The sequence below is a fragment of the Sphaeramia orbicularis genome, chromosome 12, assembly GCF_902148855.1.
Source record: "Sphaeramia orbicularis chromosome 12, fSphaOr1.1, whole genome shotgun sequence".
NCBI classification, from domain to species: Eukaryota; Metazoa; Chordata; class Actinopteri; order Kurtiformes; family Apogonidae; genus Sphaeramia; species Sphaeramia orbicularis.
In genome coordinates, this window is record NC_043968.1 from 24,652,363 (window position 1) to 24,796,541 (window position 144,179).

The following is a 144,179-nucleotide window of genomic DNA, read 5'->3' on the forward strand; positions in this document are numbered from 1 at the left end:
ATGGTTTATTTTAAGGACTACTCTTTACAGCCTTTATGGGTGTGAATGTTATCTAAATATTAGCTGTAAATATGACCTCTTTGGTCTTACTTCCTGTCGATAAGATAGGACCCAATGGTTAATTCACATTTGTGACTCACCATATTTTGATGGAATTGCAACGTACCAGACAACGATAAGTCATCCTGAGCTGGAAATTCTGTCAACAGGGACAGAGTGTTTAGTTCAAAAGGTTACGCTGAAGGATTGAAGCAATTCTTTGGCATTTTATTAGGAAATACCATCATTTTCTGCAGGAATGTGTAAACATTGCTCAGATAACATGAGCACTTTTATGATCCTGCTATGTTTTTGTTCATCTTTTCATTTTACTGGTTTCATTTATGGGGACACTATGTCATCTTTTATTGCTTTTTTTTACTGTTTTCATTCTCTTTATTTATTTGCTGATATTGTAGTTCTACACTTCTCTACCTTCCTCTTTTAACCCATAAAGACCCAAACATTCAAACATATCTAAAATATTTAATACAAATTGATCCAATAATCCTATCAATACATGTAAATAATTGATGTAAAATGCAGTTTGTCATCTTTTCATGGTCATCAGATATGACCCATTTGGACGTTCAGAGGCTCCGTAGTTACTGTGGAAACACCTTCATCTTCTACAACACTGATTCACCAATAAAACCCATGGAGTTGGATCAATGACAGTGGATGGAGACACTTGTTTTCATGTTCAGTTATTGATAGGCTTACTGAAAAAGTCACTTTTTCTTCAGTTTTCTGTTTTGATATAATAACCTTTGAATTTACTCTGAGCTTTTATGAACATCTACATGATCAGCTAATTAAACATAGTGAAAAATATATGATTTTCACTGAAACGTGCAAAATACAGAGGATAATATTGCAATAAATGGTGATAAATCATGTAAAAGACAAATAGAGAGAAATTCATTTGGGAGCTGCCAGAAAAGTAGTACTGGGTCTTTATGGGTTAATGTTTTATACATGCTCATGTTCTTGTTTAAGCTAGTTTTTTTTCTTAATTATACCTTTAATTCTGTTTTAGGTTCGTTCAACCTCATTGTATTGCACGGTCTCTATAGTTTTGGATTGTCCTGTTTTAGTGTTAAAGTTCTATGTAAGCCATTGTTTTTCCAAGTGCTGCATCTGTAAAGTTAATCATTTTGACTACGCTCTGCATTTGGCCAGCTGTCTGAGGATTTGGGTTCACGGATAAATTCATGCCCGTGACTAAAAACTTAATCGTTCAATAAAATGAGAGATTACAGTTGAATTTAGGCCAAAGCTAACGTAAATCAGATGAAGAATTTACAGTCAATAGATGGCCTCTAGTTTCATGCGTACCTTCCAGGCAGTTGGTCCACATGTTGAGACATGAACGGCCACTTCAAGAGAACTGAAACCTAAAACTGGAGCGTTTGTTTGGAATTTTTTGCACGCACGTTTTCGAGCCGTTTCTTCCTTTACTGTCGGCAGCGTTTAGACATTTGTGTCAAATAGTGTCACTCTGTTGAAACATTTCACAACTTCGCTTCATGTGCAAATGACTTTAGCACATCAGACTGGTCAGACAGTGGCGCATTTTTAATAGATCTGAATATTTCACCGTCTGGACCTCGGCGTTCACTATATTTTGGTCCACCATTGAAGAAAATCAGCATAGACTGTACGTGGATCATGAACTCTTATCTGTGTTGAAACAAAGAAATTTTGTTTATCCAACCATAAAAAACTATGAAATTACTGAACAGACAAGAATCAAGTGCATCGATACGCTGAAAAAAAAAAAGTCATTATCATATGGGTGCTTCTATGAAACTGGGTTCATTTTGGTATCTACCACTTTTCCAGCTTTTTAGACCCGATAATAAAAGAGAAATTTAGACATATTTTCCCCCAGGATGTACCTAATGCCGACCTCAGGTATATACAAAAAAAATTATACTCTTGCTCTGAGCCATCCCAAATTTAATGAATTTTTAATAAAATATTGGGGCCAAAAATAGGATCAAAATTGGGACAGGAAAAGCTACCTAGGTGTCAGTGCATTTGATCAGGAAAACATGGCTTGAAATGGTCTTATTTACCATTACAAATAAAGACACTGTGTTAAATTTGAGGATCCTAGTGGTTTTTCTAATCCAGACGTGGGTTTTTCATGAATCTCAGTCTCTTTCAAGGTTTCGTGTGTAATCCATAGTGTCCACTGATGTTACATACAGAACCTGCTCATTTAAACACAAACAAATTGCAACCAGTCATTTTTGTGAAACACTCTTCCTTGTATTATTGGTTCAATTCCCAAAATGTACCTGTGAGAGAATAAAAAGATATTTGAAAGAAATAGCAGCGCACAAATTTTGTGTCCTTTTTACCATGTTACATGCAGATGTTTATATAAAAATATAATAAAAATAATATAAAAATGTGCTTTATCTGCAAATAGAATAGTGTCTCTTTAATCTCAGTAAATATTTATTTTTAAAATAGACCCAAAGTGCTTCCAAACTTGCTTCATAACATTAGTCTACATCTGATTTGAATTTTTAGCCCCCATGTCCTGTTTTTAGGACCAGTTTCATAAAAGCACCCATATATAAAGTGCAAAGATAAACACTTTTTCTGATAGATACAAAAACGAGGACTGCAGATATTTTCTACTGATTTCCATATTCATAAAATGTTCTAGACGAGAGTTGATCTTAATAGAAGACTAGATCCTGATAAAGATTAAATGTGGTTCACAGTACATCTTAATCTTCAAAATAAGAGTAAATATGACTTTTAGGAGGAATAGGACGAAGTCAAACAAACAGAAAAGGAAAGAACGACAAAGAGAAGAAATATTCTCCAAACACTGAATGACAGTGAGTTGATGAGATGCACCAGATTAGATCATGTTGTGTTTCTGGTCGACTAACCAGCAGTTACAGACAGGAAAGAAAACAGGTACTTTCCTGACATAAATAGCAAATGTCTGAGGTACAATCACAACCAAATAAATATGACACCTATTTTATCTACATCACATAAACATTTATACTTAACAGTGTTTACACTTTGTTGTTATGAACTAGATCAGGTCTATTGACTTCCTTGTTCATTTTTTTCCCATCATACTTAGTAATTGGGTCAACCTCTCCTCCTCACTGAGTTTCTCTGAGAATCTCTAAATTATCATCATGATTAGATTTCTGAAAGATATTTTTAGGTTCCTTTAGTTTGAGCTTTCTAAGAAGATTCTCAAATGGTAAAAATGTCATATTCACAAACATTTAGCTTTTTAGTCCCAAATTTGGTTTAAGGTCTATAAGGTCATCTTACTATTGGATTATTTCAACATTAAAAAACTGTCTCCAGAGGAACAGCGCTTGTATTTAACAATATCACCTTACAGATAAAATCACCTTTATTTTAGCCTGGTGAATCTTCATTGACTTTAAAATCTCTAATCACAACAAACAAACAACTTTCATAATAAATAAACAACAATATCTACTTATATACAATAAATGAATAAAGTAAATGCACAAGAATGATTTCAGGGCAAATTTGGAAGCAACCACATTGACCAAGAGTATTATTTTCCTTATGTAGAGACAGACATATTAAAGAACACAGCATGGACCTGCTCCTACTGACAAGAAATCCACATCACATGAAGTCAGGACTAAGACGTACAGTATTTGGATCAGCATTCAGTACTTGAGTTGAAGGGGAATGAGGGGAGATGCCACCTCCCCTGAAATATAAATGGTCAAAATCATCCCCCTTCTAAACCTGCCATCCCCCCTTTCCATTCCATTATGTCCTTTTATTGATGAATGTGGTATTACTGCTATTTCAACATTTCGGGTGTTTTGCGTATATTGATTAAAACACTGTGGGTGGGAGGGCATGCACACATGTAATGACACAACAGGATTTCTTATTTTATTATTATTAGTCTTTGATCGATGGCAGTTAATGTCATACCAGTGTGTGCAGGTGCAATTTCAGCACCATGGCCCAGCGACCAGGAGGACAAAGCCCTCTGAGGGACCTCTGGTTTTCAAATAAGTCAAAGAATAATAGCATTACAGGTAAGTCAAGAGTCAGGAATCTCAGCAGAGGTGATTTCTCATAGACTGCAAGGGAAGCCCGGCTTCCCCTAAAATTACAAAAATTAAATGGTTAAATATGTACGGTTGTGTTGACATTTCATCGACTACAAATGTGTTAGAACACGTTCATCTCAAAGACAAGTTCGTTCAGAATCAGCTTTATCACAAATCAATGGATTTGATGTTGTTCACTTCTCATCCATTCCCCCTGCACTGTTTTTCATACGATCTATGGTCGGTGCATTTGCCCCCGGACGCTCGGCGTCTCTGGGAGTGAATGGAGCTGTGGGCGGAGCTTGGCTGGGCTGGACACCAGTCACGTGCTGATTGGAGGATCAGTTGAAAGGCTGAATCCGATTTGATTGACAGCTAGTTTGAGATCTACTCCTTCACTTGACAGAGTTCAGTTTAATACTGTTGCGCATTCTGCTTGTGAAATCGAGAGAGAAACCACTGCGAAATTACTTGTTCATTTCTTGCACTGTAAATAAAACACACCCATTGTACTTCCTTGTTTCAATTTAACATAATTTCAACGTTTTCTTGTTTACTTGGTATGATAAGGTCACTGACCATTTTCTTAAAAAGGAACGGAAGGCCGACTCTATGTTTAAATAACTTTTTTTTTTTTTTTTTAAGTAAGCCGACAATGAGCTTCCCCTCTCTGAGAGATGAGCAGCCGCCACTGAACCTCAGTCATTACTTTTATTAGCCCACAACAGTCAAAGCTAGAAAGCAGTCAAAGGTAGAATCTTGTGATATAACATCCCAGCTAACATTTACCTTTGGAGCTTACGTTTTCTGTCTTGTTAACTAATGTTAGCCGGCTAACAACTTCATTAGCTTTGACGTAACGTTAGGTTAGGCTTGACATTTAGGGGCTGTTTACACGTAGCCGGTTATCTGGCAAACAGATTTTTCTCTGCATTTGTGCCTATTGTTTACCGATAATGATGGCAGCACCCACCGAAAATGAAGGTTTCTGAAACTTTAGCCAGAGTGGAGATTTCGGGAAATCTCCGTTTTCCTATTCGGGTGTATTCAGGTGAAAACAGAGTGATGGGTCACACACAGAGCCCTTGAATAACAATGTTCTACGGCTCTGGCTGCTCTCTATGATATAGAAAGCTCATTGGTCTTTTCTTTTGTCTCGCATTTTACATAGTGATTGGCTAACCAGGCCTAAGCTTCTCATTATCCCGCCTTCTTATATACGGCTGCATGTAAAAGATTTTTCTCTAAAAGGAGCGGGGGGGGGGGGGGGGGTCTAAATATGAGACTGCTCAGCAAAATAGATAAAATTAGTTGAGTCTCCCACCTCTGCGCTGTCATCAGCACAAATGATCTGTCCACCATCCCCCTTGTTTTTTTTGTTTTTTTTTACAACTCAAGAACTGTCAGCATTGGAATAACTGGGATTGTGCAGCTCAGGTCGGAAGCCTTTTGATATATAAATCAGTTTTCATGTGTCAGGTTGTTGCCTGTTACTCAGACCTCCAGCCTCCAAACTTTGTTGGACTGACATTAAACTGTAGTTTGTTAATGGGCCTGAAACTGGATCCTAGAGGCAGAGATGTTCAGTACTGTGCATAAGTCCTAGAGGCCAACATTAGGGTTACTGGTTTAGTACAGTTCTAATGACCACACATATGCATTTCTCGGTCTCTGTATTAACATAAAATCTGGATATACAGTATGTGATGTATGTACAGTAGTAAAAACAAATGTTTCAGGGGAAAAACAGCTTCTATAAACCAAAGTGGTCATATTTACTGTGACCTTCCTTTGCACTTAACATGTCTTTAAACCTTTTGTTCTGATACAATGAGATTTATTGCATTCATTTTCTGATGTTTTATACCAGGTTTCATTCAACACATGTCAGGTGTTTCACAGGGGTCAGGGGTCACAGTAGATACTGACTTTAACCTTTAGAACCCTTTTAGTTGTTTATTTGCATCTGTTAAGGCTGTGCACGTATTTCCTGTTTCTTCTGGTTGTGTCTGAAGAAAAAGAATAAGGAAATAAATGTGCATGTTCATTTCAACCTTGCAAAAACAACAGAGCTGAAGATGGCTTTAAACATTTGTACAGGACTGTATATGATGGTAGTTAATGAAGTATATTTTTCTGTTTTGAAGTTTTCAGTCATATCACACAATCTGTTTTACTCAACAGAGTTTACAAGTTGTTTGTGGACATGTGTTGAAAGTTGACTTTAAGATGACTACTTCTTTATATTTCTTATTTTTCACTTTTTTATGTAGGTCATATTTTGAAATGCTGCACTAAAACGTTGCAGATGTTGAATATTACTTCTTCTCTCTTCATCTTCAAGAATGACATGTATGTTTTTATGATTCTCCCCCAGACTTTGTTGATCCTCTAAAAAAATGTGTAGCAGCAGGAGAACAGACACCATATTAAAAACATTTGATGCAAAAATATTGTAAAAATTCCATATTGAAAAGTATTTTACTGGGGGACATGTTTGTCATTTAAAAAGGATTAGTCGGACGCAGCCAGGAGGAAATATCTAAGTTATTGTACATGTATGAGACAGGTCGGTATGAAGGTCATAATGTAAATCTGCCGACCCTGTGATGATACTTTATTAAAAGATGGAGACCTCTGGCACCACAAATGGTACGACTTCATTTTGTGTTCTGTTTCATTAACCCATAAAGACCCAAACATCCACTGGTGACCAAAATTAGTTACTGATACAAAATGTTTAATACCTTTCCATCCATTAATCCTTTCAATGCATGAAAATAATTGATGTAAAATGCAGTAGTGAACGTGGAAATACAGTCATCTTCTACAACAGTGGTTACCAACCTGTTTCGGCTCGTGACCCCATTTTAACTTCACAAATTTCTGGTGACCCCAGACATTCAAAAAAGATAATTTTTTTTTGTTGTTAAAATTAATTTGTTTTTGATCATGTAATAGTTTGTTATACTATGTTGTGTTGCAAATAAACATTAATTTTAGACGATATTTAGTCTATATAATGTATATGATTATGGATGGAGGCAGAAAAGCCAGGTGTAGATTACTGCACAAAGTGAGAATTTTATTTTCCTTGGTCAGGATATGTACAGTCAGTCCAGCTTGTATTTACAAGGCTGATAATTAATACTGAACAAACAATAACTCAAACTATGAATTATAAAAGAGCTGCAGCATCTGAAACCGACCACAGTGAACATTTGAAAGATAAACAGTACCACAGTGCTTCAGTTTCAGCTTCACAGTTTGTCATGTCTTTTATGTATTGTGATCGTCTCTGTCAACTCACCATATATCTTTTATTAGTAAGTTTTTTTTTATTTTTATCAATTACTAGAAATTTCAGGCGGCCCCATTTGAATTCCAGGCGACCCCACATGGGGTCCTGTCCCCAAGGTTGACAAACACTGTTCTACACATTGATTCACCAGTAAAACCCATGGAGTTTGACAAATGACAGTGGATGGATACACATCGTTTATGTTCAGTTGATGATATATTTTACTAAAAGTCACTTTTTCTTCACTTTTCCCTGTTTCTAATATAATAACCCTAAACTTTAATCTGAGCTTTTATGAACATCTACATGATCGGTAATTAAATATAGGAAAATAGTTGATTTTCACTGGGGAAATGCAAAATGCAGAGCATGATATTATAATAAATGGTAATAAATCATCTAAGTAAGGTTAAAAATAAAGACAATTTTATTTGGAAACTGCTACAAAAGTAGCACTGGGTCTTTATGGGTTAAGAGGATTAATTTTTTTTCGTACCTGGCATGACATGGCACCATTTACTGTAAATACTGAGCTAATGAGGTGGGCAGTAAAGGTAACTGAGGGTAAAGACGGAGAACACCACACACCTCTGTGTTTAATAAGAACAATACAGGCGGCACATTTGGTGCCGAGTCATCTTTCTAGCATTTTCCAGAGATCACCTGTCAGTTACTGTGACATCTTTTTCTATCTCGCCTTTGTCTTTTCAGTCATGGTGGCCAGCTCAACTTAACACAATGTTATTCACTTCCTCTGCAGCAGAAAACTTACCCAGGCCGCTCACAGAAGAGCTTTCATGAAAACAATGCTAGTTGACTAAATAACTTTTTCTCCTGAAATTAAATCAAGTGCGGACGAAGAAACCTAATACACACCGTTCAGACTTTGATATCTCTTGCCGTCAGTGCAGTTTACAAAGTCATGCTTCGTTTGCACACAAGGGTGTGTACTGTCAACACTGGTGTGTGATAGAAGTGTGTACAAGCATGAAGGAACATAACAGTTTACCAGCAATTGCTCTTTTTACAAGTTGTAAAAACCATCACATGAAACACTGTTTACATCAGGGGTGTCAAATATGCGGCCCGTGGTCCAAAACCAGCTCACCAAAGGGTCCAATCTGGCCCATGAGATGAATCTGTGAAATGCAAAAATTACACTTTAGATATTAACATTTTAGTTCAGGGGTCACATACAGATCGATTTAATCTCAAGTGAGTCAGATCAGTAAAAACTATCATAATAACCTATTGATAATGAGAAATCCAAAAATGTCCCCATGTTTTAGTGTAAAAAAAGTATAATTACATGAAAATATTTACATTTACAAACTATCCTTTAAAAATGTGAATAACCTGAACAAATGAACAACCTGAAATGCCATAAGAGAAGTGGAATTTTAACAATATTCCGCCTGTAAATGTTTTGTGCCTTTGTAGATCCACTGATCTGTGAGTTATAACGTGTAAATGATAATCTGAGGCATAATATTGTTAAAATTGTACTAATTTTTCTTAAGAAATTTCAGGTTGTTCAGGGCTATTCATATTATTCACATTTTTTTAAGAATAGTTTGTAGATGTAAACATTTGCATTGTGTAATTTAACTTTTTTCACTGTAAAACAAAGAAAGGTTTGGCGTTGACATTATTCACAGAGCCCTGTGATGAACTGGCGACCCCCCCCCCCCCCAACACACACACACACACACACACAATTATTATACTATTATTTTACTGATTTAAGATCATATTGGGCTGTATGTGATGCCTGAACTAAACTGAGTTTGACACCCCCCGTTTAGCTCGATTAAGCATATAGTCATTGTGGAACTGTCACTGAGAATGTTAAGTAAAATAAAACCACCACACAAATTGTTGCTACATTCTGTATTGTGATAGGCGGGTTTTTCACACGTCCTACTTTTAGATCCATTATAATAATCCCTTTTCCATTTTAAAGGCTTCCCCAAACACAGTCTGCATTTGGAGGACACAGGCAGGCTTCATTATCCCACAGTCCATTGTGTTTGGGTATGTTACATAATGGATCATCAATTCATAATTCTTGTGAATTTCTGGAGTCAGGAAATACAGCCTGCAGGTATTTGCATTTAGCTGCAGGTTAATATTTAATCTGAACAGGTCACAGTGTGCAGCGAAAGATGTTAATAAAAACAACCTGAAGTTTACATGTGGTTTGTGCACATAAAAGGGAATGAGCAAAAAAAATAAAATGAAACATTTTGTGCACAACTAAAGGTGGATGTTGTGTCATTTGTTAGTTTAACAGCTGTCTGCATCCTGGACAAATTGAACTCTTAAATGAGGATGTGCAAGTACAGAAGGAAACCAGAGAACAGAATGAAAACAAACCAGACTAACCAGAAGACCAAAACGGAAAAAAAAAAATTTAAAAAAATGGTGCATTTGCAGCCATGTACGACCGTCTGTAAATGTACATTATAAGTGTCACTGGACTCCAAGAAGAAGCCAGATGCTCATTAACTGACTCATCTACACTTTTAGGTGTAAGTTTGAGAAGTTTAGTTAAAAACATTGGATCTGTGGATAATTTACTAATGTTATGTACCCTGCAAGCTCGTAAATGTCAGTATTTCCTTGAGTGAAAGTTAAGAGCCACCTCCTGGTAAGTATCATTTTTTGTTCCTTGTCACCACCATAAAAAAAAATCAAATATGTTATTCCAAAGAAAAGTTATTCATGTTATTACCAAGTCGGAAAAGCTAAACAAGAAAGCTTTTCATTGAGTTTTACAAAGAGGGACTTCAATATGAAAAACAGCTGTGTGAAATCCGTTCCCAGAGTGTATAATATTAATACAACTGCTAACAACAAGGGGTTAAATTGCAGGACAAAAAGCTAATCTTTCATTAAAATACCTAATCTGACTTATTCTGCAAATACGGTTATGTATACTGAATGTAAGAGGAATGCTTAAACCCATTAGCTTAGTATTAGTATTATTGGCATTTGCAGCATTTTGCCTTGAGGCCTTTTGCCTTTTGGGTGTGACTGGAGAATGAGAATTCCAACCCTGCTTGCCTTAGAGTTATTCTGATCAAATCACACATAATGATATGATAAAATTGATGAAATGCACTCATAGATTCACGAATGTGACATAAACTGCTGCAGATGAGATAAAATCATGTGTGTCATAAAACTACATTATGAAACTGCATCCATCCTACTACACAGAAATAAATATAATGTACTATAATCTAACATAGGAGGGAAATGCAGGCACTTCCTACCAAATATCATTTAAGTGGAAAAATCTTGTGGGCTTTTATTATCTTTAAATATTTAAGCCAACAGTTCAGTCTAGAGTGGTGGAGTCAGACCCCAGTCAGTGTTATGAAAGAGTAACTATGACACAGTGATTCTACACAGGTGAAGATAACAAGAAATGATGTGTTTGCAACTGAACACAGTGTCTGAAGTACCAGCAGCACTGACTGAACAGTAATTTTTAGACAGATAAACAAGTATTTGGCATTAGAGACCTGTCAGTCAGCAAAGGTCAGTCTCTTATTATTTTGTGTTGTAGGACTGAAGATTATGTAAAACAAAACGTACCAGACGGTTTTACTGCAGGGGCACCCATGTGACTGGTGGTGCCTTGAGATCTTTCCCTCACACCAGATAGGAGGCACATCAAGCTGATTTCCACAAAAAAAAAAAAAAAAAAAAAAAAAAAAAAAAAAAAAAAAAAAAATATATATATATATATATATATATATATATATATATATATATATATATATATATATATATATATATACAACTGTATAGTAAGATCCATCACAGTTTCTGTCTGTTAAAATGCCACAGTTGTAGCTTGGATTTAGGACCTAAGGATAAGAGACTCAGTGCAACACTTGTTAAAGTCCTTAGAAACTGAACCACTATTGTAAGAAAAGGACTTTTCTTTTCCTTCGATGCATTCACTTCCTTATAAACAAAGTGTCAAGTCTTTTACAGAACCTGCAAATGACACAAAAACTGGAGTCAGCAAAGCTGTATCTGAGCCAAGACTAGCCAAGATACAGTGATGTTTTCAGGTCACTACTAATTAAAAAATAACATGTACTTTTAGTCCCCCCCAGACAAATACAGTGTAAGATTCAGTTGAAAGTTACTGCCTCATAATTTACATTAGATTGTCTTTGTTTAAAACTTATTACATACATATCTATAGTTGAAAGTACTCAGACATTATAACTGCACAAGGCCATTTGACCTTGAAAAAGTAGGTCAAGGTCACCTATTTTCAAGAGACTTCTGCTCCATGCCAAGATGCATCCACAGTATAAATTTGATGCAGGTATGTCGATGCATTCTTCAGATAATGCGATTATTTTGTTGGACAAATGAACAAACAGACGAACAGACGGATGGACAGATAACAAAACGATTCCAATACCCCTTCAGCTCGAAGTTGGACGAGGGGTAAAAACTGAAGGACCACACCTGGTGGTTAACTTTATATCTGCAACAGTAACCCACACCTTTAGCATTGTCATGCTAAAATGGGGTGCTGTGAACTTCACCTGCTAAGAAAGTGTTAAAAGTACAAACTGTTAAATTGAGTGAAACAAAAATCATTATTTACTAGTTTACAAAGATAAAAATGTTTGTGCTTTTCATCAGTTACACTATTTGTGGTTTATAGGAATTTCTAATGTGGCTAAGTTTATGTACTTGTATTCAACTGAGACATTGGGGTTTCTTGTGTTTCCACAAAGTTTTATAAAGATTAATGTGTGACACAAATGACAAATACACAAATTCAGACTTTTACTTATAAGAACTTGTTTTCTGGGATAAATTTGGGTTCAGAAATGTTTGTCGTCTTGGACTGTTGCACACAAATATTCTCAGATGTAAAAATATCTAAATTGAGGACAGTTTCATGTCTAGTGCCCTGGTTGTCTGGTCTGGGGGAATTCAGTGTGGAGTTTTCAGAGATTCATGAGTTGCGGTCAGATTTCCAAACCTGTGTCTGTGTGTTATGTAACTGGGCTGCACCACCTGGTAGCCCAGCTCTACTTTCTCACTCCTCCAGAGACTCCAGTCTACTCTTTCAGTACTGTAGTCTACTGCCTCACTCAGAATCCATAAAATGAATATCCAAGTCATAGCAAAATAAAGTAAAGAGGAGCAAGTAACTACAAAACTTGTGACATTATTGTGCCAGATGTACATAGGTGACATAATCCTTCAAGCCCTGTGGCATGTTGGTTCTGGTGCAGGTTTTGCAACATATCTAGCAGTGTCAGCCACATGGTGTCTAATCTGCTGCTACGTTTGATCCATTATTTACAGGTTATTTCAATCAGAACTTTCAATCAGAATGGAATCCAACCCTCACTGGGAACAAGTCCAACTTACTGCCAGCTATGCGGACCAGACTCACACTCCTTTCGTACAGGGATTCAAAGGCTGCTAACAAGGGGCCATCCACCCCATATTCCTGGAGCACCCCCACAGGATGCCCCTGGGAGCACGGTCAAGAGCCTTCTCCAAATCCACAAAATACATGTGGACTGGACAGGCAAACTCCTATGCCCCCTCCAGCACCCTAGCAAGGGTAAAGAGCTGGTCCACAGTTCCTTCCACTGCCCAACTATATCCTCAGTTGATGTCAGCAGCTCCCCCTCCCCACTGTACACAGTGTGGGTGAGATGCCGCCTTCCCCCCTTGGAGCGCCGGACAGTTTGCCAGAATCTCTTGGGAGCCAATCGATAGTCTTCCTCCATGGCCTCACCGAACTCCTCCCATACCCGAGTCTTTGCCTCAGTAGTTCAGGGATTGCCGCTGCGACTGGCCCCCACTACCTTACAGCCACAGCTCACCACAGCTGCCTCGACAATGGCAGAGCAGAACAGAGCACATTCAGACTTAATGTTCCCCTCTGCCCTCAGGACGTAGCTGAAGCTCTGCCAGAGGTGTGTGTGTTGAAGATCATCCTGACAGGTTCTTCCACCAGGCGTTCCCAGCAGACCCACACTACTGGTTTGGGTCTACTGGGTCTGTGCAGTGACTGTGCATCAAACACAAAATGCCCCAAAAAACAGGAGTCCCCACTGTGTTGACACTTGGCAGGAAGTCCTTTTCCGCAATGATTATGTAGTGAAAAAGGTCAATTAAACCTGCTGAGACACACTTCAGAGTCTGCAGAGTCGCTGATACAAGAAAGGTGTTATTAGCCATGATAACCATAACGGTGCATTGATATTTTGGAACAACTGTCATCAAACCTGGTGAATACATGAACTATACCATTTATAGAATGAACTTATTACTGTTATTCTTTCTATAGGATTTTTGACAATAACAGAAATATAGAAATCCATTGGACTTTAACAATTTTCAAAGTTTAGATTTTAAATTTCGTGAAAATGTCACATATTGTGTACAACTGATAATTCATATACAGGGAAAAGTAGGTTAGAAAGGAAGACGTATGTGAGAAAATTTGAGGAACAGTCTCTGGCCAGTCTTACGAATGTGGGTCACAGAAGGACAGCAGCTCCCAGTGGATGGATTCACACCTGTCTGAAATCAGGTCACATCAGAAATGAAATAACCAAGGAACCTTACACCAAGACAGTGGTGAGACTATATTTATAAATCTGTGAAAGCAGTCCTGTGAAACACTTGATATAGAGGTCAGCTGAGAATCTGCAGATCCCCTGTCACCTTTGTCTCCAGCTTTGCCAGAGATGATCATGATTCAGTATCACTGGACAGTTTGACTTATTAAAATGCAGTACATTTAGACTGGTGAGTGATGCCTAAACTGAAAAAGGTGATACAATGGCCTGTGTTAATCATTAATTATTAAAGATACTGAACAATATATCAATCACTTAACATATAATAAAATGCAACCTAAACTCTTTACACCAAGCATCTCTAGGTGCTTTGTTTAACATGTTCCCACCTTTACACACAGTTTTTGCCTTTAAAAATGTGTTGTTTACCTCAGAGCCCTGTATTGCCACATATTTCACTACCCAATGCAGCAGATCATTGGTTAAACACACTGGGTGGTATCACAAACAGTGCATTTCATTGGCTTTATTTTCTAACCACAATGAAGATCATTGCACGTGTTATCTTCCTGTTCCTGGGTATTTTGTAGTAATGGGAAGGAAAAGTACTGCAGGATTTTTTTTTTTTTTTTTCCCGCATCAGCGTTACCAAGTTTAGACACCCACAATAAAGTCTCTGTTTAGCTGTATATGAGACAAAGAGTCTGTAATTGCTGGTCTTAAGCAGCTGAAATGACTTTTCTGTATGTTGATGGATAAAGAGTGAGAGTGTTTTAAGAAGACTGATCTGACAAAAGCTATATTTGAAGGCTGTTGTGGACAGTTGAGATCATTAGATGGTGAAAAAAAAGCTTTTTTGACCTCCCAAGTAGGAAGTTGGAGTAGAAATTGGAAAGTGGGGAATCCCAGGTTGGCGACTATAACCAGTGTATTGGTTTTTAAACATGATTTATTTTTTGCATTTGTATGGGAAATATTACATTACAGATTACATAACATAAACCCTGCATTGAGATTTCCCCGGGTCTTTAGCTGCTCAGTGTAACCTATAGAGTGCAGGTTGGCATACACACTAGAAACCAATCACTCATGGGTACTGTGTGACACTGCTCTGGCAAATTCCTGCACTCACAGCAACACACATGCACAACAAACCATGTTGATTTGACACAGTTAGAAAGTCATTTCCAAGAATAGTTCTGCTGCTTAAAATGATACTGCAGGACTGTATGAATACCACACAAATGTCTTAAATTCAACCCTCTGAATAGATAATTGTATTCTTTATTTCCAGGTAAAAATGTAGTTGCTTAAACATTGGGCTCATTTCAGAATTGTGCGTACATTTCACATGGAGAAAGAAAACAAAAATTGGGAGTGTTTTTTTTTTTTTTCTTTAAACTTTTTTATTTCATAGAACACACTTTAAATTTAACTTTTCAAGTATTTGCTGAGCTTAAACCAGTAACATTTAAAACTTTTAATATGAAAAAAAATGTAGTTGCAGAAAAATCTGTCAACTCTGTTGCAGACAAATTGGGTCCAGTACATAAAATGAACAAATGTCACACAATTTAAAACACTGTTTTTCCTTAGAGATATCGTGTCTCTGAATCCATTAAGTACATTTTTGGTCTGATTAGATAAAAACTTTTTGTTTTGGAGTAAAAATATCAACACATTTAATTGACATGTTGCCGCAAGGGTGTGCATTTTCTGTAAACATACCTGTAAAAATGAATTAAATACTTTGAAATTTAATTTAGGAAGAATGGTAGTTAGGACACAGCTTCCAGTAAGTTTGTTAACAATAAACATATCTGATAATTATTTTTTAAAGCAAAACCTTAAACAGAGTTGACATTGATGTTAACAGAGTTGACATGAATAACAGAGTTGACCACCCATAGTTAAAACCAACAAAAATAACATTTCTGCCAGACTCTGAAACCTTTAAAAACATTTAAAAATGTAGAAATGATTTTTAGTATCTTTCCTACACAACTTGTGATATCATCTGACTCATTCACTCTTCTTTAGTTTAAGTTAGGACTTTAAGTTTAAGCTAACTTATGAAAACATGGCCTAACTAGCCTAAAGTCCCACTTCTTCATCAATGAGTTATATTTTTCAAGAAATTAGTATTTATTATTAAAGGTGCAATATACAACTACTTTGAAATCATAACATCAATCATAGAAGTTAGAGGTTTTGATAGAAGGAAGAGCAAAACAGGCTTGTCTTTAGGGTTATGGTGGGCATCGTATCAATTATGGTGAGAACAAAAAGAGAACATTGCCCATCGAGAAGTCCAAAATTGTTACCAAAATTTGTTGCTAAAAAGCGCATCTTTATTTAAAGCCATGCATAAATTACAGAATGTGCCTTTAAGACACAACACACTGGACAGTTCAGTTACTATCACGCTGACAACCCTAATAAAAAACACTTGTTTCAATCTATCTGTCACTTACTGTACAGTTACTTTATAGAGTATATTTATAAACTCATGGACCTATGTAGCCATGTAATCAGGTACTAATCTAACCTGGATAGTTGTGGTTCAGGGTCTGGTTCTGGACTTGGTAGTGGTGTCATCTCTGAAATTCTCTGCCTTCTTGCTCTGCACCTCTGCTGAGCCTCTCTCCAATACCTGCATTTTTGTCTTTGCTCCCTTTAACTCAAATCTGCCACTCTGCTTGTCTGCCCTGCACTTCTTCTTTTGTTCCATCTATCTCTGTCTTTTTGCACATTTTCTGCTCTCCTTACAGGGTCGGCATCTCACTTTCCCTGTATTGCCGTTGCCTTTCTGCCCCTGACAGCTTCATCTTCATCTACCTACAACATATGATTCAATTTCCTTAAACTGGAAAGTTATAGCACTGATGTTCCCTCTATAGTATATGAGTCGTCATCCATAATAAATGTGAATATATGTGTGTATATTAAAAATGCAGAATACCTCAAAATACTCAAATAAGCTTAGGAGCATTTGACTCTGTAAGTCAATGTCAACTCTGTTATCATTAAACCATTAACAGAGTTGACATAACAGAGTTGACATTTTCTTCCATTTTTGACCTTAACTCCATTTGCTGGATGAAAATGAGATACCACATGGCATGTCTAAAAACAGAATTTTTATAGATTTTATCATATCATTGGTTTTTAAAGGTTTCATGATTGATTCACCATGATTTAACAATAACAGAGTTGACAAGTAATTAATCTACTATTGGTGTATCCTAAACATTTAACCTTACTGCCTTCAACATGTTTTCTGCCAGAGGAAGTGACATCACAGGATGCAGGTCTCATGTTTTTATATGAATGCTTTGGAGATTATGGAGTTTTATAACAGAGACAACAGAGTTGACCAGAACGTATAGACAGACAAAAACATTTATTTAATACTGAAATTTCATATAATACAGAAAATAGATATTCTGTACAATTGATTTTATTGATTTTATTAGAGTGAGCATAAAAAAAAAAGAAAATTATATTAAATTATTTCATTGTAATTCAAGTTCAATGTATGAATCCTGAGCCGAAGACAGTCAATTGCAGATGGGGTGGAACTTCTTAGGCTAATATTTTCTGTATACACTTTGTCAAAAATAAACAAAAAGCATTATTATTTGTTAAAGTTTGATTCAATTAGTAGTATTATTAAAAACTGATTCAATAAAGATTTGTCTGGGGAGAAAAAACAAAGGGTGTATCTGGGATACGCGAAATGTACCTCCAATTCAGAAATTACCCACATATCGGATTTAGGACCACATATGAAAGTGGCCTGGGTCGGATTTGAAAAAATCAGATTCGTGCTGTTCAAAGTGTCTTTAACAGGTCAGACACAGGTCACATATGGGCAAAAAAATTGGACTTGGGCCACATGTGCCTGGAGTCTGAACGTAGCCTTAGTCACCAAGTATAATTATACCTGGAAACAAAGAACAAACTCAGTTTATCTAAACAGCTGAATTTAATGATAGGTTAAGTTTCTGCAGTCTGGCGTTTAGTGAGTCATCAAAAGAGGTGTTTTGGTGTTAAAATAAATACACTATGGACTGCAATTCATGGTGGTACTAAGGTTTACACCCCTCCCCTCTCTTTAGTCATTTTATTAAGAGTAATTGTTTCCTCTTGATGTCGTGTTACACCCTTTCTCCTCTTAGTAACTGATGTCCTCTGATGTGTGACCTGCTCATCTTTTTTTTCTCTAACAGAGCACTGTAAAAACAAACTGTTTCTGGCCTTGCTTAAAGAGGAAGTTCACATTAAGCATCTGTGCTGTATTTGTACATATAATCACAGAGATACTTTTTGCTCTATTACACATAAATACTACATAAAACCAAAGGCATTAAAGTCCCACACATGATTGTTGACAGCGTCTTTCCAAACCACAGGAACTGACTTGCTGTGATCTCACTCTCCTCATTTGTTTTTTTGCCTTCGGTAGATTTTGAGCCTGGCTCCCATTCAGCCAGGAAAGCTGTGTGACAAGACCTGGCTCCCCTTCATCATTCCTCTACATCCAGAAGGTGTTGGAAGAGGCTGAAGTCAGGGCTCTGTGAAACCCAGGTCAGTTTTCCATAGCAAACTTGAAAAAACTGTCTTTATGAATATGGCACAGAGCACAGTGGCATTGGCATGATGAAACATGGCAACTGAGCAGCACTGAAACTTCCATGAAATAAAACTAAAGAACCAAAATCAGAAAAAGACTGTTTACCAAATATACAAATATGGGGTATGAACAGAGGGATTATTACGGAGCCAGAACTATTTGTGCTACTTTCAAGAACGAGGCACAATGCAGAAAGCTGGGCTGTACACAGTGGATGGGTTTCCATTACAGTTTTCCACAAAATAAAAGCGAAATTTCTACAATTTCAACAAAATACAGTTGTTACTTGTGTTTCCATTAAATAATGTTTGGCTTCTAGTAAAGTCTCATCTTGTGACATGCCATAATTCTCTTAAAATACTGTATAGTTCTTGTAAGACGCTCATTTAAGGAAGATGAAAGAATTGACTTTGATGCCAAACCTCCACGGTGTTGTCACTGTAGTGTTCATCTACTGCTTTACAGTGACTGTCTGAAACAAAAGAAGAAAAGAATGTATAATCCTTCCTAGGCAAAGTCCTAATTTATGGCAGCGGCCACGGAGAATGGGAGAGAATTGTACATCAGGAATTCACCAACGAGTTGTGGATCCAAAATTTCCGAATGACCCAGGTAATGTTTAATGAACTGTGTGGTGTTATTGAACCTCTCCTGGCACCAGACTTGTCATGCCCTTGGGAAGCAGTTCCTCCACTAAAGCCAGTGTCTATTGCCCAAAACAAACTAGAACCACCTGTTCTGAGTACAGGGTCATAGGTTAGACATTTGACCTGAGCAAAACCACCGTGCACAGATGGGTGAAAATATGTTTCCATTACACTTTTGCACTATACTTCTATATCGAAACGTCTCAAAAAGCACCTCATGAGAGCATAAAAACTTTTTTGCGATCTTTGACAGTTTTTGCGACATTTTGGTGTTTCCATTACCAGTTTACTATTGAGCAATTTATACATTGCGCAATACTGAGGGTAATGGAAACCCAGCTATCGACTGAGTCTTTACTACATCAGGACACAGTAGAAAATGTGAAAGGCTATAACATATCTCATCACTACATAGTGACTCTGGACACTAATAGAACATTGTCCTCTTGTAAATAACATGTTACTTCACAGCCCCACCTCCTTCCCGGCATCAGGACCCTTTTTCCGCCTAATCTTTACCACCAATACAGACAGGAAACTGTCAGAGTGAAGGCATTTTGTAGCACTTCCCCTGTTGAAGTGATATTACCATACAAAGACACACACCAGACAGGAACTCAAGGGTTTTTGTTTGTCACTGTGCAGTAATTTAAGGAATGTTCAAACCACCATATGTCATTTTTGGATGCAATGAATTATATTTTGGATATCTAGCTACAGTTGTCATCAACTTTGTACTAGAGGTGCAGTTTTTTTTTGTTTCATTGGCACTAATCGCATTGAACAAAAACCTCAAATTATTATAAATAAGAAGCTAATGCTCATCTCATGACACTGGTTTATAGCATTTGTTTTAATTATTTTAGGGACTGTTTAAAAATTATTTAGATGTACTGAACTCCAAATTTAATCAGCCAAAGTATGGGTTCAATGTTCTTTTTATCAACAATGTTCAGTCGTGATAGTGGTTACATCACAACTGGCATGCGATGCGGTTACGTTGCGTAAACACCATATGAGCTGCCAGGTAAATCTAGATGTCCATGGGCTAAGTGACAGCTAACAGGAATCACAAGATACTGGGTGTGTTTATGTCCGTCTGTCTACTGCTGAATAATGCCAGTGTTGGAGATTCTGGAGAGCGAAAACGAATACTTTTCCACCAGTGAGGTCCTGTTCAGACCTGGCTTTAACATGCGTGTTTCTCATAATCTGGTCACTAATGGGTGGATCTAAGTGCGTCTGTTTACACGTGGCATTAGAATTTCTTGATCTGATCACTCATGTTTGGATCTTACTTATCTTCCCCACTTGACAAAAATAACCTCCCACTTAAAACACAGTGCAAGCTTTCATTTCTGGTGGATATTTTAGATGAAGTATAACCTTCAACTTTAACAGGCTGACTTTAAAATGTGGCTTTACAAATGATTGCAGCATCACAACAGTGAACTACACTATCCTGGTATGTGTTTAGAATATATGCTGAAGCCCATAAAGTTGGAATAAAATATTTTTACCTCTTCTCATGAAATGATTGTCACAATATGATTTATTCTTGACAGATAAAGTGTAACTGGGACTCAGCTTGTCATCATTACACCTGGTCAAAGATGATTACTGACAACTATAAATAGGAATACAAAGAGGAATGTGTCTGAAAACAACATAATTCCAACTTTATGGGCAACAGTGTATAACTACATTTCCATCTATATCAGATTCATACTGTTTCCTCAACCCCCTGCTGTTTATAGTTTTATTCTATGTTCTATGTTTATAGTTAAATTCCATTCAATTTTTTTTTTTTAATTTATTTTTTTTCTACTATGTTCATCATTGCACCATGGGGCCTTAGAGTTTTTGAAATTAAACAATAAAGCTGACTTTGACTTTGATTTCTTATAATTGGGTGTATAAAATATGACTCAAAGTATACATTTCTATCCATATAAACAGAAAAACACAGTAACATTTAAATGAGCATGAATTAGTATTGAGTGTTTTTGATCTTATGGCCTTGAACTTTGACCTTTTGACCCCAAAATGTATAGTTGACCAGGACAGGACATGGTTAACATTACCGCTGAGTTAAAAGACAATCTACTGCCTTTTCCTCTTTACAAATAAATGTTAAAATGTTAGAAAAATCTATCGGTTTTCTTGTCTCTTAGTCAATGTTTGAGGTGAAACATTGACTCAGTTTTAAGGGGAAAGGACCTCAGCTCCAAAATTGAGCCATTGTGAAAGTATCTAAAGTTGAGTTGGCACTGACAGGTGTTGACCCAAAAAAGCCATGACTCCTATAGACTTAGACTGGATTTCCAGTCCCATCTGTTTTATTTTACAGTAAGCTAGCACTTAGCAGTAACTCACCCCTGACCCCTTGGACTCCCCCTCTTTGTTCCAAATATGGTCACTTCCAGCTGCTAGAACCCCACATGGCAGTGGCCAAATCACAACAACTGTTATGAAACCAGTGGGTAACATCATGGTTCCTCTGTTCATCAGTTACATTCAGTCAATGGTCAATACACATTAAAGATCAATATGACAACTTGGACCAGTTTGTTTATTACCCCGCCCCCCAAAGGGGAGGCAAGGGGTATTGTTTTTGGTTTGGTTTGTTTCTTTGTTTAACACTTTAGCAGTAACACTATTGGTTAAAATCACACCACATTGGGTTTATAGGACCTGAGGTGTCCAATCAGGTTCCAGAGGTGGACAGCACTAGTTAGCAATCAGTGGCGGCTGCTCGTCTTTCAGACAGGGGAAGCTCGTTGTCGGCTTACATAAAAAAAAAAAAGAATTGAGAAAATGCTCAGTGACCTTATCGTACCAAGTAGGCGTCTTTCCCAGGGACTGGACCAGTGTCCTCTCTGCTCAGATTGCCTTGGCCCAGTGTGTTGTGGGTGTAAGACTTCAGCCTTTTTAAACTACAGATGCTCCTTTCACTGCAACCTAGCCGACAGTTTGATTCATTTAACTATCTACAAAACGATATTAAACTCGAACAAGAAATGATTAAATTATGTAACTGAAACAAGAAAACACTGAAATTATGTTAAATTGAAACAAGGAAGTACAATGAGTGTGTTTTATTTACAGTGCAAGAAATGAACGAGTAATTTCGTAGTGGTTTCTCTGATTTCACAGCAGAATGTGCGACGGTGTTAAACTGAACTGTGTCAGTGAAGGAGTAGATCTGAAACTAGCTGTCAATCAAACGGGATTCAGCCTTTTGACCAATCCTCCAATCAGCACGTGGGATTCTGGCGTCCGGCCCAGCCGAGCTCCAACCACAGCTCCATTCACCCCCAGAGACGCCCGGCATCCGGGGGCGGGACAACATCGTGGCATTTATCCAATTACCGTCCAGTTTTGACGCAATGAAAAAAACTGTTCCACTCAGTCCCATTGAAGCCCACAGACGCCCGCAGTCTACGGACAAATGCACTGAGCAGAGATGGATGAGAAAACAGAGACACGGGAATGGAGGAGAAGTGAACAACATCGCGTCTGTTGGTTTGTGATAAAGCTGATTCTGAACGAACTCATCTTTGAGATGAACGTGTTCTAACACATTTGTAGTCAATAAAATGTCAACACAACCGAACATATTTAACCATTTAATTTTCGTAATTTAAGGGGAAGCCGGGCTTCCCTTGCAGTCTATGAGAAATCGCCACTGTTAGCAATATTTTCCTTGGCAAGACCCGCCCTACTCTGCCTCTGATTGGCTCATTAGTCATCATCATGTCTAAAGTTAACCAATCTAATCAGTGAAGGTACCGAGTACAAACCAATTAGAGGCAGAGTAGGGCTGGTCATGGCTTCACCATCCTAAGGGGAAAAATGGGCAGTTTGGCTAAGATACTACTGAATGGTGCCCATTAGGGGGATTTAGAAGCGGGTATACACAATGCTAACTGAAAAATAAGAAATGGTAAATGCCTGCCGTACGCCCTGGACTACACCACTGGCTGGATTGGACCCTTTGGTAGGCCGGTTTTGTCCCCCGGGCTGTATGTTTGACACCTGTGTTTTAAGATGTCAGGAAAACATTTCAGTACAATGGCACAGACATATGATTAAATATATTGACTTACATAGAAGACATCAGTCATGGCAGCTACAACCACAATGTAGGAATGAGGTCTGCTGCAGGTGTCTGTCTCCCATCTGTACTGTCTGACATACTGCAGTTCTACTTTTTATGTAAATATATTAACAGCCAATAGAGTTTTATTACTATTAATATTTTTGTGTTGTTTGTTTTTGGCATATTCAGATGTTAATGTATCTTGAGTTTAAATATTGTATGTACTGTATGACCTGTAATATTGGGCTGTATTTGGATATAACCCATAATCTTCTCAGTGATTGCAGACCTCTTAATTCCTGCCATAGCAGTGCCCTAACGTTACCCTGTACAGTGAACTGAGTTACCCCTGTATGCCCTTACAATCTGGCTTTTTGTTCCTGCTGATAGTGAGAGATGTTTGGATGTAACTCATGTTTTAAGAGCTACACCATTAGGTACAAATACACAAACAGCAGTTCTGCACTCGAAGTCTAACAGCTGGAGCTTTGTGAGTGAAACTGAGATATGTAACTTCACAGGCTTTATCTCTGACCAGCGAGAGCACTGATGATGTGCAGTCTAAAGTCAAGGTTAAGTCAAATCTAATACAAATCCACATTGGTGTTTTGAGGTACATAATCTAAAGACAGTGTGTTCTGTGTCAACTGACCCGTTACTTCTAGAAAAGCATTTAGGAGCAATGCTGTCAGGAATTGGTTACCTTTATCAGATAGGACACACACATACGTAAACTGGCTAAATGTAGCAGAAGTTATCACACTGCTCACAATCAGAACTTTTGCTGTAGTTTCTCAGGATATACGAACCCATATCCAAACCACTGACAGGTTTAGGATCTTTGATAATTAGTAGAAACTGCACTTATTGGAGTGTCATTTTCACTAAGTAGCTTGCTACAAATGCTGGTGTTTGGCGTATTAAGCTAAGAGTGTGTTCAGTTGCATTAACTAACCTCACAGTCCTCTCAATGAACACTGCATTGTTCCTTAAATACTGTGAAACTGGACAATCAGCCTTTTCTCTCATGGCAGCAACGCTTTGGAGTAATGTAAGGACCTGCACAATATACTACTGGTACTGTTTAATACACACTAAAAATTAGTTGATTAAAATCTTCACTCCTGATCTAATGTTTTTCTAACGATGGTTAAGTGGAATGTTATTTGTACATTGACATTAGGTATTACTCTACTGCAATAAGATTAAGTAAAAAGCACTTCGGTTTTTTTTTTTGTTTTGTTTTTTTACTGCACCTTATATATTCATAAGGTTTTATATTTTATTCTTTGTACTTTAGAATTTGCTCTATGTTTTATAAGTCTGCATTTATTCCTATTTTTTAATCTCTGATTTTTTTTTTTTTACCGTGTTAATTCTCTTTTATATCATTGTGCACTGTATTGATCTGAGCATCATGATTTCATTTCACATGTATAATTAACACATTCTATTCTATTCTGTTCTATTCTATTACAACAAATTACTATAACCCCAATTCCACAAAAGACCTGTTATCAGATATGTTACTGATATCATATTCAATATGTTGATATGTTTTGAATAATTTAGCAAAAAAAGAACATATTATGTTGGATTACGAATACATTATACGTTTATGGGACCTGAAAATTTTTGCATTCAGTTTTTATTTACATTTTACACCGTGTCTCAACTTCTTATAGAGTGTGGGTTGTATACAGTCATGGAAAAAATTATTAGACCACCCCTTGGTTTTTTCAATTTCTTGGTAATTTTAATGCCTGGTACAACTAAAGGTACATGTGTTTGGACAAATATAATGATAACAACAATAATAGCTCATAATAGTTTAATTTCAGAGCTGATATCTATCCATTTTCCATGTTTTCTTGATAATAACCAAAATCACTTCAGTTCTTACATCAATATTTATGGCATAGTACTGACAAAAACTTTTTAGCTTTTAGGCATTCCATGTTTTCTTTTCTGTCTGTTTTAGTCACATGATACACACAGGAGTTAGTACTTGATTGAATAACCATTGTTTCTGATGACTTTTGATGTTCTAATAAGTTTTTCTGTGACTATGTACAAAATGTTTTATTATTTGTCTTTTATGCTCATGCTTTCTAGTGTAACCCTGCTAGATTTATATTGATGTCAACATTAACGAGGATCAATGCGCACCGTCCCACATGCATAAATTAATGAATAATTAATAAATTCATTTATCATGTAAATTACATGTTCAGTCATGGATCTGAGCTTTGAATGCTGTGTGGTTTTTGAGGGACATAAGATTCTGGCAGCCGACAGCATTACATGTTTGTGTACAAGACCATAAAAGTTCTGTATATGTTAACAATCGGGAAAGCACAGAAATAAAAGAAATAGCCTGATTCTGATGTGACCTCTGACACATTTCTCTTCCCTCTTTGTCTGCATTGCATTCTCTGCCTCTCATTGTTCGAGAGCGCACATCCTACACCAGTTGGACAGAAGCGAACTAGGAGTCAGTGGGTTCACAGGACTGACCAAGGGCCATCCTGGGTGGAAAGTTTTTGGAGAGCGAGACGAGCGGCCCCCCCTCCCCTCTGGGGCCCCTAAGGCTAACGTGATCCCCCATTTGTGCTCCTGTCATAAAGAATGCGCCCGCTAAACCACTTTCCCACCACTAAGAGGATTACTAAGGTAATGCCCATGAATCAAGGGATGCTCTGGCAAATCTAGACATTGGGAAGCTGAATTTAATAACTCATGTAGAAAGCGGGAGTGAGATTTTACATTGTGGGTCAACTGTGGATCCTAAACTGGAAGTTTAATGCGAAGGTACAAGCTGCACATCTCAGGTTTGGAATTAGGGCAGGTGAGGGAAATAGCTTAGATTTGCAGCAGTTCCTGTCATTAAACTGCTTAGCTTTCTTTTACTTAATTGGTACTGATGTGTCATTACCACCAATGCCCTGCAGATCTTCTCCACAGCTGTGCCACCATTCTTTCTTTCTTTTTTTTTTACACCTGCAAACAAGGATGTAAAAGTCTATGTTGTTCCCCTAGATAGTGAAGACATGATCTGTCACTGTCCTCCCACTCCCAAACACACATTGCAAAATAAGACTTAGGGAGTTTTGTAAAGCTACGTGTTTGGCAATCACTCCTAAAGAACATAATGTATTTTGATAGGCATGTTAAAAATAAGACAGGAAGGTGTGTAGTTTTTTAATTCATCTACCCTTAGCCCTTTTTCCGTGCACACACACTTTTCCAGAAACCCATCAAAGAATAGTTTCAGAGAGAGCCTTGGTCTAATTTTAGTTCCTCAGTCATTAATTCTGCCTTAAGTGCTGTGTTGTATTTACATTAAACTCTCAACACTGACAAACAGGAGCTTCAACTGCTGCAATACTGACTCAAGGCAAAGGTCAACCACTTTATGGTCTAAAAGTGACACAACATTGACATTAGCTCTGTGACTTCCTGTTACAAGTCAAATGCTTGATATGGAATTAAAAATACAAAAGGAGAATCAGTTTGATTGTATAATGACAACAGATGACTTTAAGTAACAACAGGAATCAACTGAAAAAGCAATGTGATTACTCTACTTTTTTTATTTTCTTTTTTATTGTTTTAATATTTTAACACATGAGCCACGTGTCAGTATTGTTTTATTCTATTTATTGTCTTTTACTTATATGATTATGTGCAACACTTTGGGGCAGTAGTGTCTGTTTTTAAATGTGCTATATAAATAAATAAACCTTGACCTTCCAATTCCCTTCCTAACTTTTTGTTTCTGTTTGCCAGTGTTTTTTATTTTTATTTTTTCTTTATATTAAAACTAAACCTACTAGTTTTCAGTCCAAACCTTGCAGAAGAGTCACTGATGGTTGCTGGACTTGTGGGTTTTCCCACTCTATTGGGAGGTCTTGTTTAGCTAAGGGGTGTTTAGGTAGTGACTCTGATCCTGTCGCAGGCCTCACATCCGATCAGGATCAACTCAACCATTTCCTCTTTGGCGACTTGTTTGCTTTTCAGTCTGATGGCCACCAGCCTCCTTTGTGTTTCAAGCGTCAAAAGGCGTTTGCATTCATGCACCCTATGCCCATCACATACACCCACACATATACATGCACAACCATACAAAACAAATATTCAAACTGCATTGTTATCTGCATAACTATTCACATACCCAAAAAAAGGAGTCTTGATGGGGAAAAAACACACAGTTGAAACAGAGCAGTAAACTTCTATCATCTTCTGCTGTAGGAGTCCTGATGGGCACAAGCAAGATTAGTTGAGAGACAAAGGTGTTATTCCCCTTTTTATTCAAATACCTTTTAAAAACCACCAAGTATCATGTGAATGTATCTGATACCACAGACTTTATCTCTATTCCTCACAATGAACCCAGATCCTCCCAGCAGCTTCTTCATGCCATCGTACTGTACAGTTTTTTCTTCTAGTGGAAATAACCAAGTTATCCTTCACACCATTTAAACCTTGTACATCTTTGTATTAACTTTTAGTCCACACATTTAGCCAACAGGGAAAAAAACCCAACAACTTTTATTTTCCTAATAAACAAGGCTCATCCTTCAGGAAAAAGATGTCTGTTTATATTGTAATAAAGATCCTTCTGTTCCAAGAACATTCGCAGCAGGGATGAGGTGAGCAAGGTTGAAGAGCAAGAAAATCCCCTGTCTAAAGTCAGGGAAAATGAAAAGTTAAGTATTGGCTGTGGGAGAGAGGGGTGGATGGTGAGGTGCAGTGTTAGTGATCTGGCCGTCACACAGGAGGGGGGCTTGGTGGGAGATGGGCTCAGTTTAATCTGATGTCCTCAGAGCATTTATTTAGTAAGTGGGCAATGGACTTACATAAGAAAATGAATCAATGCCAAGGAAGTAATTAGTTTTGCGGTCAGGGTGACTGGGTACAGACTGTGAGTTAGAGTCAAATCTAGTGAGACACAAGCAAAAGAGATAGGATTTATATGAAAAGGTACAAATAGTGGCTTTTTGTAGATGTATAAGTGAGGAAACAATCCCATATTTACTGTACATGCCATCCAGTTGGAGCTGCACGCTTCTACCTGACATTTACCTCCAGTTTGTTCTGAGTGCTCACTTCAACTGTATTATAATGAAAGAGCATAGAAGATGTAAAATAGAAAGTATTGTGGCTCCTTGAACTAGTGCAGACATAAGAAATACAACAAATTTACAAGATTTACAAGTGGTGCCAGGCACAACAAACCCCGCCCCTCGGACATATTGGAACTTATTTTGACATTGATCCAGCTGATGTCATCATGTCTATGAGTGTGCTGATGTCAGCATATCAACTGCCTCTATATATGTGCCAAGTTTGAAGTAAACTGAAACAAAATTGATGTTTTTATATACATGTTAAATTTTGCCCATTATAAGTATATTGGGGGAAAAAAAGCTTTCAAAAATTCATAAAAAAAATTGAAACATTCACCTACTTTTCCCAAAATGTAATGACATCTACTTGGGGTCACTGGCAATCTGTAAACCCAATTTAGTATGAATTCAACCAAAAGTTTTGCTGCTACAGACATTTGAAATGTAGCCCATTATAAGTAAGTGGGGAAAAAAAAGATTTTCAAAATTCATAAATTTTAACTTTGACCTACTGTTCTCAAGATGTATTCAGACCTGTTCTGGGTCACTGGCAATCTATAAACCCAATTTGGTATGAATTCAACCAATAATTTTGCGGCTAGAGTGTTAACAAACAAAGAAACAAACAAACTGCCTCCCTTTCAGGTGGCGGGGTAAAAATGTACTGTAAAAATAAAAAAGAATAACAGTAATCACTGCAGCGGTGCACTGCAAAAAATGGGTGTCTAAAAAATAGATAAAAACACTAAATCTAAAGAAAAAAAGGTACTCAGAACAGGTGAAATATGTGCCCATGCAGCAAGATAATTTCACTTGACAAGATTTCTTGAATTAAGACTGTAAATCTAGAAATAAGCATGTCTACAGATATATGAACACTTAGAATAAGAAATGAATCTTAAAACAAACAAAAAAAATATCTAACACTTCTAAATGTAAGTTGTTGTTTTTTTTTATCTTGGTAAGCTTGGTAGCTAATTATGGAGAGAGGTCTACTCACTTAGAGTCCAAGTCCAAAAAAATCTTCAGCTGCTTAATGCTCTATTATGGTATCTATCCATTTGCTGAGTGTGATACTGAGCAGCTGCTTTACAGAAGGAGGATCAGAGGCTAAAATAGCCATCTGCTGCAGCTGGACTGCAGTTAGTCAACCACATCAGTAGAGGTTCAGGCCATAAAAGAATTGTATATTAAACTATTTAACTCTTTAGAGCAGGGGTTTCCAATCCTGGTCCTCGAGGGCCGGTATCCTGCATGTTTTAGATGTATCCCTCTTCCAACACACCTGATTCAAATGATCAGCCTATCATCCAGCTCTGCAGAAGCCTGATAACGACCGTCGAGTGTGCTGGAAGAGGGAAGCATCTAAAACATGCAGGACAAGGAGTGGACACCCCTGGTTAAGAGTGAAAGACGTGTCGATTTAAGGACACTGACTAGAGTATGTTACAAAATACGTCATGGATATCTTCACAAAATAATGGCTTTTTGTCCTTGTAACCTACTTCCCCTTCCTCTAAACTGTCATCTCCATTACATTTTTGTGAAACTCCAGACATAACCAAGAACCATAGCAGGCCATGATGCTCACACAATCACTAATCCAACCGGTTTAACCCGCCTGAGACGCTACAGGTAAAACCCTGCTGTTCTTGTTCAAGGTTTCAGCATTCTTCAGCTTTGTACAGATTCATTTTAGCAGGAGGTCAGGTACAAACTGGTGCCCCATCTACATAAAGACATTAAAATTCAGTAAAGTTCATGAAAGTAAATAACCACATTTTCCTGATTTTAGGAAAGGAAGTTGCAGAAGTTACAAGTAACAACAGTTGTTTATCCCTCCAATTTAGTTAAATTCTCTTTTTTGTCATTTATTTATTGCATGAGCATTGTTTTTTTTTTTTCAGGCCTAAACCTAAAGCATTAGAAGCTGCTTCTTGGCTGCCTTTATCTGTGTTATACCCGGTATTTGCTTCACTTCTGAAAGGGTACTGCAGGTCAAAACACAGAGTTGCATTTCATGCTGAATATACAGTATGAGGGTACAGTCACATAACCAGTTCATATGGCATTGTTCACACCTGAGTACTATGAGTCAGTGCTCTGGACTGTCAATGAACTGCCCAAACGTCATTAGGTGTGCCAGTTTCAGCCATCTCATTAACTTTACATAACAGTGTTGGCTCCCATATGTTGACAAATATCAGTTTTACTACCAACCTTAACTGAAAAAACAGAACAATTAACGATAACTTCAATTTACACTCATGTTGTATGATGCACAGAAACTCCTGTGGTTCAGCCCTGCCAAAAAAGTTCCCACAATTCACAGGTATGGTGTAATACCTATTAGCTATTGAAGGAAGACAGGTTGGCACACAACCACCCAGGCACCCACCCAGGAGCTGAACAGCATTGTTGTCAGGTTGCAGATGCAGTTCCTTTATTCTGCAGGTCCTCAGCACAGTCTGTCAGATCCAGACGCTCTTACAGTGAAAGCCTTGTTTCTTAAACTTCTCAGAACTGCCTCTTCATGTACTTCTGATGAGCAGCCACATGACAAAGGGCATTATTAGAAGCAGTACAGAGTTGTGGTGAAAGTGTTAGTCACAGGGTTGATCAGTTTAAAGAAGCCCTAGAGGCTGTGATCATAGTGAGTGGATATCATTTTCATTATAGGCCCCCTAAACACTTTTACAGGACCTTTGAAAAACCTATCCATATCAACCAAAATTACTTGTGTAAAAACTTTTCCTCAAATTTTTCAGCTTTTCAGATTCCCCGGAATTCTGGGGGGGGCGGGGCTGTGTATTGAAGAACTCTGATTGGTAGAAAACACTACAGCCAGTGTGCGGCTGGAAATTTGTTTATTCCATTTCCTCAAACTGCACTTGGTTTGTGTTTTGATCATTTGGAAAATGGAGCAAAGTCGCTTCATTTGAATACATTTTCAGGTACATGTGTGGGTATGTGTGTACTTGTAGGTGTGTGTGTGGGCGTGGATGTGGGTAGGTGGGTGTATGGGTGGAGGTGTTTGTGCGTGTGTGCGTGTGTGCGTGTGTGTGTGTGTGTGTGAGTGGTCAAACATGTGGGATGGGAGGTGGTGTGTGTCTGGGAGTCAGTGGGTGTGTGTGCATATGCTTGTGTGGGTGAGTGGGGGACTGGAGGGTGTGTGGGGTTTGGGGGTTGGGCTTGGTGGGACGGTGGGTAGGGATGGGGGGGTGGGCCTCTGGGCCCCCGGGGTGCTTGGCTGTGGCATCGGGGAGCGCACCAGGTCGCAGTGGGTGGCTGTCTGGGCCGGCCCGGCCGCCTGGTGTGCTCCTGGGCTCGTGGGGCTTGGGGACCGGCGCCTCGCTTGCCCCTGGGTGGCCTGCCCCCAGCGGGGGGGTGGCGGCTGGTGTCCCTGGCCCCCTGGGGCCTGAGCTCGGCTGCTGTGGGGCCTCTGGCAGGGACCTCTGGCGGGAGCCTCCCTCGACCATCTTCGGGGCGGGCACACTGTCGCCTCTCGGAGGGGTGGGCTGGATCCCCCCTCTCTGTGGTGTCTGCTGGTTGGCTGGGCCTTGGGGCCCTCTTTGTCGGTCCCTGATCCTTGGAGGGAGTGCGGTTATGGTTGCATGTCTGTGTTCTTCACCTCAGTCTGTTTGCTTTGTTCACTCTGTCACAGCAGATGAATGTGAACAACTGATGTTGTGTGGATTTGTTACTGGTATTATCTGTTACTGGTATTATTTGTTACAGGTATTATTTGTGCTAATGTGGTATACGATACTTTGTTCATGCTGTTTTTTCTTATATTCATTATTTAATAGGTCTTATGTATTTTATTGTATTTTTTTTTTGTAGTTATGTTTGTTTTGTTTTTTCTTTCTCTTCTGCCCAGTTTACTCAGTTCTGGTTGTAGTTACTGTTACCATTATAATTATCACCATGGTTGTTACTGTTTGTACTGTTGATACTTCTTTGTGAGGGTCTTCGCCACCTTCTTGCTCTCTCCCCTTCACCCCCCCGCCCCCATGTCAGGTCCGGCATCAAAATGTGGTTCAACAAAACTCATAATAAACACAGTAGAATATCAAGTAGAGCTTCATATACTTTATGAAGTTGCCCTTGGCAAAGCAAATTTGTTCAGCACCAAAAGGCAGCCAGACTACCATTCTGCTGTTAGGATGCTGGACAAGACAAGTAGAAAAAAAAAAGAATACATTTTCAGGAACTTTGGGGTGTGGTGGAAACGCAAAGCATGGAGATTACCAGGGATTCTTTTACCCCAGTAAATAATTTCCTGGTAATAAAAGTTCCTGAGAATTTGGTGGAAAAGGGGTTACAGACGAGAGAGTGTGGATAATAACAGTAGCAGGAGGAATGGTTTTAGGAGCAACAAGCATGTCACAGGCAAGGTCCTATGGTCTGCCCTCCTCCTCCTCCTCTGACCATGAACTTCTCCCAGAAACCTGGACTTGTTCACCTACATCTACTGTCTGGACACCTAGGGGGAACAATTAATGTGTGTATGGAGTAGGTAAAAGGGCCCTGGTGTTCAGACCGAGGTGCCTCCTGCACCCCTTGCCCCCGCTCCAGTTTCCTGATCCGTCTTAGATCTGCTGGGTCGAGCTAAAGCCCCAAACAAAAGCTCGTACACAGAGAGCCAAACACAAACTTACTCATGTGTGACTGAGGGCAGAGGAATGCACAGAGAGAGTGTGTGTGTGTCTGAGATTATGAGGATTGGGGAGTGAGAGAATCAACACAAGTGTCCTTTCACTGTGTTGCCTTTTGAATTATTCATTTGTGTCTTGTTGTGTGTTTGTGTGTGTCTGTCCTCTCTATTTCCCTTACTGAGTTACATGCCACATGTTCCCTAAAGACAAAAAGGGCACATGTAAATTAATCATATCAACAGTCACCAGCTTTGGGCAGGGATAGGGAGTGACTTTATGGATGCGATAAAAGGTGTGTAAGCTGAACTGTTTCCAAAACATCTTGGAAAAAAGTGCACCCATTTGGATTTTATTTTGTTCTAAAACTTTAACACTAAGGTGAAACTGACAGGATAATGCAGTAAAATGTTATGCACCTTCTTAACGAGCAAAGCACGTGTAAAAACAAAATCACTCTACACCCACATTGTCGCATCTTTATCTGTCACTTTCCATTTCAGTGTAATCTCACAGACACAAATGTGTTTTTCCAGTTCAACTTTTTGCCAAATTAAACAAGGAACAAACAAAACAATGGAGAAAGTGTTTCCTTATGTTAACAAAATGGCTGAATGACGATATATCATTCTTCTCACAGTTTTGCGAAATCTGCCTCATCATCCAGGAAAACTGTTCATTCAGTAAAGTGGAATGTGTGTAATTTGAACCAGTGTCACAAGATCACAACGGCAAAATGAATGTTTGAATAAAAATATAATGACATTGCACAATATGTTAGAGAAAAAAGATCTCTTTATTTGCGACTGCTGACATCCAGCTGAGGCAGATTCGGGAAATTGAGTTTGTACACTAGCCATTTGTTATGAAATATAGTTAGGGACAAGTTAGTTTATTTTAGTCTTTTTTGTGACCACAGTGATACAGATGAGTTACTACTGTAGTGGTTACAGAAATGATGCATTTAATAGTGGTAGGTGTGTCATGGACCATTACAACAGTAGTGATGGGTGTCTGTTTTAACAACATATTTATAACATGCAGCTTCTATTATTATTAATAGAATATGTGTATATATATATAAATATATATATATATATATATATATATATATATATATATATATATATATATATATATATTATACTATTACTTGTATTACTGTTTAACACTTGTTGATCCACTAATCTTATCAATACATGTCAATAATTGGTGTAAAATACAATTATTCATCTTTTCATGGTCATCAGATATGACCCATCTTGACATTCAGAGGCTCCGTAGTTACCGTGGAAACACCGTCATCTTCTACAACATTGATTCACCAGTAAAATCCATGGAGTTGGGTCAATGACAGTGGATGGACACAATTGTTTTTATATTCAGTTAACAATATTTTTGCTGAAAAAGTTACTTTTTCTTCAGTTTTCTCTGTTTTTATATAATTAACTTTGAATTTACTCTGAGTTTTCATGTACATATATGTGGTCTGTGAATTAAACATAGGAAAATACACAATTTACAAATAAAGATAATTTAGACAGACAGACAGACAGACAGACAGACAGACAGATAGACAGATAGATAGATAGATAGATAGATAGATAGATAGATAGATAGATAGATAGATAGATAGATAGATATTAAATGGTAATAAATCAGTTAAGAATGGTAGAAATGTGGAAAAAATCATTTGGGAACTGCCAGAAAAGTAGCACTGGGTCTTTATGGGTTAAACATTTTCAAATCATGTAGTTTCAGCATGACATGCAAAATCCTTAAAACTACAAGATTGCTTTATGTCAACACAACCAAATGAGTTTAGGTAGGAATCCCATCTGCAATACTATCTGCAATAGTAGTTCTGGTACAGACTGTGGTAATGGCACCTGCAGTTAGTGAAGACCTGTTGTAGTATTAGCAGCGTCATACATCAGATCTGTGGAATCAAAGGTCGTTCTATAAACCGGCCTGATAGGGAACAGACTGAACTTCTCAGAGATCCCTGCAATTAATAATAAACCAGACAACTGAGCTGTGGAAATGTCTACTTACACATTCACACATGTAACCTGACCCCACTCAGAGGACACAGTGTGTGAATGAGGATCAGGATGACCACTGTCACATGACAGCGTTTGTGTGTAATCTCCTTCAGATGGGGGGGTCTGCTTTGAAGCTGGAGGCACGGCCTGATCTGGACTGACAGTCAGACCAGGCCGCTTTGTGTCGAGTTATCCTCAAAAAACACCTGACTTCTTTTTTTTCTGTCTTTTTTTTTTTTAAGAAGTTTAACCTGAATCTACTTTGAGAATCAGATACTCACTGGATACACACACGGCAGTAACCATCATGTTAAAAGTAATGACAAATACAGTTCAAGTCCAAGGTCACCCCAGACATATGAAACTGACCTGTTCTTTCAGGACCCTTATATAAGTCACAGTGACAGAAACATGCTGAAGTTCACTTTATATGTCTGAAGAAATGTTACATCTGTACATATTTAGAGTAGGATGTCTTTTAATTTACTCATAAAGACAGATTTAGATGTTATGTAATTTATTAACTGTGTGTAAATGATGAGTTTAATAGATGTAATTAATAGTCCTGATGTGTCATGGTGTAAATATAATGGACGTACTGTACTGTTTGATTCCACCTGTAATAAAATGTACTCTAAGATTCCTGTGGCTTTTCAGGGGAAAGTCTTTAGGTCAAGGCGTTGTGTTTGTATACAAAACCACGTCACTCCTGTGTGTAAAAAAAAAAAAAAAAAAAAAAAAACCTCTCCTCCTGCCTCCACTCGAAGCCACTCCTCCTCTTCCTCTCCCCCCCCTCCGTGGCTCCGGGCTGATGCAATGCTCATCTTTATAAAGGGAGAGTCCCCACCCCTCCTCCAGCAGAACAGGGTCCTCTCACCAAACGTACCGCATCTCTGGGAATTTGATTTAATCGAAAATAAATCGACATTCTTTGGTTTTACGCGTCGTTCTATTTATTCTAAGAGAAGTCTTTGTCTTTTTTTTTGTTGTCTCAGACTGGTTTCAGAGATAACACTCGCATCCTGTTTGGTAATAGGCCTGTCCATTCATTTTTAATTTCCTCATATATAACCTATATATCCTCAAGGATCAGTCTGTTTTTGGAGTCTTTTTGAGAAGACAGTCCAGTCAATCGTCCAGAAGTCCGCAGTCTTGTGATTTTTTTTTCTTCTGAAGACAGGATTTTACAGGAATCCATCATATCTCAAGGTAAGAACGCCGGCACCTCATCATTTACCGACAGTCTGTCAGAAAATACCGGATGTAGGCGCCCATTCATTCTTTCAAGTCTTACAAGATTTGAATATTCTGGTTTTCTATTTGTACAAATGTACAGCATGATGTGCGGTTGTATTTGGATTTCATCAGTCAACTTCAGTCTTATTCATAAATAAACTGCCTGTTCATTTGTGCTGTCAGACACCAGACATTTCCTGCCCTCTTAGTAAAATATGTTAAGTTCCTTCTAAAGAAGCGGACTGTTTTCTAGAAATCGTTATTTCTTTACCAGGTCAGTCCTGGTCTAAATAAATAAATAAATAATGGGACTGTATGAGTGATGGTGCAGTGTTGGACTGGGGTGGCACAGGGCTGTCAATGCCTCACAGCGTCATATCAACACAAGGAGACGGAACATGTCATTCAAACTGTCTGTAATGAAAAAAAAGCTCTATTCAGACATGTATGTGTGAATCAGAGTGCCGCGCGCTGCGCAAAATGGAGAGACCCATGCCCATAAACGGACAGCACGTGCCATTGTTTCCATCGGAGCCGGTCATGGAAATAATGTCATTAAAGGATCTGAGGGTTGGGTCTGTGATGGGTATATGGGAATATCACACATAAACAGATGGAAATCGCTGACACACCTTTAGAAAATGCTGTCTTTTTTTTTTTTTTTTTTTTTTTTTACAAAACCGCGCACAGTCAGCGGCGCGTACTGCGGCTTTTTGTCATTCACAGACTGCAGCGGCTTTGAGGTGAAATCGGGTGTGCGCGGATGCCGGTCTGGTATTTTTCCACTGCCGGTGCATCCCCCCTTCTCCCCCCCCTCTCCTCTCCTCCCTCCTCCCCTTGCGCTTCTTCCTACTCCTCCTCCCCTTCTCGACAAGTCACGTGATTTGAGATTCAAGCGCTCTGCGGCGCGCGCCTCCCACTATAATATTGATTATTCAGAAGGGCGTGAACGCGCGCAGCTAGAAATAAAAACAGGTTGAGGCAGGAGGAGATGAAACATGAGGCAAAAACAGTGAAAATGCAAATTTAGTAGAATAACTGGAGAAAAAGCTGACTTATATTGTGTTGGTTTGTCTGATTCACACAGTATGAAACAACCCACTGAGATGAACCATTTAAACACCTTTCCTGAAGATGACAGCAGCAGCTCCAACAGCAATGACTACACCTACCAAGACAAGAAGGTCCCACTGGGAGGGTGAGGCTGGCTTCTCAGTGACTCACACTAAATGGCTTAACAACTTAACCCTTTTCTCTCCTTTTATGTCATTTTATAAACTAAATCTAATTTATTCCCCTTTCTTTAAAGCCCGTACACGGATATAGAGGCAGAAAGTCAGAACTTCCTCCCTGAACACAACCTTGGCAAGAAGAAGTATGAGACTGAATATGTAAGAGCTGCTCTTTTTCTGTTTTCTGCTTAATGTCTCAGTGTTTTATACAGTTACTTAAGATTTTTCTAACCGTCTCCTCTCCACAGCACCAGGGGAATGCCTCCTTTGGCATGTCCGTCTTCAACTTGGGCAATGCCATCATGGGCAGCGGCATCCTGGGTCTGTCCTACGCCATGGCCAACACTGGCATCGCACTCTTTGTGTAAGTGGACTTTTCTACATACATGAGTTTTTGTCACAGAATGAATGAGGGAAGGGTTGAGGTAGGAGTGCAGCAAGAAAAAAAACTCTTGGCTGAGGGGAACAGATGCAGGTGTAGTTTTGTCTGTTGAATCAAGGTTGCGTTCGTCATGTACCTCATTACTACAAGGACAGTTTCTCTGCCAATAGTGCTACGGTATGTGTTCATTCTGCAGCTGGCTCAACCCAGAGCAGATAACATGAGGGTCAGTTTACAAAATGCTCACCACAGTTTAAGTACTTCCTATCATGTTTGCTGTAGATAGCAGTGGAAAGAGGTAACTTTTAGTGGGGAAAAGAAAAGAGTCATCTGCTGTGCAAATTATGGGGACATGACAGCACCCCCTGTCGGTTCAAGATTGCAGTTTTGTTATCACTTAGAGCCTTTTCAATAACATCTCACTTCCTACTGATTTCTCAAATGTCAAAGACCTAAAGGAGTTGAAGGTTTTGCTTTCACACCGGCAGCGCCTATAGAAACACTGATCAGATTCATGTCAAGTGGGATCCAACCTGCACCCAGGGGGGGTCCTAAGACACGAGACACAAACACTTCACCACAAATATGTACTCCTGTTACACTGTGAGGCTGCTGGGCTCCATGACTCCACCAAATGGTGGTTTTATGCATGTTTACAAACACAGGGAGTGGCAGGCGGAGCAGCTTAAGCTAATCCCAGTTGCAATTGGAGTTACGTAAATGGAGAGGTAACATACGCTTACACAGGTCCTGAATGGATCTGGGTGTGGTTCACTGTCAACCAATCTGAGGCCTTTCTGTACAGGAAGTGAGGAAGCAGAAAAACCCAGCAAATGGAAGGATTTTGAAACACTCTCATCCTGTTGAATTCCATTATAAAATTATTCTCTGCAGTGAACAGTTTCATCAGAGTAAATAGACTTTACCTCTAAGGTCATCTACAGCATATATTTGTCGAGTCACAGCACATAAGGGTGATAAGATAAAATTGATTATGACGTCTGAGGCATGAAGGCGAACAGCCAGAGGCTCAAAGCAGCTGGCGGTCACATGCTGGTAGGAAACACTGCCTCTGTACAGCACAGGTCTCGAATAGCTTGGAGATTAATTTTCACCTGAGCTATTAATACTCAGGCACACGGTGCTGGCTCTGCAGCGTCCTGGGGGCGTTAAAAGGATCCCATACAGGGAAACCTTTCGTCCTGTTCAACACTGCTGATGCTTCAAGGTCTTTGCTGATCAGGCTGTCAAAATTTCAGAAACTGCAGGTTTTCCTTCTGAATAAATGCTACAGCAGATATTTTTCTGTTTTTTTCCAAATCAACCATAGTAAAAAGGTGCAGGCTTGGCTTTTTTTTCCAATGGGCAGTTTCAATTGTTAAGATATGTAAGACTCGAGCTGAAGATGCAGCGGAGGACTGTCTGACCTTCAAAGACGCTAAATGTCAATATGTTTGTTTACTGCAGTCAGGACAGGACGTTTGTCATTGAATTGGCCTTTAAAGTCCCACAATCAATAGTAATGTTCACGGCAAAGATAAGCACATGTACAAGTGACATATAGCCATTTCCCCGTGTAAAATATGTGTTGTTGGGTGTTAATACACAGCTAAAGTTCCTCTGGTCTGTTTACAGGATTCTCCTCGTGGCTGTTGCCATCTTCTCATTGTATTCTGTCCATTTGCTGCTCAAAACTGCCAATGAAGGAGGTAAGTCAGATAGAGTATCCTGCATCAACCCATGCTTCTCAGCAGAAATGTTTTGAAACCTTAATCCAATTTTTAATCCCCTCATTAAAGGTGCCCTGGTTTACGAACAGCTTGGTTACAAAGCCTTTGGGATGCCAGGAAAACTCGCTGCTTCCTGCTCCATCACCATGCAGAACATTGGAGGTGAGGAACAGCCTGGGCTTCTACAGACTGGGATTTTAAAGCAAAGAAACAGCTTTTAAATGGGTTATGCAACTATAATTGACCTATCTTACTATAATTATGGCCTGTGTGTTTATTCCACAAGCAAAACAATGTTCCTCAGTGTCTAAATTAACCACATGGAAGAAAAAAGAAGGAAAAAGGGAAACCTTGGCCAGTGTTAGTGCTTAGGATGGAAACCAGCATGTGTTTGTGTTTTGGAATGTAGTACAGCTTCCAGTAAAAACTTGAGTCATTCTGGGAGAACGCGTCCACAGTATTTTTCCTCTAATGGAACCACCTGGCCCCTCACCAAATATTTGACGTCACTATTTTAGTAGCAGAGTTCCCGTAAAGATCATGACTTGGCTTTTTGAAGGCAAAATAAACTAACTTTTGATTTTGTCTTCACAGCTATGTCGAGCTACCTTTACATCGTAAAATATGAGCTGCCCATCGTCATTGAAGCTTTTATGGGAACCAGCAATGGGTGAGTATCCAATGTTTTAACTACAAGGAAAAAGAGGACGATATGGCTGCACTGATACATCCGATTGACTTGATTTTAATATTCAGTTCAGATTTATTTGTGAGAAATACAAAACAGGTACGAAAATATAGAGAAAGCCGTAAATGTCAATAGTAAAGATTGACTTGATGATGTAAGAACTTGAAACAAATTAATTATTTGTGCAAGCCCAGTTTGCAGACCGCTCTGATATATCTGACCAGACTTCAAAAGAAAAAACTTGGCTCCACAACCAGACCAGCCTCAGGCCAAGAACAATTGATTTAGTTTTTTCTAGTGATTCAGATATGACAGTGCTGGTTTTAAACTACTAAGACTATCTGCAACCGTGACCACTGGTCAGTTGGCAGTGTTCGAAGGGTCAGCAGTTGGGTGCAAAGCTAGAAAATGAAGACTGTGTGCAATGAAAAAAAAAAAAAAAAGATTTACCAACAGGACCACGCTTTAAATGAAATGTGGTGAAAGGGAGCTGGAAACCCTGGCAGCGGCACTTGAGGTAAAGAGGCACATCAGGCAAAATGGTGACTGGTTTGTTTTTCAAGTGCTGCCTCTGAGAAGGTGAAGCAGCGCGTTTGTCCTTCTGTTGGAAGAGAGTGGGGACGGGGGGCGAGGAGGGGGGGGTGGGCGTACGTTTTAAAAGAACGGACAGTGCTCGGTCTCTTCAGCTGGTCCTTCAAAGAGGCCTTTTAGGAGAGGGCAGCTGGTGCCGCATCGAGACGGAGCGCGGGATGAGCTCACTGAGACCGCATCAAGTTTAAAAAATTGATGCGGTTTTCCTCCTCTGAGCTGCTTTGTTCTAATCTATTTCTGTGAGCAGTGTAGTCATCCTGCAGAGGCCAGTTTGTGTCAGCTGACGAGCAGATGTTCATAGAGCTTCAAAAGATGTGTCAGAGCTGGTGCTGAGAGGTTTGATCAAGCCTCATCTAAAAAAATTATTCAGATAGATAAATGTATCAGAGACAGTTGTACAGCCAGTTCTTCTACTATTACAGCTTCAATAAAAACAATAGTGGGCTTGATCAAAGCTGATGTCAATTATCCCATGACTAGAAAAAAAAAAAAAAAAGTAAAAGTTGCTATTAAAATATGCTACTCCTAAAATAATTTGTGCATCCTGCAAACACCTCAGCATAGTCTGTTTACCTGATGTCCTAAAAATGAATTAAATTACTTATTTAGCAAATGAATTGATTGCTGACATGTTGCCTATTTTTGCTTTTTTTCAGAGAATGGTACACTAACGGAGACTACCTTGTGTTGATGGTGACTGCAGTTATTATCCTGCCCCTCTCACTGCTCAGGAACTTAGGTAAATATATGCCTGTGTTGTAAAATCAGTAACAAATGTAGATGCAGTGACGACAACAGTACCAGACTCCATGTCCTCGGGGCTCAGTGGGAGGTGATAGGAACAGAGGCATCTCGTTAAAAACACAGTTACTCATGATTTTATTTTCCCCTCCGTCACAGGTTACCTTGGTTACACCAGCGGTCTGTCCCTCCTGTGCATGGTGTTCTTTCTGATTGTGGTGAGTAAAACGTGTCTATTTCCTCATTCCATTCACACACACACACGTATTTCCTGCACGCCCTTTTGACACATGAGGCTCGTCTGTTGTTTCAGATGAATCTTACTCAGGGAACACATGATGTTTTTCCATGAATTTTGTGGATCCCCACCTTTGCACACACAACAACAGGATTTCCTTCACTGGGCAACACAATAAGCAAATGTCATAAAACACAGCAGCAAATAATTAAGATGAGATGTGGCTCCAGTAATGGAATTTAACAGCAGCGTATTTAGGGTGTTGCCTGTTTTGTTTTGTTTTTTCCACCATGATCTAATTTAGCTTATAAATATCAGTATGTTTGACAAAAATAACAGTAATATTTATTTTCTACTCCTTCAGGTGATCATCAAGAAGTTCCAGATCCCCTGCCCTCTGTCTGAACCTGCTAATAATGAGACTGTCATCAAAACGTCCAACGTCTCGCTACCCCAAAACTACAGTGACGCATGCACACCCAAATACTTCGTGTTCAACTCTCAGGTGAAGCTCTTAGAGACACTCAATAGCGTGGAAAGTGAGTTAGAGACTTTCTTGTGATCAGACAAGTAGAATTAAGGAAAGATGTTTTTTAACCTGCTGATGGTTTCGGCTGTAGCTTCAGCCTTCATCAGAGCTGTCGAACGCTTCCTGGTGTGACATGACTAAAACAGTAGATCGGGCTGATTTGTAGACACATCACGCCAGGAAGGGAAGCGTTTGACAGCTCTGATGCAGGTTAAAGCGTCAGCTGAAACTGTCAGCAGGTAAAAAAAAAAAAAAAACATCTTTCCTCAATTTTACTTGTCTGATCACAAGAAAGTCTCTAACTCATTTGGTATGGAAGATATGATGAATGTAATCAATTTATTCAGCTTGGAAAGTGTAAAATGCTTTATGTTTGGGTGAATTTTAACCTGGATCTGTTGTGTTCCTTCTCAGACTGTTTACGCTGTTCCCATCCTGACCTTCGCCTTCGTCTGTCACCCTGCCATCCTGCCCATGTACGAGGAGCTCAAAGAGTGAGTGCACCCTATGCCCATTTCACCGCCTTCATACAAACTACAGCTGTGTTTCTATCTGCAGTATTTTATTTATGCTAAACTGTGTCGAAATGAAATGTCCTTTTTCTTAAACAGCCGTTCCCGCAGAAAGATGCAAGGTGTGGCCAATGTGTCCTTCCTGGCCATGTTCATCATGTACCTCCTGGCCGCCCTCTTTGGATATCTGACCTTCAACGGTGAGCCTCCTTACATTTATATTTCATTTTAGCTGAATCCTTGTGAAACCATAATTATTTAAAACTACAAAACGTTCTCCAGTCATACTAGTGTGGGGTTACAAACAGTCATCAGCCCAGGCAAGAGTAGCTCACGTGTCCTAATCAAATACTGACTAGGTCTCCAAAATTGGCACAAAAAAAAAAAAAAAAAAAAAAAACTGCAAATACTCACAGCATGTTATGTAAGACTTGGGAAAGAACACCACATATTGCATATGGCTGATGTACCAGTGTGTTTGTGTTCCTTTTGTCATATCAGGAAAATCTAATTTTATGTTGATAGAATACTAAACTAGTTAGAACCTGAAAGTGGGCAAAGACTTCCTCAGTTGTTGAAACAGGGGAAAACCAAACATGGTGTGGAGTTTAACTGGAGTCAAGAAGAGATTGAGAAATCAGGTTCAAACTTGCTCTTGCTTGTTAGTGGTTTTGGCAACTACACCATAGATGGTAAAGCAGTGAGGCAAGACTTTACCCTGAGTGTTTTAGGCATATTCAGAGTCGCAGTGACGAACACATCCCTAAAAAAATGTACACTTAAATGAGTCATTCAACTGTCTCTGAATCTGCACCTCAGTAAATCTAGGAATAAAGAAGTATTTGCTTATGTATTGTGAATTACATAATGTCCTGCTTCTCATTTCCAAAAAAATACAAAAAGACTATTTTCTCAAACACATACCAGAGTTAATATGTTGTAATGGGTTGGAAACGTAAAAGTAGTTGTTTTTTAGTTATCTCATTTCTCTAATGGACATGGGCTGAATAGAGGGTACTTGTGCACCCCGAAATGTCAAGTAGACAAACAGAAAACTCCATCCAAGTTGTCCTAAGAAGGTTAAAACACTGCCTGGCATGTTTCCTCCTGTAAAGCCTCCAGTGGGCATCCCCCCTACATTAAAATCTCTAATTCTGGCAGTTTAAAGGCCTTGGAGCCGTTACATGTGTTACCTGTCGCTGAACCTCAGGTCTGAACAGCCTCCACTGTCTTCTTCTCTACAGTGCACGTGGAGCCTGAGCTGCTGCACACCTACTCCAAGTTCTACAAGTTCGACGTGCTGCTGCTGATCGTCCGTCTGGCCGTGCTGACCGCTGTCACCCTCACCGTCCCCGTGGTGCTCTTCCCTGTAAGTGTCAATGACAGGAGCATCAGATGTTATAGTGGTGATAGTATTCAGCAGCTCATGTAGAATAACATCCTGTTCTGTCTGTCTCTGCACAGATCCGTACCTCTGTAAACCAGCTCCTGTGCGCCTCTAAGGAGTTCAGCTGGATCCGCCACACCGTCATCACTGTGTCTCTGCTGGTCGGCACCAACGCCCTGGTCATCTTAGTCCCCACCATCAGGGACATCTTTGGCTTTATCGGTGAGTGTCTCTGTGTGTTACAGTATGAGAGTCCAGTCCATCCCAAAGATTAAAAACTGAAATAGTTGTGACTACATTGTTATTCTTTTTTTTCTCCCACAGGTGCCTCTGCTGCTGCCATGCTCATCTTCATCCTACCCTCAGCTTTCTACATCAAACTGGTCAAGAAGGAGTCCATGAAGTCTGTGCAAAAGATTGGGGTAAGGAACTAACTGTCACAGCAGACGTTTGTGTGATTAGAGTGGTTGGTTTAAGACAATGTGTGAACATGTTGTAAAATATAACGTTTTTTTCTCTTCAGGCCACTGCCTTCCTTCTGTGCGGCTTCCTGGTCATGATCGGCAGCATGAGTCTGATCGTCCTGGACTGGATCCACAACGCCAGCAAGAGTGAAGACAGTCAGGCCAATGGACACTAAGCTCTGTTTCTCCTGCAGCGTCCTGCTGGAGGAGAGGAGGCTCCGGTGCCGGACTCCTCACAAGCGCAACCAATGAAGATCTATTATAAAAGAAGAAAAACCACAAGAACTCACTTGATGCTTGCCTTTGACTTCTTGAGCAACAGACCATGCCATTCCAAGAGAATGTATCTGAACTTTGTACAGTACGCTGTTAGGCCACAAAGATGGTGTTTTACTTGTTTTCTCTTTTTACTGTAACTATTTTTCATTGTCATTTTTGCTTGTTTTTACTCTTAATGTTTTTTTTTGTTTGTTTTGTAGTTATGGTACAGCTGAAAACAAATATTTGAAGGTGCCTCACAACTAAGACATCGTAGTCGTAGAGTTGAAAATGCAGCTTACGCTCAGGTACGTCAATTGGTGTTTGAGTCGTGGCTGTGACCTCAGAGCTCAGCAACAACACATTCCTGCTGAGAAAGTATGGAAACTCTCAAAGTTTCATAAGAGGCGACAGACTTGAAAGTATATCATCCTCAAGGACGATTAAGTTCCTTCCAACATTTGTTTTATTGTTTTTACTTTGCCAAAAATGTATTTGTAAAGCATCTTTGTATATTGAAAAGCACTTACAGTTCAGCACACTCGTGGAAAAAAAATAGACTTGTCAGATTTCACAGGCGAGGTCTACCACACCACCTATTCAGTATTCGTACCAAGGCTTTGTGACCTCCCATATAGTGTCAGCTTTCCTTGTAAAACATAGTGTAAGTCAACAGAACCTGCCTTTTCGAACCGACACTGGGAGCTGCAGAGTGTCTCACACTGTATCTTTCTAAACTGTATTTACTCTTTATAACCTGCTGAAGATCTTGTTGGAATGGCGTGTGTGGTGACGACACTACTGCTTTGAGACCTGGAGGCTGCCGAGGCCTCAGTTCCACCCTCCCCCATCAGGGGTGGGGGGGGACATTAAATTTTTTCTTTATGGGAGAATACTTTGAATTTGACCACATGCAGTGGTTATAATATACCTGTTAAACTTGCAAAAACAAATACCTAAAAACTAGAGGTCAGGTGTGCTCTTAATCACCGCAACCAAACATGTCAACAGAGAAAGTTAAGGTGAACGTCTGTCACAACAGTTTGAGTATTTTTACATACGGTTGCGCAGTTTTCTGCTTTTGAAATGTTTCGTTAGAAACTTGAAAGCTCAACGGAGACTTGTTTCCCGTTGAGTCGTAAGGCTGTCATCTGATGGTACACTGTGCTTCCAACACTAACTTAACACATCACCAAACTGTTATTGTCCAACATCTATTTATGGAAGACCGTGAAATCAATGTAATTTAATCTATTTTACTATATTTATATAATATTGTATGTATATATATATGTATATATATCTATATTGAGTTCAACTGTATATACGCTTTGTTTTGTTTGGACTTTTTTTTTTTACAATGTATTGGAGCTGTAAAACAAAAGAAAAAACCCCAAGCTGGTGAATTTGTGATATTGAATTTGCTCCAATACATCGGAGCTTCAACTGTTCATCTCCGTGAAGACTGACTGAATTATTTTACTGTGATTCTGTGAAAACTGTGTTACATGTGGAAGCCACAGACACAGCAGTCTCTTTTCCTTTTTGGCCCCTGAACACAAACCTTGATCATCTGAACATCATGTACGCACATCTTGGTTGGAGAGTATGTCAGCCATCTCTGAACCTCAGGAGCAAAGAGGGCTTTGCCCACCAGTGTTACACTCTTGTTTCAATGAAACACTATGTATATCCTGTAATTATTGTCCAATTAAAATCAAAGATAACATCTAACTCAATGTTTGCTGGTGTTCTTTGTGTACAGTGTCAGTTTCTTTTGTCTGTGAGCCACTATCAGGTGGATTTGTGCCAGTTTCTTGGGACAGTGAGGCAGTCAGGTTTACAGTCTCGTTAAGTGGTTGTGATAATAGTAGGCACCACTAGGGGGCATGAATAACCCCTGAGGAGGAGCGTCCGTTTTGCTGGACAAGGGTGCCCCCTGAAGGTCACCAGTGGACAACACAGCTCTGGGAAAATTTCATTTTACCATTTTATTTCCACAAAAATATTTAACATTGTTTATTTGTAATTTATGAGACGCAACATGATCAAATATGCAGAGGTCATCTCTCTTCCATACGGTGGCCGACAAGGGCCAAACACATAGCAATGGCCCAATGCGTCTCAGTTAAGAGAAAACAGCTGCAAGTACAGAAACAATGCAAATTCACAAACTCAAACACAAGTCTAAACAAGGTACAAAACGAGGAACCGTGGTGCAAATGAAAAAATGCGCTGCAAGAAACAAAAACCAATGCATAATCATCAAATGTTCTGCAAATAAAGAAATGATTCAAACCAAGAAAACATCTGCAAACGAAAAACACTGCATAACCAGTCAGTACAACAGAAGTGTTCCAAACCTGCAGCTAGCCAGCGTTTATAGACAACAGACTAGTGTCAAATAGAATCAAATAAAAGTCACATTACCGTTACAGCGGAACTTCAGTTTGTTCCCACTGTAGTTTGAACCAGTCAGTCAGCTGTTCTCATCTCTCTCTCCATCCTGTGTCTGTGCATTGAGCTGTTCTGCTGACAGCGCCTCCTACAGGTTTGGAGCACTTCCGTTGTTACTGATTGGTTATGCAGCGTTTTTCCGTTTGCAGATGTTTTCTTGGTTTGAATTGTTTTGTGCTTTGCATAGTTTCTCTGTTTGCAGAGCACTTGATGATTATGCATGTGTTTTTGTTTCTTGCGGCACATTTTTCCATTTCCACCACATTCCTCTTTTTGTACCTTGTTTAGACTTGTGTTTGAGTTTGTGAATTTGCATTGTTTCTGTACTTGTAGCTGTTTTCTCTTAACTGAGATGCAATGGGTCATTGCAATGTGTTTGGCCCTTGTTGGCCACCGTACTTCCAACATACTGATTAAAAGGGTGAACAAGGCTCCCTTTTTCTTAAAAATTCTACAAATCATCGTGGTTAACTACATCCAGGTTAAACAAGGGAAAACAAGGGTGTATTTATTATAAACCTGTAGATTTTGAGTACATACAATGGGTCATGAACAAAGACTCACCACTGAAAACTCTCAACAACTCCACATGGCCTGTCATTCCCAGTTTGCGGGCAGTGGCCTTTAGTTCTGCTTCCACAGCCGACACAGCAGCTGCTGGTGTTGGACCAGACACATTAGGCAGGTTTGGCCGACTGAGTTAAAGCTGATTCAGTGCAGGACAGGGATACTGTTGGACATACATGTGTCAGGTGCCATGAAACATGACTCCCAATAGATGAAAATATTGCTCATATTTTGGAGGCAGTCTCATGGATGTTTAATTTTGAACTTTTCTTCACTGCCCCCTAGTGGTTCCTGTTCACACATACACCACAAACAAAAAGTTAAGGATTTTTTTTCTTTTTTTTTTTGTCATTTTTGCCATTTGTAAATAAAACTGTCTGGCCATTAAAAATGTGTTTCAATTCACACACAAAAAAGTAAAAAGCACTGTGCAAGAATCCCAACTGAAAAACATAGCCCAAAAATTTAAACTATCCTTAACTTTGTGTTTGTAGTGTACTAGTCTAGGTATAAAACCCAATACTGGTCCTCATTCAACAGTCTGGTCCTGGCTAAGGTTTATAATATAATCTAAGAATGAAGACTATTTAATTTAATGCTTTTAAAACAATGCTTTACTTGGATGAATTATGAAGCAATAGAAAGAAAGTAACATTTATGTGCCATCCGTCAGTTAAAATCTTTCGGACAGATATACAGAAACACCACCACGAAGATAGAAAAAAATAAAAACAGACATTTCCTTCCTCCATGTGAATGTCTGACAAACCCACACAGCACACATCAGGAAGCAGCTAATTTTATTTCACTACTCTCTGGATACTTTTTCAGTTCATCACGCATTGGCATGTCTTACACATTCAGGCAGGGGGTGGGTGGGGTAACTTTACCTAATCAGCCCACACCCTGAGACCTATGCTTACAATACACACTTGCTGCTGATTGGCCGTTGTGTCTCTTCAACCAATCAGGGTCCTGATTACAATCACTCAACAGATTCCAGCCCATGTTTGAGCCATGGAGATTAATAAAGGCAACGCACTGTTTTTAAACTAGGCTTTCATCTGAAACATATAATTTTTTTTTTTTTTTAAAAAGAACATTGACAATATGTAATTAACAAGCTATGCAGACAGGATGCCATATAGGAGAAATTCATCGTACCAGTCGGCACCCTGGAGCAGGCTCTCCACTACATGAGCTGATGTCGTTCACAGAGCGTTGCATCTTTTAAGATCTATCATCCCACCCCCCCACGCTACCCTGCGCTCCTTACAGTAGTTCCCAAGTCACATGATCTATGCAAAATAAAGGGCTCTTGCATTACAATTTCAGACTGGGTAATTCTTTTTTTCTAACAAAATATGAAAATCTATAGAAAAAAATCTTCATCATTCAATAAAAGGGTAGAGATATCAAAAAAGAAAAAGCTGGCGCTCCATCATCTTTCAGTTTGGAGGCCAAATTCCAGCTAGAGGAAATTGCACTTGAGCAGCTGAGTGGGTCTGTGAGGGCACCACCATGCCAGCAGCAGGGTGGGAGCTCATTTTTTGCGGGCGTGTTTGTATTTATCCACATAGGCCTTCACCAGGTTGGCGACTTTACTGGAGTTCACCTCGCCACTCTTGCTGTGACATACCTGCAGAAAAAAAGACAACGCAGGTGTAACAAACATTGGTTTTTGTGTATGTACTTAGTGGATATGATCATTGTCCAAGAGAGTACCTTCTCTACAGCTTTGCGGACAATCTCCTTGTACTCCTCCTTTGTTATTTCCTTCTTTTGGTAAAAAGGTTTGATGGCTGTCTTCACTTCATTTATAGCTTTCTCTTGGATCTGTTGTTTCTAGGTGAGGAGAAATTTATCCATTTGGTCAAGAGAAATTGCTAACTAAACAATAAAATGACCTCTTGAAAAATGCTTTGTGGTGACACAAAAGGCACTCGTGATTACCTTTTCTTTTTTGGAGCTGTCAGCTTGAGCCTTGTTGTGCTGGCCGGGCTGAGTTGTAGAGGATGGTAGCACCTGACTGGATGGTGGCTGGACCTGGGTTAGCGTGGGAACACCCGCTTTGGTTGGGGTTGGAAGAAGACCAGGTTTCCCATAACCCACCATGGTACTTGCCATCTAGAGCACAACAGGTAATGGGAGTAAGGACCGTGGAAGAGACAGAAAATTTCTGTAACATCAACATCCACCTCTACCGCACCTGTGTTGTGTGGCCATCCGGCTGAGCTGCAGCGGTCTGGCTGCCTTGCTGCATGGGGGGTGGTGGTGGGGGAGGGGGTGGGAGGCCCTGCGCACCGACAGCAGGCACCTGAAGGAGGGGCACGGCTGGGTGCAGGTGCACAGGGACCTGAGGGGGCATGGCATATGGGGCTGCGGGCTGCAAGGTGACAGGCAGAGCACCTCGTGGGCCCTGCATGGGGTAGTGATGAAGAACATTCAGCTGAGGAGGATGAGGAGGCGGCGGCATCACATTCAACACAGGCACTGGAGCGTTACCAGGGACTGCCTGCAGAGGTGGTTCGCTTTTCGGAGGATCTGGAGAAAACAAATGACACAGTGAAGCATCTGTAGCAGGACAACAAATATTCTGATTTTTCAGTGAAATGTTTTAACAAAAGTTGTCACAGGTAATATCCAGGAAATTTGCAGTGAATAAATATAGCACTGGCCTGCAAATTACAGCAACCACTATAAAATTCATTAAGTTTCGACATAGTAAAGAGGATGTAAATAACTGGCTGGAGAGACAGATGCAGGATCCATATTTTACAACCATAATGGTGTTGAGAAAATAAAGAGATTATCTAGTGATTACAACTACTAAATTTAACAAAATTATCACATTATCATGCATTTGGTCTTATTGATTGTGTATCATACAAAGGGCAAAAATATACATGAAAAATCACTGTACATTTTACAAAGCCACCAATCTTTCATTAAAAAAACTGTTTAGCTATATATGTTAATTAAATTAAAATATAAACACAATAGATGATCACAAAAGTAGAATGTAGATGTGAAAGTTTCAATGGAATGGAATAAGTTAATGATTTCAAAGAAATAAAAGGTCCCTCCGAAATAAAGTTCATGTGTCTGGGGCTTGGGTTGGCTTGGGTTCAGTCTGCCTGCAGCTGAAGCACTGATTTGAGCGACTAAAATTATGTTCTCTTGCCAAGATTTATCCCAATTCAAGGATTTCCAGTTTTCAGAGGGAAATGTGGAAATTTTTTTTTGCATTTTCTTCTGCAATGACAGTATTTATTAATGCAAATTAAGATAAGGTTGGTTTTAACAGTAGACAGACTGAGGAGAACTTTGACCTGCTGCTGCTGCTGGCTGTTCATCCTCTTGTCGGTTCCAGCCTCCTGGTCCTCCTCTTTCCCTCTTGGAGTAATAGTCCTGAACATCTGCAGGTAGCGTTCTCCTGACAGCCCAGCTGGATGCCGAGGACCAGCCTGACCGGTCAACCATAGACTCGCTGGGCTCAGAGTCTTTCCTCCGGCTGCTGCCCCGGTTTTCATTGAAGCGGCTGTATGCATCATTCCCTGAATTGTTGCCTGTTCCTGAGAAGTTGTTTCTGGGCTGCCAGCGGTTGTCAGGCATTTCGTCCTGCTGGCTATAGAAGCTACGGTTGCCACCACCTCGTCCTGAGCCACGGCCACGTTCAAACCCTCCACGGCCCCCTCGACCCCGTGGTTCTCCCCTGTTCCCTCCACTGTTGCGGTGGTCTTCCCATCTTGAGCCACCGCTAAAGCTAAAGTCGCGGTTCCTGCCCTCAGGCTCATTGCGAGTCTTTTCTGTAACCCAGTCAGGATTGTCTGACCCACCTTGTCGATCGGGAGAAGTTTCTGTGGGCACACCATTTTCAAAGCGGCCAGCGCCTCCATGATACTTTCTTCCCTCACCACCAGCCCCACTTCCCTGCCCAGACCTCCATCCTCCCCTCCGGTCCTTCCTCTGAGGGGACTGTTCTCTAGATGGTGAGCGAGCAGGACTGGGCCCTCGTCTGTAGGACCTTGTTCTAGATCGAGACCTCGACCGAGAACGGGACCTGGATCTTGAGTGACTCCTGGATCGGCGTCTCCTCCTCTCACGACTCCGATCCCTCCTAGAATAGTCTCTCTCGCTATCTCGCTCCCTGTCTCTTTCTCTGCTGCGAGCCCGAGAGGAACGACTAGATGGTGGGCTGCCGTCACGCTCTCTAGACCGTGAGCGTGACCGCCTGGATGGATCTCGCCTGGAGTCCCTCTTCGGTGACCAAGTGGAGGTCGGCGAGTGAAAGCGGGAGCGCCGCTGCTTGCCATTCTTTCTCTCTGGGCTCCTATCTCTTTCACGTATGTCCTTGACACTCTCATCCTTGGTGACTTCGCTCAAAGGAGGTTCTGCAGCAGCTGGTGCAGCACTCTCCTTAGATAGTTCCAAAAGGGGATCACTACCATGCTCACTTGTGGGTGAACTGCAGTCCATGGGGATGACATTAGTATCATCTGCAGACTGACTGTCATTCTGAACTTCTTTTTCAGAAGTGTCATCTACTGGAGGCTCTTCTAATGATGTGGGCGCTTTGGTGTCAGTGCCCTCGGAAGCGTTTGTTTCTGAGACAGACACCTCCTCCTGTGATTCTCCAGCAGACACAACATCAGCTTTTGGTGAGTTGTCACATGATTCAGTCATTACCTCCTTTGGAGGTTCTTCATTGATGGTTTCTGACTCTGCACAAATCTCCATTTCATCATCCTCCTCCCTCCCCTGCTCTTCACAGTGAGGAGAGGTTACATTCTCCAACAGCTCTTGTTGAGAATCAGAAGGTGATGGAGAGGAGTCATGTTCTCCAGTGGAAACAGGGGCGGCAGGCTGCTCCTCCTCTTTTTTGCCCAAGTAGGCCTCAGAGGATGACTCTGGGCTGTTGGAAGCTGAGTCTGAGGGACAAGACGGATTGTCTTCTCCCTCATCTGGTTTCTGATCTTGTTCAGTAGATTGTTCCTGAGTCTCGTCACAGTCCTGGGCCAAATCATTACTCAACGGTTCTTCACCTTCACCTTTCTCATCAGTGGAGTTGAACCCGTCTTGGTCTATACTGAGGCTCTCTGCAGCAGGTGACTGCTGTTCCAAGTTGTTTGTATCCTGCTCCTTTTCACCTTTGTCTTCTTCCTCCTCCTTCTCAGTGTTATTACCCCCATCACCCTCTTCCTCCTCCCCCTCACTCACTGCAAGACTAACAACTTCAGGAGAGCGCTTCTTTCTTGTTGTGGCTTTCCGTTTCCCACTGGCCTTTCGGTTTGTTACCCGTTTCCCCTTCCTCTTCCCCGACACCTGAGAAGTTCTGCCTGGTTTGGCAGACTGGCCAGCAGACGAGTCGGAATCTGATGAACCAGACTGCCGTGGCGATGATGCGTCAGGGGCGGGAGTCTCTTCCTGGATTTTACTGTTGCGTCCAGATCGCCTAGATGGTAGAGACTCTGACTCTTTGGTGGGAGCTTTGGAGGTTGACGCTCGACCTCCTCTTTTCTCTCCTCCTTTGGGACATGTAATGGCACAGACAACACCCTGAAACACTGTAGGAGAGAAAGGATTTCATCTTAACATTTCAAAATGCCAAACATCTTTTAATGTGTAGGTAAGTAAACATTAAGCAAAATTTGGTTACTGTAAAATTTCTGTCGGACATGGCTCACCAAAATGGCTGTGGCCAGACAGTGGATTGGAGGTAAAGGGAGATGAGCTGAGACCAAATGGAAACATACTTCGATTCCTGTCAGTAGGGTGAAAACTCTCCCTGTGAGAAAACCAAAATAGGAATGTAGGATGTCCTTTATCATATTCCTACAAAAACATTGCAAAATTCCAGTCTTTATTTTGTCTGTTTGGCTCCTTCAAAACTCATTTTCTTGCCTTTTTGTGCCCGGGTTAGTGTGAAGTTATTATAAGAACTACCATGTAGGAGTTATTCTCAGAGGTACCAAACACAAAGCCATCAGACAAAGCCAGAGCTGCTCAGCTGGAGTACATTATTACCTTGAGGTGCCGTTTGCAGGGATGGGAGCAGCAGAAGACAGCCACACACAACCTTGTATCTGAGGTTTGCATTGTCTGAAGCTGTGGTCATACAGTATGTCTTCTTCCACCACAGACTCTGCACTGCAGGAGGATGAAAAACAACATGTGGATAGAAATCACTTATGATGGACTGTCCAAGGATTTACTTGACCATCATCCATACATCACAGGAAGCAGTCTGTTGGGCTAAACCTGCTATGGACCATATTCATGTGGCAGTCATTTGACTCTGATGTTACGCTCAGGCTGGGAAGGCATGATATTGCAAGTAAAAGGATAATATTCTACTGCTGTGTTCAAGTCATGAATGCATGGAATTGACAAATTGTCATTCCATCACTATCACCAACTGATAAGACAACACAGTGAAAATAGAGAGATGTCAGATGTAGAGTAAAACAGCATGGGCAATTTGAAACTGACAGCCAACGTTCAACCATTCAACCACAGCTAGCTAACATTACAGTCTGGTAGTGTCATGTGACAAGACAGGAAACGGGTAGATTTATTCTGAAATATCAAAAACACACCTAGAAGTGAAACGCACTATAGGAATTCAACCTTGTTATGTCTTTTACCCAACTCAGAAATTGTCATATGACATTATGCCAGCCGGAACACATATTTCTGTGTAATGTTAAAAAACAGCAAAAAGACAACAAAAGAAGGCAAGACAGACAGACATTTTGTGGCTGAATGCTCACCATTTCAAATATGTTGTTTTGATCTGCCATGTGGCCCAACATCCCTCAGATTTTCAGTATTCATTGAGGTGACAGTAGTTTGTCAGATTTTGTGCCTTAATGCGACATGAAGCCAGCAGTACAGCATTATCCTTTTAATAACTGCCTTTGAGCTTCTAACGCTGACAGATACGTCAGAGGAAAATAGCTGCTATGCAAATAAATTCTATTGGCTGATTACAGTCAGCATCCTGCTCCATTCTGCTTGTTAGCTTTCCAAGTCTTGCACTACTTGAAACATCCACTGCCATCCACTTTTAAAGCAAAGAAAGTTAAAAACTTTAATTCAGTCAAATAATATATGATATGTACTTAATGTACTTGACAGATTGTCCTGCATTTGTCACATATTACTCAATTACACAGCGCTAAACAAACTGCTATCTGGAAAATTATAAGTAGTGATTAAACACTTTGTTTTTAGGGGCTACAAATGCCATTCCATCAGTTTTTGTTAAGATAAAAAGTAGACAGAGTGGAATTCCTACTTGCACAAATCATCATGGGCCAGAGATAAATTCAAGATCATATTAACCTAACAACAGCCAATAGAGCTTTCGAAACATTTTCAACAACTACAACTATGCAGCAGTTGACATTACAGTTAAAACAGTCCAATCACTTGCTCCTTTTTGTAAAAGAACTCTTAAATCAGTTCTATTACAATACCAATACAATTTCCAGGCCTGTGATTCACACTTAAAGTGTGCTTAATGTAAAAGCAACAGAATGTAAACAGAACTGTGTGAATGTGGTTAAGGCATAAACTCTGTCTGGATGTTGATGACCACAGTGGTCTTGATTCAGTTAATAAATACATCACACTTGTTTTGCTTTTTTTTCCTGCAGTCTCATTGAATTTGTCATCATTTGGCATAGAGGGAAGGATAACTTACATGTCCTGTGTGGATGTCGATAAAGGGACAAAAGGAGACGGTGACCACGTACAGCATTCTGTTCCTCTCACCTAGATGAAATGAACACTAATAAGTATGGAAAGTGTGTGTTTGTGTGTGTGTGTGTGTGTGTGTGGGGTCAAATAAAAACAAGTGATTCCAAAACACACCTTTTTTCTGCACAGTGAGGAAGGATCTTCATCGTTGCCTGAAAACAACATTTGTACCATATTAGTCTGGCCATCAAAATACTCCTAAATCATATAATTATAGATAAAGTTTTCATACATTTTCTGATGAGTCCTTTTGTTTTCCCATCTACCGTCCTCTCAGCTTTTTGCTGTCTCAATGGTCTCACAAGTTTACTTCTGGAAAAGGAAGTATTCCCGTTTTTAGCATTTCACAGTCAATTCAAAGACACACGTGTTAATTGTATGCTCTTATTTCACAACATCCTATAAGACTTTCCTTAAGGTGCATTTATGGTTCAATTATAAAAGGGTGATACTCACTTGAGACAGATTTTTTGTTCGTTGTTTCTTCGGCAGTAACTCTCAGCTTCAGGTTGAGTCACTCTCCTCCTCACAGGAACCTTATTACACAGCAGCAACAGAATTACGGTTACTTTTGTTATGAACGTTTCAATGACTTGTGAAAGATAAGCCCTTGTGTGATTTAAAATTGATGTATGTTTCAAATGTTGGACACTGGCAAGACAGAGAGAGAAATGCTGCACTGCAGTTTAATTAAAGAAAAGACACCAGAGGGCAATCTAACCAGCACAAAAAAACTTTAAAAATAAAATTAAAATTACAAAAGCTAAAGCACTCATTTTCTAACTCTAGCTCCTAGTGGTTGGTTGGTTGTTGAAGAAGCCAAAGGACAAGTAGAGATACAGGACACTCAGTGTTTATGCTTAAGGTTGAAGGCTGATGTTTGCTTCAGTCAGCTTTGACTCGTCTGTGTTTATGTCAAAGGCTGCAGTCACTCAGATATCAATAGTGTTACTGCTTAAAGCACACCATTTAAAGTCAAATGTTCTGCAGGTAAAAAAGATCTTTGTCCAAACAAACACAATACAACAGCATGTACTGACAAACAGTGCTTTAATTAGGTCACTACATTTTAATGAAAACAAGACAACAATTTAAAGACCAAGCCTTCGAGCTATAAAAAAAAAAAGTTCTAAGTTAACCCTTTTAAGACTGCCATTATAACAGGTTGCCTACGTGACTTCATGTTTTCTTAGCAATAAAAGTGCCAGAAAATATCTTTTTTGCCAATTCTTTTGCACATTTGTTTTCAGGGAGAACTTAACTTTCAATATCTGGCCATTAATGATCATCGTTTTAAATTATAAATGCTAAAAACAGTGTGTTTTAGTAAAAAAGAAAAATGAAGACTTAAGTTTTAAGCATATTTATTATCAGAAACAACTGTAAATGTCCGTAACAAAACTTTTTGAGACTGCAAAAATACACTTTTAAGTATTTTAAATCTGTTCAAACATGCTTTTTGGTCTTGAACATTCAGTATCCATATTATGACTTCATATTTTTTGTTATTTCAGGCGTTTTTTTAGCCTGTGTGGAAGTCCCTGAAACATTTCCTTTCTACTTGTAACTGAGTCCCACATTGCTGCCGTAAAGTGTTATATAGTGTTGGATCTCAGCTTTCAGATACCCTTTCAATTTTGTGGATCGCACGAACGGTTCAGGAGTTACAGTAATTTGAATGCTGTAAAGGGAAAAATGCAGCGCCAAAGAGATTGCCATTGCGAAACGGTTAAATTAAAATGAAGTAGACATGAGCAACATATAGACTAATATACTGCAGTTTGTTTTTCACGTTATGTAGTAAATGTTATGAATCAATCCATAAGTGACAAGTTTTTTTCAAGCCACCCACAAGAGATTCCCCGTGGAGTTTCACTTCTGTCACTCTCTATGGCTCCCTCTCACAGACACACAAAGAAAGTGCCAGTGAGAAGCACAGTTTTTTTTTCATAAAGAACATTGCATCTTGAGTCATGTGTACCATGAATTTAATGAGGATTGGTTTTTAGTGTAGTGAATCGTGGGGATTTTAGAATCTACCAGCACTAAAATTAGTCTGTTTAATAATTTTCCTTCCCATTGAGCAAATAAAGACAAGAAGACTGAAAAAAGGTTTAGATTAGCCTCTGACATCTTAACTGCAGAAATGGATCAAGAGAATAAAATGTAAGGGTCTCCTGTGACTAAAAACTACAAATGGGTACAATATTTTGGTAAAGAGAACATGTTGTGAAGAGCAAGCTTTTTACTTCTTTTCTCTTTATAAAACATGTAATTTCAGAAACGTTGTCAAAACAATTAGGGCTGTCATTTGAAAGCATCGTGCCCCGCACCAAGCCATGCTCTAAGCTCCAAGCCCCGGCTCACAGCCGGCCACAACCATGGCTGTGCACCGGACACAGAGCCTGGCTGTGCATACAGCAGAGCCCCTTTGACTTAAACAGACCTCGGATCCAGTTCCGAGTAAGTCTCTCCATCAGCTCCCAGTTACGTTTATCGGAGCTTGGAGCTTGGTGCCTGGCTTGGTTCTGCATTCTATAAATGAAACTGGTTTTGTTTACGGACCTCAGAACTGGTTTTGAGAACGGAATCAACTTCACTCGGCCAGATAATAATGAGTGGTGTTATTTAAGGTGAAATAGACACATTACAGTGGTATTTCACAAACGTGCCACTGTAGTGAATGAGGCGATGTCTGTCCATCACCACTAATATTGCTTCCTGTCTGGACCAGGTCTGGACATGCCTCTCATCTTATCCACACCCCCACCTCAGAAAGAAACCAGAATGTTTTATAACCTTAGAAGAGTTTTGTAAATGCAGAAAGCATTTTGTAAAAGCAAAAAACGGGTTCATAGAAGCAACATAAATTTTGTAGGTACATTTTTAAAAAGAAATATATATTTTTGGTTTACAATACGTCATGTACGTTTACAATGTTATCTGGCCTCATCTTGACGCCATACCTTGTAAACTGCTCAATTAATCGAACCACAGTTTCAGCCTATAAATTGCATAACTGAAAAAGGCTGCAACAGTCTATTATGGGTCTGGTGGTATTTTGGAATCAGTGACAATGCAGTTATTGCATAGTTATTTAGGGGGAAAAATACATATTTCAAAATTATCTGTAATCCATATATTTTCCTCAGTTATTAAGAAAGTTGACTCAAATCAAACTTGCAAATCCAAATATTGCCTGCAATTTTTGCAATACAAGTTTTTCAACAAAACAGTGATAGGTTTTTGTCAATGCGCAGGGTTTCCATCCCAATTCAAATGTATTTTTCATTCTGTTATGTAAATGTTAGCACCATCTGTCGTCATGACTTAAATAGCTTTGACTTACAACTCAAATGCCATTCATTCCAGAAAAAACATATTAAGACCACGTATTGCCATGAAGCCAGAATATAAGAAGATATGAATTTCTCCTCCCTTTCACTGCAGTTTTCTTGCCCTTTTCTATGACAAAAACGTCTTCTGATGGATAAAAATTCTAAAGACAATAAACAATGACAACTGATAAAACCACACTGACCTGCACACAGCTGAGTTTGCCATCCCATCTGTAAACATTACTGAATGGTCTTCTGTCCACTGGGCAGGAGGGAGCTGCCTGCAACTTTAAGTAAACAAATGAAATATGATTAACATTATGAAGTTTACTGGCTCAAGGCTATCAGCAACATATGTAGTTCTAAAAAATGCATTACATAGTAAGTCTAACTTAACTGTTCCTATCCAGATGAATGTGATGAATTGTGACTTAAGACATCAAACTACTAGTTTATCTACCTCACAACTATGTTATTAAATCAAAATCTGTTCCATTTTATTTTTAATCCCATACTATTGACAATCACCTCTGCCCAAGTAAGGAGGCATCTGAGGCAGAAGACGTGGCAGCAGCTGTCTGGCATGGCGAGTTCCCCTCCAACCAGGACGCCCAGGCAGATAGGACACTTCTCTGCCTCCTCAGCATCTGCCCCATCAGGTGGGCCCTGACCACCTAAAAACACAGAGAGGAGAGATGCACATTTTTATCACAGGGATGTCATTGATGGAAACAGTACAACCCTAAACTGAGGGTATGCATTGGGATGAGTAATCGGCTAATGATAGTATCAATTGAACTCGCTTCATCCAGGTTTGGCTCGGGTCAGTTTCCAGGACATTGCATTTCCATTGCAGGTGTAGTTCTCCCTCACTGCTGGCAGTTGTCATAGCAATGCAGTATAAACTATTGTGGCGCTGTCTTCAGTGCAACTGCAGCTATGAGCAAGGCATCAATGGAGGAAGAAGAAACAACAACTATGGATTATAGTTTCCAAAATAAGACATTGCACCAAGACCAAGTTACTTATCAAGATGGAGTCTACTTGAAAATTTAGTCTTAGTCGTTCTCTGAAATTTCCACTTTCTTATGCATCCTACATCGCATCATAAGGACTCATATTGAAGCTGCAAAAATTCTAGCTCAACCAGTCTGTAATCTACATGACTGCATGTCATAATCATAGTGTTGCTTCGGTCTGCTCAGAACCTCGGTGAAGGTGATACTAGAAATAGTATCCAATAGTCCCTGGTGGTCCTTGCTCTCACTCAGTGGAAACTGAGTGAGGGAAAAAAACCTATGCCAAGTTGACGCATATCAAACCAATACCAACACTGGAAAAGGGACATGATATCCAGACCTTTTTCTAGGTCTTCTATGTGTCCACAATTGCTACTTTTTGCAGAGTCAGTCATTTTATGTCATCTTGTTTTTGTCACCTCAAGTGACCCTGAGCCATCCCTTAGTTCTGAAGTACAGTTCTTGGCTGCTAATGGATATTGATGCTCCAAATGTCAACAGAAAATTTCTGAACAAATGTCTGATTAAGTGTCATAATAAGTGTCATAAAAGTGTGTACTACAAAGCCATTAAGAAAATATATATTTACAAATGCTATGTTCTACCAATACCGACTAATACTATGCAATATATATATATTTTTTTTCACTGCCAATTACAGTCCTTAATTCTAATTAAATATCAAACCCAGCTACTGATCAATATCGTTAGTCATACTGTGATTACTGTGGACAAAAAAAAACAAACATAAACTTAAACTAGCGAAAAAATACAAAAACTTAAATAAAAAAAAAAATAAATTTAAAAGCAACTTTTATTTTACATGTTTTATAATCTGTACTCCTCTGTTGCTGAACCCAAATTATTACCAAACAAGAGGCTGTACTTATACTTTTCCATTTATTTCTGTATTTAGCAAAAAATGAGAAGATAGGTGGTCATATCTAGGACTGTTGATGTGATCTTTTAGCTGACTTGTTAGTCTGAACAAGGTCACCAGTCCATGTTGTAAAGCAAGAAATGTATCTCCTGAAGTATCAAAGTACAGAGTAAAGTCTCACCACTTCCAGCTCCAGTCATGTCCAGCCCTGAGCTGTCCTGATCACCACTGTAACGCAGAGGAGAGAATGAAGAAAGTGAAAAAAAAAAAGATTTTGTCAGTGTAGAAAAAACATGCCAGTAAGACAAGAGGGCTAAATTGTTAGCAACAAAGCTGATCATTATCCATGAGCAGACCCAATCTGACACTCAATTTAAAATTGACCTGAAAATCCATTTTGATTCATTTTAATTATTACCTGCAAAGTTTGTTTAAGGGCAAAATATTACTTGGAGATTTAACAAATACAAATTCGTTTAAAATAGAGGTGTTTGCAGCATTACTTCAAATCTTCCTGTGATATGGATGATAATGTAGCTTAAAAGTTTTCTTCAAGTTACTTTCACTTCGTTTGTCAGTGGCGGCCTATGACCAAGACCCAGCTACTCATTCATGATCAGACTGATTTAAGAGTTGTCTATTCAAAAATGTGCTCTTAGCCATCCATCCACAGCCCAGCCTTAAGCATTACTTCTCTACAGATACATGTTATACGTAACTAACTCAGCAGGTCAGTACACGGCTGACTATGAGCATGAAGCCCGTTCCTAAGATTTAAAGCCTCTGATAGCTGATCCAGAACCAGCCTGGACCTTGACCACATTCATTATGACGATCTCAGAAAACCGTCAGAATGTCTCCGGACAGAAATTCCGCGGAAAGCCCAGTCGTTTCCAAACACTTATAAATGAAACAAATGAACACAGGCCATTAATCTGTCGCCTGGTGGCCCAACTGTCACTTAAACTCTGTATTTGATCTGCTGGCTTAAAATAAAGCCTGACTTGAGTCTAACGTAAGACAAATCTCCATGCAAAATTAAAAGGCGTGTTTGGTCTAAGTGTTAACAAGATAAATAACGTCAACACTGGCGGGTAGATGCTGCTGAAATCTTGCTGTTGTTTAGTGCCAGCACGGCCTGGCTCTTTGAGGCACAAAAAATAGCACCAACTCGATCAGCCAGTGCCAACACGACGGTGTCAACATGATTGTTGTTGGTTAGCCAGACGGCTATTGCTAGCTAAAAACACAGCTACAACGAAGCTAACTGCCTGTTGTTAGCTTGCCAGCAAACATGGCTAAATAGTGTGTAATATTAGGCTGAATGATTGTACTGAAGGTCATAAGTTAGCTAGCTGGCTAGCAGCACACAAATTTAGCTCACAGCTAACTAGCTGCTCCGAACAACAGCACCTGCCTACGTCGCTTTAGCTTGCTAGCCGTTAGCGCTTGTTAGCCAGTGGCAACTGTTGTTACTCACCTTTAACTGTTACTGCAGTTGGCTTGCACCCGTCAAACGGCTTTTAAAATCCAAATTATTGTTATGAAATCCCGACGAATCGCAGAATCTGGAAACTGTTTTTGCCTATAAACGGAGCGTAGCTTTCATAAAGTCTCAGCCACATGTCTCGGTGTGAGTCGGTGGAACTGGCGCCGCGTACCGGAGTCTGTGATCACTACACACAAACACACAACAGAAACTTACACACAGTAGTACTCACCTCCATGGCTCTGCTATTTAGTAAACTGCACACACCAAACAGTATTTGTAAATACAAATACAATTAGACTTTAATGTTCGTCTTCAACACCTGCATTAATAGTGTTTATATCGGCAGATGTTGGTGAAGACGAAAATTAAAGTGGAATTGTTTGGACCCTAAAAATATTATAATAGATTCTGTTGCTATCTCTCTCTATTAATGTACACTAGCACATTGACCCATGGGGTTCCAGAGGCAGTAGAGTTGATAAAATGGGGAGTTGAGCTAGACTTACTGGTGTAACACACAGATTGGGAAAAAATATAATGGCTCTCCTGTTTTGGATGTAAAGGATGTATTCATAGTTACCATATGTCTTTGAAAGGGCTTTACATCATTACCGTATGACTTCATCACATTCACATATGACTTAACTAAGTTTATGGTGTAACACACAGATTAGGAAGAAATATATTGACCCTCTTTTTGTTTTGTATTGACATTGATGTGGACCATAGACTTTTACACAGGACTGAACATGAGGGTTTGTGGATTTTACTCTTCCCGGTAGCACGTGAAGGCAGCATAAGACGGTTACACAGGACTGAACATGATGGTTTACAAATGTTACTATTACCGATAGTGTGTGAAGGCAGCATGAGATTTTTATACAGGACTGAACATGACGGTTTGTGAATTTTATTATTCCCGGTAGCACATGAAGGCAGCATAAGACTGTTACACAGGACTGAACATGATGGTTTTTTTGCAACCCACTGCCATTCTGTGTCCGAATCCACTGAACTCTGATTCTGATCGGCGTCTGCGCAGAACGGTCTGTCACTGTGTTATGTTATTAATGAATAATTACATGCTTTGACCAGGGAGCTCTTGAATTTATATGTATTGTACCCCTTTTACATTGACTGCATAAGAAAATGGTGTTTACTAGTGCTGTATTCAGATTCTTTAATACTAACCTACCAATACGAATACTGCATTTAAAGCCTAAGTAGTATTAACAAGTGTACTTCACTTAAAAAATTCAGTGGTCAGACTGCAGTAACTTGACCCATGCTAATGTTAGTCATACACTTATTTATATATATATATATATATATATATTGCTTTTGGCTTCTTAATATTACCGGAATTAATATGTATTTTGCATCTTACTACTGTAAATGTTTTCAACTGACCACATTTTAAGTACTTCATTCACTCTCTGGACTTTTGTCTAGAGCAAGGCATCCTATTCTATAAAATCATGTTTGTGTCGACTCTGTCCTGTGTGAACCATGTCTCTAATTTAGTGATCCTAAGGAGAATTTTCTCTACCCATAAATAAACACGTAATCCTTGAGTTTACCACAAACATTCAAAATATTTTTGAGAAGCATGGTTTTCACTAAAAATGAAAATGATGAAAAATTGTAATCTGAGAAGTAGCTAAAGCTGTCAAGCAAATGTAGTTGAGTAAAAAGCACAATTTCTGCCTCTGAGAAGCAGTAGGGTAGAAGTATAAAGATGCAGGAAATGGAAACGGACTAAAATGCAAGTACTTCAGAAAATAGATTCCTCTGCTGCTCATCCACATAAAAACATGAACATGTGGGCTTATTGGTATCAGACAGCATCATTTGTAAAAGTGAGCTAGTGATTGTACATCAAATACAAATGTTAGTTTTTCAGTAAATCTCTCAATTACTAAGGAACACAGACAATCAAACCTTGTTTTGTGGTTAACATGAGGAATGATGGTTAACAAAACAAACACACACAATACTATAGCAGACAGCAGTAACAACAGACCTCAGTTAAAGCCTCAACACCGACTAAATATGACACCACACAGCCTTTTGATGAATGCAGAAAGCTCACTGTATTGTATGATTAAGCACAAAATATGTTTTAGGAACTGTGGGAAGTGGAGCGCTCAGCAAAGTCATTAACAATTCAATTATGTTGAAAGGAATGAACCAGAGGAAGAGTGTCCAGTGGTTAAACGGAACAAAAGAAAGAGCTCGTCAGTAAATGGTGCTTGTTAGGTTCGATCAGACAAGAGGGCCGTTTGAAGTCCCAACTACCAACCATGAAAAGTGAGCGCTGAATATTAAAAACACTGGCATCGGTTCAGACATCTTATTTAGAACAAAATACAGAGTCGTGATGAGTCTTGGAGAGGGAGGGTTCATCCTCTGCTGGTGTTTTCTACTATTAATGCTGCAGGTGCTTTGATAAAAAGGGAAGAAAAGCAGATGAAGTTATGATGAAAAAAAAAAAGAAAGCGTGAACCAAAGCAAAATGTTCAGTGTTTTATTTAAAAACTATAAACAGTCACCAAAGTAAATAAAGCCAATCTCTAACAGACTGTTAGGTCTATGTATAGTCACACATCCTACTGACACCGCAGAAATGAGGATGGTTGGGTCGCCCCGGTCAGATGCTAATAGGACAGGCAGTCATAAATGTTACACAACACACGGTAGAGGACAGTCTGAGGACGTGAGCCGGAATGTGGCATGGTATTAAGAATGAAAAAATAGTACAATAAAACTCCACACTATATTAAGATAGAAAAAAGTAGTGAAGAAAATATCATACCTGCACGTAAAGCAAAGAACACAGGAGAAAACCTGTATAAAACTCCATGTATTTAAACCAATTTACAAATACAAAAAAATTTTGGTACGCGCACTGTGCCCGTACAATGACAAAACGCTTACAGTGGATATATGTTACTTGTGTGTGTGTGCGCGTGTTGAGGGGAGGGTGTGTGAGGGAAGAGGAAGGGAGAGAATACCTTCAATATTTTTTTTTCTTCTACAAAATGACATGAGATATATTATTCCATACTCTTTCAGCCAGCAAAATGAGTTCTACAAGGTATTATACAAAAAATGTCACAGTTCCACAAAAAACTGTTTTAACCCCCTCCCTAAGCTTTACAGCATCAGTACCTTTGCAGAATTATTTACAGGTTTTTAAGTACATTCATCCACTGCTGAGTATAGAATCACATTAGATACAAGTGACCAGGGATCATAAAAAAAGCAAAAACAAAACAAAACAAAAAAACAAAACAGAAAAAAAAAACTACTTTATTCAATCCTACCAAAGTAATGCTTCTATTACTCCACAGAGCAAGTTCTCCAGTGGCTGCATCGGCATGAAAGAGGATCTTCTTTATATATATTCACAACATATTTACAAGATTCTTTTTCATTAATTGTAATGGTATTCATTTCAATAATAAATAAGTGAAAATATATTGACTCAAGTAAGAAAACCAAGCTACCAATTTTCTAAAAGAAAAAAAAAAATTTCTCTGCGCCAGTTGCCAGCCGAGTCGTCCTCCACCCCACCCTGTGGGACATCTTTCACCTACAGTAGCCCCCGCCCCCACCTCTCCACCCACCCGTACGCTTCAGTCAACCACCACTCACTCCAACGTGTATGGGACAAATAAGAAACAACGTAACAAAATGTGCTCCTGTTTGGGGTTTCGTAGGTGGAGTCCCTCAGGGAAGCAGTCTTTAAGAGCTCCCTCTGGTGGGCAGCTGGTGGAAGACCCCGTGGCAGTTTTTTGTGTGTGGATGGGAGAGGGCGGGGATTTAAACACAGGTTGGCCAGGAAGGAGGTGAGGATGACAGGGAGGGTGGGCGTCAGGCGCGGCAGAAGAAAAGGTCTTCATTCTGGTTCCTGTCCTCTGCCCCCCTGCAGACCCGCTACGGCTCACCGGTGGCTTTTTCCTCTCGTTTCTGGAGAGGAACAGGGGTGTGGGGAAAGGTTGTAGAGGTTGTCCTTTTGGCGTTAAGCCTGGAGAGAGCGCTTCAGTTCGTAAAGGCATTTGGCGAGCGTGGTGGAAACCTCCATGTTACTTAGCGCGAGCACAGACAGGTGCGTCTCGTGCTTCTTTACCAACCTGAAAGATAAAGCCATAAAGAAATCCAATTATATTTAATTTTAATTTAAGCATAACAAAACAGATACTCAGTTCACGGATCCTGAGAAACATTACACCGACTGGCCCATCCTCACGTAACAATAGTCAAAACATAATTGTCATCACACGGTCACAAAAAGTTCTTAAAAATTCACAGAAAGTCCACATAACCATGTAAAGACACTTACATGCGACCACAGTCAGAGTGCTTTGCAATGTTCTTTAACGTTAAGGCAGCAGTTAGTCGTATGTGTTTCGTCACTGGTCCCTCTTTCTCATCCTGAAAGAGATGTTCAGAGTTATTATTATTATCATCATTATTATTATTTGTCTTATTCTTCTTATATCATTGTTATGTTATTCAAACATGTTTTACTGGCAAATTGTCAACACTTCAACCTGCTTAATGATGAGAACTTAAACATGTGCAGTTGATACCAACATATGAATGAACCTGAAATGGAGCAAACCCTGGGGTTGAAACCAGCTTTAAAAGGAGCTTATGATCAACCCTCTGCATTTTAGTCGTGTGTGTGTGTACAAGCTAGGGGAGAAATGTGGTCACAATGAGACTTTTACTCACAGTGAAGTCCCTGAAGACCAGGTTTCGAGAGCCTCTGCGTAGGGCCATGAGAGCTGCACTCGGATGATTGACAATTGCTTTTGGTGCTCGTGGTGCTGGAGTACTGCCTGCCGCTGGCGGAGTCCTGCACAACACATTAAACGCACACACACAACACACATTAATGACTACTGTAAACCAAACCACAGTACTCAACTGGAAACAAGTTTATCATTTATATTTTACCAAATTAAAGCCTCTCAGCACTCTGACAGACATTTATGCTTCCTTGAAAGTCTGATATTTAACAGTCTCATTTTTTGTGCGTAACTTACATAAAGTACAAATTAAGAAGATTAATGTAGAAAGGTTTACATACTGGGAAGAAGTCTGATTGGGACTCTGTGCCTGCTGCTCCTCCAGTTTCAGTCCCGCCAGCAAAGCCTCTCGAGAACAGTGCTTATCCTGGAAACACAACAGTTTAATAGTTTAGAAAAATTTCACAATTTTGTATGTTCACAGTTGTTTAATTTTTTTTTTCTTCTAGGACAGTAATATTAGTTATACAGAAAGTGTAACTGGGAAAAACAGAAGTGTCTGCTGCTGTTGACCACGGTCCCAAGATAACGGCACTGTGGGGTGTACAGGTTGAGAACAAACACAAACACAATCATGTCATGCTTTGATAGAACTAGGACATGAGGCTACTGTTGTAGTTTGACACAAAGAAAAACTTCTGGGCCTTGTTTTTGCAACCAATAACTTGTCACTGTCATGCACAAAAAAGGAGAATCTCACCTGTAGATGCGTGATGAAGGACAGTCTCTGCCGGGGAAAGGGTTCACATCCCTCCCATTGGCACTGGCCCCCATACACATCTTTCCCACCATGTTGCGTTGCGGCGTGGTAAAACACCTGAGATGGCGTTTCAAACCACCTAGAGGAGGAAATGTGGACAGATCAACAGAGGGAACACAATAGTGGGCATATCTGCAGTTACGTCAGCCAATATGTGTAGTATTGACATGTTGATACGAACCGTTTACAGGACTGCCACAGACACTTGAAGTTCTGCCCTGCTTTCCTGTTTTGCTCTGGTGGTGCTGCTGAGGGGGTTTGCTGCGTTGGGAGGTGAGGACTGTGGTTGCCCGCTGGCGAAGGCTGGGATACAGGAGGTGAGGATGGGGTAACAGTAGGCTGTGGAAAAGATTTTATGTTAGTACAAACAAAGACTTACGGGACTGGACAGCAGAAAATGCCATTTGCTGCACATACAACATAAACACAGTCTGACAGAACCTGTGACTAAGGTGATAAAATAGCCAATACATTTCCTTCACATTGTATTTAGTGGTGTACATACACAGCATGTCACTTGGCTCTGTCAGAAGAGCAAACAAGTCACATTTTGACAGGCAATCAAATGAAACATATTGTGTACCTGGTAAATAAACTAATTTCTCTGGACTTGAGTATTGTTGGAATCATCTATTAATCACCAAGTACACACGCCAGGAAAATATAGGCCTACAGCATAGGTCTGGTTGTTTTTATGTATTTTGACCTGGGAATGCCACATACTGTGGGTGAAGTATCAATTTATGTTATTGTGAAAAACCAAAATAAAAAGAATAAAAAAAAGTTTAACAACAAAACCAACTCCAACATGCATTTGCCCTAAAATGCCCAAGTAGGTTGAATACAGTTTTAATTAATAAATGAGAGAATATAAAATCCTCATTACAGAGGTGTTGTAGGCTGAGATGTAACCTTGGCCGCTCTACTGGCTAAAGTTGTTCTCTCAGCTACTTTGTTATAGGAGGTGGGTATCAGTGAGAACCACATGGTCTTAACTGGACTCACCTTCTTAACCTCCATGACAAACGCTAACCTATCGGCATAAACAACTAGAGAGCAAGTGGAGATCAAACACTGAAAGTGACAAGAGTCCATTAAGACCAATATCTTGTACGTTTTGATTAGATGCAAATGTCTGTTGAACAGTTTTCACCTGCTCACTGTAGACTGGGTATGTGTAAGTCTTCATTCAGAAAGAGAAATTAAATTAGTAATTTAACAATCTAAATTCATGATTTAAAAAAAAAAAAAAAATTTTCCATTGTATTAATGCAAGGTATAATTTACACAAATGCAAAAGAGTTAAAAGCATTCAATATAACTCTAAATACACATGCTATTCACATATATTTACACAACACAGTGAAAGTGATGGCCTCAAAACAAAAACCATGTATTTGTTATTCCGTCATAAAAGGACCTTACAGACTACACGGGTTTGAGATGGACACCTAATAAATGACAACAATATCTGAAAAATTCTGAATGTAAACAATACATCATTTTGGCAAGGTATTCCATATTGGAACGGGATTCATGATTTACTGACAATGGTACTTACATTTCATTTTCAGATCAAAAACTGGGTTCATTATGTTTGGATAGTATGACTTGTAGGATGGGACAAACCTGTAGCTCCACAATGCTTCATCTATTAGTTTTTTTTGTTTTTTTTTTTGGTTTAAATACACATTTTAATGGGAGCTTATAAGATTTCCATATTGCGTATTTTAACTAATTATTCTACTCTCACACAAACATGACCTAGTAATTTATTTATTCCCCCTTGTCAATAAATAAATAAAATTACCAGACTGACATTAACTATAAGGCATCACTGTGGATAAACGTTGCTTACTGTGAAACTAACCCTAATGTGACTCACCGTCGTGCCAGCTGCCTGTGTGGGCGTGCAGTTCCTCTGCTGAGTGGCGTTCTCTATTGCTACTTTGGCTACTGTGCTTGGGTCTGTTCCTGCTGGCACTGCCACCATGGTGGCACTACTGCCGGCGTTGTTGGGGTCACTGATGGTGATAATCCGCACCCCCACTTTATTAGGGATCCCCGATGATGCTGCCGCTGTGCTGCGGTCCTCATTCTCAGCTGGCCTTTTGAGGCCTCGAGCCTCAGAGGTCACTCCATTTGCAGTTGAGACAGCAAGACTCTGGGAGTTAAGAGTAACAGTGGAGGGGAGGGAACAACTGGGGAGCAGTTGCTGTCTTAGCACAGGCACAGCGTGGCCCGGCCCCACAGGTCCATTAGTTAATTCTGAGGGAGGCCGTGTGCCTAATGCCTGGGGTCCATTGGCCAGGCGCTCAGCCTGCTGGGCTTTGGCAGTGTCCTGCTGGGGGGGAGGAGGACTAGGGAGAGGGGGATCTGAGCCGTGAGTTTTCTCAGAGGGGTCCACCTCCCCATTCCCCAAGTACTGTTTGGAAGCAATGTGATTTGGAATGTTTTTGTTAAAATTGCCACCACTGTCACCCCGTTCAAAGTCACACACCCCATTGACAAGAGTCTTTTTCGGGTCGGGGTTTCCCTCCAGTGGGGTGTTTGTACCAGGGGAGAGGGCCTGCTTCCCATTAGCAGGGTGACTCTGTGTAGCAGGGCCATTAAGTGCCCCCTGGCTGTTCCCTGAGTGGTATGGAGGTAGATTAGACTCCATGCACTTCCGTCCATTTAGCAGCTTGGCACCTGCCCCAACTTCACCATTACTTTTACCAATGGAAGAGTCACCCTCTGCCAAAGAGGAGTTCTCCATCACCTCTATCTTTCTCTCATGGATGTGCAATCCCGTGGCGTCCTTGGCTTCCTCCTCCTTTTGACAAATAATCTTGTCTCCTCTGAGGGGGGCTGGCAGTGGTGGCGGTGGTGGTGGAGCCGCTGGGGTGTGCTGGGGCACTGTTCCAGTAGAAAATGGAGGAGGGGGTACACTTGGAGCCACAGCACCCTGGCTGACGGCAGCAACAGCAGCAGTAGAGGTGGTGAAGCCAGTATTGGGGACCACTGTGAACGTTACTTGTCCAGCTGCTGCGGGCGCCTGGATGATGGTAGCCGCCCCTGGGCTACTTGTAGAAATCAGCTGGCCTGGCACAAGCTGGACTGTCTGGAGGGCTGGGGCTCCTGGGCCAGGAAGCTGGCCAGGCACTAGCTGAACATTGAGCTGCTGAGGTTGAGGAGAGGGTCCCTGGGTGCTGTAACCTGCCTGGTAAAGGACCTGTGGACTAGGGGCTATCGTGCTGTTGGGAGGAGGGACCTGTGGGGCGGGAAGGATCAACTTTCCTCCCGGTGTAGATGGCCCTCGCTTTGGAAGCAGTAGCTGTTTGATCAAGCTGGACTCAGTGGAGGTAGACTGGGGGGGAGGAGCTGGAGAAATAATTTGGAGCGACTGCTGCTGTTGCTGCCTTTTCATGGACAGTGCATGGCTGACAGTTTGATTGGGCTGGACCTGTGTGTTGGAGTGGGATGATGATGGACAGGGGCTGGAAGCAGCTCCAGGCTGCCCAGCTATCTGGATAGTCTGGGCAGTAGGAATAGTGGAGGGGTTGGCAAGAACAATCTGGTGTATGGCAGGGGTGTAGGCTGGGTTCTGTTGGGGGTTGGGACTGACTATGACTACACTTTGTGGCTGTTGAGGCTGAGGCTGCTGGTTGGGAGGGGCTATCGTGGCTGCTGATCCACCTGACTGGGTTGGCGCTGGTTTAGGGGCGATATTCTGAAAAGTGACACGTGACCCCTGGGAATTGGGCACGCCAGTGACACTGAGCCCCTGACCACCCCCCACCTGCATGGAGGAGGAAGAAGAAGATGCCAGTACAGTAGGGTCTACCTGGGTAGCTCCAACCTGAGGCCCAGACAAGGGAGGGGTTTGAGGCAGGGGTGAGTGCTGGGTGATTGGCGGGCACACACCTTGTACCCGGGCCGTGAGGATGTGGCCCTGTGGTACCTGCTGAAAAAGTGTGACGGGGGTTCCGGTGGGAAGCATGGGAGAGTGTTGTTGCTGAGCCGGAAGTGGTGCAGACACATTCTGGGGGCTGTGGTTCTGTGTGGCTGCTGTGGATGATGGAATCTGGACCACTGGACCAGATCGAATCTGCTGCGGTTGTTGTGTTGCTGCCAATGTGTTTGGTGTTAACTGTGGGGGGCACCAGGTGACGGGAAACAGTCGGGTGGTTTGCATGAGGAGATTCCTGCGCAGGCAAGGCCATGGATGGAGCACCGCCACTGGGGCTCATACTGGAAACCTGGGCCCGGGAAAACTGTGGTCCATGACTGGGATGCCCAGGAGGTAATCCTTGTCACACATTAGCACACAAAAATAAAGTAAATTAGAAGATTGCGATACTCTGATAGAAAATTGAAGAGATTGAAGATACTTTGTCATTTTGACTGCCGACTTAAGCAGTGAATGTAATCACGTCTGTTTACTTTTAATTAGTTCATGTTTACACACAAGAACAACTGAACGCACCACTGCCTAATGTCCTGTGCTCAATATCATATTGTAAATTTTCCTAGTAAGCTCCTCCAAGTAACTTCTTTCACTTTGATCATTTATAAACACTTTTGCCTTTGTTAGTTCATTCCTTTTGTTACTAGTGGTACCAAATCTGCTCTCTGGAAGACAGCCATCATGCTGTGACACAGCATCACTTTTTTCCCTCAACTGCCATTCAGCTTCCAACATTTGGACCTACTTGGTCCTACTATCCGTATGCCTCTTTTACCAATTATACCGTACTGTGGTTACAGATATCTGTGCTCTCATGGTGCCAGTCCTTCATATTATCGGTCCCAAAAAACAGTAAATATAAACATAACAACAAACTGTAAGACAAATTCTCACACATGGAACACAGAATCCAACTAACTGAGCTACAGGTCAATCCTTATAATCCACAGTGATTTTTCCCTACCTGGTGGTGGGGCTTGAGGGTCTCCAGGGACTTCATGTCGAGCTACTGGAGGTACTGCAGGACTCTGTTGCTGCTGCTGGTAGTACAGCTGGATGGGCAAGGGGATTGACCTTCGCCTTAGCCCTACCAACAGAATCTGAACCTGGACATTGGCCCGGGCCTCCTCTTGCCGACGCATTGTGTGGTTTGGGAACACAGTCCTGTGGTGGCAGAGCACCCAAGTCAAAAATTAGACATTTATAGTGATTAAAAAAAAAGAAGAAAAAAAAAAGCAAGCAATGCTCAAGGCATTGGTACTACAACAGACCTGAAGATTTATTGATCCTGTTTAACATTTGTATTAGTAATTTTTTTGCCATTTTACAGGTCCATATAAACTCATGACATGAATCTTTAAGTGCCTATAGAATAGAAAAGTATCACGCAGGGGAGGAACTGACCGCAGACATTTGAGGAAGCCAGAGGAGTTTAAGATGTTGCTTCGTCCCATTTTACTGCATGTAGCCAGATATTCAGAGTACATTTCTGATCGAGACACAGTGCCCTCAGAGTTTGTCTCAAAGTGTGCATTTAACCTGTAATAAAAGCACAAATCAAAGAATGGTTATGCAAGCGAAAAGATATTTTCATTAAAAGTTAAAATACATATGTTCTCAAATGGATGTTTTAAAATAAAACAACTTACCACTGCAGTGTAAATTTTTCCCCATCTAATTCTACAATACCAGGTGGTGGTTGATTGGGTTGAACAGGGACCCTCGTCACTGAAAGAACAAGAAAAACAACATGTAGGATGCAAGGTTTGTGTACAATTCCAAGTCCAATATGAAGAAGCCTGAGTTAACAGCAGAGCCCGTACTGTCCACTAGATGTCAGCAAAATAATAACTTTGCAATAGTAGTTCTGCAACTACACTGACAGTACAGGAATGGCTGTAATTCCAGCACAAGTCACCTGTTACCTCACACACACTGCAGCATTAGAAACAGTTAGAAAGAGAAGTGTGTGATAGATACTCACCAGGTGCTGGTGCTCCTTGCACAGCTGCAGGTACCTGCTCTACCAGCTGTGGTCGAACCTCAGCTGCCTGTTCAGTGTTGGCTTGATGCTCAATCAACCGCACTGCTGTTAGGGCGTCAGGTCCAAACGTATGAAGGTCAACTGATACTAACCGCACTAACAAGTCTGGGCAGAGTGAAAAGGGAAGAAAACACAGGGATCAGCACAGAGTCAAAACCTACTTCTTACTGATGCAAAAAAACACTAGGGTGACAAAATAATGACAGAGTTAGCATACCTTTACTAAGAACATGTGACATTTTTTGCTTTGAGTTGCTAAAGGTGATTCCTACCTATGCTATGATCGACAGAGGCGATCTTGCTGCAGGGAACCTCTCCGAGCTGAGCCAGTAGGTACAGCACTTCCAGGGAGGCCATGAGGAGCATGAGGTCAGGCAGGGTGAGGAGCATTATTACCTCCCTGTAAGAGTCCTGGTCCACATACTCGCAGATTAGCACACCATTGTCTTCTGCCTTGCTGAGGTTGCCCAGAATTTCCATGGCTAGAGACACAAACTCAATTTAATAGCTCATACTCATCATCAGTCCTGGCACAAGTATCTCACAGAACAATTTCACCACGGGTAAATATTACTTATGCAAACATGCTGACAGTGAAGACCCACCTCTCATTTTGAGAAACCTGTCTCTGGACATCAAGCATTTGGTGATTGTGTGAAAGATCAGATGAGTCGTCCGAAAGTCAACGGGATCCAGCTGGAGCTGCAGGAAGTAAGACACTGTATAGTCAATACCTGCTCGGTCCAGTCAGACAGCCAACAAAAAGTGCAGCTTTCGTTACACATATTTAAGTGGAAGAGACACACCTCTTTTATTGCATTAAATACGTAGGCTGAAAGGTAGAGCTGCATAATTAACTCAATTGCAATCACCGTAAAGTAAGCCTTTGCAATTATATAACTGCAAATGGCTACACTGGTCCAAGAGTTATTATGATGACTAATCTGTGCACTTTGCTTGATAACCAAGAAATAGGCCACAATATCTACAACAAGACATTCTGACTAAATTCTGCAGCCCAGTCAGGCACAAGAGTTACACCAACTTGACTAGGAAATCAAAAGCACATTCATTAATGATTTATGAGCTTTGTAATGATATACATGCAAGCAAAAAGGGGTGTTCTTTTAGTTATAACACTGCCAGGAGTATTTTTAATGCACACATTAGCTGATAATCCATATCATATCATATCTATAAAATGTATAAAGTGCCCAAGAAGCCAACCATCCATTTTAACATCAAAGGCTTAACTGATTGTATCAGGGACATTATACATGAGGGATCTAAAAATAGGGTGCTGATGTCGGCTCATTTCCAAGTGGCTCATATAAATATGTAAGATATTAAAATTCACAAAGTGTTGTCCACACTGTGGCAGCAACATTCCCAACTAACATTCCTAACCATTTCCAGTTTTTTTTTTTTTTTTTTTTACATTGAGACTTCTTTTTTTGGAATGCATGTCTGAGACTGCTAGAGAATATATTTAACTTTGGTTCTAATATGTAAATCTACTTCTAAAAAAAACAGACCTGCTTGGAGGTGACACAACCACCATCTGGCAGCCATAGCGCTCATTCATTTGGTACTGTAGCTACAGTTTTCAGCATTTCTAAACATACTGTACAACTGGTCTGTCCCAAATTAACTAAGATTGCAAGTCTGACCTAATCTTTTATTTCAATGTAAAGTAACTATGGAAAGTCATGACACTGCTCTTATTTATGGAAATCAGTCCAACCATTCTAGCAAATTTGTTAGCAGTGGCTATATCATATCATAATGTAATTTCAATGTATGTCTAAATCGATGACACTATGCATCCTTCTGCAAGGCACAGATATACGTAGGAAATTTGCATGAAGGCAACACAAGCAAACACAGAGGGAGAGTGAATGTGACACAGAGTAGGCAAATTCTAAGGAGGACGCCAACCAGTTAAGACAAAACAAGAAACTCATATCTCAGAGTGAAAATGGTTTAACATCAACTAGAAGGCTGTACTTTACATATTGTGGCGCACACAAGACATAATGATTATGATATATTAGCAGATTATATTTTGTTACACAGTTTACCAAAAACAGGAACAAAAGGGACAGGAATAGGCAAATATGAATGAGTATCTACATCCAATATATAACTTCAAAAATCTAATTAAAAATAGGCCTTTCTATGTGATCATTTTGTAAAATTGACATACTGAATTTACATAAAATGTGCTATACTGTGACATTTATTGTTAAATGATTATGAACTTATATAGATACGACTTTGGTCATATCGTACAGCTCTAAACAGTGTAAAAGAAATGATGTTTGAGTGGGTTTGTTTGTGGGTTTTCTAATAACATCAATCTGACACAATTCAGAAAAGGCATTTTACTGTGTCACAGTTACCTATATTCATAAATAAATGTCCATTATCAGACAGTTTACACCATTTCAGAAGTGACCCAAATTTTTTTCCTCTTTTAAGTTGTATTTGTTGCAGTATAACGCCACACAACAGTTTCTACACACACAAAACAGTAAGTTCAATAACTCACCTCAGCTGCCACGTTGCCCAACGTGTCAAGTCCGAGCTGTCGGAGTGAGATGAGGTTACAGTGGGCACAGAGCAAAAGGAAGCGCAGGCACGTTCGGTTGGCCGCCAGCAGCTTGACGTTGGCCTCCTCGAAGGAGAGGTTTCGTAGGATAACGGCAATCTGTAGCACCCGCTGGGCCTCCATGTCACCGATACCTGGGTTCCGCGGTGGATGAAAGAGACTCTGCCAGTGCCCCTCACCCGATGTATCATCTGCAGAGAGAACAGAGCAGCTTCAGAATCCCAGGAAAGTGAGGGAGAATCGTAGGCTCACATTACTGACAGCAACTGTTCAAAGACAATTGTTCTGCATTTCTCAACTACAAGCTGATGATCAGTGTAGTTTTTATACAGCTTTTACCTGTTGATTAGAGACAACCTGTCAATAAACAGGTTTAGTTTTATACTAACAAACTCAAAGTCACTGTGAAACATTTGCAGCCTTGACTGGGTAAGAGCATTTTAGCTGTCAATAAATCCACCATTGGAAGATGTTGGAGTGAGCTGGCTTTTCATTACTCTGTGTATGTGTGTGTGTGTGTGTGTGTGTGTGTGTGTGTGCACGCACGCACACACCTTGTGCTAGGCTGCTTTTGTCCCAGATCAGCTCTCTGACTTCAGTGTCTTCCACCACCTCTTTCCAGAACTACAGTGTTTGAAAAAAAAAAAAAAAAATTAAATCATCAAATAAAGCAACATTTAGTGAGTTAAGAAACTTGATTTCTAGGGGCTCCAGCTCTGATCAAATTAAATGTCATTACCACACGAAAAGGGCAGTGATCATTTAATAGGAACAACTTTCAGAACATATAGCAAGTGATCAAATATTTTACCCTGACAAAGTCCCGAGAGGTTTTTCTCCTTCCAGTCCGTCCCAAATACCCCTGAAAAGCTGCCTAACGCTGCAAGAGAAAAGACAGGAAATTAGAGCTAGTTAGCAGAATCACGTGTTACTTGGCTTTGGCCTTGATAAATTATATTCAAGAGGACTATTCAAACAAGCATGATTCCATAATGAAAAGGTGACAAAAAGACAGGAAACTGAGAAAATATTTGCACAGACTTCACTCTAGAATAATCAGTTCACTTGTTGGCTGCAATTTAAAATGAAAATTATTTTTCCCTAAATATAAGTAAGAAGTCAACTGTTGAGAAAAGTAACAACTGGTATGAAAGTGCCTTTTTCAACTGGAGCAGAAACTCTTATTTTGGCAGTTTCTACTAAAGCTCTTATCTGTGCAAAAGATAAAGTGAAATGTGTCCAGGCTATGCTTTCTGTGATTCTGTGTGCTGTTCAACATTAAAAGTTTAAATGTATAGTCAGAGTGAGGCTGGAAACGTACAGTCATCGAAGACACCGGCATGAGCCAGCAGCAACGTAACCAGTTTGGGGTCCTTGTCCAACTGCATGGCATGCTTGCTCTCATTGGATAGCAGAGTGCAAACATTAACAGCAAAGTCCACTTCATTGGGTAGGCCCGAAAGGAGAGACAGCACCAATTTGTTGTAGTCACACGGTGGAACGAAATCTGTAGACAGCCCATAGCTTTGGCGAAGATAGTCTAGAAGAACAAAAGAAAAAAAACAATAGTTGGATAGGGTTACTACACACTTCAAAGCCAAAGTGGATACTTGAACATAAATGTAGTGAAAAATCTCAGAAAAATGTCAGTTTGTCGTAAGCGACATGTACGTGGGTGTATGGCATAAAACGATTTACCACATTTTTATCGACTCGTTCCAGCCTTTGAGTAACTACTGACAAAATGTCCAACATACAATTCATTTACATGTGATGCAACAGTAATGTCTCGTCACATTCCTCCACAAATGTCTTTCCATTTAAAGAAAAGACATAATAGTGATAGAAAACTTCACATCATGTTTTCCTGTCAAAATAAAAAAAAAAAAAAAAGGAAAAACAAAGCCCTTAGCCAGGTCTGTTCGTTCACATTAGTAGTTGTCTCTCCTGTTCCCTCTGCACACCTTCAGCCGGTTTACCTCAGATTTATTTCCTCTAACTGAGTTAAGCAAACCAAATGGGGCATTAAGCTGTTCAGTGAAAGCTGTCTTTAGTTCAAATTAGTTTGATGAGCCATGTCTTGTCTGACTGAGGAACATGAATGTTCTCTAACTTTTAATTGTGTTTGTCTCTGACTCAGTCAACCACCATGATTGGCTTTTTATAATTAAAAGACCTCTAATCCTAAACACTAGAGCCCTGTGAGGGAGAAGAATCATGCCTTGAATGTTAGTATTCAGCAGATCTAAATGATCGATGATCTGGTTTGCGAAAATATCTCTTGGTTTTCCTCCACAAAACCCAAAGTTTCCTTCCAGCCTACAATTGATTTTCTGCCATCAATCATTCGGTAGGCATACGTGTCATCTTTCCATATAGCAGATCGCTCAATTTGAATCTTTGTAGACTGTTGCCTCTGGAAACCAATCATAATAGAGATCATCCTGCTGAGGGAATTGGATTTCCATGCTGAAAAGGGTTGTGCAGGAAAATGTAATTCAGTCAAGTTGCCATTACAACAGCTCCATTCTAAAAGCTGCCTGTCTCAGCTCATCCTGCAACACCTGCACCAGCCAGCTCTGTGCAGAGGTGCAGGGGTCTGATTTACAACATGCCATTTGACATAAAAGGCTTTGCGAGCAGAGCGAATTAAAAAGTTGACGCGGGCCTGTGACCAGAACACGACGAGACAACAGGGCAGACCAAAGCTCAGTGAGAGATTTCAAGAGCAACTGTCAAATAATTAACCGTCACTGAACCTGCCGAGCCAACCTAGTACAAAATCTGTCTGCTCTCCTGCTGTAAGGGGTATCTGTGGTCAGAAAATGGTCAATTTTTAAAGCCTTTTCAACTTTGGAGTGGGAGCAACACTGAATACTATAAGTATTTTACTCATTAGTAAATGAGAAAGAATGTATGTAATTGAAAAATAGTAGGATTTTAAAGATTTTTTAATTGAAAAATGGTTGCAGCTTCCTGACACTATAATCACCACAGAGTAAGTTTTCAAAAGCAAGTAACATCTTCATCTCTCAACTCATGACTATTCCTAAAATGTGCTTATTAATCATCTAGTGACTTAAGAGGTGTGAGGGATGAAAAGTCAACGTACTATAATCATTTATACCTACAACTACTGTGAAGTCATTTATACCTGTCACACAATCAGCTGTACACTGCTTTACTCATCATTTGCACCTCCCCTGGTTGCCTAGAAACGCAGACAACTTGTGATGTACATCTAATTGAATTAAAATGAAAAGAAATATTTTATGCTTTAGAGCCATGATACAAATTAATCATTACTAGGGAACACTGTGATTCTTTATTGTCAGTTAAGTCAAAGTTGTTACAGCCTCCATTTTTAAAACTGTAAAATGAATACCATATAAACTGAATTTCAAGATGTATTTATCACATACTACTTATTTAAAGTATTATGTGAAGACCAGCCAGCAAGTCTAGGGGGTATTAGAACGCTGGTGGTTCTAGAGTTAAATTAAAGGATTTAGGTTCTTTTTTATATCAAAGATCTGACAATAAACAACACATAATCAAGCACTTTATATTATTTGTTTACATTTACAGTTGCTACCCTACAGTGACTGAGGTGTGAGGTTCAGATCTTTACTGCACAAGTAAGAAAAACTAACAGAAAAAAAAAAAAAAAACCTAAAACAACAAAGTTCACACCGAGTTAGTCGTTAAGGTTTCCCCTGTGGTCGTGCTTTGGAGTCTATTAGTGCAGCAGGTAGCAGCCAGACACAAAAGCCTGAAACTAAAAGGCTGGAGGTTCTAATCTAAACTGGAGTGGAAGGAAAACCAACTAGCACTTCCTTCTTTCCTTCATCAATAACCGCTGTCAGGACAGTCAGTTACCTCAAAGAGCAGCTCAGTGGTGAACATTCAACCTGTGTGGCATGCATTGTGTGTGAATGAGGTTTGGGGTTATGATCTGTTCATTCAATCCATCAGGTATGCGAGAACTACAAAATTTTAAAAGTGAAAAATCCAATTTCCAATTCCTCTTATTCCCAGTGTTCCGCTCCCAGTAGGTCTCTATTAGGCTGGACAAGTAAAAAAAAAAAAAAAAACTGCGGCCACAAAGCCAGTAACTGAGACCAGACATACTGTATTAAATCATTAAACTAGTTAGAATGTGTGGGAGAGGTAGTGTCCATCTATCTCACAAAAACCACAGTGGAACAGATAAACTAAAACTATCTGGTTGGGGTGCTACCAAAGGATTTATTCAGTTTATCTATGTGACAAATACTACCAATAATACAGTTTCTAGTAATATATAGTGCAATTTGACCTTTTACCGGTGGCTGAGATTAACTTTTCTGAACTCTGTTAAAAACACTGTGCACGATGGATGGAACGTACATTGTCAGGCACAAAGCCAAACATGTAGTGTCAACACCATCCAACACAAATAAGATAAAGACAAAACAAGCATTTTAGTGAATTCAGCTGGACTCCAACAGCAAAATGGGCACTAAACAGATGTGTAACAGGCCGAACACTGCACAGTAGCTGACTGCAGTCTCTGTAGCAGTGAAAGACCTAAACTTTGTTACTGGCGCCATTTACAAGTAATCTTCTGCTTACATTAACTCTGTAACACAGCTGTGTTGTTACTAGTGTAGCAGGTAGGGCTGGGCAAGTAGGGGCAAATTAGTCTGATTAAGTTGTCAAAGATGCAAAAAAATAAATTAAATTAAATAAAAAAAAAAAAAAAAAGGCTTAAATTGCAAAGTGAGATGATTCTCCCTGCTGTTGGCATCAAAGGCCAACACCAGCACAGTGTGCTGTGCAGAGCATCCCAGTAACCTGCACAGACTACAATGGCCTGCATAAAACAGTCCAGCAGCACAGAGACGGAGATAGAATTTTTTCTGGCTATATTGCCTGGACACAAAAACTGGTATACTTTTATAATCTGTTGATAGTGAAGTCTTTCAGCGCGTACTCTGTCGGTGATCAGTTTGTCCACCTTAACCTGCAGAGTTTTGTTTGCATGCAATTTGTTTTCCTGCTACTGAGAAAATACAAGTTCTGATCGTCTCACTAGTGTAACTCAGAGCTGCTGGCTACAGGCGCTCAACTGAGCAGTAAGGTTTGGTCTGGTTTTACAAAGACAATTTGCTGAAGCAATGGGAGAAAACTCAACATCAAATACTTTTAAAGTTATTCTGAGAAGTGTAGATTCATTATGAAACTGTGGTGGGACATGATAGATATTGGTAAACGAACATCCACTGCACTTCATACTTGAGCTAAATCAGACACCACCACAGGGTACATTTCTTTAACATGCCAACTGAACGACAAGATATCAGCAAATTGACTATAAAGCCCTGAGCCGAACATTCGATTGAAAAATTGTAAAAATTGCAATATGTAATATGTTTCATGAGAGGAATACACAGAAATGGAAGGACCCGTATTTTTTTCCAACCCTGAAGCTATTTAAAATACTTGAATGAATCTACAATGTTTTGCCTTGCATAAAGCTAATCTGTCAACATCGGGGGGAAAAAAAAAAAAAAAACCTGAAAACTTCACTTGGTTCTCACAACAGGTTTTGAGTGTAAAAGGTTAGCCTTGGTCGATTTTGTGAGGACATTAAATCGAAAATACAACGCAATTCCATTCTTATTATGGTGAAGCAGCCTGCCTGGGTTTCAAATTATTCATCATTTCTGTTTGAGTAGGCAAATTCTAAATAAGATGGTATGAGCTGGCAGATTTATTTAAAAAGGCAACAATGACTGCAAACATACGCTGCATAGCCTTGGTTCAAAACACAGAATAACCCAGCAAGGTAAAAACTGAATTAAATGAGTCACAGCGTAATAAAAGAGATAAATGTGAACTATAATAAGCTGGCTCATAAACTGGACACCTAGAAGAAAGCTCAGATGTGGCAAAAATTCTCAGCCTGAACCCTACCCTTTAAAAGTTATATTAAAAGGAGGGTGTCATCACTGTCATGTTCAATTGTTCCAGAGAACCTTCATTATGAAATTATAAGTAAAATCACTATGGAAAATTAGAGCATCAGGTGGAATTAACCAGCAACAACTTAAATAGAGCAGTTAAAATGGAAAGGAAAACAAGAGACATGCAAAAGATTAAAACATTTCTTATTGAGATGACATGGCAAATGCAGGAAAATAATCATATAGTGCTTTGAGTTTCTTGTTTCTATATAAAATCCACAGTGCCTTTCCTAAAAGCTGCTATGACAGCATTTCCAAAGCAAAACAATTTGTCAAACTCATTCTCAACCTGTGGGCTGACCAGTTTCCCAAGCATCTAACACATAGTGATGCTCTGCTGCACTCACACCTGCATGAGGATTAAATGTTGGAGTGTGGCAGAAAGCAACAGAGGGACAGGACGAAGTTGAAAGAGCAAATGAGAAACAGTAAGAGCAACAAAGTATGCAAAGAGAAATCTCATCCTCCCACCTGATACTGAAGCGACCGAGCCTCAAAAACAAAAAGTGAACTAGTGAGCACATGTTTGAGGAGTGAAGAGGAAGAAAATGAAGCGAGAAGCAGACTTAGTCTCTGCCTACCTGATACAATGTGTTGCTGGTAGTTATAAGAGGAGGGAATTGCACCAATTGGAAGAGAGGCTTTGGGATTCCCCGGCTGCGATTCCTCATCATCCTCGCCGAAGTGGTGGACTTTCTCATACTTCTCCAAGTATCTGCAGGAGGAAAATAAAAAATGAAGTAAAACAGTCAGGCAATTTGCCAAGGTTTGCTTGGTGTGGATTAGGTCATGACTCTGCTGTATTTTAAAACTAAAACATGAGATATTAAGGTTTGTTTTTAATACATGCTGACATTTTCCTTCAGGGCCTGAAGATGATAAATCATTAATTTTTGCGGGATACACTAAAGTAAGAATCAGGACCAACAAAACTACATGGAAATAGATACTCTGATGGTGTCATTAATACCTTTCTCTGTTCTGACACCTGTAACTCTGAATGACAGGTCTAATTAATGGTTTGTTCAGCTCATGCGAATATGTAGTTTGCAGGAATATACTTGAAGGTATCCTTGTATTTTTCACTGTTTAAAATTACTGTTGTTCTGGGACGGGAAACCTGAAACCTCCCTAATCTGATCTTTTAAATAGCTTGTCAAGAAAATAAATGTTTGAGCAAAACAACAGTTCATAAAACAAAGGAAAGTAGTTTTACTTTATATCACCCATGGACCGTTAGACAAGAGCAGAGGAAGAAATGAGGAGAGACATGATATAAAGTGTCAGGTTGTTATTTGCGCAGTCTGCTGTCAGTCCAAAAGAAAGACATTTTAATGATGCAATCTAAACCCAGTCAAAGTAGAAACACAGACAGGTTTATAGTATGAGCAGTGTCAATGGTTGGCCAGATCACCAAGGGGAGATCCCACGGTACCTCCTACACTGTCAGTTAAGTCTCACAGATGCCAACATACCACTACAACAAGCAGAAACTCAAGATCATATTGATTCAAGACAGCATAATGCACAAATGTACCTTCACTAGGTGCACACACAAATGACCTGAATACAGGGGTTCTACCCATTTATTACTGCTCATAATCATTATTTATAAGTTGTAATGTAAAATATAAATCCAACATTTAGGGGGATTTTACAGTTATAATGAGTACTTCCCTTAAACTGCAGTCAAGCATGATCCACTTGGTATAAGACATGTGCCTAGTGGAAGTACTGCCTCTCATTCATACACTCGCAGCATCATAAAATTAAATGAATGAGGAACAGTTCCACAGTTAATCTGCATCAACAATAAAAATAGAGGCTGTATTCCAGAGTTTAAAAACTCAACATCAACTCAACAACTCAGTAATTTTGCATATTTTATAAGTTGACAATACTATGATTAATCTCAGTGTAAGACAGCAGCTGACAAGTGAAGTGGCTGGAGCAACAGCTGTGCATCCATATGAAGAGTCACTCATCTGATAAGTCTACTATGAGTCTACATTAGATTTGGAAGAAAAAAAAAAAAAAAAAATTCTCCATTGGCATGCAGGTACCGATTTAGGGTTTCTTGATTTTGATAAATGTCTCCTAATACTGTGGTGAAACGTGCCAGACAAACAAACAAAGTGCACACACCAAAATACCTCAGCAGTGATAGTGTGGTGAACTCTGCCTGTGTGGCCGTGAGTCACCATGCAAGCGAGCGCCTGTTTCTGAATGAGGCCCCGCTTGTTCATCGTGGCCAAGGTAATCCCCCGTCCGCTGGCTGCCGGGTGACACGCTGGACTATAAATACACTCAACCTTCATTTGTAGAGAGAAGTGCGAGAGAGAGAGAGCAGGAGGGATAGGCCCCACTCCTGACTGCAGCGTCATCAACCGCTGTCTGGGCACGAGCAGAAAAAAGGCTGTGGGTAGAAACAGGGGGTGGCGGAGGGGGAGTTGACTGCAGCTGCTCGTGTCTGCACTTCCCTTTTCATACAAGCGGGATTAGAGGAACATCAGTCCCCTCCCATTTGAGTAGCATGCAACAATAAACCACCAGAAACCACCGGGCTTTCATCATGACAGCCGTTTAGGGAAATGTGTGCAGTGTCACCTAAATATTTTCTCTTTCCCCCCAAATGCTACAACAAGTGCAGGGGTGAGGTAAGGTGGGGGTGAATATGAACACTTGCAGCTGCAAACGGTCACTCTCAATACAACGGTTTTATTTACAGTCATCTGGAACACACAAGTGCACATACTCCTGGCTTCAATCATTTTCAGCTGCCTGGCTGCCCAAATACCCTGGGTATTTTAGGAGTGTAGGAGTTGATTGCCCCCTGCTGGACATGGACTTAGATGTGCAAGTGCAACCACTTGACCCCTATTATCTGTGTTAACTATCCATAATTTTCCTTGCTTGTGAGATTACAAATGCCACAACAGTCCACACATGCAAGTACAAGGTCCCACTGCTTAATTCTTTGACTACATTTTTTTTTTTTTTTTTTTTTTTAAAGGAAGCAATGTTGATGATATTGGCGGATCAATTTATTTTTAAGTTCTGTTCTTACTATGTTGGAGTTCAGTTTATCCTTTAACTCTTTTGTATGTTGTACATCAAGTACTGTATTAGTCTGTGGGGCAGAGCAAACCATACATAATCAAAATGTGTGTGTGTGTGTGTGTGTGTGCGTGCGTGCGTGTGTGCACGTGCGCACATACTCTTAGCTCCAAAATTATTCATACCCCTGTCAAATACAAGGAATTCCTTAATTTTTTCAGGTACACATCAGTATATTTCACCTCAGATTGACATAAATAGGACATGCAGGCAAGTCTGGAACCACAACCAATTATGTTATGTGAAGTAACACTGTTAAAGGTGTTAAATTAAACTTTGACAAAAAGACAGTATGTCCAAAATTATTCATACCCCAGTGATACCAAGACAGATAGCCATAGGATGTTCAAACAAATCCTTGTCTGTAAGAGTTTAAAGTGTTTAATTTTGTTTTCAATGTTTGAGTTTTTGTTTTTTAACCATATTTCTGACTATAAAAGTAGACTTCCTTGTGACATTTCAGTCATTTTCAAGTCAATGCAAGACTTGCCATGGCAAAGACCAAAGAGCTCAGGACTACTCAGGACTTGAGCGCATGCATTGAAAATGCCAAAAAGGAAGGAAAAGGGTACAAAAAAATTGCCAAACAATTTCAGGTGCCAACGGCAAAGTATCATCAGGATGTACCAAAAATTTCACAGTCAAAAACCTCAAAGTACGTGGTCACAAGTCAGTAGTGTCATCTTGACTTGCCAGAAAGATCAAGTGAGATTTTGAAAACAATCCTAGGTCTATTACCAAGGCTGTCCTGAAGGAACTGAGTGCAAGTGGTGTGATTATCAAGGCAGACACTCCAGCGGATACTGCACCAAAATGGTCTCTATGGACATCGACCAAGAAAGACCCCTCTGCTTCAACCAAAGCATGTAAAAGCTTGTTTGACCTTTGCAAAGAAGTAACTAGAGAAAGACAAAAGCTTCTGGTCATCTGTTTTGTGGTCAGATGAAACAAAAATTGAGCTTTTTTGGGCACAGAGATGTGGCTTTCATCTGGCGAAAGAAGGGCAAAGCCTAAAAGCCAAAGAACACGGTCCCTATTGTGAAATATGGAGGTGGAAGTATCATGCTGTGGGGCTGCTTTTCTGCAAACGGGCCTGGCAACTTGGTTAAAATGAAAGGCATCATGAGAGAAAAGCAGTATATTAAGAATTTTGAAGAAAACCTCAAGCAGGCAGCAGAGAACCTGAACCTGGGGGAGTGTTGGACCTATCAGCAGGACAATGATCCAAAGCATACAGCCAAGGTGGTGAAGAAATGGTTCCAGGACAATGAGATTAATGTTATGAAGTGGCCAAGTGAGAGTCCTGATTTAAACCCCATCGAGAACCTATGGATGGAGCTCAAGAAACAGGTGACAGCACAGAAACCCTCCAAGCTCAAGGATCTTGAAACATTTGCAAAGGAGGAATGGTCCAAAATTCCTGCAGATACTTGCAAGAAACGTGTGAGCAATTACAAAAATCATTTGGAGGCTGTGATAAAAAAAAAAAAAAAAGGGGTTTGCAATTGATTATTGAGAAAGGGTATGGATAATTTGGAACTGTGATTTTTTGTTTTCACCCTGTTAAAGATGTTTCTTTACACTTTCTTAGATAAATTAGTTATGGCTTCAGACTTTCTTGTGTGTCCTATTTATATGAAATCCAAGATGAAATACTAATGTGCAACTGAATTTTTTTTTTTTTTTTTTTTTTACAAATTCCTTGTATTTGACAGGGGTATGAATAATTTTGGACTTAAGTGTATATCATTTTTTCTCATGGCACTCAGCTTGAATTCAGCTTTTCTAACTGGTAAGTTTCAGCATCATGGTAATGTTTTGGTTTGCAGTGGTCCCTGAGTTCACACTAGGCCTTTTTCCCTCCACACAGGTACCCACCACAAAGATTCAATTTCCCTGTCAAGGGAAAAAGGGCTTATTATTGGAGGGTCAAGCCTTGTGCATCTTGGGAGATAGTGGTGAGGGTTGGTAATGGCCCTTCCTAAATGGTACGCTTTCCTTGGTCTAAGTTCATATTTATGAGTTTTCTTTTCAACGGTGTAAAGATACACCATGTTCTTGGCAATAAATCGCTAAGCTACCTTCTACCTTAGACTACTATGTCCATTTTACATTTTTGTTAGTGAAAGAAAAAAGCCACCTCTCTGTTCTTACCGCCACTTTTTCTCCCAAATATCAATCCTGCCTCTCGGTGCTGCTTTGAAGTGCTTACTCTGTGTCTTCACTGTCACTATGACTGCATGGTCAGAAGAAATAAAAAGTTGATCCCTAGCTGTGCAGCTGCTGTTCATTTGTGAGAAATGGATTTCACCTTTTCTGTCACTGTTATTCATCATAAATTGGGAAGGGGGGTTCACGCGGTGAGGGTCCAAATTGTTTTTCTTTTTCTGTACAAAATTATTAGACAACGTTAGGGACAGTAGAAAAATTAGGCTTTTTTCACTCTAAAATGTGTGACAGTCATACATTATCCAAACCATCAGAAGACTGAGTCATTTACTAAATAAACTTACCCAGTAAAGTAGTTTTATTTCTGAGATCCACAGCCTGTGTGACACTCATTAAAAGTTACTAGCAGCTTAAACAACCATAGTCTCTCCGCTGTCAAGTCCAAAGCAGATCTGCCCGTCTGCTGGTTAGCAAAGAGACTGAGGGAAGCAGATTATGCTATCAGTGGTGGCCAACACTGCTGGAGGGCAGGTCAAATTACAGAGAGGCTAAAACACAAAGTCTCAACAGCCTTCAGGTGTTATCTATGACAGTAACTATCCTCTACCAGACTTTTTTTTTTTTTTTTTTTTTAAATCAGTAACTACACAAGCTCAAAAAGCAGAAACAGTCCACATCAAGTCTTATCAGCAGCTCAGATGAGGCAGGGGGAAAATAAAAAAAAAAAAACACAGTTAACATAAGCCAGATCAAAGGCCACTTCATCCAGATGTTTCAACTGAGCAGGAGAATCTATCGACATAAAGTCAGCAGAGTAGGACAAACAAGCACGCTGGTAACCAGAATAATCTCATTAACAGGTGTGAAAATAAACACATGCCAAGCAGAGAAATCCAGCAAAATGTGAGGTGTAAAGCTGGGCTGTTTATTGTTCCTTTCAAGTAAACACAGTGTTAACAGACTTTGCTTCATAAAGCTTTTTTACGTAATTAACTGACAAAATTAAAAGTGCCTTAATTGAAGAAAAATGAACACTCAAGACTGAAACAATGTAATTCTAAAACCCATCACTGCAAATTCTCTGCATTAAAACTAAGATTAATCCAAAAACTGTAGCCAGGTTTAATGTTGATAAATATTACAATGAGTGTTTATTCAGGGGGCAAAACCACTACAACTGTACACTTACAATGATTAGGGTATACAAGGGCTTTGGTTTGTTCGTATTTCTTGAAACCAAATCAGTCAAATTGGGCACTGCTGAACCAAAGACAGAGCAATGTTGCCTTTGCCAGTAATTTCAGAGAAACTTATTTTGTTGGAAAAATTGCATGTAAGGAGGCTTGCCCTGGCATTCAAATGGATAAATTCTCCACAAAGGAAAAAGGAAACCAGGCAGATGTGCCTTATTGATAGAATTTCAACATATCATTGCAGCCCAGAGGTTGCTGTTATAATTTCATGTCATCAGGGTGACTTGAAAACAGTAAGTGGCAGATAACAGAAGGGGATGAGACTGGGAAGGGCTGACTTAAACACTCACCCAATTGCAGTCTTACTCCTACAAACCATTTCCTGTGATCAAGACAATCCAGAATGTAATATAGCACTCAAATATCACACAATCCAAAACCAATGACTACAAGTAGCACTTCAGTATGTTAATACATAAATGTATAAATTAATAAACACATTGACTTTCATTGTTCTATACCAATCTTATTACAATTCAGTCCATTAGGTTCAGATATAAGTTAAGTCTCATGACAGGTCTCCTGACGTGCTACTCCACAATACAGGTGGCATATAAAATTATGTTCCTCACTGTCGTAATGGTTGCCTTTCATTTAATCCAGTAAAATGTTTAGAACATGATAACTTTCTCTAAATGAAAGCCTTTTAATGGTGATAATAGTCTGACTTCCTTTGTTAATTCTTGCCATTATGATAGCAATATAGCACTGCCCATAGTGTAATATTGACCAAATAATGTTTCAAACGGTGTAGTACCACCATGCATGGTAAACCTACTTTTATAGAGACAAGGGGGTTTGTAACTAATCTGCAAACGTTGACACATCTGTAAGAACTGTTTGCAACAACTTTAAGGTTTCATTTACTTGCACTCCTGCAGAAAAACTATTGGATATAAAACCATTACTTGGTCCCTGAAAAATACTACTTTCAATAACCACACCTTTGTTCATTTCTAGGACATATGCTGAAACTAAATTGCTTAAATTTCAATTAAAGTAGGAAAAGAGGTGCATTAAAGTTTTTGACCAGCAGAGGTACATCATGCTCAAATTCACATGACAACTTCACCACTGTCTAATTACTAAGGTCATGAGAAGTTTGTGTACTTCAAGTAGTGTTAAAACCAAGAAATTATGGAGAAGCCCGTAGTTACCCCTCTTGGTGTAAAAACAACAAAAGTGAAAATTCAAATACTGCAGTGAGTAAACTAGTGAATCTGATTCTGAACATAAACAGCATTGCAAACAGCTAGGGTGACAGATGAAAAGTGTGCAGTAATCATTTTGCTGTGCAAGAAGCAGCGACTTTTAACTTTAAAAAAGAAACACTACATGGCAGTGGTTGATTCAGCAGTAAAAGGCATATGCAAGTGCTGTTTTCTTTCTCCATTATCACTGTGGACTGTAAATATGGGCCTTGGCAGCAAAGCCAAAAGCCTAATTTGCTCATAATATACCACAGGTCAAGAGGTGAAATCTGATCTTTACTTCACTGCTCTACTCCTGATACTACAAATACATTTAGTAGATCACATCCACATGTTCTCACCAAATCAAGGTCTGGCTTAATCATGTCAAGTGATATCTGGAAGAATATTATTCCTCACATCAAGATGCCACTGGAGATGACGGGATATCTAAATCTGCAGAGAAACAAACCCTTAAACTGCTAACAAGGTGCCACAGTGGATTGAAGGAGCAGTTCCTAGATGTCACTGCCTCCTGGGCCTGACTTCCTCCCAATAGGTATGCGGTGAAGAGGGCAAATAAAGGTTGACCCCAGGGCATATATCACCCTACCTGGCTTCTGTGTACAGTATGCTGTAGCAACACAAGCACCCTTATTTCAAAACATCTTTCTTTCACTATAAAATTAGTTTGAAATCATGCAAACAGAATGTTTGATAAGAAAAATTAGGATACCCCTACCACAATGAGACCAAATACTCTCACAAATTATATGAACTGATAATATAAACAAAACACCAAAGTATCACTTGGAAAGAAAAATACCCCAAACCAGCGTAATCAGGAAAACTTAAAGAACACTTTAACCTGCCTAACCCAATCCAGGAATATATGCAACAGTCTGATATATCCATGTTCATAACATTAAATAAAGCCTTTAGAACAACAATTTTATGTAACAGTTTCTCACTGCTTACTTCACTAATCAATAAGTCTTTCAGTTTCTTTTCTATACATTCCTCAAAGATGTTTGCATCTGTTACTACAGTCTCGCTAATGAAGCAAACTGGAAACAGAGCTGCGTTTTGACCGTACAGTGCCCTTTAGTGTGTCAGTGTGATGTGATGCCACTGCTTTGATCCAGAGTGTGAATCCTGCCGCCCCCAAAGCTGAAACAGAATCAGCACGATTGGTAGGACTCAAGTCAAAGGAGTGCTTCAACAAGTTGAAAATGAGCTCAAAAATGGTTCTGGCAAGCATCACCACTTATTACTGAGTGACATTCAGATATCAAATAGACAAGAGCGGGAGCTGGCAGTGGACTTCACTGCTGCTTATTACTCTACTCTGAGTGGGAAGTGCTGACCAGAGCTACATCATGATCATCCTATTCATTCACACAGGAGAGCAGGAAAACTCTGTCAACAGACAGAGTATCCTTGAGCAGCATAGACATGCGTTTGATTCCTGCAGCAACACTGTGGCCTTCACTCCTACCTGTAAACTCATTTAAAGGCATATTATTGAATCACAACTTGAAGATATCTGTGGTGAAGGCAACAAAAGCCTGGACAAAAAAAATGGTAAGAATCACGTTATAATATTACGGTAAACATATCTTACTAAACACATAAGTTGTCACAATGCATACACAGCTTTAAAATGGTTTATTAGTCAGTGGTTACAGATGGCCATTCAACTGCAGAATGAAGATTAACACCTGATATGAGAAGGCATACTTCCTGCTCGAGTGTCCTTGAGCAAAAGACTAAATTTGAAACCAGATCCAGCAAACACATATCGACTAAGTAACTGACAATAACCTCTGTCCTTCCTGGATAAAGGAAAATTAAATTTCCCAAAGAGTGTACAAAATACATTCATCAACCACTTTTGTGTTGAAGAACTGGTCAATGAAAAGAAAATTATTTTTCTGTTTTCCTCTAGTCTTGGATTGATCGAACTCTGTCAGCAGAAAAGCATGAGGGAGGAGAGGATAGTCTCTTTATCATCAGCCTTGGAGGTAGCAGCTGGCTAGACTTGTCTTGATTCAACTGCCATCCACTACGCTGAGCTGCCTTAGGTAAACTTTACAGTGCATTTCCAACTGCTGTCGCGATATGAGTGGGATATTCAGTTTGTTGGTTGGCAAACTGTTTGCCATAAGTCACATTTGGCTTTCAAAAATATTTTCACAGATTATAATTGCAATTGCTCTTAAGGTTAAGGTGGGATAAAACAAGTGTCCTTCCTTGTTTTAGCAATTCTCTGAAGCACATGTAAATATATTCATAAAACCTAACCTCTAAGACACTGTTATTTTGTCTTCTATAGTATAGGGTATAAGCATTCTGATGTTTATAAACTACTACTGGCTGAAGATAAAAACGAGTAGTGTATTGTGTTTTGCCAAGATGGCTTTTTACAGACTCAAAAAAAAAAAAAAAAAAAAAAAAAATCAGATGTCAAGATGACTCTGTGAATTTGTACTTTATTGGGTATAAGACACTATTTTCTCATATTAACAAGGTTGCACTAACCCAAAACACTTTGCACTTTTGCCACTTCCACTGAACAGACTAACCTAAATCACTGCCTTGTGAACTTCACCTGACCTTCCAAGCAGACAATTACACTCAATTACACAACCTCTTGCTCTAAGAAAAAGAACTACATTATTCTATGTAGCACACAGATATGGAGCCATTTAACAATGTTTCTTTGTGGCCAGTATAGTAGGAACTTTAATTTGAGCAGCACCATACTGCATGATGAAATGTGCCTGAGGTGTTTCTCCCCTGCAGCCAATGCTGATGGTTATTTGTAGCCGTTTAAGTAGCTACAAGTCTCGTCAGTTGTGTACAGTTATCAAATTAGCTGCTATTCTTACAATGTCTTGCATCAAAAGCAGGCTTGATAGAAATGTACAGATAATTAGCTGCTTTGTATTATATCAACCAATGACCTGCAGTTGCCAGTTAAATATCCATGAGAGGCTACAAGCACTTCTCTACTACAGAGGTGTAATTCCCTAAAGACAGGTGCCAGTGATGGAAACAATCGCTGAGGAAAGAAAAAGGAGTGCAAAGGCGGTAGCAACACCGAAACCACAAATGCCAGCTGTTGGGGAGAGCTGCTTTTACACAAGGCTCCCATCACTTGCAGCTGACTTGAACATTACGAGCTACAAACATTACAGCAACCAGATCAGAGCAGTGCTGTATCAACTCAAATGCCCTCTGACCACACCACCCAGAGCTGTCCAGACATATCATAACTTCATAACTTTGGGTCACTGTAAAGAAAACCCTCTTCAAGTGTTCATAGTAATATTCCACATTTAAAAATACAGAGAACAAACAAAGAAAGCCAAATGGGTAGGTATCCACCTTTCCATTTCCAAATGTCCAAACCATAAACGTGTCTGTGCCTTCATAGTAGTCCTACCAGTGCCGCTTCTGAGCAGAGTGGAGAGGCTAGATCCTGCTGACTGCATCTAACATTTGTAAACACTTCCCACATGCTACCTGAAAGGAAGGGAGCTGCATGGCCATGCTACTTACCGAAGGTAGTACTGTTTTAAAGCAAATGCAGCGTTGGAACAACACCTTGGGAAATTAAATTCTTCTCCAAGTTCAATCCATTGGTTTTTGTCAGAGACCTGAAAGAGGGAAATGAATGTTAGGATATAAAACACCGGCAACTGTAAAAAGAGCGGTTCCACTGCAGCCATCTGGTCTGCTACAGGTTCCCCCAATGAGGCAATATCACAATCCCTAATCAATAACTTTAGCAAACTGTATCTAAATACATTTAAACGTTTAAAGGGAAAATGCTTCCTTAGCAGTTTGGTGCAATAACACTTAAATATCTGCTAATATGTCTGTAATGTAAGCATAGTTACATTTGTCACATCAGTAAGTACAAGTGCCTGACTCCCTTTAGGATACTATCGTTACTGTTGAGGCTAGTTAGCAGTATAGCTAACAAGCTAACTATACTTTTCTATTTTGGCGTGAAAACATAACGCGGCGAAACTCCAACAAACTGTCTCCATCAAACGACAAATGCTTCAGCTTGCAGCGACCCGCTTTATTTTGGAGTAGGTTTTGGTACCGTTTACTGTATTCACTACATGGGCCTGTGAGGCCTACATTTTGTGATCAGCCATGAAGCCGAAGAAAGATGGCTATGGCCAGAAAGAAAAACCAAGCTTTCCTGGGAGAAAACTACCGGTAAAAGCCCGGGCGAAAGGCTATGTCCTTAGCGGTGTTTTTCTGAGGCCGGGCTCCGTGCCGATAATCGATGTTAAACGTGCCCGCTAATTTTGAGTCGCTCCAACTGCACTCTGACTCCGAGCGGTTGGACTCTCAATTCAAACCACACAACAACACAAGCCACCACATTGCATAGAGATACATGGCAAACTAGCACAAGGCCAACACCGACCCACTAACGCTTTTACAGAGGGTTACACTTGTCCCGGGTTGTATACACGGAGTTGCAGAGTGGTCCACCGGGGAGTCCACAGACGGCAGAGTGTGGAGAAAATCCACTTTTAGTTCCCACTCACCTTAGCGAATCCACCTAAAGAGACGACTCTGACATAGAGAGCATTCAGATCCAGCTCTTTCCCACCCACGATAGGAATCTTCTTGAACGGTGATCTGAGGGGATAACACAAGAAATAAATACATTTATGCTTAAATAACAGTTCTGAGTTACTCACGGCTCCATCCGATGATTATTTAAAGTTATATTTCTTGGGAGTAAAGACGCCCCAATCTCACCCTCTGCTTTGGTGAAATTGCCGCAGCTCGTCCAGGAAAGCCTGTCCTTTCCTTCGCTGATCTTGTAGATTTTTCCCCGTCGAATTTGCCATTGTTTTTGCATGCAAAAACGGTTAAACCCCACTTCAGTCGCTTCTTAAGACACCAAGGATCCCATACTCCGCCGGCGCTCAGTCATTCGCGAAGCTGAGTGTTTAAAAAGTTAAAGAAATAGCTGATAGCAAGAAGAGCGGCAGCTCGCTAATAAAGACTGATGCACACAGAAAGCCAGCCCGATTCAAGCCCGGACTAAGTTCCAACGAACAGTCACAAATACGACCGATTTACCGGCGGATTAGAAACGCCATGGCAGAAGGTGTTGAATTAATGCTTTTGGTCGCGGTTGTATTCGTTTGGAGTGGTTTGACAGTGTGTTACGGACGCAGCTCCGAGGCTATCGCACACACTGTAGAGCGGCAGAGGGATCCAGTTCTCAGACAAAAAGATGAGAAGGCCGCGGAGCCCGGCCTGCCATGCGTGCAGCGCCCTCTGCGGCCTTAGGCGGCACTGCACCGTCCAGAGCAGAGCGGGTGCTGGAACAATAGAGACTGTTTTCTTTTTTAGGGACCGTCTGACAACTCGTCTCTCCCTTGAAAAAGGGTCAGGAGGGTACTTGGAAATGTCCCGTGGGGGGAGGGGATAACACTAATTAACATAGGTCTCTTGTTATCTCAACCAGGCGTGTAATGGAGGGCAACCCAATATTTTATTTGCAAAACACGGTTTTTCTAGGCTGAGATAAAACAAAACTACACTCAAGATTATCATTAGAAGAGTAGCAGTATTAATCCCATTGATGATACTTAAATTAAGTAAAAAAGAACAAAAAAACTTTTGTCAACCTATAATGATCTAGTCATTACACAAAGACCAAAGAAATGTTGTGGAATATAAGTCTGGTTGATTTTTTTTTACGTGACAAGTGTCTGCAGGACTTTTAAAATCCATTATAAGGTTGTAACACATGATTCAGACTTAATATTTTCTTGCAGAAATTAAATGGAACATTTCAGAGAGAAGAAAAACAAGTTCTATGTCCACACAAGTAATGTGCACTTGTACTGTTTTATGGATAACAATCCTAACTTGGTACTATGAAACCACTGAGTGCAGTTTTACATTGGTTCATATATTTCAGTACTTCTCGGTCAATGCATTTTCCTTGTTCTGGCTGTTGATTTTACTTGTGAAAGTACCTACGGGTTACATTTTCATGACAAATATTTATTATGACATTACAGTCTCATATTACAGTGCAGCTAAGGTCAGGGAGATTGTCTGAAACATGTCACACTGAATGACTTTTACATGCACATTGTCAATATGGTTAAATTAGGAAGAAATTACACTTACATCAGTATTATGAATTTGGGGGTATTTAAAATAAATAAAAAAGATACATAATCAGACTAAATTAATATTTGTATTTAGTTTAATTAAACTGTATAATCACCAGTCCATAGTGTTAATTTTTGTTGTGTTAATTGTGACAGTTCACATTTGTTTGTTAGTATTTAGTTTGTTCTTTGTGGTGCTGTTGGTTGCTGTAGAAATGTAAACGCAGTGGTAAGCTGCCCAATCCCTTGCTGGATACTTCAAAACGACTTTTATCTCACGGGATGGTGAAAATTACTCCTGATCCCTTTTCCCTCTAACTGCCAAGCGGATATCTTCTTGATGGGGTTACATTCAACCATTACACGTACCCCTTTGCTCAATGAAAAACCTGTCACAAAATGGCGGAGACGTACGTTAGCAGACCCCATTTTGAGGAATTGACACTAGACAGTGGAAAAGTGCGTGTCCTTGTCTGTGTTTTTAAAAAACAATGCTCTTTTTTTACAAACTAACTGCGGCATACTGGAGTTCACCTCACGCCTGTTTGGACTCCGCATCCGTCAACCGAATTCTGGGCTAACGAGCCGGTCGCTCACTAGCGTGTTAGCCTAGCAACAAATGTTGGCTATTTTATCGAATTTTTCACGAAGTTTTGCCGAAACGTTTCATGGTCATCTAATTTTATGTGTACACTTTATATTAGAAGGTGGCGTTTGTATCGTCAATATGCAGTATCGGTCTTTATATACGAAATAGGGCTTCGAAAAAGCTTAGTTGCCGGCTAATGCTAACTGCACCGGCTGGCATTAGCTTGTCAGATTCTAGTCGCATATTAAAACTGCTATTAGTGCTAACAAGTTTACCTCGGGATACCAGCGGCTCAAACCGAGTCTCCCGGAGTTCACTTAATGCAGCTCAACGTGCAACATGAACCAAAAAGATATTGGCTACAGTAATTTTACAGTGTAGGGAAAACCTTTCAAATACGTTTTTTATCCTTGCTAACGTGCTAGTTAGCCGCGTTATGCTTCCGCATTCCCTTTGCGTGACAAACTACAGGCCGCAGTTTTAAATTTTATTTAAGTTTTTTTTGTCTTTTTTCGTATTGAACAAGTAACAACGTAGGCTTTAGCCAGTATATACTACGTTGAATGGCTTTGGCTCTAAATTATTAGCATGTATTCGCAAATTAATGGATATAAACTGACTGATCACTAGCTTTATGATGGGTCTTTGTATTTGCTCATCGTTGGGCTCCGACTCATCTTAGGTACACATGAATGTGTTTTATGAGGATATGGATTCATTGTAATTTTATAGATATAACACGTACATTTATAGTGTGAATCATACTTGTTCTTTTTGTTGAGGATCGTTTTCCATTCGCTAGACGTCAATATTTTGATGTACATGTGAGACAATAGGGAACTAACATCCACACAAATACTCTATAATAATTGGCAGTGAAGCATTTCTCCCATTTTACCTCTGAGCTGTTGATTTCTCTGTAATTTACAGGTGTGTGGTAAAACTGGGGAATGTTCTAAAACATTAATACAATCATAAATTATAGCCGTTTGTGTGGATGGAGTTTGATCAACTTCTTTTAGAAGGCCACCAATAGAGGCTTACATTTTTAGGATCATATGTTTATATATATATATATATATATATATATATATATATATATATATATATATATATATATATATATATATATATATATATATATATATATATATATATATATATATATATATATATGAATGAGTCTGGTGTTTTTGTAACATAGATATAAAGGAAGTTTATAAGCAAACTTAAATATGTGATTTTACTCACCATACAGCATGAATGCAGCTGTCATAAAAGGTGGTGATGGTGTACAGTGAGTGTGACTGGTCAGTTTATGCCATCACTCAGAGGTCTTCATTCGATGTGACAACCAGGCCTCTTATGGCATATGGCGCAAATGGGGCCAGTAAGCCCAAGCTGCCTCCAAGCACCCAGACAAAGATCCAGTGGGACGCTAACTGCATGCAACGTCCCTACACCTCGTTGCTCCCTGCAGCTCAGCTCCATGTGTAAAGACCAGTAGGTGTTGGAGTCATTTGGTGGAAGATGGCCCCCTCTTCTGGTAGAAACATAGTATGTCCAAACGAAGAGATGGATCCAGCTCATTGCTTCAGGAACATATTGTACTTAGAGGGATCAGTAGAGAGATTTTAAACTGGATACAGTCACCGTTGGAGCAAGATGCATCCTGGGAGATTATGGGGGGGAGCAGTGGGTGGCAGAGTGAGCCTAATCCAGCCGGAAGTTAGTGCAGGTACACCTGTTACTGTATTTGAGATGTTCTCTGCGGGAGCTTTTTTAGCATTTATAAGTGCATCACTTTTACCTAGGAGTGTTGTGGATGAAATATTATAGGCAATTATTAAATAAAATACAGTTTACTGGTGGTCAAAGCAGAAATCATTTTGTAGAGCTGAATGCTATAAATTGAGACAGTTTGCAATTTTAGACATTCATTCCCTCGATTTGGTTTTTTCTAATACTAGTCAGAGCATTCTGTTCTTCATACTGGTCCAGTTAAACCTGCAGTTCACATCAGTTACTTATCACAATATGTAATTTATGAACAAGTCAGAGACTCAAAAGAATGACAACCCATTAAAATAATGGTAAAATTTGTATAAAGGTTATTGAACTTCTCAGGACAGGATGTGTATTTTCTAAACGCCTGTCTTCCTATTCTTCATGTTGACAGTTGCTGTTACAAATGGTAAAGAAATATCAGTGGGTTTAACTAGTAATCACTCAGTGGTTCATAAACATACGCCCACTGTAAAATGAGTCACTGATTCAAAAATGGCAAGGTTAGACAAAATACATTTTGACTACCATTTTTGTGGATGGCCTAATGGCATTAATTTGGCATCTCAGCTTCTGTTTTAGATTAGCTTTATATTCTGGTTTCTACTCTTGTTTAACTGTTGTATGAAAGATCATATGTCCTGACTAAAAATTAAATTAGTCAGGGCTAACTTTAAATAAACAAACAAACCAAAAGAGTGTTGAGATACATATATTCCAACACTGAACCAGGGTTCAAAAACAAGTACCACTCATATGTTGCATGTTACAAGTGTTGTAAATTAAACATTCCTACTTAAAACTCCTCCTGTTTTTGGACCTTTGGCTCCACCAACATTTTGCCTGGAGATGTTTTCTACATTGTTTCTCAGTTACTGTGTGAAATGTGTCTTTGTCCTGTTTCATCACTAGGTGGCACTACAGTTACAGTTCAGAGGTGTGGTGCCAGAGACTTTCTTTATGTTAGCCTTTGTATTCATGCTTGGTATGCTTGTTACACCTTGACTCTGTTGTCTTTGCATTGTAAATACAGATCATAAAATATGGAACACCAATACTAACAAAAAAGTTTATATCATTTATTCTTGTTAACTATACAAACAGCAACATCTAGACAGAACGTGGAATAGAGTAGAGGACGCAACAGTGTCACTAACTTATCCCAAAATAAAAGTATCTACTGCAACTTTTTTCCTCCTGATTTGGCCCCGTAAATAGAGCCTCTACATTCAGAATAGATTTGGATCTTCATAGAGGTAGTCTGTTATTTTAATGCATGGTCTTGACATCTGACTTAGCAGTGAATGTAGTCAGTAATGTGATCAAAGTCTGGTTCCTGTTACTGCGGAAAACCCTGATGTGTGTCTAATAACGTTAGCCATGGCTCAAGTCCATACAAATGTTTTCAGAAGGCAGGAATCAACTCACCTAAATACAATGCATCCATCACTAACCTATTCCATCTTATGATACATCCACCATAAAAGGCTGATCAGATCATTTAGTGTGGTCCAAAACAATAATATTTAGTACATGTCAGTGTTTAATAGATAATGTTTCATATTGTTTATAAAACCAAACAGGTGAACTGGAACTGAGTATGGAATGCAATACTCAGTAGAGGTGCAACAATACAAATGAAAGAATGCAGATGATAATGTTTTATGTTAATTTTTATTTTGTAAGTGGTATTTTTTATTTGTTTTGAGATAAACCAGTTCATATTAAGACATAAAATAAATGTTGTTGAAGAGCATGGTAATGTTAGTCAATACACTTCATAATTTCTGCACTATCTGAAAAACCAGAGAACTAAGTTTTACTTAATGTTCTTTGCAGAAAGGCTGTCTCTTAAATAACTGGTCACGTACTGTAGTTGCATTTGTTTCCTTGCTGGCAACAACAGAACAATATCTACTTTCAGGGAGCTTAAAAGGGTCAGCTGGTGGGGAGGCTGGGCCGGCAGCTGGAAGCCTGGCTTTTTCTTCAAGTATTTATAACCAAAAAAAAAGAAGAAGAAGAAGCTTGGACTGTTGGCTGCCATGGTTTCACTCCACAATGGTAAGGGTGCGGCTGAAACTCAACACAAACCTGTCCTCCCTCTTCACCGGATGAGGCAGCCCTGAATGGAGATAAGTGGTTGTAAATGACACATCCTCTGCTTTGTTCACCATAGTAGGCTGGTGTTTGTGTGGGTTTCCCTAATGGCTGTGGTGATGTTCAGAGGGAGAGACAGTGGTAGGACTTCTCTGTCAAGTGGGGGTGTCACCTATTGTTTAGGCATCCCTCAAACAACAGGCAGCCCAGCATAGGTCACCAATTTTTCAAACTGATCATGTGAACATTTATTTATCTTTTAGAGTGCTACAGTTTTTTCCCCCTTGACAATCAATAATGTGTTTGGTACTCTATTTTTCATTTCATGTCATTTTGTCTCACAACCACAATCAAGCAAAGGTCTATACCTTTAACATCTGGAAATTTTAAGCATCAATTTCCTACAATTTTTGTGCACCAACTTTTGTTTTTCTTCATGAGTTTAAAGCATTGATTTTATTAATGTAGAAGGAAAACACAAATCAATCAATCAAATTTTATTTATATTGCGCCAAATCATAACAAAAGTTATCTCATGACACTTTACATATAGAGTTGGTCAAAACCAGACTCTGGCTGGTTCGAAATTTCAGCTTAAATATGAATGAGATGCATATTCATGTCAGTGATAAGTAACTGATAGCTCAGCTCTTGTGTTTCAATTCAACAATTTTTGAACATGATTGATTTTAGGATTGTTCAAGCTGACAGAAAATATAGATTCACCACACCTTTGAGCAGAACTGATCAAAACATGAAATCTGTAAAAGAAAAAGGATGAATTAAAGCTTCTGTAGAACTGTAGAGCTTTATTTTTGCCACTAAAGAGAAGTTTATGGGAGCATATACAGGAAGTTAAAAAATAGAATAAAGACTCACCACTATTAGACACATGCTGTGTCTAATAGTCTAAACACCTCTTATTGAAGGGTTTTTAAATATAACAGATAGATAGATAGATAGATAGATAGATAGATAGATAGATAGATAGATAGATAGATAGATAGATAGATAGATAGATAGATAGATAGATAGATAGATAGATAGATAGATAGATAGATGTCATGTTCTAACACATGTTCATAGTTGTGATTATATATATATTTTTTGTACGAAAACGAAGAGAAAAGGTTGGAGTTGTAATTGCTTAAACTCAAATGAGTTTGACACACCTGCTCTGTTTGTGTGAATGGGTTTTCATTTTTCAGTAAACTGACACTCAGGTGCGCCCGTTGGCCCGCCCCACTGCGGAAGAAGTGCTGTGATTGGCTGGTTCGAACAGCGCTGCCCACAAAAACACCCAGAGCAGAGAATATGAGTAACCCGTCTGATAACTGGAATACCAGCCGCACATATTCCAGGACAAACACTTTAAATGAACAACAACCGCTCCCACTGCTTCACATACGGACATACTCTTGTAAGCGCTTCTGGTAAGTGTGAAACTTATACAATTTTAAAGCGGAATAATGAGAAAAAGATGAGCAGAGAGTTTTTGGGGAGGTTTTCCTCATGTTTTTCTCAAAAATCCATGAGGGAGCCGCGTGGACGCTCCTGTGGTTCACATCGGCTCTGAGCGAAAACACTGAAACACCGTTAGGTTGTGTCTCAGTGTTTCCTAAAAGTTTTGTCAAGTTAACAACACCAACGAAGGATGCTTTCCCCCCAAGTTTCTCTTATCATTCAAAGTGTCTCAGATTCTTACCTTAAAGTTACTATATTAATGTCTGTATTGTACCATTCATTTTCCCCCCTAAAATCTATGATTGTGTTTATTATAAGTAAATGATGCACTTTTCCCTTTTGCAATAAGCCATATTCAAGTGTCACTTTTAAGGCTGTAGTTTAAGCCAATTTACACCCTGCTCGTTATAGATTTGTCTGTTACATAATTGCATGTAATTGACTTGGACAGGTCTCTGCATGCTTGTATTGAGTGTGAAACAACAACACATATACAGTACAGTAGTCTATAACACCTTGATTGGCAGGTCAATAACTAGGTAAGAGGATCAGTAGTTTACTGGTGCAAAACTAATACCCTGGAGGAAGCTGCAGGTGAGGTGATGGATATTAAATATTGTGAAGCTGCACAGGCAGATAGCATCAGCTGTTTTCAAGTCTATGAAGAAGCAAGACACTAAAAGGGCTTAAGTTGTGAAAAACAGTAGGTACACATGCTGCTGTGTTGTGTTTTTGGATCAAAGCATGCTCTCTTTATCCTGCTGAGGTACCTATTGTGCCAAGACAATTAGGTGTGAGACATTAATATGAAGTTTAATGCATGTGCCAGTTCTGGTTTCCTGTTAAAGGAAAAGGATGAAGTAAGGGCCTGGCAGGTGCTTCCTGCAAAGAGTGTGACAACAGACCCTCAGACCTCAATGAGAAATCTGTAGTGATATTTGTTTTTGTTCTTGGCAACAGAAAGGTCAGTTTGTTTCTACTGTTTAGGGAACATTTGACTAGATTTTACCTTTATTTCATTACATATAATATGATGTAAATGTATCGCATGACTCATGAATGAGCACGGGTATATTCGGTATTATTCATTCACATAGACTATCCATAAATACAATACGAAAACTTATGTGTAGTGTTCTGTACAATCAACACCATGAGCAGCAATGTTTGATCTCAACACTAATCAGCTGATGGGCCTTGACCTCCCCACTGCTCAGCTGTTCAGACTTGTGTCAAATAGCATTGAAATTAGAGTCTGTGTCATCAGGTTAATGTGCATCCTCTACTCCAGGGGTGGCCAACCCTGGTCCTGGAGAACCACGATCCTGTGTGTTTTAGATGTATCCCTCTTCCAACACACCTGATTCAAAATGATAAGCCTCTCATTAAGCGCTGCAGAAGCCTGATAATGACCGTCAGGTGTGCTGGAAGAGGGAAACGTCTGAAACATGCAGGATTGTGGCTCTCTAGGACCAGAGTTGGCCACCCCTGCTCTACTCCATCAAATAAACACTCAGCAGACTATATATGACTGATAGATTTAAGTGTTTGAAACTTTTCTTTTAAGTATATCATAGATTAAACGTTGAGATTTTTCATAATTTTGTTCTTGGTGGTCTTGCCAGAAATTTCCCTAGTCTGTCGCAACCAAAGCAGGTGAAAAAAGGGCTGATATTTGTTCACTTGGTGGTGAATGTGTCTGCTGGACAACATTTTAGACAACAGTTTACCATGTAAGGTAATAGTTCCTCAGTTAGGTTAGTATCATGCCAAAATTTTGCTTATAGTTTATAGTAATGCAAATCATGTAAGCAGTTAGCATCAAGTAGGTAGTCCCATGCAGTCAGACCAATTTCCACACTTTGTTGTCTCTGCATTGTCCTGGAGAGGTTCAGCACCGTCCAGTATTTTTCTGGAATAGACGTACTAGACTGTCTGGGTTGTCTGGCTACTTTGTACCTCTTTAAACAAATCACCTTTGTCTTGGGTGGTAACAGTGTATTTTTAAAATGTTGTTGAGAAATTGTTGTAGTGGAATTCACACATGAGCAAGGGTGTCATGATATTAAAAGGATTAATCTTTTCAAAGGAACACAGCATAAAAAAACGTTACCTTTTGCAAACTTGCCATTCACAGAGTGCAATTTGCAGCTCAGAAGTTGGTGTTATTTCATCAAATGAGGGTGACTTCAAGATGGCCAAAGGAAGAATTTGGTAGATGGTTGGATTATATAGCTCCTTTTATTACTTAAGAGCATATCCTGCGAGCTAGGCTACCAAGTAGTAAAGAAATCAGAAGTTATGCAGATTAAGAATCAAACATACTGAAAAATGTTGTACAAATACACAGGTGTTGTTGGGCAAGATGACAGTTTACTTGTATATTAAAAAAAAAAAAAAAAATACAAACCATGGTTTGTTACACATGGGCCACCTAAAGAAAAAGAACATTTTCCATTGACTCAAACTACTGAAACTAAAATAAAGTGTTAGTGTAATGTTAATAATTTAGACTGTGATCTACCAGCTGATCATTGACAATAAAAAATACAAAACTGTCGCTGCCTACCTCACAGTGAATGAACACACAGATGAGTCACTACCCCAATTCATCTATCTTCATAATCACCATCTGCTTGATCTCTGGCATCAGGCCTTGTGTTTTGGACCTGCCAATGCCCTGAAAAGAAGTTAATATAGAGGCTAACGCACAGATGAGACAAAGGAGCTTAATGAGTTAAAAATGCATGTGGGCACATATGGGCTACGATGCTGCATGTGGACACAATGGAGATGATAATGAAATCTTGGATTACCCTTCATTTATTTGGGATATGGCTTTCAGGAGGGGAAGAGGGGAGGGGCCTTGAAGTGTGGGTTTGTATGTATAAGTGTGTTGACGGGGTTGCATTTGTAACTGCAGAGTGGAGCTTACATGATTTTTTTTTCTTAGTTAAAGTGAAAAGAATCTCTTGTGTTGGATCAACATAAAGTTGCACTCACTGAACTAACTGAACTCAACTTATCTAACAGTGAACTGAAGAATAAAGGTCAACTGTTGTCCGAGGCTACACAACAGACCCCTCAAGTTATAGCTGCAGATTGAAAGACCAAGTCTTTACAGCTCAAGTATTTAGCTCACTGAGGACCCTTATGGAGGACAGGTTTTACCCATTGCGTCTTAACATCACAGAGGCTGATTAAGGTGAAAGGTGCCCAGTTTTAAACCCTCCTCCCCTAAACACTCACAATACTAAGATTATTATGTTACAAACGAACATGGCTAATTAGAGTGAGCCAGGTGACCTCTTGACCTTCTGCTGTCTCCTTGTCCTGACCTTCTTTGAGGAGTGAGTGGGGAAGGGGCGAGTGGGATGTTTGTGCTTTACAGGCTTATCTAAACTGACCCTGATAAAGCCTGTTACACGGCAACACAACCTGCTTAGACAGTGTTGTTTATACCTAAAATCTTTGATAGCATATAGATATGACAAGGCAGCAGAACTCTATCACTGTGTAGTTTTTTGTAAAGTGTTAACAATCAAGGAGCTTGCACTTTTGTTCATTAGAAACTCTCAAACGTCTTTAAAGCAGGAGTGGCACAGAGTAGATCAACGGTCAGTTTGGTGTTGTGCTTTGAGTTTTTCAACTGGCAGCCTGTTGGACGCCTGCACTCAGACTGAAGAAATGATGTCATTGCCGTTCGTTGGCCTCTTGTATGTATATGTGTGTGTGACGTTGGCACCAACGGCTCTGAATTGTTATGCCAGACCCGGTGCAGACTAAAGAACCCTGTGTTGGACACCGCTGACTGACTCAGCTAAATGACTGCTGGTGTTATTTGGAGAGGGCACTTTAAAAGGAGGAGGAGGATTCTGGAAATTAAAGTGTTTAAAAGGAAGGACCATGCTTTACAGAACTACATTATATAGTTTTCAGACTGCATCTTATCGAATTGAGGTCACAATTTCATTCAGAAGTCTGAGAAAGTTTCTAAACGTATGGAAATAAAATGATCTCTGATTTGAAATAAAGTAGTACATATGTGTCACCTGACTTTACTATCAATCCCATGTTTTCCTGACTGTAAACAGCTAAAATTGTACATGAGGTAAGAAAACACTTGCTATCAGCATTTGACTAAGATGTTTTACGTAGATACATGCCTGATTGTACCTTCTGTTTGTGGAAAGCTTTGACTCCAAGGACCATGTTTTTGGTTGTCACATGCACCAGGCGATGTGCTGCAGACCCAGGAACATTTATACTGACCTGGAATCAGCTCACATCGAGTCATTGGTGGTCAAGGTTATGTGAAGCAGGGTGGTAAGGCTGATCCTTAGTCAGCATTGGGGGGCTTTGAAAGCCTGGAACTGACCCAGTGGCGTGTAGTGAGCTGTGGATTAGCATCAATAAATCAAAATGGGATTGGCAGGTGGCTCCCACTCATTCAAGCCTTTAAGATGGGCTTTACTCACAATGTCTCACCTCTGAGGGAAGACCCCTCCAACAAGGACAAGAGGATGAAGGCTAAGAAATGTTATAATCTGACTTGAAAGAGAGGTAGTCTTTTTGTCATGGCAAACAATGATATGCAAGCTTGTACAGGCCCAGGGGGAGGTGAACTGCTTTTGGAACTGAAGTTTTATTAAAGATGTAGGGCTCACTTCGTCAACAGCCCGCTGACGTATATTTACTTTTTTCATTCTCCTGCACTGAATGAATCTCCGTCTGAACACAGTGCAGCCGGGCCCCATCTGTAATGAAGGAAGGAGGCCAAGCTCTAAATGAAATGCTCCTCCGACAGAGTAATTAAGTCCAGACACAAAGGGCTCAGCAGGAAGGAGTTTAATAGAGGAGGAGTTGGTATTCTCTGGGGGGAACTTGGGCCCAGTCGAGCCCTTTTGGACCGCGGGGAAAGGGAAAGGCACAGGAGGTTCGCTGGCGTTATGTGCTGGCCTGCAGCCACTTCACACCACGGGTACTGGGAGAAAACACACAGACACTTCTCACCCTGTTCTCTTTGTCCAAATTGTCTATAAATGCCTAAAAATAGGTCATGAAAAACCTCTAACGAGACTGTATCCTGCAGGACGCATACTTAAGTTTGCAGTTGTCACATATGCAGTAAGATGAAAACTGGGGAGGGGGACACTGTAATGATGCTAAAATATAGGGAATTAAATAATGAAATGAAGCATATTTTTTTGAAAAGCTCCACAGAAACACCTCAAGATCCTTTAGTTTTTTTAAAGAGGTATATCAAACATCGTCTGTGATGCATATGTGGTTGTTTTTTTTTTTTTTTTTTTTAATTGTTCCTAATTTTAGGTGCGACACACAAAACCATATAGTGGAAAATCAAAAGGACAGCCTGAACATTCTACTTTTTACTCATTATATAATGCGTTCTCATTTCTTTTTTGCACTTATGCACGGGTGCTCGCATGTACTATTAGAGTGCCGCTGGCTGCATGCTTGTGACACGTGCTGTGTGTTGTGATGACGGAGCGTCGGTGAAGTGGATGCGCTCTGCTGTCTGGAATAGCCCTGATCCTCTTAAATGATTACCGGCAGCAACGAGATAGAGGCGACCTGCGTGGAGAACATACAGACAGATGTCTCACCCCCACCCTCAGCAAAACACAGACACACATCTACAGTATGTTTAGCTCAGGCTAAAGGAAGCTCGGACTAGATCTCTTTCCTTTAATAGACTCAAAATCTATTATACCCCTCATTTATACACAAACAAAAGCAGTTCCAGTAATTTATTCACCACCTTTTCCTAGGAGGAAACTGTTTACTGAGCACCGAAAGGAGAAAATGGGACTCTCAATAGAGAAAGTTAGTTGAATTAGCTCTGGCACTTTACTTCAGTTGATACTAATGAAGCTTTAGTGTAAAACAACCCTTCAAATCAGCTTGTGTTTAAGGGGTCATTTAATATGTGTTTGGAACGTTTACCTTTTGTGGTGTCATCACGTGAAGGTTGACTAAAATAGTAGTTTTCCTCGAGCAATAAAACCTGAAACAAAGATTTTATTTGATTCGCAACAAGAAATACAGGTTAGGTAACCCAAACCTGACCAGGGTCCTTTGTGTACCACGTTTTTTGTGCCTCATTTACTGACTTGATCCTTACTCAGTACAACTTTAGAAATACACAGATCCCTAAAATGTGTTCCGGAATGAAAGCTAATGCTTTGTAAACCTGTGGAAAGTAGCAAATGTGAACAAACATCGTGGTGAACTGAAATTCTTACAAACTTGGAAATTCCCACAGTTCACTTTAAACAAAGCTTTTGCAGTAGTGCCAGAATTAACATTGTTCAAATGAAGTACAGCTTGTTTGCATTCATGAGCATGACAAAAGACCAATGCAAGGTGATCCACAAAGCTATTTTTCCCAAGGAAATCTAAGAACATAATCTCAAAAACTGCCAGGTTTTCAGGACATGAAATGCTGTTTGTTGACAGAAGCTGGGAGGCAATGAGGGAAACATCATGCCACAGAAGGATGGCAGAAGAGGGCAGCATTATTGGACATTTTTTGCCTCTGACCGTTTGGGAATGTGCGTGGTAGTGCTCAGTGTCGCAGTGTCAGGCCATGGCCTTTCCACAGCCACTCCCAAGTTCAGCGCCACTATAGAACATGTTTTGTCTTTGCTGCCTCTTTTTGGCTTCAGTTCTTTCACCCTCCTCCGTGCTTGACATTTGACAGTGTGTGTGGGTGCCTTTGGTCGCTGTAGGGAGTCACGCTCTCAGGCTCTGCCGGGGCCCCAGATGCACACAGCTGGGTCTACAGCCAAAGATTTGCCCTTTGTGCTACGCTGTTGAGTGCGACCCTTGATGAACGTCTGTGTGCTGTGAAAGAGGCAGAGCCATTCTTCCTAAAATCTGAAATGTCGTCTTTCTGTCGACAGTTTTTAAATGGTGTTCTCAAAAAATCCTTTCTGACTTGGCTTGGATAACTCAAAACACGCATTCCATGCTTTCCTGATCAGTCGGTGATAATTCTAAAATCTTCAATCAAATCAGGAGTCATGTTTATGCTTGAAAAGTGAGGATATTGTGCAATTTCATGTCCTTATTTCAGTGGTTTGATCCACTGATAATGTGTGTTTGGAGAGTTTGCCAGGTTTTCCGCAACCAAAAGTGAAAATGACAATATGCATTTGAAGTTAAATTAAGGTCTTTGCCTCGTTAGAGTGGAGTTTCAGTCATGGGATCGTGTCGTCATTAAAGCAAAGCTGGTTGAAACAGCTGCGAACAACAAACATCTGTTCATCTGATTGGATGAGATGACGTCATATTTTGTTCTCTGCTGTTTTGGACACCGTTTCCTCAGGGCAGTTTTGTAAGAATATTTTCCGCACAGATGCAGATGCACCTTTCTCATCTACAGCAATCAAAGCACCAGAGCAAGAGGCCCCCCTCTTATTGTTTTCCTGCTTCCCACCTCAAACTTTCTGCTGAGTGCTGCTTTTGGAGTTTGAGGGAGAGCTCTGGAGGATTGAGGGGGAGCTTGGGAATGAAAAGGAAGTAGACGTAACCCCCTCTACGCCACCACTTCGATCCCATCCCATTCCATTCCGTTGCGCTCTGGTTGGGGAGTTCCTGGTTTGCCTGCTGGCTTGGAGATGAGAAGGAGTGTGTGTATGGTGGGGAGGGTGGCAAGCTAACAAAACAATAGAGGCTTTGTGAGAGGGTCCCACCGTGACAGGATTGTAAGAGGGGGGGGATCAGGGGGCGGTCAGGGCTTAGCGAAGCGTAGCCACTTCATTAGTCAGGGCTCTCCTTTTGCACCTCCTCCTCCCATCCATCCTCCCTCCCTGTCACACTGGCTGCCTCTCCCTCCCCGCTCACTCGTGGAACCACAGAAGCAGGAGTCGCTCTGGCTCGGAAGTGCTGAGCAAATCGGGAGGGTTTCAGCTCAGCACTGATAGCGGTCATAAGGATGATCCCTTGAGGCTCAGCAGAGTTGTGTGATGCATTTTCTTGGTCTGACACCGCACTGTTTTTTCTTTTCTCTTAGGTAAGCCACCTAGTGTTGTCCTCCTTCCTGTCCCGTCCTGTTTTTACCTGCTGACTTGCATCTTCTCCTTTGAGCTGCAGGTTTGGCGTCAGCTGACTGGACGCAGCGTTCTTTGAACAGCTGCAGATGTGAATTTTGTGTCTGGTTACGGAGGTATTTGCAGATAAAATGCAGGTGTTTTTGTGTTCGTCATGTCAGTTTCGTCACTCTGTGCATGTGGCATCGGTGTAAATCAGTAGAATATACAAGTGCTGCAGTGTAGAACTTTCTCGTAGGCATTTTGTGTAGAGTTATTGTGTGTGTTTGAGGCAATATTTGTGCGTCTGCTGAGCATGAAGGGGGATGGTGGCAGGAGGGAGACTATTGCCTCAGCTGTGTTGACCAAATTATCAGTGTTATTAGGATCTACATGCTTGTGATTGCTTTCCCCTCCACCCTCCACCTCTCTTTGTCAAACACATACACACACACACACACACACACACATGCACACACCCCACTGGGGACAGTTGAGGGTAATCCTTCACATCCTGTGTGGGAAAGGGCAGAGAGGAGCACTCCGACTAACCTCATCACTTCCTCGTGAGAAAGTCTGATGTACTAAAACTCACTTTGTCTAGTTATAACAACATCCTTGCAGCTTTTTACCCAGTGGGCTGTTCTCCGCATCCTGAGTTTCTGCTTCTGGCTTTTACCCACTTTAACCCCCAAGGACCTAAACAACCGCCTGTGATTAAAAGCATCTACTGATATAAAATGTTTGATAGCTTTGGAACCACTAATCCTATCTATACATATAAATAACTTAGATAAAATGCAGTTTCTCAGCTTTTCAGCAACATCAAATATGACCCATTTGGTTTTTCAGAGGCTCCGTCGTGAACATAGAAACACTGTCATGTGCAGCATTGATTCACCAATAAAACCCATGTAGTTTGACAAATGACATTGTAGTAGATGTTTGTTTTTACACTCAAAATGATATATTTTGTTGAAAAAAAAATCATTCTGTTTTCTCTGTTCCTAACCTTTTGAATTTACTGATTTTTATGAACATCTACATGATCAGTAACTTCAATATAGGAAAGTACTTGATTTTCACTAAAAGATGCGGAGGATGAAATTATACATGCTGACAAAAGGATAGATGTGGCGAAAAATTCATTTGGAAACCACTACAAAAGTAGTACTAGGTATTTAAGGGTTAAAAATCTGTAATTTTCTTTACTCTATCTCAGGACATGCTCCTATATAGTATTCAGCAGCTGATTCACAAGGGAGTTCTACTAGAATATTTTTACTTGCACGCTCATACAGTGACTTTAAAGAAGTTGTTTAGATAAAAAAGCCTCATGTCTGAAATTTGTTTGAGAGACTGATAGACTAAATGAATTGTCCTGAATGAAACTTAAAAGTAGCTGTGTGGATCCAGTTAAGCTTGGGGGTCATTCAGAGGGTTTGGTGTGTTTTTCCCTAGAGGAAGGAGGCTCCTGTATGGGGCTGGATGATTTATTGAGTTGCATACAGAAAAGCTGCTGGACCCAATTATATGTCCACAATCTTTGACCATATTATTGTTAATAAATATAAATAATGACTCTTGTGGTTTTGTTATTTTGCCAGACTAGACATTCACAACATTGATTTTTTTTTTTTTTTTTACACCAGGAAAAAAAAACCAACAAGCCTTTGCATGCCATTTATTAAGTAATTAATCAGCATAATTGGTCAGTCAATCAAAGCCTTAATCAGCATTCACACTGACTGATTTAAATTGACTAAAGAGACCAAATTATTGCTGGCCGAGGTCTGTGACATGAGGGATTTTATGCTCTTTGATGTTCTATTGAATTGTACTATCTTTGCTAGTTGAAAAACGAAATTCATAGAAATTACTTTTGACTGAGGGTAATTACATTTTGGCAATTTTTGTCAAACAATGAAAAAATGATAGTAAAAGTGATTAAAATTGAAACTATACATTTAATAGTAAGCATAAATCTTTTTCTTTAATTCTTTTCACCTCAGCCACTGCTGTGAAAAGCTTGTCAAACATGTTAAATCCTGTGTGATGAAATGACACCTCGGCAACAAAGTGACAGAAACGCAATTTTATATAATCTATTTTAATCAATTTGTCTCTGTTTCCTTCCACAGAATGAAAGAAGTGACTCTTGTGTGATTGCAGTCATGGCTGTCCAGACTGGCATCCAGGTAGGTCCATCACACACAACAAGGTGACTTTGCTTGTGAACGAGGTGCATGTTGTGTTTCGTTTTTAGATTGTGAGACTGTATGTTTGAATTGCGCTGTGGAGTCGTGGGTTTCTTTATCGACCCACCAGTGCCAGTCTGAAGGGTCCATAAATTGAGTTGCCAAGACTGTCTGTTTGGCACAGACTGGGGACTTTTCCCCCAATTTGGCAGAGTTATTGAGATTAAATAAAGAACTGCAGACATCTGTCTCCTACTCAACAACTGTGGCGAGCCCACCTGTGTTAGAGCATGCCGTCTTGTTGTTGTTATGCATGTCTGGCGTTCCATCGCTCGGACCCCGAGGAGTTTCTCCGCACATTTTTAGGGGGAGTGGGTGGAATGTGCAACACTTTTTCCCTTCCCCTCCTAGCAACGACGTGTCAGCCATCCAAAATTCAAAACAACAAACATATCTCATTACACTTTTGTCACTTGGCGACACTTTGTTGAGAGGGGCTTTTCTGTGTTTATCTAGTGTGGAAAGTCTTGACTCTCCCCATTTTTAACTGTAGAAATGCAAAATATGTAATCCCAGTGGTGTGTGGATAACATGTAGTGGCAAACCTCTCCAAGAAAAGCCAGTGTGTTGACAAGGGTGTGAAGAGCCTCCACAGAGCGGGTGATGAACAGTGGTCGGATGCCGTAACTTCAGATCCTGACATGCACATTTACTTATGTCAGGTATGTTTGGATTGTGTGTGTGTGTCTTAATATACTCAATCATATGAATAATCATATGAATAACCCATCAAAAGACAATTTAAGGCTGCATTTTTAATCTTTTGCTTTTTAGTAAATGAACATTTTCTCAGCAATGTTAAATTTGGTAGTTTATGTGATTGTGGCTAGCCTAAGGCATCTCTAATTTTCTAAGTAATCTTCCCAATACCAGCCTAAAACTCAGTGAGATGTTAATACTAGCTTATACCTGCTTAACTACCAGTTGGATTACTTTATCTTGTGCCTGCATCATTCACAGTCAATAAAACCATTGGTAAAATAAAGCCTTAATTCCCATTTTAATACTTTAATTAAGTAATGCACCTAAAAAGAGAAGTGTACAAAGCTATTCAGGAACATGCAATGAAATCCTTTTACTCCATTCAGACCCTAAGAGTGTATTATAGTGCATCTCTGTGAATATTGATCTATATCAGACCACAGTGATGCTGCAAACACAGTAACACTGCAGCTACTTACAAAGCTCAGCACAGAGCTTCACTGCCCATGTAGAGCACAGTCACATTCGATAAACCGTCACACTGTGACTGTTGTTCAGCCATGCTGAAAATGTATTCACTCATGGAAGTACAAGAAGCATACGCGCACATGTATTAATGCAACAGTAAAAATACAACCATGGTAAAGTACAATATCTGTAGACCTTGGGCTAGTGCCTGAGCTGATCTCAAATCTGTTGTGATAGCCATGTATACTTGGTATGACCTGGAATCCAGCGTGAGGCTAAAATCTTTGCTTTTATCAGTTTTGATAGTTCTTTGAGCAGACAGATAATTGGGAAAATGAGTCGAGGCAGAGATGATCACCGTGAACTTCAACAGACAAGAAAGCAAAGAGCCTCCAAGGAAAACATCACTCACCGTCTGCTGTCGGGCTGATGATGAGCTCTTGAATAATCCAGACTCAAACCACTCATCTGATCTCCAAAATATTCCTACTGGGTTTTTTTTTTTTTTTTCAAATTATTTTTTATAAAATTCCCTCACCAGATCCTTGCCAAAGTTTTTTTTTTTTTTTTTTTTTTTTTTTTTTTTTCTAGGCATTCACAAAAAATGGCCCAATATCTTTTGGGTGTGACATGACCTCATTACCTCAGCGCTGTCAATTCCAAAAGAAAAACAATGAAAAGTCAAAGGTCAACAACCAGGTCATAGACTGTTTAAAAATAGACATTTAAGTGGCTAAAATACAGGGGTCTTAATTGGGGAAATTATTTAGGCTAGTGTGTGTGTGTGTGTGTGTGTGTGTGTGTGTGTGTGTGTGTGTGTGTGAGGTCAAATCTTAATTTTTAATCAAAGTTGTGGTAAAACATTTGCCATTAATTTTTTGGACCAGCTGCTGCTTTTCTTTTCCCAGCTCCAAAAAGGGAAATATGTTCAGGCTGTAAATTTGTCAGTCTAGTGTAAGGGAAGTGCAGTTTGTTGGACACACTCTGACGGAATAAGGATGAATATTTCTGTTGCGCAGTGGAAGGATTGTCATCATCCTTCCTTCCACTATCTGTGTATTATCACTTTTAAAGCTCCTGATGACGTGGAAGAACAACAACCTCAGAGCTGACACTACACCCTGAAAATGGTGTGTTTTGACAGAGATGCGTGTCTTTGTGTGCTGTTGTCTTATGTGGGGATATAGTTAAAGAAAAATAAAATTTATTGTCCCCTGAGGGAAATTCATCTAGGGCACAGTGCTACATATCATTGCTTCACAGACGAGATAAAAAACATCACGTGGACACATTATAACAAAGACAGTTAGTCTGCCATATAAAATAGACATGGACTACACGTGACAATCACAACACAGAACATATAAAGACGCCTAAAGTGCAGGGAGAAAAAAAAAAGTGCTAAAGTGCTGTTTGTTATTTTAATACCATCAAGCACTGCCTTATGGGGACTTGTTCCACCAAAACAACTTCTGACACACTATTTTGTAAATACAGTTGCAGCATTCTGCACCTAGTGACGTCCAAGAACTTTTCCCTCTCATCCAGAATGATAGTGGATGATACCAGATGTATCTACAGTACAGGCACAGAGTGACCAAAGTGTGGAGATAAGTCTGGATATGCAGAACTAGTGTAGAGACTGAACACTTTAGCCACTTTTACACAGAGATCCCGGAAAAAAGGTGAGATGGTGATCCCACCTTTTTGCCACCATTGACCGATTTACACCGCCAAGACAAAGTTCTAGAATCAAAGGGGCGGTGATGCAGCGTATAGTGTGACGTATAACTTGTGCCTCAGAAATACTCTGAGCGTAGTGGTGTTGGCTCTCAAAATAACAATGGATATCAAACTGGAAGAAAAGTCCAAGGCACTCTCTTTAAACATTAAAATGCCTTTATTAGCATGGCACGGTCATATCTAGACCCTAAAAACACTTCAACGCATGCCAGCCTCTAGCCTTCATCAGGAAGTCAAAAAATAAGCCTTTTTGACTCGAGGGCCTTGGATTTTTCTTCCAGTTTGATATCTACAGGGTGTCCCATAAGTCTCCATACATAGGAGACATAATACATATGGTTCTAACATGTATTTCTTTATATTTCTTCTTTATAGTTCTTCAGCAGTGGAGGACACGCATTGAAATGTGTTCCCGACAAAATGGCAGTCATATAGAGCATATTATATAAATAAAAATGGTTTATGTCAAGAAACGTTTATTTTTCCTATGTATGGAGACTTATGGGACACCCTGTACTTTTGAATCCCTTTTTCCAAAGGGCACCTTGAACAAACTCTTTTTTTTTTGGTCCGAGAAGCATTCCTTCCCATGAATTTTTTTGAACAACAATGGATATGTTCTAAATGTTTGTGTTGTAAAATTTCAAAAATGAAACAATGAAATATAAGTTTAAAAAAAAAAAAATCAGCAATGGAGAATCAACAAAGCGCAGTGATGTTTATTTTTGTGATAACAGCTGGCGGATCTTGGCGTCTCCCTAGTTTGACATCTTTCTGGTCGCGTTAATATGTTTGTTTACTGTACACGGCCCACGCTCATTTTTAAATCCCCCCCCGGCGCTGGGGTCGCACACACAATACGTCCTCAAAACGTCATACCTTGGTTGCAGAACGAGAGGTGTTCCTTTTACATAGCGTTCCGGAGTCATGATTCCACCTTTATCATGGCTCTGTTACTACCTCCAGAGGCGTTGCAGAGGTGGGACCAAATGATCCACCATTTTGTTTACACAGATGTCATTCCAGAATAAAGGTGAAATATTCCCGAACACAAGTGGTGTGTAAAAGGGGTGTTTGAAACTGGTCTAGCTTCCAAGTTGGGTTTGTCAATATTTTTAGTCATGTGATGGGTCATTAGAGAAGTGGTTTTTAATTTATTTTTGTTTATGTATACTACTCATAAGGTACAGCTACTTTGTCACGTGTCCCAAATACAGTTGTCTCATGCATTTCAACTATGTGGATCGGAATAATGCAGGAACCAATATGACAGTCAACTGGGAGAAAACTGTCTTCTGTCCATACAGCAGCTCCATGCATAGGTTCACATGGCGTGTTTATCGCATGCCAGTGGATCTTCAGTCATGAGTGAAAAGCTTACGTAACAGGAAAGGCTTTGCAAACATAGGTAATATCAGCTCAGAAGGTCCTGATGTTACGCCAAGACATAACTATTGTAAATGCAGTTTGTGGTTCAATGAGGATTTTTTTTTTTTTTTTTTTGTGTGACCTAATGCTATTAACACTGAACGCAGCTCATTTCTCAACATACCATTGTGTTACCTGAGGATTATTAGTCTGCATTCATGAACCTAATCAGGACAGAAGTGACGTAAGCAAAAAGATTTAAAAAAAAGCTCACGTACAGTATGCAATGAAGGTTTTAGTTTACAACATAAACCTACTTTAAAACAGAATACTCACTGTAAACCTGTATCCAGTCAGGTGACGCATCACTACTTGGATTATCCTCAATGTTTTCTAATTGGCACAACATCTTTTACGTAACTACGATGGCTTAGTGTCCAATTAGCAGGACGTAGATGACTCCATACCTTGTTGTGAACCTACAGAATCCCCACAGGCAGCCTGCTCTCCTGAACTCTTACGTAAAGCACATCACGTACAGAATGTGAGGGCAAGGATAGGTGAGGAAATCAGATGTTTTAGTTACCTTCTCCCACTGTTAATGTGTGTGTTTTCACCAGTCTTCGTTCTCTTCCCCTTCCCCCATATTTGAGTTCAAAGGTCACCCTGATGGGGTTGAGACTGGAACGAATGGCTCCACCGCTGCACTGCCTACTTTCTGTTTTCAATAGAGAATCCACACCTTTTATCTTTGTTGGTACACGATAGAGGATTAGTAGATTTTTAGGGAGTGATATAATATTGATCTTTCGGAATGGGCAAGATGGGTTATTCTATGGACTTTTTTAAAGTTTTAGTTTTGGTGCGTCCTTCTAATAATGCGATCTGCCTTGGTCTCTTTGACACCATTCCTGCTTTGTAGATGCACATGGGGGACATTTGCCCTTTTGGTCTGTCTGTCAGAAAGACTTTCTCTGGGCCATTGTTAAGGGTCTATTTTAATCCAAACCATTAAGGATACCCTGACATCTGTATCAGCATGTTGGATGACATTTTACTAATGGCTCTCACTAACATTTATTTTCCGTTGCATCTTTTCTTCATTAATTTGTGTGATTTGACTTTTGGTCATATAAATAAAATTGAAGGGCTTAAAGACTTTAAAATAGTTTTTTAACACATTTTATATATATGTATAATAAAGATTTAGTTATTTCCCTAAGTAAGTAAATTTTATTTGTAGAGCACTTTTCAGAGTCACAAAGTGCTTTACAGTGCAAAGTACAAATAAAATACAATTAAAATGCAATTAAAATATGATGAATACATAAAGTGCAATCAGTTTGTAGCAGCCCTGAGTCAGTTGAGAAATTAAAAAGCCTGCTTGAACAGGAGTGTTTTGAGGTGTTTTTTTAAAACTCTCTACAGAGTCCCCGGCACAAAAGGGGGTATAAACAATGACAAAAACAAAATAACATCAGCTATTAATCAAGTTGTTGTTTTCAACATCAGCCTGCAGGATTGCACTTACGCTAACCAGACTGCCACTGAAAATGAAAAACAAATTGGAATAAAAGATCTTAGTGCAAGTCATATCTCTTAGGACATGAGTCTTATGTATAACCCATCCATCTACAATGACTATCGTCCTCACTCTTTACACTTCCTTACCTGACTTTCTAAACCTTTTCTGACAGAAAGCCGAGGGTGTTCTCCCAATGGACTGATAGAAACCTACATTTGTTTTTTTTTTTGTTTTTTTTAATATACTTCTCATGCCCTGTTTGTGAAGCAGTCTTTTGTACTAGCAGTTATTCTACAAAGTGAAGAGAACATGGATATGATGAGGAGTGGTCTGCAGTCTGATATCTCCTGTTCATTCTGTGTCTGGTTGTCTCACTGGAGTTGTAGGAAACCAGTGTTATTTTGGCAGCTGTGAGTATCAGCAGAAGTACATTACAGTATAACCGCCTCTCTGTTGGACTACCCAGAAGGCTTCCTGTTTGTAGGCAGTGTGAACGCAATGAATTATGGCTTCAACAAGACTCTCCCTTGTTTTAAGCACAATAACTCCTTCACCAGAATGGATGCAGTGTTCCATTATTGCTCGATGACATGTGATGGACATGAAGATTAAAGCCTGTTTCTTAAACAGATGTCAACAATCTGGACGGCTGAGGGAGGGTCGTCCAGAAATGCCTTATGTAATGTCTGGACAAGACATTGTAACGCACATCTGTTGCCGTTTTACTAGATTATCCATTCCTTTGCCTGTGAGCAACTGACAAATGAAAACGATATAACAATACTGTGTACTGTACATTTGAGCCTGTGCAGTTTTCTATGTTTATGGGTCTGTGAACGCTGGCCACAAAGAACAAGGATCCAGCTAATTTTATCCATACCAAACCAACAAGACTACAGCAAAACATGGGAGTCTTTAATGTGTTCTTTTCCAAATCCTTGTAAACAACAGTACAACACTGAAGAGAGGAGAATAAAAAACAGGGAGGGTGTGTCAGCAGAGATGGATATGATGGGACATGGAGAGCTGGGATCAGCGTGTCGCTCCAGGCACTGAGCCCTGAACTACAAACTAGAGCTGTAGTCAAATACAGCAGTGTTCAGTTGACTTTCTGAAATCATTATTAAAAACAAATACAGACAGTATGGGCAAAAAAAATCTGAAACATGATGAAAAATGCAAGTGTGACAAGGGAGATGTTGGGATGTTGAGAGGCTTTGGGACCACAGTTGTAACCAGGCCAAGTCGAAGTGCAGTGGCGGTGTCAGAGCGCCCTGTGCACGCTGCGAGCTCCAGCCGAGCGTAGAAGTGAAGTGTGGAATGACGGCATCCCTGCCCCTGCCTCTCTGCGTGGTTGGGTCACACAGATTCCTCTGATATTCTCACAATGCAAGTCTGAATGGTAACTAGAGTAAAACAATGCTGCGGTGGCTGCCGGTGGTCGAACCACTAACCGACATTCTTAATGGACTCTGAGGTGAGGTCTTAGAACTCTGTCTTCATCCTGCTTATAAATCTTTCTCCTTTTCTCTTTTCTTTTTTCCCGTTCCCTTATTCAGGTATGGTTTGGCGAGAAGTTCGATGCCCCCTTGCTGAGCCCCAGGAGCCCTCGCAGCCCTTTAGCACAGCGGCACGGCCCTGGCCTCACAGACGTTTTCCAGTATGACCAGTGGCTGGCAGTGCGACACGAGGCCACCCTGGTGCCCATGCAGGAGGATCTGGCCATCTGGCTCACTGGCATGCTGGGTAAATACACTCTGATTTTTGTTTGATCAATTGACTTAGTTTGCCTGTTCATTTTAGCATCAGTTTTCTCTGTTAGGCTATGTTTAGACTGCAGGCAAATGTGGCCCAAATCCAATTAATTTATTTTTATTTATTCATTTATTTTTTGCCTATATGTGACCTGTATCTGACCTGTTAAAGACAGTTTGAACATCACAAATCCGATTTTTTTTTTTTTTTTTTTTTTTTTTTTCTTCAAATCTGACCCAGGCCACTTTTGTATGTGGTCCTAAATCCAATATGTATCTGAAATTCTGCAGTGTGACTTCAGTCTGAATGGCCAGGTTGTATTTATCCGATCTTTACGTGGTTGAAATGTGACGGACGTTACATTTCTGTGTCCCAGGAGTCTTACTTCCGTAAACACAGTGCGTGCCTGCGTGGTCACGTATTACATCAGGACCTCTTTTGCGCATGCGGGTCTATTCAGGGTCGCATTCAGTTCACACTCAAAACTGATAGAAGTTGCATTTAATGTGTAATATGAACGAGCACACAAAAAAAATCTGATTTCACCAAAAAATCTGAGTTGTGCATTAAGACCTGCTGTCTGAATGTAGCCTTGGATATCACCTCCTTTTTATTGGTTGGGGAAGCGGAAGAAAAACGGTGTCAAAGTGTCCCGACCTGTGCATATGTTAATCAACACTCGTTAGTTGCATGCTAAGTTTCACCCTCGAGGCCTGGAAAATGCAGAAGCACAATTGACACGGGTCTCCCATGTAATTGGATTTGGTTGCTGCTATTTTCAAACCCATCCACAGACACAGCAGAAGAACAAAATCCCTCATTTCATCGTCTGCGCCATTATACTGACATCTATTGTCCCTCATGACACAATGGATCAGCGAGGAAACTGAAACTGACTCTATTGTCGACTGGTGAAACTGCTTCTTTTTTTGGTGGGGTAGAGGCATTTAGTCTTTCTCATGAGGAATGTGGGCAGGTACAGCACACTCAACAAGAGTTATTGGAGCTGTGACCGTGATGGCCTGTATCCCACATTTGTAGACCTCTTTAACTGTTTGACCGTCCCTCATTGTCAATGCTGAGGTACCGGATGTTTCAGAAACAGGTGGCGTGCAGTGGGTAAAGTTTCTTGCCTCTGGGCTCAACTGTTGTGTTGAAAATAAACTTTTGTGCAGCAAACTTTGTCACTTAGTATAATTGTCATTAGTGATGTGAATAAAATTCTCAGTGGCCTTTGAGTCTCCTCAGGCAGTGATATACAATGAAAGGTCGTGAGAGCGCTGTAGGTCCTAGAGGAACCTGTTTTTTTTAGGTTGTTTTGTTCAGTGTAGTTTTTTTGTTCACCTACACAAAGGAAGCCATAACTTAGACCAAGTGGAGCCGGCGTCTCCCTTAAAGGGCATTTGCAGATTAAAAGTTTGAAACTATCGTCGACTTGGTGAAATGATTTGCATTGTGCTTATGTTGTACATTTCACTTTGCATCTGTTCACTTTTGCATTTGCAGGAGAAGACGTGAGAGCCGAGTTTTTCATGGAGGAGCTAAACAACGGCGTCAAACTCTGCCAGCTTATCGGCGTGCTGCAGACTAAGATCGCCCAGAGCTGCCCCTCCGCACTCAGCAAGGTGAGTCAGGCAGCACAGATGAAAATAGCTCAGACACTCGTCCAAAGGGCAGCTTTCATGCTCACAGTGGGGATGTTTGGGGAGAACGCTGCAGGACACTGTATGAACAAACCTCAGACTCAAACTGTTGTGTATTAAATATCCCAGACTGGCCTGTGTCTTCCACATGCTCCTCCAGAAAATTAAGTTTACAGAGTTTCATAACTCTCTATCCACTCACTTAAGGCTCCAGTGTGTAACATTTGGGACAATCTAATTGCACAAATGAAACGTAATATAACTATAATTTTCTTTTTATTGGCAGGTAATTGCATGAAAGGGTTTTGTGTTTGTTACGTTAGAATGAACTGCTTATGTCTACACAGGGAGTGACTTCACCGCTGTGTTGTTAAATATCCCACACCGTGCCACACACATCTTTCTATATTGACTATAATGAAGACTCTATTTTCCCTGACAGCTTTTTCCCACAAGAAAGGTTGCATGTAAGCGAGATGCAACCCCTGGTTCCTTCTTCGCTCGCGACAACACTGCTAACTTCCTGGCATGGTGTCGACACATCGGTGTAGAGGAGACCTACCTGTTTGAGTCAGAGGGTCTCGGTAAGACTGATTTTAATCTGTAAATACACAGTGAATGTGTTCTTTTTGTAAATTCATTTATACAGAAGTGAGTCAAAATCTTTTCTTTGCAGGATAATAAGCCTGTAATTCTGTAGTCATGCTACCAGCTTTCATAATAACTGCATAAAATATGGCGTGCAAATGCTTTTGCACTAATGTCATGTAGGTCATCTGTTAATGCTAGCATGTTGATTTTAGCCTTTGAACAGCCACAATAAAGAATGATGCAAACATAAGGTATTATTAGATTGTCTGTCCTAAATTCATTTGCACAAAATGTAAATATGTATGTAAGCAGATGTGACCTTCTGAAACCTGTTTTTGGGTGGATATGACATCCTGATAACCTTTTTCCTGGTTCCTGAAACTAGGCTGTAGAGAACACGGTTACACATTTATAGAAAACTTAAACAGTCTGTCACAATCCCAGTTCTTCAATAGGCTCAAGGTTCATTTAATAGAACAAGGACGTTATCAATAAATAACTTCACCTCGGTAAATTTTTCATTTTGAAGTTAAGATAATCCACATAACAGTAGTGGTATTTTACCAGTTTTCCTTCACTTGTCTTCATCAGCCAAGTCATTCTTTTGAATCAGAAAGAATGTATTATGATGAGTTTTCCTGCATGTACTTTTTGGCCACTGTCACCTCTCTAAAATTCTAGGACTGACACCTATTGGAAAAAAATCCTCCCTTTTTTCCTTTTTACTTAGTCAACTGAGTTCAAAACAAAGTAAAAACTGGCTGCGTAGAGGTGAAGGGCCAGAAAAATGGACTGGTGAGAATAAAGAGACCAGGCAACAAACAATATGTAGAAATATACAACGTTTTGTGTTGGAGCAGATGTTTGGCTTCATACTGAGGATCTTAACCGGGTGAAATAGACTAGATCTCAGCCATAAGCTCCTAATAACTGAGTAGAGCTGAGTGTGTTGTGTAAGCCTCACTTCTTAATGGGTTAATAGGATCTGTCCCTGAGAGCAATATTCTGGAGTACACAGTACGGGGATCACTTTATTAAAGGTTATCGTCCCTAAAAACAGCACTGGTGTGATTTAGAGGAAACCAAAAGCATCACAAGTTCACATTAATGGAAAGATATACTTTTGTGTTTGTTACAAATCATCATATAGTTGTTTTATTAATACCCCCAAGACCCTCGTAAAGTTTTACTCTCAAACCTCTTCTGCATGAATCACCTCACATCTCCTCAGGGAATAATTAACCTTATCTTATGTGCAAAACATCACGTTTTCAAATGCAGCATGTGAGTTCTGGCCCCATATCCCTCTCATTTGCTGCTCGCTGTCTGAGAACACAAATGGCAGCTGCTGCTTCACATTATTTCATAATAGGTTGTTAATTTCAGCCACTGTTGTATTTTCTGCTTCAGTGCTGCATAAAGAGCCTCGGCAGGTTTGTCTGTGTCTGCTGGAGATCGGCCGCATCGTCTCCAAGTAAGTACAGAAGAACTTAAACCTTTTAGGGTAAAAGGAAAATTTACTGATGAGACGATCATCGATGAGCGTGTGCAAACTGCTGGGTGTGTCTCAGGTATGGTGTGGAGCCTCCTGTGCTGGTGAAGCTGGAGAAGGAGATTGAGCTGGAGGAGACTCTGCTGATGGCTGAGGAGCCACCACCTGCTGTCAAAACCTTCAGTGTGTGCTGCCAACACGGCGGCCTCTACCAGCCTGGGGTAAGTTCTCACTGAACGTCTGGACGTATGAGCAGACACCACAGTAGTAAAAAAAAAAAAAAAAAAAAAAAAAAAAAAAAAAAAGACGATCTCGTGTTCATCCACTTGCCTTCACCTCAAATATATGAAATGTTTTGCGGCTGCAGCTGATCACGTTAGCTTCACATAGGTGGTCCATGTGCGACCCAGTTGAGGACGAGCCAAGATGGCGTCAGGCAGCGGCTCTTGCCGCTTCATTGCCACCCCACAGGGAACATGACACATCACAGCTGACCATGTGACTCTGCCGGCACCCTGAGACTCACTGTGACACGTGACCTCCAGGCTACAAATATATGTCGTGTTACATACAGCACACCAACTCACTGCTTCATGCACTTTGAAAACCTCATTTTCACAATGTCCAAATACCTCCCCTAACTAAGGTCATACAGTCAAATGTATAAACATAAGGTTAACTGCTCTGATGTAGCTTATATCCCTTGTCAACTTCAGTGAAACAAGGCTGGAACACTGCCAGGGTTGGGGGTTTTATTCCCAGAGATGATAGCAGTGCTAAAAATAACTGCATTCATTGAAGTGGAAGACATTTTGGTTAAAAGCATCCACCAACTAGCATATGTATTCCCATTTACCCTTCCTTATTGAAATAAGCAGCTTATATACACTGTTCATATCACAGTTCCTTTGGTCAAATCTGTCTCCATCTCCTGTCTGTTTGGATATTGCTATTTTCAGCCGTCTGTCACCATGTCTGACTGTGAATGTAACTGCACTAATAGTCTGGAAAAATCCCAGACTCCTTCATATGGAGGAAACATAAGATGATGTACATAAGGAAACATTTCATTTTCTAGCTGTAAAACCATGAAGCCAGATGCACTTATGTCGTAAATTGATTAATAAATGATCAGATATCTTATGGTATGCTGCTCTTTTGTTCCATCCTGCCTTGTAGGAGCATGGGATGGACGACCCACCCTGCAACTGCTCCAACAGAGTATCCATCGAGTACCTGTCTGAGGGCCGCTACAGACTGGGAGACAAGACCATCTTTATTCGAGTGAGTGCCATAAACTTGAGGATGTCTGAGCAACTGGCAATCTGTTTAGTTCCACTGCATCTTCATTATATGATGGTTAATATCTGTATTGCAAACAGATGTAGCACTTGCTTAAATAAGAATAGACAGGACACACGGCTATAAATACAGTCTTTAGATCCTAAAAAAGATGCATAGTAGGATACACACTGGTGACACTGTCTTGTGCTGTGTGTGTTGGTGGGTGTGCGTAACATGTAAGCTTGTTAGTCAGTAGCACAGATCTGCATTAAGTGATTACATCATAATGTAGTCGGTGCCAAGCCTCAGGACTGACTACACTTAGCGCTCCATCACTGCTATTTTAAGATGTTTTTACAGGAATATGCCACTTGAATTTATGTCTGTGCATAAAGATGAGTAATTTGGTCTTTTTAAATGAAGTGTTTTTTTTCTCTCCTCAGATGCTTCATGGTAAACATGTGATGGTGCGTGTTGGCGGAGGCTGGGACACCCTCCGTGGCTTCCTCATGAAGTACGACCCTCTCCGAGTCCTGCAGTTCACCACCTTGGAGCAGAAGATCCTGGCCTTCCAGAAAGGCCCCCCAGGACTGGGAGGACACCATGCCAATACAACTCCGCCTCCTCCTCCTCCAGATATGGACCCCCTCGCCGCCGTTAACGACCTCATGTCCTCCTCCTCTTCCTCCTCCTCCTCTGCCTCCTCCTCCTCCTCCTCTTCAGCTTGTAAGCCATCGTCCTTGGCTGCTGCAGGTCAGACATGTCGCTCATACACTGCCTCTCCAGCCTGTACACCCACGTTGCCTAGGAAAGGTGCTGCCGCCTTGCCCAAGAAGAACCTGCAGATGACACCCACCGGCCCCAAGAAGCCCACCCAGCTCCCACTGCCCATCAGCGCCAAAGGCTCCTCCTCTCTGCCTAACACTCCTGTAGGAAGCTCCTCCAAACAGTCGCCTAGCCCGGGGTGTCAAGTCCAGCGCAGAGCTGTGACTCCATCAGCAGCACCTCCAGATCCAAACCCCGCCTCCAAACTGAAGCTCAGACCCTCCCCACGTGGCGGCGCATCTCAGCCCAGGAGCCCCGTCTGTCCCGAGCCTTCTTCCAAATGCCCCAAACCCTCCAGCCCCTGCACCTCCCCCACTGCTTCCTCTGTGCCTCGCCCCGTCACTGCACCAGGACGGCCAGCTGCTGCTAAAGATGCTCGACCCCCCTCCGGCGCCAGCCAGCGCTCTCGCCTTGCACAGCGGCGACCCGGTTCACCAGCTTCGCGTCTCCGTCTAGAGGCAGCGAGACGGGCCCGTACAGCCACACGGGCCACGGCGACCCCAACCCCAAGACCAGCAGTAACGACCCCGCAGCCTCGGACACCCACCCCCAGCTCACGGACCGCCTCCCCACTGCTGCCAAAAGCCACAAGCTCCCTGACAAAAGGAAAAGAAGCTGCAGCCAAAGCCAAAGCACCCACCCCAACCAAGACCGTTACTGGTCCCCCACGTGGTACCACTGTCCCCGGGCGGGTCCCAGGGGGCAACACGGGCTCCTGTGCATCCAGCAAAATCAATCAGAAAGCACCATCCACCGAACAGAAGGCGGCGGGGCGAAAGCAAGCCGCCGCTCCAAACCCCATCAACGCAAAGGCGGCTCTGAAACCTGAACCAAGTCCACCACGGCCCCTGGCCCCGCAGAAAACCAGCCCCAACGTCAGACCTGTTAAGACGGAGCCCGGTATCACTAAGAAGCCAACACAGTGCAAGGGCAGAAATGAGGACCCGTACTTTGAAATGAACAGTAGGAGGAGGCAGAAGACATAACAGTAGAGTCTCAGAGGACTTAGCAAAACCAGCGGGCTGGTAACACACCGCTCCTTATAACAAACCAGCACTTGTTGGACTCGTCTAACAACCATATGTTAACACTAATCCTCATCAAAACATTTTTAATTTCTGACCATTGTTCATCTGTAAAATGGGTTTTATATGTTGAGTTTTGGATGTTTATTTAATTGTGTCTTATGTTTTTTAATCCAAAAGGGTCAAAGATGTCATGTATGTGTATGTTTTTGGTCTTTTTTTTTTTTTTTTTTTAAGGTCACGTCCAAGTAGCAGGTGAACACTAAAACTTGCACATTGTTTACATTTCCATTTTTAGTTACAGTTCACAGCCAGTACATTATTAAATAACAGAATTTAGTGAGCATCATGTACAAACACTAACCTCAAACCTTTGTTTTTAGCTTTTTATAAGATCATGACAGAGTGAACATATCTTTTAACAGGTTACCAAAGTCAGTGACACATGAGCACAAATTGCAGCGTCAGATTCATTTTTTTTTTAGCCAGTGACAAACTTTCCACTGGTGGACAGTCTGACATTATTTGAGTATAAGTGAGATCTAGTGGGAGGCTTTTTTTTATGATGGCGCTGGGTTGTGTCATCAGGAACGAACCTTCAGTCGTGTGCCTTCATCAGGAATCTGTCTTGTTTTGGAGTGGCATTAGAATGTATTTGATGAACAGGAGTAGGGGGTAAACGGTCTTTAATAATTAAAATTGCACAGCGTGTACAAGCACTCATGACTTTGGTTTCTCAGAAAGGCCGAGTCTCAGATGAACTACTGATCAAACGCCTCTTTTCTTTAACAGATAACACTCTCAGCCTTCCAGCGGTTGAAATTATTTTACAGAAGAATCTACTTGGCATAGACTTTTTTTCATGATTTCTAATTTTAGGTGTGTATTAAAATTCTAGTTTTCTATGTGGTGTTTGTGTAAGTGTGTACATATACATGATTATATATATATAATTACTTGTGAGGCTTTTTCTTGTTTGGCACTTTATAGAAACCTCTGTGTTTGTCACAGTTTGAATGTTGATTCTGTCGATTGTGTCTCTTATTCCAACTACCTTTTTTTTGTTAAGTTGATTAATAAATGGCCAAGTGTTTTAAAGATTACCTCCGCTATGTTGCCTGTGTCTCAACATGTTTAGTTGTTGCACCAAATGTTTGTGAGGATTTGGTTTTGCTTAAGGTCATTAAATGCTCAGCATCTTTGCACAAATACCCAACAAAGTCCTCACAGTATTAGGATTACAGGAAAACCTCTAAAATGCCTTTTTAAAATGAGGTTATTAGGTTTGTGCAGAGGTATATTGCTGCCATGTTGGTAAAAGAAATATACATCAGTATGTTGTTGTAAGAAGAAATGTTTTATGATATAGATGGATTATTCAGACTTTAAAACTTAATGTTAGTTCTGATATTAATCAGACCCATACTGCTAAGCACAAAAAATGACTTTTTTTTAAAGCAAGCTCTAAAAAATATTATACATTAATTATATTCTACTTTGAGCCATTTTTTATACCTGCATGTGACAATTATTGATATCAATTACTAATTTTATATTTATTTTTTTAATATTTAAATTTTTTAGATGCCAGGTTTTTATCATGATGCCAATATGGCATGTAATTCCTTTGTTGAATTATTATTGTGTATTATGTTTAACAGCAAAATTGATGTTTTTGTAGCATTGTTTTTTGTATACTTGTACTGTAAGTGCAAAAAATATGATCTGCATTTATACATTGAATTGAGTGGGTTTCAGTGGCATATTTTTTGCACTTGACACTAGTTTATACACAATATATTTTAGATTTACTGTAGCAGCTGAGCTGGAAATAATATAGAACAAAATACCAAAATGCTTGCCAAAATGGAGGAGACTGAATAGTCAGTGTCACATGACTGTCATCCACTGCCTCTGGAGTTAAACCTCTGATGATTCAGTGTAGTTAATTAAGTAAAGAAAGTTAAAGTTTAATATCACATGTCCAGATCATCAAGTGACTCCTTAATATGAATGCACCATAACAAGTGACTGAACAGAAGAAAGAGTGGGTCTAATCAGCTCCTGATTTGTTATTGATCAGCGATAAGATAAGACTTTTTGATCCCACCACGGGGAAATTTCACAATTGACAGCAACAACATACAACACAGAAGTACAAAGAATTAGACAGGTAGAAAAAAAAACACAAGTGAGAAAAGAAATCTAAAAGAAAATGAGAAATTTGGTATTTATATAAATATATATAGAAATAGAGGCTGAGGGGGCTCTGAGGTTGTGGTCTGTGGATGTATCAGAGACCTGCTGTGATGATAAATCCCTGAAGTTTCCAGATCCTGATGTTCAATCTCTTTCTTCCACCTGTACACACCCATGCACCTTCAATCATCCTCAACATGAATAAACTAATCACAGTATCCTCCACTGTGTTCACTAACAGCAGAATCTCACCATGTATCAAATAGAACTGAACCGAACTGCATACATGACCTATAATCCTCCATTATCAAAGTACGAGTTTCTTGTTTTTTTACGTTTAAAGGCATTGATCACAAACACACCTGGAGCTGTCTCATCCTTCTGTTCAGTCATATGTATCATCATCTGCACAACAGTAAAACCTCCACGTGCTGTGATGCAGGCACGTAAAGAAGTCCCTTTGTGATCCAGACACGTGATATTTAACTAAAGTTAATTTAAGTCTATATAATCTATATTCCTTTATTTATCTGTTCTCCAGGCACCTTATACACAAGCATGAGTTTCTATTTATTACAATATAACAGAACTTTTGTTGTTTTAACAAGATACTGATTGATTTTTATTTTCCAGACATGGCAACAATACACCTCTGTAGGTCTAAGTCTAAATAAAGGAATGAACGTGACAAATATATTGTTTTATATTTAGAATTAACTCTTTAACATTTCAAAAGTGTATTTGTCCAATACAGAAACAACAGATTAGAATGAGAAAAAGCTCAAGAGGAAGAAAAACAATCATTACAATGTTTATTGTTTATTGCCCATGCACAATCTGCACCACTAATGTAAATTATTCTGGTTGATTAGTTTTTCCCTCATATATTGACATCTTCATTGTTGCTCTGTACATGTGTTAGAAGAGACAGTTTGCACACAACATTTTTTTTGTTTACTGAGTCAACTGAAGTCCAGACTCTGACTTTGTGACCTCAAGAGTGAGCACTGTGTTTTTAATTATTTGATTAATGTAAATGAATATCCAAGCAAGCTGTTGCACCATACTTCCCTCTAGTGGTTATCATACCACACTGCAATTAGGTTATGTTGGTGTTGGAAGTTGCAGGTTGATCATATAAAACAGTGGTTCTCAGTCTTTTTCTGCCAGGCTCTCCTTTGGAGGATGAAAAATCTCCAGGCCCCCCCTCAACCCTAATATAACACTTATTGACAGAAACATCAATATTTTAACAATACTTTTTGCTTTTCCTTGAATAATTGTTTGTTCAAATGAAAAAAACTTAGATTTTTGCTTGAACAATACAAATAAACTCAACAAGACTGCCCCCTGAGACAATATTTTTCCAAATAAAAATAGAATTATAAGATAAAGTTGCTTTTTTTTAGAACAACAAACAAATTTTGTTAACAAAGATGAACATTTTAACAATATCAGTGGCTGCAATTAGCCCGTTTACATGCACATCTTAGAACATTAACCCTTTCATGCATAGTGGTGACTACAGTGGACAGCTATTCTACATCTGTTCTCTAATATATTCATGGGTTTTATTGTTTTAGTTCCATATCAGCCAACACAGTGGACACTTATGCACCATCCCATAATATACTGCAATTCATACCATTACTGTAACTTTGCTTTACTTGATAAACCTGATCTGCAGTGACATGTTTGAGTGTAAATCAATTGCTAATAAAAATTGGGACTATGATAAAATGTGAGAAAACATCAGATTAGCTGCATTAAAAATGTTTTGATTTTATAGTTTTCACACAGTATATCACTTTCTGATATTGCATTCTTTCCTTCAAAAATTAAACACATGGTGTCCGGCGGAATGGACATTTTTGGAACTCCACAAAAAATTATGAAGGTAGATTTGTTTCTGTATTGCTTTAACCAAAAAAAAAAAATTTTTCATTAAAAAACAAAAAAAAAAATCCATAAAAAAAAAATCACTTCGTAAATTTTTTTTTTCATCCAAACACTTTTTTTTATTGATTTTTTTTTTTTTTAGTTAAAGCAATAAAGAAACAAATCTACCTTCATAAAAAAACAGGTTTATTTAAAAAATTCAATTGTATTGTTTTTTCATGCCTAAAGAGGAATAAAAACACTCAGGAAAAAATCTCGACTACGGTTCTCATAATTCATGCATGAAATGGTTCAAGTGCAAACTGTACAAACTGTGCAAAAACAGAAACATTGCACATTTTTCTTTTCCAGTCCAATCCTTGTCCTTTTTCCAAACCTAAACTCTTTGTCTAGTCTAGTGACAGATCACCATGGCAGTAGCTTTGTTTGTTGCACATCCCTAAAATGAGTCCAGGGTGCTCCAACACTAAAAACATTAGTTCATGTTCTAACCTGAAGAAAAAAAAAAACAAAAAAACACCCAGGAGTGATCCCATGACTCCCCTGGCAAGCCTTCGTACCTCCCCCAGGAGGCCCACCCTACAGTTGGAGAGACTAATATAGCGATTACCATACTCCCATGACATTTCTAAAATGCCAATTTTTTCAGTTATTCAAATTACCTGAGCCAGAAAATGCACTATACATGCACTGAAACACACTATGGGTTATATTAATGTTTATATGCTGTAGGTGCAGGTCAGGATGTACTGGTTTACAGCAGCAAAAGGCAACATGTGACTAAAAATTACCACATGATGTATTTTAGAGGAAAAACACCTGATATTATTATAATGAATGTGTATGACGAAGGATAGTGATAACCCGCAAATTAATCAGTTCAGCCAAAATGCTAAAGCCTGTGTTCCAGCACATAGTTTGTATTACCACAGACTACATCCCAACCAACCATAACATTCTGAGTAATGACTGGCAAAGTGGTACCAGTTTAGATGACCTCATTACACTGGGACCTACCATACCATACCATACCATACCATACCATACCATACCATACCATACCATACCATACCATACCATACCATACCATACCATACCATACCATACCATACCATACCATACCATACCATACCATACCATACCATACCAACTTTATTTAGTAGTAGTAGTTGTAATAGTTTATTTCGAGCACATAGAATCATCAGATAACAAAGAATCATACAACATGGTCAAAACAAATAAATAAATACAATTTTTTTGCACTCGAAAAGGAGTGGGAAGAAGTAGAATTTATTGACTCCCACCCCCTTTTTACAAACTAATAATCAAACTAGATCCGCTTCCTTTGCTTTGTTTGCTTTGTTAACACACATTTTCCTCTGTATATTTTTTACAATAACAAAACATCCATAAAAAACATTCATATACACATTTTTTTTTAGTCACCTCATACACATTCACATTTGCAATAATCAACCGTTTTTATTATAAACTATAATATATATATACACTTTAAATATTTACTCCAAATACAATGATCAATAAATATGATAGTATCTTCTTATCATGATAACCACTTAACTCTAATATCTTATTTTATGCGTACTTCTAATGTTCTCTATTTTGTTATTATAGTGGATTTATACATCCTTTTATTAAATGCACAGATTGAAGATGACATTTTTAAGTTTTGCTCCAGATTATTCCACAGATGGACCCCTCTAACAGAGATACACTGGCTTTTTATGTTTGTTCTACACTTCATTTTCTTATAGATTTCAGTTCCCCTTAAATTATAATTACTTTGCCTGGGCTCAAACATCTCCTGTAGACTGTAGGGGAGCATATGTTCATAGGCTTTATACATTATAATAAGAGAACTGAGGTCAACCAGATCGTGTCGTTTTAGAGCATTTAATTTGATAAATAGGGGATTTGTTGGAGCTAGGACAAGTCGAATTGCCTTTTTTTGAAGTAAGAATATAGAATTAATATTTGATTTATAGTTGTTACTATCGCTGCACAATAGTTTATAATGCACTTTAAGAACTTTACTGCTGGCCAAAGTGCCGTACACCAAACATAAAACAGGGGATTAACCCTTTCATGCATGAATTATGAGAACCTTAATCAAGATTTTTTTTCCTGAGTGTTTTTATTCCTCTTTAGGCATTAAAAAAAACAATGTGACTGAATTTCTTTTTTTATGAACCTATTTTTCATGGAGTTACAAAAATATCCACTCAGCTGGACACCATGCGTTTAATTTTTGAAGCAAAGAAACATGTATTTACTGACATACTGTGTGAAAACTAGGAAATAAATCTTTTTTTTATGTTGCTAATCTGATGTTTTCTCACATTTTAACATACTATTACTCACTCAAATAAAAAAACCAAACACAACGTAAAAAAAAAAAAAAAAAAAAAAAAAAAAAAAAAAACTTTTAATTACAGTCTAATAACAATTAGCAATTGATTTACACTCAAATATGTTGCTGCAGATCAGGTTTATCAAGAACAAGAATGTTACAGTAATGGTATGAATTGCAGTGTATTATGGGATGGTGCATAAGTATCCACTGTGTTGGTTGATATGTAAGTAAAACAACAAAATCCATAAATATGCAAGAGACCAGCTGTAGAATAACTGTCCACTGGAGTGAGCACTGTGCATGAAAGGGTTAAATAAGTAAATAAATAAGTAAAACTAGTGATAACACAGGGCGTAAAGCGGGCTAAGAACAACAAAATACAGCCATCATAAAAACAAAGACAAATTAAAATCTGATAAAAACAGCATAAAAAAAACCAGACATGTCACTCATTGATTAAAAGCCAATGAGAAAAAGTGCGTTTTTAGATGTGATTTAAAGACAGGTAGAGACTGAGCCTGTCTAACAACTAAGGGCAACTGGTTCCACAACTTAGGGGCGACAACAGAAAAGGCACAGTCCCCACGAAGCTTCTTTTTAGTTTTTGGAACCACAAGCTGCAGCTGATCTGCTGACCTGAGAACACGAGGGGGGGGTGTAGGGGTGGATCAGGTCAGACAGGTAGGAGGGAGCAAGGCCATTCAAACATTTAAAAGCAAATACAGGGTGTCCCATAAGTCTCCATACATAGGAAAAATAAACGTTTCTTGACATAAACCATTTTTATTTATATAATATGCTCTATATGACTGCCATTTTGTCGGGAACACATTTCAATGCATGTCTGCTGAAGAACTATTAAGAAGAAATATAAAGAAATACATGTTAGAACCATATATGTATGGAATGTATTATGTCTCCTATGTATGGAGACTTATGGGACACCCTGTAGAAGAATTTTAAATCAACTCTAAAAAGCACTGGCAACCAATGGAGTGAAGCTAAAACTGGTGAAATATGTTCCTGTTTCTGTGTCCCTGTTAAAAGCCGAGCTGCAGCATTTTGGACCAGCTGCAGTCGGGAAAGTGCATTTTCACTCAGTGGGTGGGATATATCAGACAGTATGTGAACATGTAGACCTCGAAGTTGACATGTTGGAAACAGCAGCATTGTCAAGAGTAAGATCTGAGTAACTTTAACAAGGGGTAAATAGTGTTGGTCAAATGGTCAGAGCTCCTGCAGATTGTGTTCATTCCTAGTGGAAGGTGCTTAATACTTACCAAAACAACAATCAGATCTCAACTAATCCAGAATCTATGGGAGCAGAACATTATTACCACCTGGCTAATAGTGTGTACAGGGTGGGGAAGCAAAATTTACAATGAACATTTAGTTGTTTTTTCTCAGCAGGCACTACGTCAATTGTTTTGAAACCAAACATATATTGATGTCATAATCATACCTAACACTATTATCCATACCTTTTCAGAAACTTTTGCCCATATGAGTAATCAGGAAAGCAAACGTCAAAGAGTGTGTGATTTGCTGAATGCACTCGTCACACCAAAGGAGATTTCAAAAATAGTTGGAGTGTCCATAAAGACTGTTTATAATGGAAAGAAGAGAATGACTATGAGCAAAACTATTACGAGAAAGTCTGGAAGATACTATTAAAGAAGAATGGGAGAAGTTGTCACCCGAATATTTGAGGAACATTTGCGCAAGTTTCAGGAAACGTGTGAAGGCAGTTATTGAGAAAGGAGGACACATAGAATAAAAACATTTTCTATTATGTCAATTTTCTTGTGGCAAATAAATTCTCATGACTTTCAATAAACTAACTGGTCATACACTGTCTTTCCATCCCTGCCTCAAAATATTGCAAATTTTGCTTCCCCACCCCGTAGATTCCCCTTTTTCCACCAAAACAGCTCTGACCTGAGGACAAAGACGTTTGCAGCAGATCCCTGAAGTCCTGGAAGTAGAAGTGGACCTCCATGGATCAGATTTATTGATCCAACAGCTCCCACAGATGATCAACTGTCCTGAGATTAGGATATCCTTCCTTAGTCCATTTTTGTTCGGTACTAACCTGCAGACCAGGAACACCCAACCAGACCTGCAGTTGTGGAGATGTTCTGACCCAGTCATCACCGTTACAAGATGAAATAGAATCTTTATTTTGTCAGTAGTAGTTCGTCACTCATGTAAACAAGCACCACACACCGAAATTTGTCTTCTGCCTTTAACCACCTTTAATACACACTGCATGTTAGAAGCAGTGGTATCGCCATATCTGGGGCCTGTTTCACAGAACTAGGATTCCGTCATCCAGGATAACTGACTAAACTGCGTTCAACCAATCCAAAACAAGGGTGCAGACTCTAGTTTTTAAACATTGTATCTGCATAAATGTCTAATGTTTGAAATGTCTGAATAAACACAATCGAACTGAACTGATCTAATAATTGCAAAATCATCTAAAATCATCATTTAGGTAGAATTATTGAAATTAATAATCGCAAATGTTTACATACTGACAGTGGGTCTAGTTACTGTGATTCCATTGTGTAGTGGGCAGTGGAATAACTATTGGTTTCCATTTGTGGACTGTTGACTGAGATATAAAATGAGATTAAATAAATCCTGGAATTTAGCCTGGTCTGGAGCAGGCTAGCTCCACAGAATAAATCTCCATAGCAACTTATATCAAAACATATCCTACTTTCCCGAAACTGGATCATGGATAAGTTGAGTCAGGATGACCAACATATCCTGGTTTAATCCCTTATCCTAGTTTTGTGAAACAGGCCCCAGGGAGGTAAACAATTCTCCACTAATCCAGGGAATCGAACCGGCAACCCTTCATTCACAAGCTGACTCTCCAGCCGTCCTGGCCACAGCTGCTCTCCATATGGACAAGGTCAAAGTCCCTCAGTTCCTTGCGTTGGTCATTTTGTTGCTTCCAACACATCAGCTTCAAGGACTAAATGTTCACCTGCTGCCTAACATATCCAACCCACTGAAAGGTTCCATTGTAATAAAATAATCAATATTTATTCGCACTTCTCCAGTCAGTGGTCAGAGTGTTATGGCTGATCGGTGTATTACATTACAGCATTTACAGCCAATGAGGTGTATCACCCTAAAGGTACAAACTCAAACCAGAGGAGAAATGTATTAAATTGAAATTGTACTTTATCCATCAGATAAGCCTCCTCTTTGACAGCAGGATATGACATACTCAGCTTTATTATAGTCGATCACATCAACTTAAAAAGCTTACAGTACAATAGTGATGCAGAACTTCTGGTTTGTTTTTGCTGCTTCCAAATGAGCAAAAAAACAGTATATGTTAAATCTTCTGCCTGTGTTTGACTACAGTAAAACCCAGTGTGTCTAATCTACAGTTCAGTGAAGTGGAAACAGCACGATTTCACCTGTAGGCCTTTATTAAATATCAAACGTGTACAAACTACAATTGGCCTTTACACATACATACACCTGCATGAGGGTTTGGATTAGAAAAAAGTGAAAGCAGGGATTTCAGTTCTTAAGATGCATAAAATACTGACAGATATTTACAAGTTTAAAATCAAAGGCTTTGTTGTGTTCTTCCAGTGCATTGCAGTCCAAAAGCTGAGTGTGAAACCCTGAGAAAGGTTTTATGGCACACCGGCGAGGATTTATACTCAAATATGAACAGATTCATTACTCCATCAGTCAGCACCAGTACAGCGAGAAACATGACATACATTAAAGTGTGCAAATGACAAAAAGACAGAACCACAGATTCATGGATTCATAACACACCAGGAAGCAGGAGGTTCAACCACCTGATCAACACAAGTGAATGCAAATACTGCTCTTTTTTGTATAAAGGCTGAAACATTGAAACTATGCAAAGTGGTTTTTTTCTTGGGTCAGTATCATGGCAACTGCAAACCAGTGGTGACTGAGCCACATATTTAAGGCCAAGAGATAATTGGTCCATTATCAACTCAAGTTTGAAGCCTAAAAGCATCATATAAACATTATTTTCTACATATTTTCAGTTCAGCGTATTTAGTGATTTAAATTTTAGGAACTCAGTATTATTCCAGCGTCTGGGATCAGTGTATAACTAGAAGTCCAGATGAATTTGATGGCATTTAGCTCAAGGATCACTGACTGGATGTCATGTTTTTACCTCATGGTGTGAACTTCATGTGGAATTTCTGTTTCTTAGGTCAATAAAAAAAACCCTAAACTCACATTATTACACCATGAACCTTTAAAGACAGACCTGGTTTATCAATGTAAACTGTCCATGGATGAAATGCCTTTTATACATTATTAATATTTGTGTCACTTAGTGCAAACATTCCAAAGGGATGACAACATGACAGACACATTTCAGTTACTAGAGAATTTTGAAGACACTTTAGTTCTTCTCAAGTGGTGTAAGTCATCGTCAATAGTCTCATAAGTGTTTTATCAAAGTGGCATTAGTTAAAGGACAAAAGTCGCAGTCTTTCTACAAATTAAAGAGTCTCAGTGATATACACAGTCCCTCGTGCTGTATTTTCACTGAGATCTTTCACTCTGCTGACGTTGGGGCTCTGCTGCAGCCGACGCAGCCACCAGGAAGACGCCCCTCTGATGATCTGAATAGTTCCCTCGAATCTCATATCAGAGTCTGAGATTGCACAGATTAAAAATACACCAGAGATCTTTTGTTCTGTGGTTTATCCCAAAGAAGGCCTTCATACTGAAGGTGTGAACGCCCTGAGACTGTGTGGACCAGGATGTCTGGGCTTTACAGGAGCAGAGGTGTGTGTTCGCCAGCTGGCTCCGCCCGCCTGATCAGCTGCCGCGCTCTGGCCAACAGCCGATTGGGAAATGATGGGAAGTGGTGGCTTGGGTCGAGGACGTTAGTCTTGCGACGCTCGCGCTCCTGCAACCACATGAGGTAAGGACTGGGTGGAAAGAAGGGGCGTGAACGCTCGCGGTAAAGCTGCAGGACGATACCACAGACACCGAGGACCACCCACACTGTGATCAGGATGTAGTCTGGTTGAGAGATAAAAAGACAAGAATGTGTGTTAATCTTTTTGTGTTTCTTATCTGAACACTTTTCCAACTGAAATATGTGAACAATGATCTCACCAATGCCCTGAAAAGGCACGTCAGTGAACACGGAGCTGAAGTTACTGTTCAGGAAACGTTTGAGGATGTTTAGTGTGATGTAGGAAAGGCTGGTGTAAATGTAGGCGTTGACTGCCAGAATCACAGCGTAAGCACCGACGACACCGCATGTGGTGATGTTTCCCTGAAAAATGTAAAAAATACATGTGAGTAAGTAGCAGTAACCACAACAACAAAAAGAACAAGAATTTTAAGGTAAAAGTAAAATTCAATACCTTATTTATATGCATACTTTTACTAATATTTACATTTATTCCATTGATGATTTTTTTCTTTAAACTTATTACCATAGTTATAATTCTATAAATGTACATATATACGAGAGCTACACCCTTTTACAGTCACATTTTTTTTTTCATTTTAGGTATACATTTAGATATCTACATTTTCATCTTGTGTGCTGAATGTGTAAATACGATTTTATTATTGGCTGCAGGTACAAAAGTACATTTCAGTGTGCATGTGACAAATAAAACTAAAATCTTATCTTAACTTTTGGCTGAACACCAAGATAAGAAACAAATGACTGCAACAAAATAATAAAATAATAAAGTATGTTTCATTTTAGTAACAGTGCATAATTGTTGAAACATCTTGGAATGACACAAATACTACACCGGAATCTTCTAATCTGAACATCTATTACTATTATTATTATTATTACTACTATTATTATTATCATTATTATTATTTACATTACCCTGAAGGGAAGGCAAGGGGTATTGTTCTTGGTTCGGCTTGTTTGTTTGTTAACACTCTAGCGCCAAACTCTTGGTTCAGTTCATAACAAATTAGGTTTATAAATTGCCAGTGACCCAGAATAGATGTCATTAGATTTTGGGAAAGGTGGGTCAAAGTAAAACATTTTTTTAATGATTACCTCCGCCAAGGAGGTTATGTTTTTGCCAGGGTTTGTTTGTTTGTTTGTCTGTCCGTTAGTGTGCAACATAACTCAAAAAGTTATGGACAGATTTGGATGAAATTTTCAGGGTTTGTTGGAAATGGGATAAAGAAGAAATGATTAAATTTTGGTGGTGATCGGGGGTGGGGGGGGCCCACGGGGGGGGCCACTGATCATTAGTGTGCAACATAACTCAAAAAGTTATGGACAGATTTGGATGAAATTTTCTGGGTTTGTTGGAAATGGGATAAGGAAGAAATGATTACATTTTGGTGGTGATCGGGGGTGGGGGGGCCCACAGGGAGGGCCACTGATCAGCCTTGGCGGAGGTCTGCGCTCTCCGAGTGCTTCTAGTTTTTAAAGAAATCTTCCCATTTACTTATAATGGGCGAAATATGTGCGAGGGGCAGGTTTTGTTGTGTTTGTTGCTGGTACCACTTGTTGTTATTATTATTATTAGTAGTAGTAGTAGTCGTAGTAGAAGTAGTAGTAGTAGTAGTAGTAGTATTACTACATCTAGAGCATTTTCTTATGCATTCATGCAATTTTTGACTCTACCACTAGATGGAGCCAAAGCACATTCTTGTACAAACTACAGTGTGAGGGTTTCAGAGTGACATTTGTTACCTCTCTGGGCCAGCGCACGAAGAAAAGTGGGACAATGATCATAATACAGCAGAACGTCACCCAGAAAACTGCATCTGAATTTCTGAACACATTCAAGTCACCTGAGACACAACACACACAAACACAGTCAGTACACATCATATGCACCGCAGACCTTTACATTTCAGAATGAATGTAAAGAACAAAGGTGAACTGCATCAAAACTACTTTTTCACACATCATGTTTTCCAACTTGGCCCCTTTCAGATACCTAGAGGAGTGAAGAACACAGTGGAGGCGATGAGAAAGCCAAGCATCAGGCCAACCACAATGATGCAGGCCATGACCGAACCAAAACGCCACCAGCTCATCACCAGGATGACCCCGCCCACCACGCCGATCACAGCGGCCAGGGCCAGGCGGACTGCAGAGGGAGCAGGAAAACAGGAGTTAACAGCCACACACTGACAGGATGACATGTTGCTATGATACGTGAAACGGCTCAGAGATAGAGACGGCCTTGAAACTGAGTGAAGTGGAAAACACACTTACTGTCATAGTCCAGTTCTGTGGTCCTTGAGATCAGGACAAAGAAGAAAAATGCTGCGAAGCTAAATCCCATGCAGAACAACTCTGCACAGCAAACAGAGGGAAACAGATTAACACAGAAGAATATTTGGTTACTTTTGACATGTGAATACAGCTGCGACACATGGTAACAGTATGCAGATATCACTAACATGCCTGACAAATTCAGCTGCTGGAACTGCATCAAAACTACTTTTTCACACATCATGTCTTCCATCTTGGCCACTTTCAGATTGATCAGAACAGACACATCGCAGTCATGAGTTCACTTTGGAACAAATACATTTCACCATCACATGAAAGCTAGACCACATGAGAAGCAAGCCACTGCAAGACATAACATGACGAGGTTCAGAAATTAACTCAACAATTAACTCAACAAATACACAGACAAAAAATATGTGTATACAATTCACTCTAAATAACTGTTAACATCTTAATCTGTTTCACTCTGTTGGACTAACTTTCTTTTCACTGTGTCTTTAAGTTTCTCTGAATATACGACAGAAAACATGACCTCTGACCCCATGAATCCACCCTGCTGACCCCCATCATGTCAAATTCTGACTGATAATGTTTTAAAAGCAATATTTGGAAAAGATCTGGAGTCAAAACAATGAGTTAAAATAAACCTACACTTCTTTAAAGCAAAGGATTACTTGGTTAATGCAGCTCCTAAAGAACCATAATGTGATCTCACACCACAAACATCCCTCAGAGATTCACTACTGCTTCTGTGTTTAATAATTATTATGAAAACAGAAACCACTAGTGAGAATTTCACCTCTGGTTTAGTACTGAATGAGGAACTACTATATCAAATACTGAACACACTAAATGGTCTCATCTTGATATTATTATACTGCAAGTAAATAAGAGATTTCATATTTTCTTACAATATAAATCCAACTACTCACCACATTTGAAGAATCTGTGTCCAAAGAAGCAGACAAACAGTCCTGCCAGGCCAGTGATGGTGAAAAACACTTTGGTTGATGCTTTTCCTGAGAGAAAAAAAAAGAAAATTACATACATATTTAAATAAAATCCCCAAAGAAGAGTGAACTCTTTGGCCATAGAGAGAAATCATTTTTCATCCTGTTCAATTTAAAACATCACGTTGCCAATTGAAAAAGTCTGAGTTCATCATGAAAGACAGTTAAGTACCGTTTGATTTAGTGTGAAATGGCTAAATTAACAGCATTTCCCATCTCACGTGATACATGTCATTAACGCCTAAAGGCCGTCGCCTCTACACCTTTCATCTCATTCCTCAAGAACCAGTGAAAATTAAGTCAAAGAGATGAAAAGCACTACAAGTCTGGTCATGTTGAGGTTTGGACAGTCATCTGCAGCAGAACTGTACTGTCCAGTGTTAAACCGTACTGTCCAGTGTTAAACTTTACTGTCCAGTGTTGAACTGTAGTGTCTAGTGTTTAACTGTACTGTCCAGTGTTGAACTGTACTGTCCAGTGTTAAACTTTACTGGCCAGTGTTGAACTGTACTGGCCAGTGTTGAACTGTGCTGTCCAGTGTTAAACTGTACTGGCCAGTGTTGAACTGTACTGGCCAGTATTGAACTGTGCTGTCCAGTGTTAAACTGTACTGGCCAGTGTTAAACTGTACTGGCCAGTGTTGAACTGTACTGGCCAGTGTTGAACTGTACTGTCCGGTGTTGAACTGTAGTGTACAGTGTTTAACTGTACTGTCCAGTGTTAAACATTACTGGCCAGTGTTGAACTGTCCTCTCCAGTGTTAAACTGTACTGGCCAGTGTTGAACTGTCTTGTCCAGTGTTAAACTGTACTGGCCAGTGTTGAACTGTAGTGTACAGTGTTAAACTGTCCTGTCCAGTGTTAAACTGTACTGTCCAGTGTTGGTATTGTTTGTTGCTCTTTCTCTTCTCCACTTTCCCTTATCAGTCGTGGCAGATGGCCACCCCTCCAGAGCCCAGTTCTGTCTGAGGGTTTCCCACTGTAACAGAGGTTTTTCTCTTCTGCCGTTGACCTGGTCTTGGTCTTGTAGGATTTGTTGTGTTTCTTTCTATAGCACTTTTAAGGCTTTGACCTGGATAATAATCATGTATTATGATTGGGGTTAAATAAGTAAAACTGAATTGAACAAATAAATTATGTTTTAAATTAACAACCAATGTATGTGTAATTGATGATATGAATAAAATAGGCTTCATTTTTATTTATTTTCACCAATTTAAGCCTGTCTGGGTCTCATGGAGCCAGAAGGGGCTGGACATCACCTCGGCATAGTGCAAATAGCCTCATTCAGTAACAACCATTTCTTAATAACACTGCCTACAAGGCACGTCAACAATCCATTTCTCTTATTTTTGCAATGGGGCCTGTCAACTACAAGTATCAGTTTGGTTTTCATTAATCCAACAAGTTTCGAAAACACAATGTGATGAGCAGGAGAACCTCAGTTTTAGAACAATATCCTCTTAAGACAACAAATGCAATGTTGTCCTATGTAGGACACAAGAGTTTCACAGGTTTACTTAAAAAAAAAAAAACACTGTCCACTGCAAAGGACATCCCATTAAAAAAACGTATCTGAAAAACTGTTGCATCATGCTGTTTCTAATCAAGGCAATTATTTAATGTAAATAATTTGACTTTCCTGGGTCTCAGGAGGATATGTCATTTAGTAAGAGGAGTGTTAACAGCAAATTTGTGCAATGTCTGTTTGCGCAACATCAAAAGTGACACCTCCAACATTATGCAATACATAGTATCCAGCGCTCACCCAGTGTCTGACAACCATCCAGAGCAGAAGCAAAGCTGCAGGCGTAGGTGTGGACGGGGATGTAAGAGGCCGAGGTGTTCATTATCGGGTCTCTGACTATGACCGAGTAGATGACACCCTGACCGGGGATGGAGCTGAACACGGCCTGGGTCAAATCTGACGACGACAGCGTCATA

General features: G+C 39.9%; 5 protein-coding genes across 13 annotated transcripts in view; 2 read left to right on the forward strand and 3 right to left on the reverse strand.

Annotated features, from left to right (window-relative positions):
• Positions 1-36,066: 36,066 nt before the first annotated feature.
• slc38a2 (solute carrier family 38 member 2) lies at positions 36,067-46,951 on the forward strand. Of its 4 annotated transcripts, none has more exons than XM_030150895.1 (16): positions 36,067-36,438; positions 37,553-37,663; positions 37,775-37,856; positions 37,946-38,061; positions 39,715-39,788; positions 39,879-39,971; positions 40,404-40,479; positions 41,745-41,827; positions 41,989-42,047; positions 42,432-42,572; positions 43,011-43,090; positions 43,208-43,308; positions 44,353-44,477; positions 44,573-44,717; positions 44,820-44,917; positions 45,019-46,951. In XM_030150895.1, the coding sequence occupies exons 2-16, from the start codon at positions 37,554-37,556 to the stop codon at positions 45,133-45,135; spliced, it is 1,500 nt and encodes a 499-aa protein (XP_030006755.1). In that variant the 5' UTR covers positions 36,067-36,438; position 37,553; the 3' UTR covers positions 45,136-46,951. The 4 variants fall into 4 exon arrangements, with proteins under 4 accessions (XP_030006755.1, XP_030006753.1, XP_030006752.1 ...); XM_030150893.1 differs by having other exon boundaries at positions 36,067-36,433; positions 37,544-37,663; XM_030150892.1 differs by having other exon boundaries at positions 36,067-36,428; positions 37,544-37,663.
• Positions 46,952-49,022: 2,071 nt separating this feature from the next.
• Positions 49,023-62,910, reverse strand: scaf11 (SR-related CTD-associated factor 11). 3 transcript variants are annotated; one of them, XM_030149203.1, is made up of 15 exons: positions 62,723-62,910; positions 61,424-61,470; positions 59,872-60,017; positions 59,547-59,630; positions 56,462-56,541; positions 56,238-56,317; positions 56,120-56,157; positions 55,950-56,020; positions 54,269-54,391; positions 53,929-54,029; positions 51,574-53,808; positions 50,451-50,785; positions 50,195-50,368; positions 49,967-50,086; positions 49,023-49,880 (listed from the first exon to the last, which is right to left on the reverse strand). In XM_030149203.1, exons 2-15 carry the CDS (start codon positions 61,440-61,442, stop codon positions 49,785-49,787), a joined length of 3,702 nt encoding a protein of 1,233 aa, XP_030005063.1. In that variant the 5' UTR covers positions 61,443-61,470; positions 62,723-62,910; the 3' UTR covers positions 49,023-49,784. The 3 variants fall into 3 exon arrangements, with proteins under 3 accessions (XP_030005063.1, XP_030005061.1, XP_030005062.1); XM_030149201.1 differs by having other exon boundaries at positions 50,451-50,788; XM_030149202.1 differs by having other exon boundaries at positions 50,451-50,788; positions 51,580-53,808; positions 59,872-60,018; positions 61,422-61,470.
• A 2,335-nt stretch (positions 62,911-65,245) lies between these two features.
• Positions 65,246-95,956, reverse strand: arid2 (AT-rich interactive domain 2). The gene is given in 23 exon segments (XM_030148967.1): positions 65,246-66,870; positions 67,080-67,171; positions 67,475-67,598; positions 67,833-67,918; positions 68,252-68,390; positions 68,493-68,650; positions 70,197-72,453; positions 72,455-72,602; positions 73,225-73,424; positions 73,665-73,799; positions 73,910-73,988; positions 74,245-74,409; positions 74,577-74,786; positions 74,910-75,006; positions 76,856-77,106; positions 77,470-77,539; positions 77,727-77,750; positions 77,752-77,795; positions 78,237-78,455; positions 83,505-83,638; positions 94,217-94,314; positions 95,227-95,320; positions 95,444-95,956. Coding segments are annotated over 23 exon segments (5,028 nt in total). The 5' UTR covers positions 95,536-95,956; the 3' UTR covers positions 65,246-66,758.
• A 4,171-nt stretch (positions 95,957-100,127) lies between these two features.
• On the forward strand, positions 100,128-128,590 carry gas2l3 (growth arrest-specific 2 like 3). 4 transcript variants are annotated; one of them, XM_030149389.1, is made up of 9 exons: positions 102,587-102,723; positions 112,950-113,006; positions 120,432-120,618; positions 122,134-122,252; positions 122,713-122,854; positions 124,272-124,335; positions 124,433-124,574; positions 125,533-125,637; positions 126,081-128,590. In XM_030149389.1, the coding sequence occupies exons 2-9, from the start codon at positions 112,983-112,985 to the stop codon at positions 127,446-127,448; spliced, it is 2,151 nt and encodes a 716-aa protein (XP_030005249.1). In that variant the 5' UTR covers positions 102,587-102,723; positions 112,950-112,982; the 3' UTR covers positions 127,449-128,590. The 4 variants fall into 4 exon arrangements, with proteins under 4 accessions (XP_030005251.1, XP_030005249.1, XP_030005250.1 ...); XM_030149390.1 differs by lacking the exon at positions 102,587-102,723 and adding an exon at positions 110,598-110,792; XM_030149391.1 differs by lacking the exons at positions 102,587-102,723; positions 112,950-113,006; positions 120,432-120,618 and adding exons at positions 100,128-100,135; positions 101,939-101,943 and having other exon boundaries at positions 122,149-122,252.
• Positions 128,591-137,388: 8,798 nt separating this feature from the next.
• Positions 137,389-144,179, reverse strand: part of tm7sf3 (transmembrane 7 superfamily member 3) — a 17,125-nt gene continuing 10,334 nt past the window's right edge. Inside the window, exons 6-12 of the mRNA XM_030150236.1 lie at positions 144,004-144,179; positions 142,159-142,245; positions 141,206-141,286; positions 140,925-141,077; positions 140,675-140,775; positions 139,108-139,270; positions 137,389-139,011 (exon numbers count right to left, since the gene is read on the reverse strand). The exon at positions 144,004-144,179 is cut by the window's right edge and continues 2 nt beyond it. Coding sequence (XP_030006096.1) covers positions 138,758-139,011; positions 139,108-139,270; positions 140,675-140,775; positions 140,925-141,077; positions 141,206-141,286; positions 142,159-142,245; positions 144,004-144,179 — 1,015 coding nt within the window. The 3' untranslated portion in view covers positions 137,389-138,757. The remainder of the gene's footprint in view (positions 139,012-139,107; positions 139,271-140,674; positions 140,776-140,924; positions 141,078-141,205; positions 141,287-142,158; positions 142,246-144,003) is intronic.

Coding starts and splice junctions, on each gene's coding strand:
- slc38a2 (XM_030150895.1), top strand. CDS start 37,554: ATGAAACAACCCACTGAGATGAACCATTTAAACACCTTTCCTGAAGAT. Junction 43,091..43,207: donor ATGTACGAGGAGCTCAAAGA/GTGAGTGCACCC, acceptor TTTCTTAAACAG/CCGTTCCCGCAGAAAGATGC. Junction 44,918..45,018: donor AGTCTGTGCAAAAGATTGGG/GTAAGGAACTAA, acceptor TTTTCTCTTCAG/GCCACTGCCTTCCTTCTGTG.
- scaf11 (XM_030149201.1), bottom strand. Junction 56,542..59,546: donor GCAAACTCAGCTGTGTGCAG/GTCAGTGTGGTT, acceptor CTGTGTAATAAG/GTTCCTGTGAGGAGGAGAGT. Junction 56,158..56,237: donor AAAAGGACTCATCAGAAAAT/GTATGAAAACTT, acceptor TGTTGTTTTCAG/GCAACGATGAAGATCCTTCC.
- gas2l3 (XM_030149389.1), top strand. CDS start 112,983: ATGGCTGTCCAGACTGGCATCCAG. Junction 120,619..122,133: donor CTGGCTCACTGGCATGCTGG/GTAAATACACTC, acceptor TTGCATTTGCAG/GAGAAGACGTGAGAGCCGAG. Junction 124,575..125,532: donor GCGGCCTCTACCAGCCTGGG/GTAAGTTCTCAC, acceptor CCTGCCTTGTAG/GAGCATGGGATGGACGACCC.